The 122,603-nt window shown below is 42.1% G+C and overlaps 6 protein-coding genes, 2 long non-coding RNA genes and 1 other non-coding gene across 14 annotated transcripts in view; 6 read left to right on the top strand and 3 right to left on the bottom strand.

The window, feature by feature from the left end:
• Positions 1-6,553: 6,553 nt before the first annotated feature.
• Positions 6,554-21,132, top strand: nasp (nuclear autoantigenic sperm protein (histone-binding)). Of its 2 annotated transcripts, none has more exons than XM_064989202.1 (14): positions 6,554-6,733; positions 8,116-8,157; positions 8,324-8,437; positions 12,895-12,975; positions 13,290-13,408; positions 14,460-14,503; positions 15,993-16,060; positions 16,163-16,236; positions 16,453-16,641; positions 17,088-17,257; positions 19,736-19,840; positions 19,973-20,050; positions 20,490-20,615; positions 20,947-21,132. In XM_064989202.1, exons 1-14 carry the CDS (start codon positions 6,696-6,698, stop codon positions 20,983-20,985), a joined length of 1,287 nt encoding a protein of 428 aa, XP_064845274.1. In that variant the 5' UTR covers positions 6,554-6,695; the 3' UTR covers positions 20,986-21,132. The 2 variants fall into 2 exon arrangements, with proteins under 2 accessions (XP_064845274.1, XP_064845275.1); XM_064989203.1 differs by lacking the exon at positions 6,554-6,733 and adding an exon at positions 6,936-7,161.
• Positions 16,852-16,985, top strand: LOC135556979 (small nucleolar RNA SNORA16B/SNORA16A family). Its single transcript, XR_010458108.1, has one exon. It is a non-coding gene; the product is annotated as a small nucleolar RNA SNORA16B/SNORA16A family (small nucleolar RNA).
• Positions 21,133-23,793: 2,661 nt separating the features above from the next.
• On the bottom strand, positions 23,794-36,032 carry ccdc17 (coiled-coil domain containing 17). Of its 2 annotated transcripts, none has more exons than XM_064989200.1 (13): positions 35,622-36,032; positions 35,421-35,555; positions 35,099-35,303; positions 34,069-34,213; positions 31,208-31,315; positions 30,811-30,947; positions 30,441-30,563; positions 30,038-30,240; positions 29,876-29,952; positions 29,494-29,709; positions 26,579-26,801; positions 26,230-26,340; positions 23,794-24,310 (listed from the first exon to the last, which is right to left on the bottom strand). In XM_064989200.1, exons 1-13 carry the CDS (start codon positions 35,820-35,822, stop codon positions 24,164-24,166), a joined length of 2,031 nt encoding a protein of 676 aa, XP_064845272.1. In that variant the 5' UTR covers positions 35,823-36,032; the 3' UTR covers positions 23,794-24,163. The 2 variants fall into 2 exon arrangements, with proteins under 2 accessions (XP_064845272.1, XP_064845273.1); XM_064989201.1 differs by having other exon boundaries at positions 30,038-30,234.
• LOC135556201 (uncharacterized) lies at positions 26,719-55,944 on the top strand. 4 transcript variants are annotated; one of them, XR_010457961.1, is made up of 8 exons: positions 26,726-26,807; positions 35,748-35,840; positions 51,051-51,245; positions 51,392-52,126; positions 52,385-52,452; positions 52,946-53,242; positions 54,382-54,731; positions 54,974-55,944. It is a non-coding gene; the product is annotated as an uncharacterized LOC135556201 (long non-coding RNA). The 4 variants fall into 4 exon arrangements; XR_010457959.1 differs by having other exon boundaries at positions 54,385-55,944; XR_010457958.1 differs by having other exon boundaries at positions 54,382-55,944.
• Positions 41,418-55,249, bottom strand: LOC135556199 (fibronectin type III domain-containing protein 7-like). The gene is made up of 12 exons (XM_064989199.1): positions 55,000-55,249; positions 54,421-54,681; positions 53,465-53,722; positions 52,944-53,198; positions 52,383-52,637; positions 51,838-52,095; positions 51,409-51,666; positions 50,965-51,219; positions 50,399-50,659; positions 50,024-50,053; positions 49,822-49,859; positions 41,418-42,007 (listed from the first exon to the last, which is right to left on the bottom strand). Exons 1-11 carry the CDS (start codon positions 55,217-55,219, stop codon positions 49,828-49,830), a joined length of 2,343 nt encoding a protein of 780 aa, XP_064845271.1. The 5' UTR covers positions 55,220-55,249; the 3' UTR covers positions 41,418-42,007; positions 49,822-49,827.
• A 3,094-nt stretch (positions 55,945-59,038) lies between the features above and the next one.
• Positions 59,039-60,088, bottom strand: LOC135555089 (uncharacterized). Its single transcript, XR_010457818.1, has 3 exons — positions 60,059-60,088; positions 59,200-59,260; positions 59,039-59,107 (listed from the first exon to the last, which is right to left on the bottom strand). It is a non-coding gene; the product is annotated as an uncharacterized LOC135555089 (long non-coding RNA).
• A 16,761-nt stretch (positions 60,089-76,849) lies between these two features.
• On the top strand, positions 76,850-81,434 carry LOC135556849 (syntaxin-binding protein 3-like; the record flags this gene model as incomplete). The annotated part of the gene is made up of 6 exons (XM_064990279.1): positions 76,850-76,915; positions 77,203-77,283; positions 77,398-77,530; positions 77,817-77,926; positions 78,162-78,289; positions 81,359-81,434. Coding segments are annotated over 6 exons (594 nt in total), but the record flags the coding sequence as incomplete, so codon positions are not given.
• Positions 81,435-84,605: 3,171 nt separating this feature from the next.
• Positions 84,606-107,957, top strand: LOC135556198 (G-protein-signaling modulator 2-like). Its single transcript, XM_064989198.1, has 14 exons — positions 84,606-84,783; positions 98,140-98,361; positions 99,224-99,359; positions 102,296-102,435; positions 102,634-102,757; positions 102,941-103,056; positions 103,303-103,458; positions 103,642-103,750; positions 104,071-104,242; positions 104,629-104,705; positions 105,652-105,849; positions 106,105-106,267; positions 106,560-106,798; positions 107,024-107,957. The coding sequence occupies exons 1-14, from the start codon at positions 84,755-84,757 to the stop codon at positions 107,210-107,212; spliced, it is 2,070 nt and encodes a 689-aa protein (XP_064845270.1). The 5' UTR covers positions 84,606-84,754; the 3' UTR covers positions 107,213-107,957.
• A 9,329-nt stretch (positions 107,958-117,286) lies between these two features.
• The window catches only part of LOC135555087 (dynein axonemal intermediate chain 3-like), a 19,490-nt gene continuing 14,173 nt past the window's right edge, over positions 117,287-122,603 (top strand). The window contains exon 1 of the mRNA XM_064987454.1: positions 117,287-117,374. The gene's annotated coding sequence lies outside the window, so the exon portion shown is untranslated. The remainder of the gene's footprint in view (positions 117,375-122,603) is intronic.

The raw sequence follows: 122,603 nt of genomic DNA, 5'->3' as shown, positions 1-122,603 counted from the left end.
ATGGAAAGAAGAATTCTGATTATGAGTTGTTTTGATTAATTTTACTAATCGTGCTAGGTGGGGAGCTTTTTATATAAATGTTGCACGTTCAAAAGTACATTTTGATTATTCCTATCTACCTAAAGACCAGTTGGGAAGTGAAAAATGTATTAGATAGCCAGGAGTCGAACCTACAATCTAATGATCCATAGTCAGCCGTGTAAAATTACGTGGTGTCAGGGGGCGCCAATATGGGATCAATTTCATGCCAAATGTAAATCACTATCCACAAACACCTTTTGATTTGTAAAATGAATACCATAAAGATTTGCACATAGGAGAGATATGTGCAAATATGGCAAACCTGCAACTCCATATTTCGAAGCGCTTAGGTCACCTAACCTTTGGCAGGAATTTGACAAGAAAAAAGACAACGCCTAGACGAAGTTCTCACACAATTGTTTCTATCCCGGTAGAAAGTGTTAGGGTTGCGTCAATTCAAATCTGGTATCAGGATAAATATGACATTGCGTCACCGATTGTATACAATGTCTTTTTATTAGCTAAGCAATAAGTGGTAAATGCAATTTTTGTATATACGGGCTCTCTGTCCCACCTCGCAGGGCAAACAGAGAACTGAACCGTTCCTGACAAAGATATTATAATATACTCTGAACAGAGGTCGTTCCCGCTTCCGAGCCGGCCTGTCACAGAGTAGAGACTGGGTGTGGTTTAGACTCACCCAGCCTATCATTGATTGTTAGCGTATGAGCTGGTACCAGCCCCCAGGCGCTCCAGTTGATAGATGTAACTGTTGCTGTGTAGAATATCTATGCGCTCATTCCCTAGATACCGTCATCACATATCTGGTTTCTGTTATTAAGTTTGAGTTTAACAAAAAAGTGTTTAACTGCCTACGTACTGTACGTGTTTCTCACAATTCACGATAGTTGCCTATACCTCAAGGCCAGCCACAGCCTTTCCGCTAGTCACATCATATGTTGGAAAATGTTGCTTTTAACATACACAGACACCCTCATGATAGGCCAAGCATATTTTCAATCCTCACAAAAGCGATTTGTAGTTAAAAATAAATGGTTCTCACGCATAGTCGTATAAAAAAAGTTGATCCCATTGATGCTGTTGACCCATATCACTGGTTGATGCGGAAAGAAGGGGGTGAGTGTAACCGGTGTGAAATGGCTAGCTAGTTAGCAGTGCGGAAATGCCCTTGACCACAGAGTAAATTGCACACTGCAGTCAGGGGTACTTGGCTGTGCGCGCCAATAGCGTTTCAATCGGTGACGTCACTCGCTCTGAGATCTTGGAAATAGGTGTTTCCTAACTATTAAATGATACAGTTAAGTTTGAGGTTAAAGATCTGCTTTCACACTTTTGGTAAAGGGCTTGTGGAGAAAAATCTTATTAAGAACTGGGAGCTCCTTAAATTTGAGGTGTCCAAATATCTTAGAAAATATGGTAGTAATCTTGTTAAGACCAGAAGAGCTGAGGAGGAAAAGGTGATCATTAAGATAACTTCCCTTTCTCAGAGGTCCCCAGTCGGCCTCTCGGGGAGGAGAATATGGAACTAATTGAGTTACAAAATAAACTGGATAATATAGCAGGAGCCTTTATTAGATCTAGAAAAAAAATGAATTGAGGAGGGAGAACAGAATTCATCCTACTTCTTTAGACTTCAGAAATGTTCTTCTAAGAATAACACTATCCATAAGTTAAACATTGATGGTGTTATTACAGATGACCAAAAATGAATTGCTAAATATTTTAGCAGTTTTTACAGAAAGTTGTATAGCTCTACGTACTGTCAGGAATCCACAGATATGTTTTTTGACTCACTGAATAATGTTCACTCTATCAGTGATATAGAATATAAACAGTGTGATGATCCCATCAAAGTCGAAGAGATTATAGAGTCTATCAAACATCTAAAGAACAATAAATCACCAGGTGTTGATGGAATTATATCAGAATTTTACAAATTACTTCCTGAACAAGTAGCTCCCCATTTGAAGTATTTTTTAGAGAGTATTAAAAACAATGTTCTTCCTCACAATGAGTCAGGGGTTAATAACACTGACACCTAAGCCTAAAAAATAAGTGCTGCTCATCGATAACTGGCGTCCAATTTGTCTTCTTAATTAATAATGACTATAAGATATTAGCCTAACTACTTGCAAAAATAATTAAAGAAGTCCTGAATGCAATCATTGATGAAACACAGTCTGGCTTTATGAGGAACAGACATATTTCTAACAATGTCAGACTAGTATTAGACATACTTGACTACTCAGACCTAATAACCGAGGCTAGCTTCATATTATTTTTTAGATTTTTATAAAGCATTTGACACAGTAGAGCATCAATTCCTCTTCTACTCCCTTGAGAGGCTTGGCTTTGGGGATTTTTTCTGTAAGGCTCTATACAATGGGAACAGCTCTATCAAATTGAAATATGGCACCTCACCTAGATTTGAGTTAAAGAGAGGAATTAGGCAAGGTTGTCTTATCTCTCCATACCTGTTTTTATTAATCACCCAACTTCTTACAAATTCTTTAAATAATAGTCCTGTACAAGGTATTTCCATAGCTGGTAAAGAAATCATTATAAGCCAGCTGGCTGACGATACTACACTTTTTCTGAAAGACGCTAACCAAATTCCCATATCAATACAATCCTTTTCCAAAGCATCTGGTCTATATCTTAATAACATTAATAAATGTGAACTCATGGCTGTCAAAGATTGTGTGACACCTTCATATTATGATATTCAAGTAAAAAAATAACTTACATATTTAGGCATAACCACTACAAAGGATCAGAAGTCTAGAGGCTTACTAAATTTGAATCCTCTTATTAAAAAACCCCAGAAGAAGCCAAATCAATGGCTACAGAGGGACTTACAGTGCCTTGCGAAAGTATTCGGCCCCCTTGAACTTTGCGACCTTTTGCCACATTTCAGGCTTCAAACATAAAGATATAAAACTGTATTTTTTGTGAAGAATCAACAACAAGTGGGACACAATCATGAAGTGGAACGACATTTATTGGATATTTCAAACTTTTTTAACAAATCAAAAACTGAAAAATTGGGCGTGCAAAATTATTCAGCCCCTTTACTTTCAGTGCAGCAAACTCTCTCCAGAAGTACAGTGAGGATCTCTGAATGATCCAATGTTGACCTAAATGACTAATGATGATAAATACAATCCACCTGTGTGTAATCAAGTCTCCGTATAAATGCACATGCACTGTGATAGTCTCAGAGGTCCGTTAAAAGCGTAGAGAGCATCATGAAGAACAAGGAACACACCAGGCAGGTCCGAGATACTGTTGTGAAGAAGTTTAAAGCCGGATTTGAATACAAAAAGATTTCCCAAGCTTTAAACATCCCAAGGAGCACTGTGCAAGCAATAATATTGAAATGGAAGGAGTATCAGACCACTGCAAATCTACCAAGACCTGGCCGTCCCTCTAAACTTTCAGCTCATACAAGGAGAAGACTGATCAGAGATGCAGCCAAGAGGCCCATGATCACTCTGGATGAACTGCAGAGATCTACAGCTGAGGTGGGAGACTCTGTCCATAGGACAACAATCAGTCGTGTATTGCACAAATCTGGCCTTTATGGAAGAGTGGCAAGAAGAAAGCCATTTCTTAAAGATATCCATAAAAAGTGTTGTTTAAAGTTTGCCACACGCCACCTGGGAGACACACCAAACATGTGGAAGAAGGTGCTCTGGTCAGATGAAACCAAAATTGAACTTTTTGGCAACAATGCAAAACGTTATGTTTAGAGTAAAAGCAACACAGCTCATCACCCTGCACCACCATACCCACTGTCAAACATGGTGGTGGCAGTATCATGGTTTGGGCCTGCTTTTCTTCAGCAGGGACAGGGAAGATGGTTAAAATTGATGGGAAGATGGATGGAGCCAAATACAGGACCATTCTGGAAGAGAACCTGATGGAGTCTGCAAAAGACCTGAGACTGGGACGGAGATTTGTCTTCCAACAAGACAATGATCCAAAACATAAAGCAAAAACTACAATGGAATGGTTCAAAAATAAACATATCCAGGTGTTAGAATGGCCAAGTCAAAGTCCAGACCTGAATCCAATCGAATCTGTGGAAAGAACTGAAAACTGCTGTTCACAAATGCTCTCCATCCAACCTCAGAGCTCGAGCTGTTTTGCAAGGAGGAATGGTAAAAAATTTCAGTCTCTCGATGTGCAAAACTGATAGAGACATATCCCAAGCGACTTACAGCTGTAATCGCAACAAAAGGTGGCGCTACAAAGTATTAACTTAAGGGGGCTGAATAATTTTGCACGCCCAATTTTTCAGTTTTTGATTTGTTAAAAAAGTTTGAAATATCCAATAAATGTCGTTCCACTTCATGATTGTGTCCCACTTGTTGATTCTTCACAAAGAAAATACAGTTTTATATCTTTATGTTTGAAGCCTGAAATGTGGCAAAAGGTCGCAAAGTTCAAGGTGGCCGAATACTTTCGCAAGGCACTGTATCTTTAAAAGGAAGAGTCCTAATAACCAAGGCTGAAGGTATCTCTAGACTAACATGTGGCACTCTATCTTTATATCTTGACAGTAAAATAAACAAGGAAATAGGCCAGATACTTTAACTTTCTGTGGAGAAACTGTAAACATTACATTAGGAAAACTGTTGTAATGAACACTTACGAGATTGGTGGGACGAATTTTCTGGACTTTACTACCTTAAATAATACTTTTCAAGATCAATTGGATAAAACAATTCCTAAGAAGACCCACTTCTATGTGGAATTGTATTCCTCATCATGTCTTCTCTACTTTTGGTGGCCTTAACTTCATGTTGGTTTGCAATTATATTGGCAAAGTTCCAGTGAAACTTTCTGCTTTTCATCAGCAGGTTTTCTTGTCGTGGTCCTTAATTTATAAGCATAATTTTTCTCCACACAGATATTATATATGGAATAATTGAGATATATTGTATAAAAAAATACTTTGTTTTTAGAATGTTGGTTCCGAATAACTATCCTATTGGTGAGACAACTGGTAAATGCAGAGGGTCTTTTACTCAGTTATAAGGAATTTGTATCACTTTACAAGGTCCCTGTAACACCTAAAGATTTTGCAATTGTTTTAGATGCCATTCCCTCAGGTTTTGCTTTATTATTCAGGAACGTGTCAAGACCTGACCCTCAGAGCCTACCTTCTATTGACCCTGTTGACTCATCAGTAGAAAAGATTTGTTTCTCTTTTGGTCCATTCAACAACAGAGCGATATGAACCTTGTTTCAGCAGGATGTTGTATCTATCTATACCTTATGTCATGTCTTATTGGAATGGATTTATAATATCTGTTGGAAAGGAAGTTTGGATGTTGGTTCACACATACCTACTTGTTAACAAAATGAAGGAAGTTTCCTTTAAAATTATTCATAAATATTATCCTGCCAACCACTATATGAAGAATGTTAACTATATGAAGAAACATTAACTCAAATGGCTCCTTTTGTAATGACCACCCAGAAACAGTGTTGCATCTTTTTTGGCATTGTATTCATGTAAGAAAACTGTGGCAAGACATCAGTAGATTTATAGTTGAACACATTTATGAAGATCTTAAACTATTGTGGAGAGATGCACTCCTTGGATTCTTGACCTATGATAGAAATAAGATGAAACATTTTTATGTAATTAATTTCATTATTTTTGCCAAATTTCATATTCACAAATGTAAATTTACAAAAAAACAAAAACAAATGTTCTTAACTTACAAAAAGAAATTGAACTATAAGACAATTAAATACTCTACTAACAAAAAAGCTGTTAGAATTATAAGTGTATGTATGTCCTTGTGTAATGTGATATTGTACCCCCTAGCCCAATTGTCCATAGTATATTATTCATATATACTTGTTTCCACATGTACGTCCTGTATTGATCTGTTGTTAATAAAAAATAAAAGGTGTTTCCCTACTCTGCAAGGGCCGCGTCTTTTTTGGAGCGATGGGTAACGATGCTTCGAGGGTGACTTTTCGATGTGTTTAGAGGGTCCCTGGTTCAAGCGAGGAGAGGGACGGAAGCAATACTTTTACAAAGTCTAACCCCATAACCTACACCACCCCTCTACCCTTTGCATGCCTCTCCAGGGGAAAGTCCCATACAGGGGAAGAAATTCACCCGTTTTAAACAAAGTCCTCCACATGCAATGGATTTGATTTTATCAATTACCAGTTGAACGGCATTCTTTCAGATCATTTTAGAACGTTAATGTACACCCATTACAGTTACATTCGCAGGTAGCCTAGTGGTTAGTGTTGGGCCAGTAAACCGAAAGGTTGCTAGATCGAATGCCCGAGCTTACAAGGTAAAAATCTGTCGTTATGCCCCTGAACAAGGCAGTTAACCCACTGTTCATTGGAAGTCATTGTAAATAAGAATTTGTTCTTAATTTACTGACTTGCCTGGTTAAATTAAGAAAATAAAAATTGTATCATGTTACTTTCCCTTTAATATTTTCTCCCGCGTTTAATCAAGTTGAAAGTTCAACGGAAGTGTGCACGGTGTCAGCAAACGCGCCAACAAAGAATAGTGTCAGTGAAATAAAGAACCTGACATTTTCCTACAAAATCTGTTCATTTAGCTAGCTACACAGTTTACACTACGTTGTATTCTGAGTCAGTCACGAAACATGACAGAGGAAACAGCAGTTGCTTCAAGCTCAGGAAGGTGAGACATTTTGTAGGACATTTGTTTGTGTGCCTTCACCTATCCTCTGGTGTGTTAGCTAGAAGCTAGCTCACTTGTTTTGATAACTACCTACAGTATCTAGCTAATCACCTTTAAGCCGTAGTGTACTAGCTAGTTAGCCGAAACTTATTCACGCTCCCATTCAATAAACAATGCAATATATAGCAAGCTAACAAGTTCCGCTCCAACACCCAACCAGTTAAGGTGCGTTCGTAAATTCGCTCTAGCTATACTCCAATTTCGGAACAGTTTCGTCAGTGCCAGACAGCGCAGAATAACTGAATTTACGAACGCACAACACCCGTTGAATATAGCCGGTGTCAGTAAACGTCGTCAAAGCTTAATTAAATTGCTGCCAGCAACACAGTCGCCAACACTCGGGATAACATGGAACCAGTTCTGCTAGGGTGAGTAAGAAGGTCAGTGAGCCAACGTTAGCTTGACTGCCTTTGAGGTCAGAACGCTCGGATCAACTCCTACTCCTCGGCTAGAGCGTCTAGTGTGCGCTCCAATAGCGAAATACTGTGAATTTTACGGACGACATGACAATGCTCCGAATTTACGAACGCCCACAGCGCACTCCAGATTAACTTTACGAACACACCCTTAGTTAGCCCAATTGATGCTATTCGTGGGTGGTTAACCGTAGCCAGCTAATTGTCGTTAACTGCGTTACACTATCCTCTAGCTAACGGTACCGGTTATTAGCTAGCTACCTCGAATTGAACGTGACGATCTGTTGCACTTGCTAGCTAATGTTAATTTTCTTCGCCAAGTTAGCTAGTTAGAGCTAACTAGTTAGCCCAAAACTGTTAGCTAATTGGCTAGTGAAACTAGCTAGCAAAGCATGAAGCAATTCGCCTACTTCCTGGTACTCAAGAAATGCACGTGCTTGCTGGCGTGACATAGCTATGATGCTAACTATAAACATTTTTCAAAAGCTTTCTATAGCTGAACGAACGCCACTTTTTTTTTTTTGCTATCCAGCTCACCAGTTCAATTCAACGTTATTGTCAAGACACGCCAGTGTCAACTTGCAAAACATTTTTTTATTTTTTTTAACACTAACGTTACCTGGATGGCTCCTATCTCCTAGAAGCAACACTTCCGTTCGAAACAGGATAGAATAATAGTCACTGGCATACTGAGATTACCGGGGGGCGGGGTGTCTGACTAAATTAAAGTCACGTTGCTCGAAGGACATTTTAACCCCTCCTGCACTTGGAGGTTTAACCCTAGCCTCATGACCTCTGCAAAAACTATTTAGCGTTCACAATAATGTAAATGTACCTAAACGTACTTGACTAGACAATATTTTGTAGCATTTATTCTATAATTGACTGCATGTGTCACTTTTTCAGCATGGATGAAAAGCCTGGGTCATCAAGTGCTATGGCAGACAGGTGAGGAACTGTGCTTTTGATTTTGCTTGTTTGAATTTATACAGCTTTTATGATAAGGTTCCTCTTGTACCTTTTTTAGTCTCAACTCCACACTGATTTATCATGCAATAGGTTTGTTTGAGTGCAGTAAAAAATATCTATTGTGGCTGTCTTGTCTGTACCACAGCTCTGTCGACGTGATGGCGGAGGCAAAGAAGCTGATCGGCGCAGGGAACAGGCACCTGGTGATGGGAGATGTCGTTTCTGCAGTCCATGTGTTCCAGGAGGCTTGTGGCATGCTGTGAGTACTGAGAACAAATGGCTTGGATCCAGGGCAGTCACCCGAGTTTCATAACATTCGTAACTCAGTCCTGAAGACCAGGGGTTTGTGGGTCTGAGGAAAGAATGCCTTTTCTAAAATAATTTTCTGCAATCTGTCATTTTACATGACTGCAGACATTACAATATATATGTTTTGTTTTTATACCAAGCAAATTATCAAAATGACAAGCTCCTCCTGACATTTGTATACTGAGATAAATAAATTACCCATGCCTTAAGTGTAGCCAATAGCATGGGCCAATTAAGAGTGGATACACTGATGTTGGCCTATAATATGAGGAGGAAATTATAGTCCACCAACTTTCCAGTGGCACTCACCTGTTCAAACAGATTTTTCCCTCAAATGTATTTTGTCAATCAGCTGTTTTATATTTCCCACACAGGCTGCCTAATTGCTGTAGACTAGGCCTATGTGCTCATGATGTGACAGCACAATCTACAGCAATTTTTTAAAATAAGCTATTGATCCTCAGTGTCTCTTATGCTGGTGTAGTATTTTCAATTATTTAATTTATTAATAGACAGGTGTAGCCTAATTTTATAATTTTGCAAATGTATTTCAATTGATCTCCAGCACCCCTTTCTGCAACATTGTTTTCTTCCATGTTTTCACTTAAGGCCAAATAAGTTAATGGAGATTAATTCAATCATTTGTGGTCAGTAACCCCATATGAGTTTATTGTGTAGGTAGGCCTACTGTTAATATAATCAGCAAGTAGCCAAGCCTACAATTATGAGAATTAATTCAGTAAGTCAAGGAAGCGTGGTTACAGTTATATTGTTATTGAAACGATGTAGGTCTTTTTGAACAATGCAAACATATCAAATTACTTGAGCTTATGTACAAATGTTTATTTGCATCAGTAGGCTAACTGACTGAAAAGTATCAATGTTCAGGGAAGCTCATCAGGTAGGCTATAGACTAGAGGTCGACCGATTTAGTCGGAATGGCTGCTTAATTAGGGCCGATTTCAAGTTTTCATAACAATCGGAAATCTGTATTTTTGTACGCCTATTTATATATTTTTTTACACCTTTTATTTAACTATGCAAGTCCAGTTAAGAACACATTCTTATTTTCAATGACTGCCTAGGAGCAGTGGGTTAACTGCCTCGTTCAGGGGCAGAACGACAGATTTTCACCTTTGTCAGCTCGTGGGATCCAATCTTGAAACCTTACAGTTAACTAGTCCAACGCAATAACGACCTGCCCCTCTCTCGTTGCACTCCACAAGGAGACGGCCTGTTACGCAAATTCAGTAAGCCAAGGTAAGTTGCTAGCTACCATTAAACTTATCTTATAAAAACAAATCATAATCACTAGTTAACTACACATTGTTGATATTATCTAGCGTGTCCTGCGTTGCATATAAGTATCTGACTGAGCGGTGGTACGCAGAAGCAATAATTAATGTAAACATTCATTCAAACAGCACTTTCGTGCGTTTTGCCATCAGCTTTGTTGTGCGTCAAGCATTGCGCTGTTTATGACTACAAGCCTATCAACTCCCGAGATGAGGCTGGTGTAACTGAAGTGAAATGGCTAGCTAGTTAGCGTGCGCTAATAGCGTTTCAAACGTCACTCGCTCTGAGCCTTCTAGTAGTTGTTCCCCTTGCTCTGCATGGGTAACGCTGCTTTGATGGTGTCTGTTGTCGTTGTGTTGCTGGTTCGAGCCCAGGAAAGAGCGAGGAGAGGGACGGAAGCTATACTGTTACACTGGCAATATTAAAGTGCCTATAAGAACATCTAATAGTCAAAGGTTAATGAAATACAAATGGTATAGAGGGAAATAGTCCTATAATTCCTATAATAACTACAACCTAAAACTTCTTACCTGGGAATATTGAAGACTCATGTTAAAAGGAACCACCAGCTTTCATATGTTCTGAGCAAGGAACTGAAACGTTAGCTTTCTTACATGGCACATATTGCACTTTTACTTTCTTCTCCAAACACTTTGTTTTTGCATTATTTAAACCAAATTGAACATGTTTCATTATTTACTTGAGGCTAAATTTATTTTATTGATGTATTCTATTAAGTTAAAATAAGTGTTCATTCAGTATTGTTGTAATTGTCATTATTACAAATAAATACATTTTAAAAGTCTGCCTGTATCGGCTTTTTTGGTCCTCCAATAATCGGTATCGGCATTGAAAAATCATAATCGATCGACCTCTACTATAGACATAGTGTGTGTGGAGAAGATATGTATTTATATAGCCCTTCTGATATCTCAAAGTGCTGTACAGAAACCCAGCCTAAAACTCCAAACAGCAAGCATGACAGGTGTAGAAGCATGGTGGCCAGGGAAAAACTCCCTAGAAGGGCCGAAGCCTGGATCCTCTCTAGGTTATGAGAGGTGGCCAGTCCTCTTCTGGCTGTGCCGGGTGGTGATTATAACAGAACATGGCCAAGATGTTCATAAATGACCAACATGGTCAAATAATAATAATCACAGTAGTTGTCGAGGGTGCAACAGGTCAGCCCCTCAGGAGTAACTGTTAGTTGGCTTTTCATAGCCGATCATTGAGAGTATCGCTACCGCTCCTGCTGTCTCTAAAGAGTTGAAAACAGCAGGTCTGGGACAGGTAGCACGTCCGGCGAACAGGTCAGTGTTCCATAGCCGCTGGCAGAACAGTTGAAACTGGAGCAGCTTCATGGCCAGGTGGACTGGGGATAGCAAGGAGTCATCATGCCAGGTAGTCCTGGGGCTCAGGTCCTCCGAGAGATAAAGAGAAAGAAAGAATTAGAGAGCATACTTAAATTCACACAGGACACCGGATAAGACAGGAGAAATACTCCAGATATAACAGACTGACCCTAGCCCCCCGACACAAACTACTGCAGCATAAATACTGGAGGCCGAGACAGGGGGGGTATAATCATAAGAATCATCAGAATAATGATCATGAGCGCTCACCTTCAATTTATCTAATGTTTTCCAGCCTAATTATAACCAAATATTGAAAGCGATTCAGTGGGGAAAAACATCTGACATTGATGCTGGTCTCAAAGCAGCGAAATGACGCTGTCCCAATCAAACCGGTGCTGGAATTATTAGTTGACCACACATGGCAGTTGCGTTACATTTATTATAACCAGTGGTATTCTTTTAACCTGCCAAAGCATTATTATTAAGCCATCATTCTGAAAAACTTCTATAAAATAATTTTAGAATATAGGCTACATACAATGAATCATCCAATGCATCATGCATGATTGCCTACACATACTGTGACTAATCCTAAAACACAATTAGGCCTACCTTATTATAAATCGGGCCTTCACTGTCAGTTGATAACTATTCATGTTGTACAGATGAAATGCCCATGCTGCATATGCATGCCAACTATTTAATCACAATCAGTTTCATGGTGTTAGGTTCTACATTTTCAGAGTAAATAACTCACGGACCCTAGACCCAGCTGTAGTTCAGACAAAGACATGTTCTCACCATCATATACACCCCCACTTTGGAAACTCCTCCTCTCTAATCCTTATAGCTTATGAATCGGTAGCAAGTAACAGGATAATAAACCATTATTTCTCCTTTCAGGGGATCTGACTTGACCTCAACCCCTCCTTTGCCTTATCCACAGATGTCCATCCATTTCCCCCATAGCAATCCTGTGACCACCTCCTGTCCACCCAACACATTCCAAAGCCATCTGTCTTTCTACAGAGACCCATTACCTTCTGACATAAAACCCAGTCTTTTTCACTTCATATACACTGTCTGATCTGTCATGTCTTTGATCTCAATGGTCAAAGTTTACCCCGACTCCCAACAATGGGAATATGCGTTTCGACCTTCTTGAATGATGTAAGGGTGGCTAACCAGCTGAACTCATCCACTTTTTACAGCAGATGGAGTTAATCACAGCCACATCATGATGGAGAAAAAATGCAATATTTCAGCACAATCATCCTAAATTGTCATATAAATTACATGGTGTTTCTGGTATAACAGTAGCCTGACACGATCACGCTATTATATTCGGTTTGTTATGTAGGATACTAATTCATCATCAAGTGATCTTGTGAGACACGGCTCCATTCTGAGACGTGGCAGAGCATCGCTCCGCTGTCCACCGGCAGCACTACACCCCTGATTTATAACGGTTGAATAACTTTGAGTTTAACGTAACCACATCTCTATGAACTAAGTGGCACATTCAGTTGACTACAATTTATTTGCAGCAGTGCCAAAGATTTGGGCCTGACCCAAAATTATTCTGTGCTAAAGCCCTCGAAAGCCAGGTCCTGGTGAAGTCCATGCTTGGATTGATTGGATTTGTAATGCTATGAGGGTCATGTATTGATTGTGGATTTCTGATATTACAAGGAGCATTTAATTTATTCTTTACCTGACCTCAACCAGTACTGCTAATCTGACATCTCTTGTTCTTCAGGGCTGCGAGGTATGGGGACACCGCAGATGAGTGTGGAGAGGCCTTCTTTCTGTGTGGGAAGTCTCTACTGGAGCTTGCCAGGTAAGTGGAAGAATGATACTGTTACTGTATGGGTCTTTGACACATTTTCTAGTTACATTTTAGCAGACTTTATCCAAAGTGACTGGAAGAACTGTTGCGAATGAGTGACTTGTGTATTCACTGTACATGGGGTATGTCTGGGTTTGGCTGGTGTAGGCCGTCATTGTAAATAATAATTTGTTCTTAACCTTTTTATTTAACTAGGCAAGTCAGTTATTAAAACAATTGTGGAATTCAAACCCACAAGCCTGCTGTTGCCAGCACCACGCTCTGAGTTATGAATATTTGAATTAAATGGCTGTGTGGTGTTTCAGGGTGGAGAACACTGTCCTAGGTAATGCTCTTGAGGGAGTCCCTGAGGAGTCCTCTGAGGAGGAAGGAGAGGGAGAGAAGCCGGACAACTCAAAGATTGAGAGTGCTGACAACTTGGAAGGTGAGGAGTAGCCCATCTTAACCTGACTATCACTCTTTATGGCTGCTTGTCACTTAACTCCTAGCTAGCTAGGACAATTGACTTGTGCTGGAGCAAAAACTAACAATTGTTAATTTTTTTCATTGGCATTAGTAGGTGTCTTCAACATGATATCAAGTATTTACATGCCCCCTGTCAATGGGCTTATCTGACATGGGAAGAGTGAATGACCCAGTCAGCTCTGTTCAGTGAGGGGGGAAAAGGCTGGTTCCTGCTATGGTCACAGATTGAGAATTTATTTTGACATGCACTCTTTTTGGGGAGAATGATTTAACATAAGTTTTCATGCCCCATATCTCTGGTGTAGACAAAACAAGGGACGAGCTAAGAATGCAGGTTTATGATGCGATGGCAGAGAAAAAAACTGATGGGGAGGATGGCAAAGCTGAGCCAAAGGAGGAAGGGAAGAGTGAATCTGTGGCAGAGGGGGAGAAGGAAACCATGGAAACAGAAGCAAAGGAAGAGGATGCTGCCAAGCCTCCTGCCAAGAACGGGCGTGATGAGAAGTCTAAGCCTCCTGTGGATGGGGTGGAGGAGACTCTTTTTGCTCCTGAAGAGGAAGCTAGAAAAGATAAGGAGGCTGGGCAAGAGGAAGCTCTGAAGGAGATTGGCGTGAAGGCTTCTGAAGAGCGGAATGGAGAGGAGGCTGCGGAGGAGAAGATGGAGGACGAGGGTGAAGTTAAACTTATGTCCTGTGTAGGAATCTGTTCGGGTGCACCAAGTGGATTGGGACTAAAAGACCATAAGAATGGCTGTTAAACAAATAGTTGTTGAACCTGCAGTAGGGCTGTAAAGGGATTGTAAACTCAAGTCTCACTTCTCTTGCTAATGGAAGTTTAAGCTGCACTGTTGGGAACGGCCGCTGTCACATTATTACTGGAATCACAAGCTCTTCCACTTCTTTCCTAGTGAACTATCAAACTCTGGTTTTGTTCAGTTGGTCTTTGGTTTTCCTGAAGTGTAGGACTGCTGCAGTTTAGGCTTACTGTATTCTCTTGGCCTCCACTCTTAGATGATGATGACGACGATGAAGGGGAAGGCACTGGTGAAGACAAAGTAAGTTATCCTTTAACCTCACTAGGGGGGTGAGGCCAGGGGGTTGGCAAGCATCCCACCTGGCCAACATCCAGTGAAATTGCAGAACACCAAAAACAAATGCTCTTAAAAATTCATGAAACTTACAAGTGTTATACATGAGTTTAAACAAACTTCTTGTTATTCCAACCACTGTCAGATTTCAAAAAGGCTTTATGGCGAAAGCATACCATGCGATTATCTGAGAACAAAGCCCAGCAGCCAAATCATTAAACCGTAACAAGCCAAGTGGAGGAGTTACACAAGTCAGAAATAGTGATACAATGAATCACTTACCTATGATCTTCATATGTTTGCACTCACAAGTCTCCGATTTACTCAATAAATGTTCATTTTGTTCGACAATGTCCCTGTTTATATCCAAAAACCTCTGTTTTGTTCAATAATCCAATGTCTCAAACAACATCTGGTGAAATTGCAGAGCGTGAAACTCAACAAAACAGAAATTATCATAATAAACATAAGGTACAAATGTTATACACCGGCTTAAAGATAAACTTGTTGTTAATCCAACCTCTGTGTCAGATTTCAAAAAGGCTTTACGGCGAAAGCAAACCATACGATTATCTGACAACAGTGCCCAGCAGGCAAATCATTACAAACAGTTAGCAGCCAAGAAGAGGAGTAACAAAAGTCAGAAATAGCTATTTAAAATGTATCACTTATCTTTACTCTTCATATGGTTGCACTCCGAAGACTCCGTGTAACGCAATAAATGCTTGTTTTGTTCGATAATGTTTATGTCCAAAAACCTCAGTTTTGTTCAGCAATCCTTTGGAACAAAGCGCAGTCACAGACAGATGAAAAATCAAAAAAGTACCTTAAGTTCATAGAAACGTGTCAAATTATGTTTTGTCATAAATAATCAATAATATTTCAACTGGACGAGAACTTCATCAATAGAAAAGGAGAAACAAGAAAGGCGCGCTCCCGATCGTGCGCTGGACTCATGTCTGGAAATTTCCACTGTCCACTCATTGAAAGAGCTGTATCGCCCTCATTTTTCAGAGTAAAAGCCCGAAACGATGCCTAAAGACTGGCCACGTGTAGAGGAAGCCATGGAGATCGTAAACTGGGTCTTAAGTCTTTGTATGGTGGATAGGCTTTCAATGGAAAAACAGCCTTTCAAAATAATACTACTTCCTGGATGGATTTTCCTCAGGTTTTCACCTGCCATATCAGTTATGTTATACACAGACATTACTTTAACAGTTTTGAGAACTTAAGTGTTTTTTTTTTTCTATCCAAATCTACCAATTATATGCATATCCTAGCTTCTGGGCCTGAGAAGCAGGCAGTTTACTTTAGGCGCACTTTTCATCCAAAATTCCGAATGCTGCCCCCTACCCTAGTGAAGTTAAACAATGTCCCTTTGTCACAATGTACTTATTTTGTATGAAAATATTTCAAACATCTAACCTTTTTGTTTGCTTCTTCCCATCTCTTGTAGGAGGAGGAAGTGGGTAACCTGCAGCTGGCTTGGGAAATGCTGGAGGTCGCTAAGGTCATCTACAAAAGGTAAACGCTCCCTGTAGAAAGCTACCATGAAACTTTGTTTTGGGTATACATTATTCCAATGGACTACCTTTCACCTGTTTCCCTCTCTCCTTATACAAACAGAAAGGAGAACAAGGAGGACCAGTTGATGGCTGCTCAAGCCTATCTGAAGCTGGGAGAAGTTGGAGCAGAATCTGGTATGATCTCCATTTGCTATTTCTTGCACGTTTTATTTTTTTGCTCAATGCAAAATGTTTTGCTACGGCTTGCCCTACTGAAAACGCACATAGTTAATGTTGACTTTATACATCCCATTTTTGATCACCTTGCCCTTAACCCTCCCTCAAGTGTTAGACCCTTGCGCCACACACTACAGATGTTTGTTTCATATTCACGTGCCTTCCCTCTTCTAGGTAACTACCCTGCAGCTGTGGAGGACTTCCAGGACTGCCTGTCCTTGCAGCTGAAGCACTTGCCCCCCCACAGCCGCCTGGTGGCCGAGACCCACTACCAACTGGGCATGACCTACTGCATCACAGGCCAATACAGCCAGGCCATCCAGCACTACAGCAGCTCAGTTAAAGTCATTGAGAGCCGCCTGGGTAAGGTGGTTAAATAAAATGATACATGCCACGTATCTATGCATTTTAGTATTTGAACCTCCAACCTAGCCATCGCTAGCGCCATGTTACCAATTTGGCCTTACAGGATGGATGGTGGGAGTGGGGTCTAGGGGACTTTTTAGGAGAGAGAGAGAGAGAGAGAACGTGACAAGTATGCAATTGTGTTTTTCCCTAAGTTTTAAGGAACTGACTGGCCCTCATCGACGCTGATTTGGCATACTCTCTGTGGCTTCGGTCAACAAAGGAGCTAAAAGCGTCTTTTACCGACGATCGCTGTTTTGATCTTTTGTAGCTTATCAGCAACAGTTTGGGAAAGAACAAACTTTTTGCTCTTGATTCAAAGCTACCTGCACAGTCACTACTGCACGAGGTATGACTTGTCAACCTCTGACCTGTCACTTACAAACCTTGTTTCTGGTTTCTAGCCATGCTCCAGGAGGTGATAGACAAGGCGGAAGGTGAAGACGGAGCCAAAGAGAAGACCGAGCTGGAGGAGCTGAAGCAACTGCTGCCTGACGTCGCTGAGAAGGTAGAGGATGCCAAGGAGAGCCAGAGTATGGCAGGATCAGCCTCTGTGGCCATACAGCAGACCTTGGTGAGTCCCTGTGGGATACTGGCTTGTCTCAGGGTTGTGTTTATTAGTCACCTAACAGACTAAAACTGGCAGGAACTTGTTCAGTAAATGCTCCTTTTAACCCTCCTGTTGTGTTCGTTTCATGTTAACTTCTTACGTCTCAAATCCCCCTAACGGGGTCGATATGACAACAGCCAGTGAAAGTGCAGGGCGCCAAATTCAAACAATTCTCATAATTAATATTCCTCAAACATACAAGTATTTTACACCATTTTAAAGAAACTTGGTGTCCGATTTTACAAAAGGCTTTATGACGAAAGCACACCAAACGATTTAGGTCAGCACCTAGTCACAGAAACACCGCCATTTTTTCCAGCTAAAAAGAGAAAATGAATCACTAACCTTTGGTCTTCATCAGATGACACTCATAGGACTTCATGTTACACAATACATGTATGTTTTGTTCGATAAAGTTCATATTTATTTCCAAAAATCTCAGTTTACATTGGCGCGTTATGTTCAGTAATGTTTTTCTTCCAAAACATCTGGTGATTTTTGCAGAGAGCCACCTCAATTTACCGAAATACTCATAATAAACATTGATAAAAGATACAAGTGTTATGCATGGCATTATAGATCCACTTCTCCTTAATGCAACCGCTGTGTCAGATTTCTAAAAAACTTTGAAAAAAGCACACCGCAATAATCTGAGTACAGCGCTCGGACACATAAACAAGCCATGTTGTGGCGTCAACAGAAGTCAGAAATAGCATTATAAATATTCACTTACCTTTGCTCTTCATCTGCATGCACTCCCAGGAATCCCAGTTCTGCAATAAATGTTTGTTTTGTCCAAATACCTCCTTTTTGTTCGTGTTTAGTTCACAAATCCAAATTCATGAGGCGGGAGCACTAGGTCCAGACAAAGTCAAAAAGTTCCATTGACATGTTTCTACGAACTGTAAACGATGTATAGAATCAATTTTTAGGATGTTTTCAACATATCTTCAACAATGTTTCAACCAGAGCTGCATTCCTAAAGACAAAGGAATTCTATCTCTCACGGGCGAGCGTGAGACTGAGCTCATGGCACTCTGCCAGACACCTGGTTGAAACAGCTCTCATTCTCTCCCCCTTCACAGTAGAAGCCTCAAACAAGGTTCTAAAGGCTGTTGACATCCAGTGGAAGCCTTAGGAAGTGCAATTTGACCCCATAGACACTGCATTTGATAGCGAATGACTTGAAAAACTACAAACCCCTGGTTGGATTCTTTTTCCTCAGGTGTTTGCCTGCCATGTGAGTTCTGTTATACTCAGACATCATTCAAACAGTTTTAGAAACTTCACTGTTTTCTATTCAAATCTACTAATGATATGCACAACTTAGCTTCTGGGCCTGAGTAGCAGGCAGTTTACTCTGGGCACCTTATTCATCCAAGCTACTCAATACTGCCCCCCCAACCATAAATTAATTAATTCTGTGTTCTCGGTCCAAAATGACCACCCCATTATAGCTGATTCTAAATCCATAATAATACATGTTATCGCCTGATGTTGTGTTAGATCTTTTTTATCAACTTAAGTTGTTGTGAACATTGAGTTTTGAACTTCTATTTGCTATTTATGGCCTGTAGGCCTCATTGACTTGTTTTTGAGATAATAATAAAAAAGCAGTGTATGGATTATTTTCACTGTAACAAATATTCAGATGAACCTTTTGCTATTTATCACAGGCTACTTTGTGTCAAAGTTTGACAAGGACTCTCGCCACACCCGTGTCATGATCAAGAGCCTCACATACAGTACATTGTTTGTTTGGTCATTGTGCTGCCACAGAATGAATTGTGAGCAAGGCCTCAAAAGCTTTATATACCAGAGCTGTGAGAAGTTCTATATAATGTTGTTCCTGTGTGGGAAAGATCCCAAATAGAATAGGTTGCCATGGAAGCCAAGAAGGGGAGTGCGGTGTGTGTGTGCTCAAACACACATTGCATGTAGGGGTCTGGAAGAGGAAGTGTGTCCATCTGAATGGGAATGTGCCTGAACTCAATGTTATACTATAATTGTAGTCTCACCCATTCATTCCTAATGACCAGGAACACCACAGGTGTACAAAAGTTAAATAATACACCCAAAATGTAATATAAATCATCCAAATGTATTTTGTGTGTTCATATGCCCCTGTATGGACAAAGTCATTGTCATAAGTGTCAATCAGATTAAATGAACTACATTTTTCAGAGAACTTGTAAATCGGTCCAATTTGACCGGAACACAGCAGGAGGGTTAATTTACTGTTGTAAAGTGTTTTGATACGTGTTCTAATGAATGACTTAGTATAGCAGGTCTACTAAATGTTTATCACCAAGCAAGGAACAAGTTCAGTCCACTTCTCAATTGCTAATGAGAAGTTGACATGACGATTTAGCCAGCTTGTTTATGCCATTGCTTTGTGGATGTACTGTCTGTCTTCTACTGATCATGTCTCATCTCTTCCAGGCTGGAGCTTCTACTTTGTCAGCATTCCCATCCTCTTCCTCATCAGCGTTTGCAGAAAATGGTGGACCTTCATCTTCCTGTTCATCAGCATTTGGAACCAGTCAGGTAACTAGTCTGTACATAATTTTTTCTTGCACCTGGAATGAAACCTTGTCCTAATTTAAACAAATGACTTGGATGTCATTAACTTCAGTAAGCAGCGGCTCTCATGACCAATTCCCGTGTCCTGTGTTTTAGATTTCTGTCAGATCGGCAGCCGATGGCGCATCCTCCTCCAAATCTGCATCAGACATTTCCCACCTGGTCAGGAAAAAGGTGAGATCCCTCCCCACCACCGCTGCGTGCTACTACATCCAATCCCAGCATGGGGTAACAGGTGGCGAGGCTGCTCATACCGTGGTCTATACATCATGCTGTACATTACTGTGCTCTGCTTGTAGTAGACCCCTGCTTTGTCAAATCGGTTCATCCCCCATTCCTAGTATGCTCATGTTGCATGAATTTCTTGCTTGCTCTTAGTTGCGAGGGTGTCTTCTCTTTTTAATGGTGTTTGACTAATTTCCATTCCAATCTCTCCCTTTGTGGTTGAGCGTTATGCATGTTTAGTACATATTTTGATCGGGCTTGAATTCTGATGGCTGTGTGTATAGTTGGGATTGGTGACTTTTGGCTTTTGTGATTGTGTGGGTAATGTTAGAGTAGATTGTGAGGGAGGTCATGTTGAGAAGTGACTTTGGTTTGTATTCCTGAACAGAGGAAAACTGAGGAGAGCCCCGTAAAGGACACTGATGCTAAAAAGACCAAGCAGGAAACTACAATTAATGGCAGCGGCGATTCCGGCTCTGGCAGTAATGGAGTCCAGGAGAAGGGGGCACAGGAGGCGAGTTGATAGGTTTATAACTCATTCTCAGAAGGGTTAGGTGCAGCAGAGGAAGTTTGTATTGGTGGCATCATGTGAAAGGGGGACCCCCACCTTGAACTGTCCTTTTTAAACATTTGAACAGACTGGAGTGCTATGACATATTTGACTAAGACTCATACAGGGGTTTTAAGTTCTCAAACTGATTAATCTCTACAGTGTTAATGGATCCCTGATAAGAATGGCAGGTTTGTATATGTGGATTAAAGCAGAGTCCAGGCATTTAACATTCTAATCTACTTCTGCTGTCAGATTGGATGACACTTTCCCCCCCCGTTATTTATTTGTATAGCCCGGCAAGCTGTCCGCCTCTGTGGAATCCTCGGTGTGAAGTAACTTCCTCTCCCTGATCTTCCAGCCAGCAGAGCAGGCCTGCCCCTTACGCCCATTTACACTTTTGTTTCTGTAAATATGACAATTTTTCACATTTGTTTGTCTAGTTTTTGTATACTTGTTGTAATAAAAGTTCATTAGAGTATTTGCAAATGTGAATCACTTGTCTTTGGAATTAATTCCACTTTTGCCACAGCTAATGGAGATGAGGCATCTTTTGTCTCATCTCCACTAGCTGTGCTGTTTGGCCACGGCATCACTGTAGGGCTCAAAGGGATTCCTCAGGCTAACAGGCTGATGCAGACACCCAAATATGAGAATGTTATCCATGGAATGGTTGCCCACCTTAAAAGACAATATTTAACTGGGGCAATATGTGTGAGGTTTACCAGAGTAGTGAGAGCCATGGCATGGGGACACTGGACCCCCCCCCATACTGTTAGGAGCTCCCCCCTCTTGGCCAGATTCCTTGGGTTAAATGCGAGAGGCATTCAGTTGTACAACTGACTAGATGTGCCCCAACCTGACCTTGACCTAGTACCTCCTCCCATGGAGGAGCCTCTTTTTTTTTTTTTTGACCATCCCACTCCAGGAAACACTGCTCCCTGCTGGCTAGTGGTAGATGCACAGAATCAGAACTATGTCCGTGCCAGGTGAGAGCCCACCAAAATAAATCTGAGGGGCGGGGAGAAAGGAGCTGAATGAAGCAATCAACCAAGTGCAATTCTAAATAGGTACTGGCACATTGCTAAAAATGAAGTCACCATAAGTGATGGAGTAGCTAGCTGTGGAAGTGCAGCAGTGGAATACTGAGTCCCCACACCTGTGAGGTAACAGGGAGGGAAGAGTCACTCCCTGCCTGATAGAAAGATCTCCTGTCTTACTAGTAGACAGGTTTTTAGAAATGTTTGCAAATAAATAAGGTCCTGTGTGGCTCAGTCGGTAGAGCATGGCGCTTGCAACGCCAAGCGTCGTGGGTTCGATTCCCGCTGGGGCCACCCATATGTAAAAGTAGTGGCCCCAGCCGACTTGTAAGTCGCTTTGGACAAAAGCGTCTGCTAAATGGGATATATTATTAATAAACCTTATTTACATAAGTATTTAGACCCTCTTGCTATGAGACTCAAAATTGAGATCAGGTGCATCCTGTTTCCATTGATAATCCTTGATGTTTCTAAAGCTTGACTGGAGTCCACCTGTGGTAAATTCAATTGATTGGACATGATTTGGAAAGGCACACACCTGTCTATATAAGGTCACACAGTTGACCATGCATGTCAGAGCAAAAACCAAGCCATGAGGTGAAGTAATTGTCCGTAGACCTCTGAGACAGGATTGTGTCGAGGCACCAATCTGGGGAAGGGTACCAACAAATGTCTGCATCATCGAAGGTCCCCAAGAACACTTAAATGGAAGAAGTTTGGCACAACTAAAACTCTTCCAAGACCTATCCACCTGGCCAAACTTAGCAATCGGGGGAGAAGGGCCTTGGTCAGGGAGGTGACCAAGAACCCAATGGTCACTCTGACAGAGCTCTAGAGTTCCTGTGTGGAGATGGGAGAACCTTCCAGAAGGACAACCAAGAGACAAACACCTTTGCTCGTCTTTTGGCTGTAGCCAATCAAAGGCTTCCTTCTCCCTGAGGGGACACCCAACCCTTCTACCTCCTTGTCCTCTAAAAAGAAGGGATTGATCTCACTGAAACCCAAATTCAGTAACCGAGCAAGGTTAGTTGGTGTGTATTGTGGAAATGTATTAGATTCCAGCTAAATTATATTGAACAAAAATATGGATGCAATATGTAAAGTGTTGGTTTCATGAACTGAAATAAAATATCCCAGAAATGTTCCATATGCACAAAATGCTTATTCCAAATTTGGACCAGAAATTTGTTTCGATCACTGTTAGCATTTCTCTTTTGCCAAGATAATCCATCCACCTGACAGGTGTAGCATATCAAGAAGCTGATTAAACAGCATGATCATAACACAGGTGCACAGGACAAAAGGCCACTCTAAAATGTAGTCTTGCCACAACACAATACCACAGATGTATCAGGTTTTGAGGGAGTGTGCGATTGGCAGTCGGATTGCAGGAATGTCATTGTATGCCGCAGCATTAAACATTTCCATTCACTTGAACTAAGGGGCCTTGCCTGAACCATGAATAACAGCCCCAGACCACTATTCCTCCTCCACCAAACTTTCGTCCGTCAGACTGCCAGATGGTGATTCATCACTCCAGAGACCAATGGCGGAGAGCTTTACACCATTCCAGCCAAAGCTTGGCTTTGTGCATGTTGATCTTAGGCTTGTGTGTGGCTGCTCGGCCATGGAAACCCATTTAATGAAGCTCCCAACGAACAGTTCTTGTGCGGACATTGCTCCCAGAGGCAGTTTGGAACTCAGTGAGTTAAAACCGAGGACAGACGATTTTTACGCGCTTCAGCACTTGGCGGTCTTGTTCTGTGCACTTGTGTGATCTACCACTTCACAGCCTAGACATTACCACTTCACAATAACAGCATTTACAGTTGACCGGGGCAGAAATTTAACAAACTGACTTGGAAAGGTGACATGCCGGTGCCACGTTGAAAGTCACTGCGCTCTTCAGTAAGGCCATCCTAAAGCAAATGTTTGGCTATGGAGATTGCATGTCTGTGTGCGCGATTTTACACACCTGTCAGCAATGGGTGTGGCTGAAACAGCCAAACTCGCATACCTTTGTGTAGTGTGTGTTAACGGTCTTCATCATAATACCATCATTGAAAACTGAAAAATAGAGTCATGGGTTTTTGTGTCTTTATTTGCACATTGTAAATGAACCACATCCAGACAACTTACAACAATCAATGGAAAAGGTCAAATGAATTAACATTACATTACATTTACATTTAAGTCATTTAGCAGACGCTCTTATCCAGAGCGACTTACAAATTGGTGAATTCACCTTCTGACATCCAGTGGAACAGCCACTTTACAATAGTGCATCTAAGTCATTAAGGGGGGGGGGGGGGTGAGAAGGATTACTTATCCTATCCTAGGTATTCCTTGAAGAGGTGGGGTTTCAGGTGTCTCCGGAAGGTGGTGATTGATTAACATGTACACCGCTCCCTCTCCTAAATAATCACAGTGATTATTGTACTTATTTCCATGCACTAAAATCAGCGTCATCAATCACCTCTGATTGGGATCCCCTTTGGGGGGAGGGTCTTCGTGATCAGCGTAGGGAAGGAGAGACAAAAGGTTATTGGCTGCGGAGGGCTGTAAGGTTGACAAGGAAAGGGGTCTATTTCCTTGAAGAGTTGCAGGGATATGGGACACCTGTAATGACAGAGTACACATAACTACTATCAACAGAATAAACTCTGAAGCTTTATGTAGGACTGAACACACCAGGTCAGGATCTACAGCATTTTTTAAATGTGTACAGTGCCTTCGGGAAGTATTTAGATCCCTTGACCCGTTCCACATTTTGTTACGTTACAGCCTTATTCTAAAATGTATTAAACTAAAATATATCCTCAGCAATCTACACCCAAAATGACAAAGGGAAAACAGGTTTTTAGAAATGTTTGCAAATTAAAAACCTTATTAACATAAGTATTTTGATTTTTTGTTATGAGACTCGAAATTGAGATCAGGTGCATCTTGTTTCCATTGATCATCCTTCAGATGTTTCGACAACTTGATTGGAGTTTACCTGTGGTAGATTCAATTGATTGGACATGATTTGGAAAGGCACACACCTGCCTATATAAGGTCACAGTTGACAGTGCATGTATAATGGATTTGAAACGGCTAGCTTAGTTAGCGGTGCGCGCTAAATAGCGTTTCAATCAGTGACGTCACTTGCTCTGAGACCTTGAAGTAGTAGTTCCCCTTGCTCTGCAAGGGCCACGGCGTTTGTGGAGCGATGGGCAACGATGCTTCGTGGGTGACTTGTTGATGTGTGCAGAGGGTCCCTGGTTTGCGCCCGGGTATGGGCGAGGGGACGGTCTAAAGTTATACTGTTACACATGTCAGAGCAAAAACCAAGCCATGAGGTCGAAGGAATTGTCCGTAGAACTCCTAGACAGGATTGTGTCGATCTGGGGAAGGATACCAACAAATGTCTGCAGCATTGAAGGTCCCCAAGAACACTGGCCTCCAACATTCTTAAATGGAAGAAGTTTGGAACCACCAAGACTCTTCCAAGGGCTGTCCACCCAGCCAAACTGAGCAATCGGGGGAAAAGGGCCTTGGTCAGGGAGGTGACCAAGAACCCGATGGTCACTCTGACAGAGCTCTAGAGTTCCTCTGTGGAGATGGGAGAACCTTGCAGAAGGACAACCATCTCTGCAGCACTTCACCAATCAGGCCTGTATGGTATAGTGGTCAGACGGAAGCCACTCCTCAGTAAAATGCACATGACAGCCTGCTTGGAATCTAAAGGACTCTCAGACCATGAGAAACAACTTTCTGCTGAGCATCACTTCTAAATGCTGAGTGTCACTTCTGGAGGAAACCTGGCACCACCCCTACGGTGAAGTGTGGTGGCAGCAGGGACTGGGAGACTAGTCAGGGTTGAGGAAAAGATGAACAGAGCAAAGTACAGAGAGATCCTTGATGAAAACCTGCTCCGGGCCTCAAAGTGGGGCGACGGTTCACCTTCCAACAGGACAACGACCCTAAGCACACAGCCAAGACAATGCAGTAGTGGCTTTGGGACAAGTCTCTGAATGTCCTTGAGTGGCCCAGCCAAAGCCTGGACTTGAATCCGATCTAACATCTCTGGAGAGACCTGAAAATAGCTGTGCAGCAATGCTCCCCATCCAATCTGAGAGTGCTTGAGAGGATCTGCAGAGAAGAATGGGAGAAACTCCACAAATACAGGTGTGCCAAGCTTGTAGTGTGGTACCCAAGAATACTCAAGGTTGTAATCACTACCAAAGGTGCTTCAACAAAGTACGAAGTAAAGGGTCTGAATACTTGTGTAAATGTGATATCTGTTTATTTTTACAACCCTGTTTTTGCTTTGTCATTATGGCGTATTGTGTGTAGATTGAGAGGGGGGGGGGGAATAATTTGAATACATTTTAGAATATGGCTGCAACCTAACAAAATGTGAAAAAAGTCAAGGGGTCTGAATACTTTCCGAAGGCACTGTAAGTCACCACACAACTGGCAAACAGAGTCATGTTGAAACAGTACAATGATGTGGTCAGAGAAGTGTGTTTTTTGGAGAATATAATGAAATGTACCATGGAGGGGTACTTATAGTGGCTGGTGTTGCTTGGGTCAATCTTGGCGAGGGACTGCACATCCCAGTCCCGAGCATTGACCACCCGTAAACACAGCTCCATGTTGCCCACCTAGAAAACACAGACACACAATTTAGACGTCTGATCCCTTTGTGTGTGTTTCATCATGTCATTTGCATCTTGCATGGCTTTCACACCTCATGACTTTTGACTCATGAATTGTATGATGACTCATGAATTGTATGTCATCCTCAACTGATAGTCATTTTTAAGACATTATGTATAATGGATTTTCAATCCAACTTTATTCTAACCACTAGCAGTCAGCGAGACGCATGTCTGCCCTCACCTGGGGGACTGAGTTGAGCTGGATTGGACTGAGGGATGGTCGGATGGGGAGGGCACGTACTGGCACTCTCCAGTATCCGCTATGAACCTGATTGTGCTGGTCGAAGAGCTCCAGCCGTGCCCAGCCCCGGGACACCAGCCTTTGGACCTCTTGACCGTAGGCATCCAGACCTCCGGCAGCTTGAAGCTCAACCACCAGAGACAGGGAGGGAGACGGCTGCATCCTGAAGGTAGAGAGTTTTGTCTTTTATTATTATTATTAATATATATAAATACACACACACACTACCGTTCAAAAGTTTGGGGTCACTTAGAAATGTCCTTGTTTTTTTTTGTCCATTTAAAATAGTATCAAATTGATCAGAAATACAGTGTAGACACTGTTAATGTTGTAAATCACTAGCTGGAAATGGCAGATTTTGTTTATGGAATATCTACATTGGTGTACAGAGGCCTATTATCAGCAACAATGTGTTCCAATGGCACGTTGTGTTAGCTAATTCAAGTTTATAATTTTAAAAGGCTAATTGATCATTAGAAAACCCTTTTGCAATTATGTTAGAACAGCTGAAAACTGTTTTTCTGCTTATAGAAGAATTAAAACTGGCCGCCTTTAGACTAGTGAGTATCTAGAGCATCAGCATTTGTGGGTTCGATTACAGGCTCAAAATGGCCAGAAACATAGACCTGTCTTCTGAAACTCATCAGTCTATTCTTGTTCGGAGAAATGAAGGCTATTCCAAGCGAGAAATTGCAAAGAAACTGAAGATCTCGTACAATGCTGTGTACTACTCCCTTCACAGAACAGCGCAAACTGTCTCTATCCAGAATAGAAAGAGGAGTGGGAGGCCCCGGTGCACAACTGAGCAAGAGGACAACCACATTAGTGTCTAGTTTGAGAAAAAGACACCTCCCAAGTCCTCAACTGGCAGCTTCACTAAATAGTACCCGCAAAACACCAGTCTCAACGTCAACAGTGAGGAGGCGACTCCGGGATGCTGGCCTTCTAGGCAGAGTTCCTCTGTCCAGTGTCTGTTCTTTTGCCCATCTTAATCTTGTATTTTTAGTGGCCAGTCTGAGATGTGGCTTTTTCTTTGCAACTCTGCCTAGAAGGCCGGCATCCCGGAGTCACTTCTTCACTGTTGACTTTGAGACTGGTGTTTTGCGGGTACTATTTAATGAAGCTGCCAGTTGAGGACTTGAGGCATCTGTTTCTCAAACTAGACATATGAATATGTAGATATTCCTTAAAAAATCTGCCGTTTCCAGCTACAATAGTCATTTACAACATTAACAATGTCTATACTGTTTCTGATCAATTTGATGTTATTTTAATGGACAAAAAAATTGCTTTTCTTTCAAAAACAAGGACATTTCTAAATGACCCAAAAATATTGAACAGTAGTGTATGTACAGTGGCAAGTAAAACTGTGAACCCTTTGGAATTACCTGGATTTCTGCGTAAATTGGTCATCAAATTTGATCTGATCTTCATCTGAGTCACAACAATAGACAAACAGTCTGCTTAAACTAATAAAACACAAACAATTATACGTTTTCATGTCTTTATTGAACACACAGTGGAAACATTCATTCAGTAACTGGTTTACCCTCCGTTGGCAGCAATAACCTCAACCAAATGTTTTCTGTAGATCAGGAGGAGGAATTTTGGACCATTCCTCTTTACAAAACTGTTTCAGTTCAGCAATATTCTTGGGATGTCTGGTGGGAACCGCTCTCTTGAGGTCACTGATGAACATCAAGGCTTTTAGAGATACTTTTGTAACCCTTTCCAGCTTTATGCAAGTCCACAATTCTTACTCTTGGGTCTTAGATCTCTAAAGTTCGAGGCGGGCAATGCTTCTTGTGAGTAGCAAACTCAAATTTTGTGAGTTTTTTTTATAGGGCAGGGCAGCTCTAACCAACATCTCTAATCTCGTCTCAATAATTGTACTCCAGGTTAGCTGACTCCTGACTCCAATTAGCTTTTGGAGAAGTCATTAGCCTAAGGGTTCACATGGTTTTGCCAACTTACACTGTGAGTGTTTATATTGTTGTCAATATAGACAAGAAAAATCCAATAATTTGTGTGTTATTAGTTTAAGCAGACTGTGTTTGTCTGTTGTTGTGACTTAGGTGAAGATCGGATCTAATTTTAGGACCAATTTATGCAGAAATCCAGAGGGTTCACATACTTTTTTGCGCCGTGTGTGTGTGTATACATGCATACATTTATTTTACCCCTTTTTCTTACCAATTTCGTGTTATCTAATTGGTAGTTAGTCTTCTCCCATCGATTCAACTCCCGTACGGACTCGGAAAGGTGAAGGTCGAGAGCCATGCGTACTCTGAAACATGACCCTGCCAAGCCACTTCTTGACACACTGCTCGCTTAACCCAGAAGCCAGCCGCACCAATGTGTCGGAGGAAACACCGTCCAGCTGGTGTCCAAAGTCGGCATGCATGTGCCCGGCCCGCCACAAGGAGTCACTAGAGCGCAATGGGACATGGACATCCCGGCAGACCAAACCCTCCCCTAACCCGGACGACGCTGGGCCAATTATGGGACGCCTCATGGATCTCCCGGTCGCGGCTGGCTACAGACCTGGGATCAAACCCGGGTCTGTAGTGATGCCTCTAGCACTGCGATGCACTGCCTTAGACCTCTGCGCCACTCGGGAGGCAGAGAGTTTTGTCCCCAAGTTGTAGTGAACATGCAACCTTCTGAACAACACCACACACAACTCAAAGGAAACCTTAGCTAACAGAGCACGAGACAAGTCTGTCACTCAGTGAGCAACAATTGCCTTTTGATCTCAGGGAAGGTGGGCTCAGGGAAGGTCACCGATAGACTCCAGCCAACATGCTATGGATGAGTTTCACATGTACTTTTTCTTCTCCGGTTGCGTTGCTTACCTGGGCATAGGCTGTTTGACTGCCAGGAGGGCATAGTTCCCAGGGGGCACAGTTTGACTGTAGGGCTGACCCCCTCCAGACTGGCACTGTGTAGGGGGCAATGGGGTAGGCCGCCCCACCTCCTGGCCTCCAGAGTAGAGACCAGCCACCGGACGCAGAACCCTCAGCGTGGTATCTACCCCAAGCATCAAGTCATAAAAGACAGCAAAACCAGCCCTGCAATTCAACAGGGTTTAGAGTAGTTTAGAGGTACTTCATACCTGCACATCTGAGTTAGTTATATAAATGTGTGTCTAATAATGTATGTGAAAGTAATGTTTTATTTGAATCATATAGAAAACTGAAATAGCCAACATAGATGTGCTAGTCATAATGGACTCACGCAGGGTCATAGGGCGCAGGCCCAAGGGAGTTGAGTACATGCCTTTCCTTGAGTGTGGAATGGGGCCTGGACTGGTTCTGCAACAAGAACATATGGGGGATATACTATATGGGCCTAATGTCGTCAAAGAAAACCAGATAGATATTAACATAATAGCTTTACCAGGGCTGGAGGGGCATATATCTGGGCAAGGGGATGCATGGCTGGTGGGGCAGGGAATGGAGGGGGTGGGGGCAGCCTCCTGTCCCTAGGGCCCTCTCTGGCTCGCTCTACTTCCCTGCGAAGGCTCTCAAGCTCAGCCTGAATGCTGGCCATGTAGTGGGTGTGTTCTCTTTGGATCTGATGGAGCTCAGACCCCACTGTAACTGGATCAGAGGAATATAGAATCCCATCCAATTAGAATGACTCTACAAGCATTGGAATGGATAGTAATTCTACACATCCCATGGTAGTCACTGTGAATGTGGTTACTCCTAACTGCCATTGTTTATCAGCAATGTTGCTTGTCTATGTATATAATTATGTGCATGTTAATCACAGAGATGGGATGGAGAGGACAACCCACCGTCTTCCCGACGGTGTTTGTCTCTGGCCAACTGGATTCTGAAGATCTCTTCCTCCAGTCTCTGGTTCTCTTGCTCCACAGCCAGCACCTCTGAGTTCCCAGCCTGCTGAGGAGGCTTCGTCCCTGGGCAGAGAGAGCGGGAAAGAAGGGGTGGTTAGAGAGGCACCAAAGTTAAGAGGAGACAGTACTTTTTTCTTTAAAAAACAAACGGTTTACAGTTATTTGTCTCTTAAAGATAACAGAAAGACAAATAGGTGCAGGCACAGACATAAACATGCACAATAGAAACAAATCACTCAAGGTGGCACTAAAGCACCCAATGTGACATCCTCCATACCCCAATGAAGGACCATGCAGGACTGACACTCACTCTTCCTCCTGCCATTGTTGTCGGCCCCAGATTGGGCCTGTTGCTCCAGAGTTTGGGCCTCTGCCTGCATGTCATGCATCTGGGCCAGAACAACCGGATCAGAACCACCTGACTGCATGTAGTCCAGCCTCAGAGCTCTGTCACACCAACAGACACAGTCAAACACAGACATATAGATACAGATATGTTGCAGGATAGTAATACCGTACATTGCTACTACTAACACTACAGCAACTATTTAACCAGGTTCGTCATTGAGAACACATTTTCTTTTTGAATAATGACCTGACGGCTACTTACTTGCTCTATGATTACAGCTTCTAATATCACCAACATTGGTGCTAATAATAATGTGTACTGAGGTGTAGCTACACTAAGACATACAAATATTACTTACCTTATTTGGGTGGAGAGGGCTCCATCCTCAGAGGATATTAGGTCAAAGTTGGCATTATGTCCCTTCCTGTGGTCAGGGTTGGGTGAGTCAAACGTGACCTCTTTGACCCTATGAAAAGCACAGAAGAACATCTTTGTTTGTATGTTCCTTTTTTTTCTTCTAGTTTATAACCATGTCTATTTATAACTTACAGTTGAAGTTGGAAGATTACATACCCGTTTTTCAGCCACTCTACAAATGTCTTGTTAACAAACTCATTTTGGCAAGTCGGTTAGGACATCTACTTTGTGCAAAACACAAGTATTTTTTTATTTACAGACAGATTAATACACTGGATCACAATTCCAGTTGGTCAGAAGTTTACTTACACTAAGTTGACTGTGCCTTTAAACAGCTTGGAATATTCCAGAAAATGATGTCATGGCTTTAAAAGCTTCTGATAGGCTAATTGACATAATTTGAGTCAATTGGAGGTGTACCTGTGGATGTATTTCAAGGCCTACCTTCAAACTCAGTACCTTCAAACTCAGTGCCTTTTTGCTTGACATCATGGGAAAATGAAAGGAAATCAGCCAAGACCCCAGGAAAAAAATTGTAGACCTCCACAAGTCTGATTCATATTTGGGAGCAATTTCCAAACGCCTGAAGGTACCACGTTCATCTGTACAAACAATAGTACGCAAGTATAAACACCATGGGACCACCTAGCCGTCATACCGCACAGGAAGGAGATGCGTTCTGTCTCCTAGAGATGAACATACTTTGGTGCGAAAGTACAAATCAATCCCATAACAACAGCAAAGGACCTTGTGAAGAATACAAAAGTATCTATATCCACAGTAAAACAAGTTCTATATCGACATAACCTGAAAGGCCGCTCAGCAAGGAAGAAGCCACTCCTCCAAAGCCACCATAAAAAAGACAGACTACGGTTTGCAACTGCACATGGGGACAAAGATGGTACTTTTTGGAGAAATGTCCACTGTTCTGATGAAACAAAAATAGAACTGTTTGGCCATAATGACCATTGTTATGTTTGGAGGGAAAAGGGGGAGACTTGCAAGCTGAAGAACACAATCCCAACCGTGAAGCACAGGGGTGGCAGCATCATGTTGTGGGGGTGCTTTGCTGCAGGAAGGACTGGTGCACTTCACAAAATAGATGGCATCATGAGGGTGGAAAATTATGTGCATATATTGAAGCAACATCTCAAGACATCAGTCAGGAAGTTAAATCTTGGTCGCAAATGGGTCTTCCAAATGGACAATGACCTCAAGGATACTTCCAAAGTTATGGCAAAACGACTTAAGGACAATGAAGTCAAGGTATTGGAGTGGCCATCACAAAGCCCTGACCTCAATCCTATAGAACATTTGTGGGCAGAAAAGCGTGTGCGAGCAGGGAGGCCTACAAACCTGACTCAGTTACACCAGCTCTGTCAGGAGGAATGGGCCAAAATTCAACCAACTTAATGTGGGAAGCTTGTGAAAGGCTACCCAAAATGTTTGACCCAAATTAAACAATTTAAAGGCAATGCTACCAAATACTAATTGAGTGTATGTAAACTTCTGACCCACTGGGAATGTGATGAAATAAATAAAAGCTGAAATAAATAATTCTCTCTACTATTATTCTGACATTTTAAATTCTTAAAATAAAGTGGTGATCCTAACTGACCTAAGACAGGAATTTTTTATTAGGATTAAATGTCAGGAATTGTGAAAAACTGAGTTTAAATGTATTTGGCTAAGGTGTATGTTAACTTCCGACTTCAACTGTACACACAAATATTAATTTTCACAAGGTCTGCTGCCTCAGTTTGTATGATGGGAATTTGCATATACTCCAGAATGTTATGAAGAGTGATCAGATGAATTGCAATTAATTGCAAAGTCCCTCTTTGCCATGCAAATGAATTGAATTCCAAAAAACAAACATTTCCACTGCATTTCAGCCCTGCCACAAAAGGACCAGCTGACATATCAGTGATTCTCTCATTAACACAGGTGTGAGTGTTGACGAGGACAAGGCTGGAGATCACTCTGTCAAGCTGATTGAGTTTGAATAACAGACTGGAAGCTTCAAACGGAGGGTGGTGCTTCGAATCATTGTTCTTCCTCTGTCAATCATGGTTACCTGCAAGGAAACCCGTGCTGTCATCATTGCTTTGCACAAAAAGGGCTTCACAGGCAAGGATATTGCTGCCAGTAAGATTGCACCTAAATCAACCATTTATCGGATCATCAAGAACTTCAAGGAGAGCGGTTAAATTGATGTGAAGAAGGCTTCAGGGTGCCCAAGAAAGTCCAGCAAGCGCCAGGACCTTCTCCTAAAGTTGATTCAGCTGCGGAATCGGGGCACCACCAGTACAGAGCTTGCTCAGGAATGGCAGCAGGCAGGTGTTAGTGCATCTGCACGCACAGTGAGGCAAGGATTTTTGGAGGATAGCCTGGTGTCAAGAAGGGCAACAAAGAAGCCACTTCTCCAGGAAAAACAGCAGGGACAGACTGATATTCTGCACAAGGTACAGGGACTGGACTGCTGAGGACTGGGGTAAAGGGTTATGTGGCCCAGAAGTTAATTGACAGCATGCCAGGGCAGATTGCAGAGGTCTTGAAAAAGAAGGGTCAACACTGCAAATATTGAAACTTTGCATCAACTTCATGTAATTGTCAATAAAAGCATTTGACACTTATGAAATGCTTTTAATTATACTTCAGTATTCCATAGTAACATCTGACAAAAATATCTAAAGACACTGAAGCAGCAAACTTTGGAAATTAATATTTGTGTCATTCTCAAAACCTTTGGCCACGACTGTGTGTTTGAGATGGTCATTTGCTGCCGTCTAGTGGACTCACCCAGGCTGCAGGGTAGTGATGTGGTCTTTGAGCTGCTGTAGAGCCTCTTCGTTTCTCTCCTCCCGATCCCTCAGCTCCAGCAGCAAGGTCTCCAGGTGGGCCGTGCTGCCCTGGCCTGCCAGGGCCCCAAGCTGCCATGCAATGTCTGACACACACATACTAAATGTAATCCATTACAGTTACTAGTTACCTGTCCAAAATTGTAATCAGTAATTTAATTTTGGGATTACCCAAATTCAGTTACTTAATCTGAATACTTTACCTTTGGATTACTTTCCCCTTAAGAAAAAATAAAATAAAAATTAACCATCAAGCACATTTGGTGTGTCATGGTAGTGGTCTCTGACTTGTGGTCAGACTCTCTCAGGTAGAATAAACTTAACTTGAATAGCATTGAGAAAACAGAAAAGTATCAATGTATTTTTTTGTTGAAAATATCCTTTCTGTATAAAAAAATGATACAAGAACTAATCTTTTTTTTTTTTTACCCCCTTTTTCTCCCCAATTCCGATCTTGTCTTATCGCTGCAACTCCCCAATGGGCTCGAGAGCCAAAGGTCGTGTCATGCGTCCTCCGAAACATGACCGGCCTAACCGTGCTTCTTAACACCCACCCGCTTAACCCGGAAGCCAGCTGCACCAATGTGTGGAACACCGTTCACCTGATGACCAAGGTCAGCCTGCAGGCGCCCGGCCCAGCACAATGAGTCGCTAGAGCACGATGAGTATAGCCCCCCCGGCCAAACCCTCCCTTAACCCGGACAATTGTGTGCCGCCCTATGGGACTCCCAATCACAGCCAGTTGGATCATACCTAGGTCTGTATTGACGCCTCTAGCACTGCGATGCAGTGCCTTAGACCGGCTACGCCACTCTGGAGGCAGTAATCTATTTTTTTTGTATTGTATCTGTATCTGTAAAGTTACATGTAACTGATCACACTAGCCAATTTAACCTTTCTACATGAAAATCTGTATAAGAGATTCCTTCCTCCATATCTCTTTGTGTTGGAGGATCTCTATGGCCCCTTACCCTCTCTCTGTTGCTCCAGGAGGTGGTTGTGGGTCTGTATCTCTGCCAGCTCCTGGTTGTGCTGCTCTGCCATCTCTCTCAGCCTGTCCCTGTGGGCACACTTTCTCCCCAACACCTGGAACTGGTCCTCCAGACCTTCGGTCTCAGTAGGCCATTTCGGCAGGTTGGGCATACTCCCCTCAATTGACATCCTCAGCTTGTGAAACTATAATTTCAAGCATGACATTTGTCTGAGTCTGTTAATTAATATTAAAGGGACTACAAAGGTGGCTATAGGTTATATTGCATGTCTAGATGGTTCAGATTAAGCGTTGGTAGGCACCTCATTAGTAAGGTTCCTCAATGCTAGGCTCTCTGACACACTGCCCTGTAGGTTATCTTCTTTCCCAGCTCTCCGTTCTGTGTCATTGGTCCTCCCCTGCATGTTCTGTAGGTGCGTACCCCGCTGCTCTCTCAGCTACCAGGAACAATCAATGTTAGATAGACACACTACAAGAGCCACTATAACAGCTAACACACTTACCCTTATAAGATCAGGGGTGCGTGCCGGCTTTGGATAGAGTCTCTTTCGCTCAGGCTGCTCTTGTCTCAGCACCATAGGGTCTCCAATGCTGCTCCCGATACAGAATAATGCTTTATGTTTCTCCAGAAGTCCAAGGGAGCAGAATGCCATACTACACTCCCGACAATGGAACTCTCCCAATGACTCCATCACTGCATCCATTTTAGTCAAGTTCGCAGGGTAAGAACAAAAGGCAAACACCACATGTCCCGAGAGTGAAATATTAAATGTACTCCTAAATGAGCTGAACAATAATCATTAGACTATTTACCCCTTCCCCCCAAGACAACATAGGTATGCAGTTCCTTTTCTCATGTGCGTAACAGGACTGGATATGCTTCTGGCGATTTCCTTGTTTGTTGGTTACTGTCACCATGTCGACGACTGTGTTGTGGAGGACGGAGGGCCACAACACGGAATTCTCAAATCAGCTCTATAGTCTTTGACTACGCAAATTGCTTTTACAGGTGTCACTGGATAAGTCTAGTACTAAACATATCACTTCTGTATGATTAGATTATTTTATACAGAGAAGCAGACAACTGTTTGGCAATCTGATGCAAAATATTTATTAAAATGTTCTTTTTCTAAGATGCGGTAGTTTCTTTCTCGTACAGTACATGGCGCCAAATCAGTAAATAATGTTCTCAAAATAATCTGAAATCGTTCAAAAGTCACACTTTATATTTTTTACAATCCACCTTGAATAAAGGCTGCAAGAACAATATGCAGACAAAATAAATGAATGTTTCAAAATGTACCAAATTAGAAAATAAAACAAAAAAACAAAGAGCCTTACATTTGTGGTAAAGCTGTCTGAACATTCTACCAGCCAGGATTTTTTTTTTCAAAATCTAGTACTGTAAATGCATACATTTTACAACAGCAATTTCTCATGTAAGAAAGCAAACAAGTTGTATCTTAATACAAGCAGTAAGGGGATTTGGGAGACTAAGTTTACAGTCTATCAACCAAAGAACTTTAATTTTGCATGTCTGAAAATTAAAAAGACAACAGCTACGATGAGAAGTCACACTTAATGTTGGTTAAACAAGAAACTGACATTACTTCGGAACTTTTGTTTTATTGTTTATGCCCCAACTGGCTACATTCAAATCAGTATGGAATTAAAATAAAATGTTGGTCCATTACTGTAAATTACAGTTTTTCTACCACGGACGAGAAATATAATGATAAGCAAATGCATGCCTTACACTGTTCAAATAAAACGGAGACATTAACATTTGTCAACTTTAAAAATTGACCAAAACAAACCTAAATCCTCATAGAAGGGTTATTTAGGGGACAGGAAGCAATGTCAATATCAACCGCTCACAATGATAGTTTCCTCAACACAAATGCTACAAATTGTTTCAGCAAGAGCAGGTGTCAAAGCCACTTTTCAAAATAAACTATTGATTGAAGTAATTTGCCAGTTAAATCATTGTTGTTGATTTGCCAAAACAAAATAACAATTCTGATGTGTTTTGTGTTCATGTAACGGTCGCCGTATGAGGAGAAGGGGAGGACCAAGGTGCAGCGTGGTATGTGTCCATATTTATTAAAATTAACACGGAAATAACAAAGAGAAACAACCGAAAACAGTTCTGGCTGGTGCAGACACACAACAGAAAACAAACACCCACCAAACACAATAGAAAACAGGCTACCTAAATATGGTTCTCAATCAGGGACAACGATTGACAGCTGCCTCTGATTGAGAACCGTACTAGGCCAAACACAGAAATAGCATATCATAGAAAAACTAACATAGACAACCCACCCAACTCACGCCCTGACCATACTAAAACAAAGACATATCAAAAGAACTAAGGTCAGAACATGACAGTTCAATTGACATTTTAGCTCCTGGGAAAAGACTAAAAAACATAGAAAGAAAGAAAAGCCCTAAGGAAGGCGTCACCTCCACCCTCTGTCTCACCAGTGTTTGTATGACCAGTCTCTTGTGAATAAGCAGGAAGAGTGCAATTGAGCAAGGCACCGTGACGTGAGGAGGGGTGGCTTTAGGTGAACACTGTTCTGGCCAAACCTGTTCCTCTTCAACTAGAAAACACAGACAGTTTTGCACCAGGTGAAAGTTGATTGTATTAGTTTTGGAACAGGGCTGCCTCTTGTGCGCATAAAGTACTTAAGTAAAAATACTTTAAAGTACTACTTAAGTAGTTTTTTTGGAGTATCTGTAATTTGTATTTGACAACTTTTACTCCGCTACATTCATAAAGAAAATAAATGTACTTTTTACTCCATACATTTTCCATGACACCAAAAATTCTTGTTACATTTCAAATGCTTAGCAGGACAGGAAAATTCAAATTCACACACTTATCAAGAGAGAATCCCTGGTCATCCATTCTGCCTCTGATCTGGCCTGGCTATCTGTAAATTGAAAACAAGAACATTGTGGCGTCTTGTTTGCTTAATGTAAGGAATGTCAAATCAAAATCAAATTTTATTAGTCACATGCACCGAATACAACAGGTGTAGACTTTACAGTGAAATGCTTACTTACAAGCCCCTAACCAACAATGCAGTTTAAAAAAAACATGAGAGAATTAGAAATAAATGTAACAAGTAATTCAAGAGCAGCAGTAAAATAACAATAGCGAGACTATGCACAGGGGGTACCGGTACAGAGTCAATGATGCGGGTGCACTGGTTAGTTGAGGTAATATGTACATGTAGGTAGAGTTATTAAAGTGACTGTGACTATGAATAGAAAACAGAGAGTTGCAGCGGTGCAAAATAATGGGGGAGGGGGGGGGGCAATGCAAATAGTCTGGGTAGCCATTTGATTAGATGTTCAAAAGTCTTATGGCTTGGTGGTAGGAGCTGTTAAGAAGCCTCTTGGACCTAGACTTGGCCTTCCGGTACCACTTGCCGTGTGGTAGCAGAGAGAACAGTCTATGGCTAGGGTGGCTAGGGTCTTTGACAATTTTTAGGGCTTTCCTCTGACACCGCCTGGTGTAGAGATCCTGGATGGCAGGAAGCTTGGCCCCAGTGCAGTACGCACTACCCTCTGTAGTGCCTTGCGGTCGGAGGCCGGGCAGTTGCCATACCAGGCAGTGATGCAACCAGTCAGGATGCTCTCGATGGTGCAGCTGTACAACCTTTTGAGGATCTGAGGACCCATGACAAATGTTTTCAGTCTCCTGGGGGGGAATAGGTTTTGTCGTGCCCTCTTCACAACTGTCCTGGTGTGCTTGGACCATGTTAGTTTGTTGTGAAGAGGGCACGACAAAACCCAGTCCTGGAGGGCCGACACACTTGTGGTTTTCATCCTGTCCTTCTAATAAGGGACTAATTCAGACCTGGGACACCAGGTGAGTGTAATTCACTACGAGGTAGAAACAAAAAAAGTGTTTTCGGCCCTCAAGGGACGTAATTTAACAGCCCTGGAGGCAGAAAAAAATCAGCGGCAGAGCAGCAGTTTAAGGGTTAAGAGTCTTACTCAAGGGCTTAACGGCAGCAGATGGCACCTGAGATTCTGATGTCAGAAACCCACTGGTTGCCAGCTCACTCCCACCAAATTTCCCCGTCAGCCCTGGGATTTGAACTGACAACCCTCCGGTTACTGGCACTGGAGATGATGAATGCATTACATTAATGTTCAGCATGAACATTTGGAATTGGTTGCAGCCAGGTTGTGGTTTTGAGAGCTTCAAAGTTGAGAACCCATAGGACCTTCAGAAGTGTGTCAATTTATTGGAGGAAGTATTAGAGGAAGTCCAGCCATGGTGGATTGGGAGTTGAAGGGAGAGTGAGTGGTGATTGGATTGTCTGCAAGTCCATCAAGGAGGGTGGTGCTGGAAGTGAAGCATGATGGGGTTGGGCTTGGAAAGTACTTTTCTATAACAGCCTGAACTCTTTTTTTTATCAATCTCTGAAATGATATTACAAATATCCAAACAACAAATAATGAATGTAAGAAATGTGTTTTATTGAAAGGAATACGTAACAGTTTTATACGACTCAAAAGATACATACTCCAGACAGTTTTATTCTTATGGTTCATCCTGGGAATAAATGACAGAACTCAGAGAGGACTTACAATTAGACAGGTGGAAGATGCAATAGTGTACAACCACCCACATAACATTGAGGCAATGTTATGGCAACATTGTGTGGTGGTTGTGTGTTTGTTGCGTTGCTCCTCTTGTCTAATTTGCACAATTCAACACCCATAACATACACCCAGGAGGCAGAATACTTTTACTGCAGTGGGCTAAATCAGGGTCACACAGGGCGTTCCTTGGTAGTCTTAAACAAATCTACTTTGAAACAAAAGTATACACCTCACATGGTTATGGGATTTTTTTTTTAACAAAACCTGTACCATGTCAGATATGAGTTGGAATGCATTCAATTTTGAGTTTGCATCCCAATATTACATTTTATATACAGTACATTTGGAAAGTATTCAGAACGCTTCACTTTTTCTACATTTTGTTACGTTACAGCCTTATTATAAAATTGATTAAATCTTTTTTCCCCTCATCAATCTATACACAATACCCTATAATAACAAAGCAAAAACAGGTTTTAAAAAATGTATGAAAATGTATACAACAATTTAAACTGAAATATCACATTTATATAAGTATTCAGAGCCTTTACTCAGTACTTTGTTGAAGCACCTTTGGCAGTGACTATAGCCTAGTCTTCATGGGTATGGTGCTACAAGCTTGGCACACCTGTATTTGGGGAGTTTCTCCCATTCTTTTCTGCAGATCCTCTCAAGCTCTGGCAGGTTGGATGGGGAGCAACCATTTTACCGGTCTCTCCAGAGATGTTAGATCGGGTTCAAGTCTGAGCTATGGCTGGGCCACTCAAGGATATTCAGAGACTTGTCCCGAAGCCACTCCTGCGTTGTCTTGGCTGTGTGCTTAGGGTCGTTGTCCTGTTGGAAGGTGAACCGTAGCCCCAGTCTGAGGTCCTGAGCGCTCTGGAGCAGGTTTTCATCAAGGATCTCTCTGTACTTTGCTTCGTTCATCTTTTTTTCAATCCTGACTAGTCTCCAAATCCCTGCTGCTGAAAAACATCTCCACAGAATGCTGGGGTTGTGCCAGGTTTCCTCCAGACGTGATGCTTGGCATTCAGGCCAAAGAGTTCAATCTCATGGTCTGAGAGTCTTTTAGGTGCCTTTTGGCAAACTCCAAGCAGGATGTCATGTGCCTTTTACTGAGGAGTGGCTTCCGTCTGGCCACTCTACCATAAAGGCCTGATTGGTGGAGTGCTGCAGAGATGGTTGTCCTTCTGGAAGGTTCTCCCATCTCCACAGAGGAACTCTGGAGCTAAATCAGTGACCATCGGGTTCTTGGTCACCTCCCTGACCAAGGCCATTCTCCCACCATTACTCAGTTTGGCTGGGCGGCCAGCTCTAGGAAGAGTGGTTCCAAACTTCTTCCATTTAAGAATGATGGGAACACTGTATTCTTGTTGACATTCAATTCTGCAGAAATGTTTTGGTACCCTTCCCCAGATCTGTTCCTCAACACAATTCTGTCTCGAAGCTCTACAGATAATTTCTTCGAACTCATGGCTTGGTTTTTGCTCTGACATGCACGGTCAACTGTTTGACCTTATATAGACAGGTGTGTTCCTTTCCAAGTCATGTCCAATCAATTGAATTTACCACAGGTGGACTCCAATCAAGTTGTAGAAACATCTCAAGGGTGATCAATGGAAAGAGGATGTACCTGAGCCAATTTCGAGTCTCATAGCAAAGGGTCTGAATACGTATTTATTTGTAATACATTTGCAAACATTTTTAAAAACCTGTTTTAGCTTTGTCATTGTGGAGTATTGTGCGTAGATTGATGAGGAACATTTTATTTAATCCACTTTAGAATAAGGCTGTAACGTAACAAAATGTGGAAAAAGTCAAGGGGTCTGAATACTTTCCGAATGCACTGTAAATCACAGAAGACTAAAATATAACGAAACTGTTTGACATAGAAACACCGGATTTTCGGCTTCAAATTTCTATTAAACATATTAATAACATTTATTGCATTTTGCTGACATATATCCAAATAAAAACATTTAATTTATCATTCTTATTAAAAACGATGCAATCACTTAATAAAAAAAGTGTTAGATAAAAATAAAGCTACTTATTCAGGATGAAGTAGTTGTTTAATTCAGTATATTTGTTCAGATCAGTAACTGTAGATGTTTTGCACATCCAAAAAACAGGTCTTAAACTAAACTATAATTTAGGCTGGGATATTTTGTAGAGCGGTTCACTTCCTCTTGGGGATTAGGTAGACTTGTTGGGGGAATGAGAAGCTTGTTTCTGCTCCTTCTGATATCTACGGGACTGGGAACTGTGAAAGCAGAGAAGAATAACATGAAGAAAAAAAACATTTATTATGCATGTTAAAAGGACAATTGCACTTCCTGATTTGGCCCGGTTTTGAAGATTGCTCATTAAGTAATGATGGCGGCCATGACTGAAGCCAAACGAGAGTTGTCTTGGTGGTGTGGTTTGATGTGGGTATGTTATGTTTGGATATTGTAACCTGGCAGGTTCTGTTTGTCCCTCCTGAGTCACCATAGCAACAGCATAGCCATTTATTTAAAATAGCCCGAATTAATTTAAGATCAATCAAAAAAGTTGTAACTAATTTAGACGTTTTAGAGGTCTTAGTAGTAATTTGACATCGAGCTAAGGTCTTTGGTGCAGTATTTCTGAAGTTAAAACATGTGCATGAAAAACTGGTCAGTGCACTGCTTAGCATTCTTTCGAGTCGGGAAAGTCTGGCTGTGTGCTCAGGACTGATTTCTGAGAACAATAACATGTCTACAACTTCATAATCAGCAAGCAGTAAAACTATCATAGATAAAGCACAAGCAACACACTGTTTATCAGTACCTGAATCACTTAATAGCTAGCTAAGTTCCAACTGTTTGTCAATGAAGCTAGCAAGTAGTAGCGAGCAGGCACATTGAGCAGCCAGGCCACAATCAACTTATTAAGTCAATGGCAAATGATGACAATATATACTTCAGTGCTGTTAAAAAAAAATGTTTACACTATCTATTATAGGCCTGCCGACTTTTGAAGATAGCTTGGAGTGAAATTTCTTGAATGTCAATGCTCCTCCCCTAGCCGGGTCAGCCCCCCACCTCCCGCGGTTATGAATGCAACAGGTGGATTGATGTGAATATAATGTAGCCTATGGATCTGGGCTAATGCAAGTGGTGGGTTAAATCACTAGTAAGCCTAGTAGGCTGTATAGCCTGTTATCACATACTGTCATAAGCAGGGATGTAGTGCTGCCATAGCGGGAGGAAGAGGTGTCACTTTTTTCAGTTTGAGAATACACGGAGCCGCATGGTAAAATAATTTATGGAAAATTCATTCTGATAAATTCTAAATAATGCCATACAACTCTCCTTCCGTGGCCTCAAACTGCTCTTAAATGCAAGTAAAACTAAATGCATGTTCTTCAACCGATCGCTGCCCACACCAGGCCGCCCATCCAGCATCACTACTCTGGACAGTTCTGACTTAGAATATGTGGACAACTACAAATACCTAGGTGTCTGGTTAGACTGTAAACTCTCCTTTCAGACTCAGATTAAGCATCTCCAATCCAGAATTAAATCTAGAATTGGCTTCCTATTTTGCAACAAAGCGTCCTTCACTCATGTTGCCAAACATACCTTCGTAAAACTGACCATCCTACCGATCCTCGACTTCGGCGATGTTATTTACAAAATAGCCTCCAACACTCTGCTCAGCAAACTGGATGCAGTATATCACAGTGCCATCCATTTTGTCACCAAAGCCCCATATACTACCCACCACTGCGACCTGTACGCTCTCGTTGGCTGGCCCTCGCTTCACATTCCTCGCCAAACCCATTGGCTCCAGGTCATCTACAAGTCTCTGTAAGGTAAAGCCCCGCCTTATCTCAGCTCACTGGTCACCATAGCAGCACCCACCCGTAGCACGTGCTCCAGCAGGTATATCTCACTGGTCACCCCCAAAGCCAATTCTATCTTTGGCCGCCTTTTATTCCAGTTCTCTGCTGCCAATGACTGGAACGAACTGCAAATATCACTGAAGCTGGAGACTCATATCTCACTCACTAGCTTTAAGCACCAGCTGCCAGAGCAGCTCACAGATTACTGCACCTGTACATAGTCCATCTGTAAATAGCCCATCCAACTACCTCACCCACTCTTATCCTACCTTATTTGCACATGCTGTATATAGACTTTTCTACTGTATTATTGACTGTATGTTTGTGTATTCCATGTGTAACTCTGTGTTGTTGTATGTGTCAAACTGCTTTGCTTTATCTACGGCCAGGTTGCAGTTGCAAATGAGAACTTGTTCTCAACTAGCCTACCTGGTTAAATAAAGGTGGGGGGGGGGGGAGGGAATCCTAACCCCTAGCCTAGCTAACGTTAGCCAGCTAGCTCACTTTAGCCACCTAGCTAGAATTCATAACATATCGTACGTTTTTGAAAATTAATGAGCATCTCAAATTTATGCACAGAATAATATGAAATGCTCTGAGACCAGGTTGTAAATGGTGGTTTCTTCCATGTATTCTTTCTCTATGGCGGTGGCACAAATGATGAACTGTAGGCGTGTGTGCAAAACCAATCGATCGGAGGCTTGACCACTGTGTGGACCAAATCCAACGTAACAAGAACAACCACAGGCAGAAAACTCCACCAGGGGCTTGCTAAAACGGCTGTCCTCAAAAGAGTCTTCTACAATGCACTTGAACTCGCCCTACTGTCTGAGTACTGTCCTTACACCAACGAGATCTAGGATCCAATTCACCGCGTGTCTGCCATGAGGTTCCTAAAACTCCATAGACCCCCTTGCGCAGTGGAACCCAGAACGATACGTGACCACTGCTGCCTTTCAGCACCACAATTCGAAGGCCGTAGTAACGTTCCCGTAGTAAACAGGATATGTTGTCAGGACAAGATGCTAGAATATGCATATAATTGACAGCTTAGGATAGAAAACACTCTAAAGTTTCCAAAACTGTAAAAACATTGTCTGTGAGTATAACAGAACTGATATTGCAGGCGAAAGCCTGAGAAAAATCCAATCCGGAAGTGCCTCATGTTTTGAAAGCGCTGCGTTCCAATGCGTCCCTAATTGAGCAGTGAATGGGCTATCAACCAGATTATTCTTTCCCTGTATTCCCTAAGGTGTCTACAGCGTTGTGATGTAGTTTTACGCATTTATGTTGAAGAATACCCGTAAGCGGCTACATTGAGCAAGTGGTCACCTGATGCTCTCAGAGTGATTCTCGTGTAAAATACAGAGGTAGCCATTATTCCAATCAGTCCTACTGAAAAACCAATTGTCCCGGTGGATATATTATCGAATATATATTTGAAAAACACCTTGAGGATTGATTATAAACAACGTTTGCCATGTTTCTGTCGATATTATGGAGCTAATTTGGAATATTTTTCTGTGTTTTCGTGACTGCAATTCCCGGGTGATTTCTCAGCCAAATATGAAGAACAAACGGAGCTATTTCGCCTACAGAAATAATATTTTTGGAAAAAAGGAACATTGGCTATCTACCTGGGAGTCTCGTGAGTGAAAACATCCGAAGCTCATCAAAGGTAAACGATTTAATTTGATTGCTTTTCTGATTTCCATGACCAAGTTACCTGCTGCTAGCTGGACAAAATGCTATGCTATATTTTGAAAATCTGAGATGACAGGGTGATTAACAAAAGGGTAAGCTGTGTCTAAATATATTTCACTTGTGATTTTCATGAATAGGAATATCTTCTAGGAATATTTATGTCCATTGCGTTATGCTAATTAGTGTTAGTCGATGATTACGATGAATACACTCCCTCATGCAGGATGGGGAGTCACTAGAGTAAGACTAGTAGGCGTAGGCCTCATCACTTATTATTATTATTATTACTAGCAATACATATATGATCACTTCTCATAATGGTTCTCGCTGCTCATTTAATAAAGTTAAATCTAAGCTGAATCAGATTCTGGTAAGATCACATAATGATAAATTAGTATTTTACATAACAGATCCAAATATAATAGCATATAAGCAGGGGCACAAATTTCACTGGGGATGGGGACATGTGCCCCCCCACACACACACATTCTGAAATTGCATTTTTATCCCCCCCCAGTTTTATCATTTGAATGTGATATAAAACGAGGCAATGGTGTGGTTTACGAAAACACCTGTCATTTTTTATCTGAAGCTGCACATTCTTTAATTTTTTCTCATGCAGCCAAAACTCAACGCGCCGCAGACTTTGATTGAAACAAAATAGGCCTACAAGAAATTATAATAGTTTGTTAACTTGTTGTTGAAATGACGTCTGTGCCCAGTGGATACCTCGTCTGGGACCTGCTGTTTCAACCTTTTCTCTCTCTCTTGCTCTCTCTTGCTCTCACGTGTATAGAAGAGGATGTTGGAGCATTTGTCAAATTATTTGATATCAGTTATTTTGCCATGAAGTCCCTCCAGTCCCCCTCCATATCAATCACTGATTGCATATCTTCATAGTCTGTCACCAGATCTGATTAGCGGGGTGTCTGAGGACTCCAAATCACCCCCCCTTATTGGAGACAAATTAACACTACAGTGGCAAATAGCTGTATATTGCTATAATGAAAATGTTTTGGGAACAGTTGACAAAACGTTTTCCTCCAAAAAACGGTTGAATTACATACATCTTCATAGTATGACACCAGAACCTGTTAACAGAGTGTCTGGGGATTCTAAATCACCCCCTTTATTGGCAACAATTATATATAATTAACAGTACAGTAGCAAATAGCTGTATAGTGCTATTTATGTATAACTTATTTAGTTTAAATGGTACAGAAGCAAACGTGTAGATCAATCAATCAATCAAATGTATTTTATAAAGCTCTTTACAGTGCTTTACAGATACTCAGCCAAAACCCCCAAAAGAGCAAGCAATGCAGAAGCACAGTGACTAAGAAAAACTCCCCAGAAGGCAGGAACCCAAGAACAAACCTAGAGAGAAATCAGGCTTGGAGGGGTGGCAAAGTCCTCTTCTGGCTTTGCCGGGTGAAGATTTTGAGTACAATTGGCCATTAAGGCAAGATCGTCAGTCAAGATGTTCGGAGATGACCAGTAAGGTCAAGTAATAACCAAGGCCAAGTAATAACCATAAAAACGTTGTAGTGCTGATTATTGTCTCTGAATATACTGAAATTGTCTTTAAGGCCTTCGACTGGGGCCTCCCACTCCTCTTCCTATGGTTAGAGGCAGTTTTTCGCTGTTCTATGAAGGGAGTAGTACACAGCGTTGTATGAGATCTTCAGTTTCATGGCAATTTCTCGCATGGAATAGCCTTCATTTCTCAGAACAAGAATAGACTGACAAGTTTCAGAAGAAAGGGCTTTGTTTCTGGCCATTTTGAGCCTGTAATCGAACTCACAAATGCTGATGCTCCAGATACTCAACTAAAGAAGGCCAGTTTTATTGCTTCTATAATCAGCACTACAGCTTTCAGCTGTGCTAACATAATTGCAAAAGGGTTTTCTAATGATCAATTAGCCTTTTAAAATGATAAACTTGGATTAGCTAACATAACGTGCCATTGGAACACAGCAGTGATGGTTGCTGATAATGGGCCTTTGTATGCCTATGTAGATATTCCATTAAAAATCATCCGTTTCCAGCTACAATTGTCATTTACAACATTAACAATGTTTACACGGTATCTCTGATCCATTTGATGTTATGTTAATGGACAAAAAATGTGTGTTTCTTTCAAAAACAAGGACATTTCTAAGTGACCCCGAACTTTTGAACGGTAGTGTAAGTGCTGTCTTTCCAGTTGATGTAAACTTTTCAAACAAATATTCATTTGAAAGAATCTAAAGACTTTCACAGTGTAGGTCTGTTGTTTTAACAATGTAATAACAATTTCTAATGTTATAAGTGTCTTTAACATTCAGTAACAGTAATAATACGTTTATAGCAGTGTAACAGAACTGATCTACCAAGGCACAGATGCGTTTCAAGAGCATAAACTATTTTGTTTCTGAATCCTCAGACCTCTGACTGGGAGCAGCATGGGGGGCGGTGTCATCTAGCGGAATAGAAATTAAACTATTACTCAGATATTATTTAATGAAGATTACTGAACTTCCAATCATTAATTCCTTTTCAACTAATTCATATTTAGCATTGTTTTTTTAATACACATTTTGATGTCCCCTGATTTACATAATGTTAATTACATTTTTGAACATGTACTGAGGGCATATTTAATTTAATTTACCCACCTTGGCAGAGTGCCTATTTACAAATAACCACCAGAACTCAACAATAAGCCTCAATAGCTCTAAAATAGCATGCAAAGTAGAGGCTAGGATTAGAGAAACAGAACGCATCTTAAAGCAGCAATCAGCAGTAGAAACAACAGCAAAGCGGCTTCCCCGCCCCGGTTCAGTAAAAAGCTGAGGTATGGGACTGGAGAAATTGTATCACTCAAATTCATAGACAGAGCTATGGATGCAAGGATTGACCATCAATGATATCAATGTTATAGTTTTAACCATGTTTTGAGGCTATATTTTCTTTGTTTACATGATCTTTGTTTACTAACATTGGAGTAAAAAAAAGCTTATGTTTTGGGTTCTGATAGGGTAAGACGATTTGTGAACTTCTGTTCAAGTAGAGGGAGGAATTTTATTTTGAAGCTTTTTGCATGATGTCGCTGATTTCACGGAGCTGTTCTAAGGGGCAGTTGACTTTTAAAGAGTCAAGTGAAAATTTCACTGTGAACTCAAATGTAATGTGAAAATGTTGCCTTCCTTGCAATGTCTGTGTATGACCAGCAGAGGGAAACTGCTACTCTTAATCCCGAGAGAACCATTACAGCAATGCACTCCATAGGACTCACATTTACACCCTAAAGATATTAGTATATTTGTTGGGCCCCCATCCTACACACATTGGTCATTGTAAGGCAGGAGCGGACTGGGACCAGAAATTGGCTATGGCATTTCTAACATACCAGGCCATTTTTCCCTTGAGGCACCCACACTGGACCATTTTCTCCCCTCAAGGCCTCCACACCGGACCATTTTTCCCCTTGAGGCCTGTGTTATTAGCCAGATAATTATAATTCCACCCCCCCAAAAAACTAGTTAGACAGGCCCATTGGGCAAAACATTTGCACAAAATGCCAGATGGTAGGTCTGCTCCTGTTGTAAGGTGGAGACTTGTAGGGAGGTGGCTATCTGAGTCAGTTTTTGTAATTCTCATAATAGTGTGGTATATCAACTATCTATTTAATAGAAAGTTTCATTTTCCCTATATCGATTGTTACTTCAACTATACTACAGCTGTCCCTGTAAAATAACACACCCTGATCTGTTGCACCTGTCTTTGTGATTGTCTCCACCCCCCTCCAGGTGTCGCCCATCTTCCCCATTATCCCCTGTATATTTATACCTGTGTTCTCTGTTTCTCTGTTGCCAGTTCATCTTGTTTGTCAAGTCAACCAGCGTTTTTGTTCTCTGTGCCTGCTTTTCCCAGTCTGTCTTTTTCTCGCCCTCCTGGTTTTGACCCTTGCCAGTCCTGACTCTGAGCCCGCCTTCCTGACCACTCTGCCTACCCCTGAGCCTGCCTGCCGACCTGTACCTTTGCCCCACCTCTGGATTATTGACCTTTGCCTGCCTGCCGTCCGGTACCGTTGCCCCACCTCTGGTTTACTGACCCCTGCCAGCCTTGACCTGTCTATTGCCTGCAACTGTTGGATTATTAACCTGTTGTTAATCCAACGCTGTCTGCATCTGGGTTTTACCTTCATAACTGGTACACTGGATAGGTGCAGTGAAATGTGTATGTGACAATAAAACATAAATACTGTATATAAAGGTCTATGGCTGAAAACCCTATTCACTCTGACAGGGTATTGACCCATAAATTCAGTTTAATACTTCCTGTTGTGATTCGATCTGCCACTCAAAGGCTATTTATTCCTAGAGTGTGTTCAGCTGGGATGACACGGGAGCTACTTTGGGAGATAATGGTAAATGCAGTAGTTATAGTATTATGAGTGTATGTTTGGATTGTGTACTAGGGGTGCTCTGATTCAAACTGATGAGAAATTGCATGATACATACCATCTGCTAGTCCAGACTTCTCTTTCCTCGATAGATTACTGTGGGAAAGAATATATTTGAGAAATGTTAGAGAAGTGAATACATTTTGCACTGATGCATAATTTCCCCTCCATTTTATCCCACAAAATACCATAGGCTTGAGTCTGTGAAAACCAATACTAGGCTACAGATCATTTATGAAAAATAAAAATCAAAAACATACCCATTCCAACATTGCTTCCTGAGCAGGAAACTGAAATCAGACAAGAATATGTTAATCAATCAATCAATCAATCAATCAAATTTATTTGTAAAGCCCTTTTTACATCAGCCCTTTTTACATTTGCTGTACAGAAACCCAGCCTAAAACCCCAAACAGCAAGCAATGCAGGTGTAGAAGCACGGTGGCTAGGAAAAACTCCCTAGAAAGGCCAGAACCTAGGAAGAAACCTAGAGAGGATAATAATCTGGTATATGCCAATGACTTTGTAAAACCATGCTATACAAACAAAGCAAAATGAACTTGACTGAAATGTAATTTCCTTTTAGATTATGCATGTAGATCTTTCAAGTGGTATTGTGGTATTGAGTAGCCTACCTGAGTACATCCTCTGGGGACAGAACTGGACCATGGCTCCGTCCTGGGTGAGAGGGGCCACCACTACGTTGTAGACGTCCCCACACATGATCTCCGGCACTTCACAGGTGTTGCCCCCGGGGGGAGGGGTGCAGGTGTAGTTGGACTGGCTACCAACCATCTTGGCCGTGTAGTTATGGAGACCGCCAGTGGAACGCCAGTATACACGCAGTGTGTTGTTGGCCATCCTGTACAGCTTCACGCCCGATGGACAACAAGCACCTGGGAGGGAAAGATAGTTCAGTAAGGCACTAGAGTGGCAACCATGCAGGGCGCAATGGTATGTGGATGTTAAAATGTACTTGGCTATGATCAAACTCTGACACTCTTTTGTAACTTAATGCTATAGAAATGAATTGTGTGTAATTCACCTAGAGTGTAATTCACCTAGAGTCAATAATTCACCTAGAACGTTTTCTGTTTTACCATTTCACTGACTCAGTGGTCCCATTGTTGCTATGATAGGTGCTTCTGTCTTTCACTCATTGGATGAGAGGCTGGGATATATTAGTCTATCTGTCACTCACTGGATGAGAAGCCATGATAGGTGCACTCAGACATGTGTCCAGTGCGGCTGATGGCCTCCATGCTGACTGTGTAGTTTGTTCCGCAGGTGATGCAACCCATCAGGCAGTGGGTGTCCAGGGTGTGGCAGCGGGCGGTGCCTTTCGGTGAGGTCAGAGAGATCATGTAGGTGTGTGTGCCTCTCGCCATCGACCAGGTGACATTGGTCATGGCCTGAGTCACCTGTTCAACGTTAAAGGTTGCCGGGCAACAGGGTGCTAGAGGACAAATGGAAAGCACAATTGTGAGAAATGTATACTTATTTTTTTAAATCTATCTGCAGATAGCTGAATGAACAACTTCATAAAATTTTCACCACAACATCACCAGTAACAAGTGATACCAGTAGTCCAAACGAATTAACCAAAACCTTTCCCTTTCTCCATGTAGTTTCCATGGTTCCCTACCTGTTTCCAGTGGAAAACTGTAGCTGGGAAAACTGTCGCCCACGGTGGTGGTTGCTATGGCGCTGACCTCATAGACCTCGCCACAGGGCAGGTCAAGTATCTCACAGGACGTTCCTCTGGAAGTGCAGGTGTTTCTGTTGTCCTGGGCCACTACGCTCACTTTGTAGGTGGTACCTGCTCTGTTGGGAGTACTAAAGCTGACATTGACACTGGTGGTGTTGATCTGGGTCACACTCAGGATCTCTGGCATACAGGGAGCTGAGAAGGAGAGAGGAAGTGGCATGGGGAGGGTTAGCGTCACAGTGATCTTTTACCTGTGGGTGTAATGACACTCATCATGTTTTCCCATTCATTCAAATAAACTGGTGATATGATTAGTTAGCAGACACTTTTCTATGTGGCAATTTTTCTTAAAGATGTTTGTGTTACCTGTCTCCTTAGTGTGTGATCTGCAGGTGTGGTTGCACCCTCTAATCTCATTACAGGGGATCACCACCACACTGTAGGGGCTGTTACAGGTGAGGTCAGAGAGAGCGCACACTGGTGCCGTGTCGTTACACAGGATGACCTCTGACCCTTCCACCGCCCGCGTCTCGTACACCTCAGCCCCGCGCACTGTTGACCACATGATCTCCAGGGTGCCGGGGGAGGCCAGGGAGATGAACACATCCCCGGGACAACAGGGTACTGGGGACGGACAGAGAGAGAGAGGGAGAGAGTAAGAAAGAGAGAGAGAGAGACATGGAATATATTTATTTCAGTATTTATATCAGTGTCAATATGAACTGACGTGGGCTATCTGAAGAACATCTATCAGCATTCATATTTATTTAGATCCCCCATTAAATGAGCTGAATGAGACTTGTGTGAACGTTTTTTTAGTATTTTTTTTAAATAGTGTGATTTCAGAGGCACATTATGTGTGCTGGGTCTCTGGCACACCGCTAGACTGTAGAGCTAAAGCTTCTACTTACAGGTGGTGTAGTTGAGCACGGGGCCCGGTGGGCTGGATCCAGCCAGGCTGAAGGCGAACACAGTCATCAGGTAGGTGTATCCACACTGGCAGTGATAGTTACAGCTGGTGGAGCTGGTGTTGCACCTCTCCTCCTGACCATCATCCCTCTTGATGAAGGCCACGTAGGTGTCGGTGTAGGGTATGGCGTCCCACAACACAGAGCAATTACCTGCCTTGGTCTCCTCCACACGCAGAGGCTCTGGTGGGCAGGGGACTGAAGGGAAACACACGGCAGGGTGTGCAGTTATTAGATGTTCATCATATGGTTATTACATGTCTGTAATAGGGGCTAAAGGTCGAGTTATTCATGTTACTTTCAATGAATTCCTGTGTTGTTAGTACCTTACATATGCATCTCATGCATTGATGAAATAGTAGAATGATCTCAAGTGTATCAATATGCTGTGCTTTACATAGCAAGTTTGTGTCTTCTATTACTAGATGTCACAAACCTGCCATATAACAAACAATCAATTTGTTTGCTTGATTGATTGACTGATTGATTGATATGTCTACGCACAGGTGATGAACTCCTCAGGAGCAGAAGGGATGCTGGGTCCTCCCTCGTTGATGGCTGTCACGGTGACGGTGTGTCTCTGGCCACACCCCACGGGGGCCAGGGTGCAGGCGCCGGTGGTAGAGGTACATTTCAGCCCCTCTGAGCTGAAGGCCAGGTACTCCCCTGCCCCCTGAGATGGAGCCCAGGACACGGACAGACCGGCCTCAGAGCCCACCATCCTCACCTCCAACTCAGTGAGCACAGGGATGCATGGACCTGGGGGGAGGAGAGAGAAACAACATGAGCACACACACAATTAGGTACAGACCTAGACGAATCCTAAACGTGCTTACAAAAATACTGCACAAATTGGCGCTCTTGCTTGCCATTTGCTCCACCCTATCCCTATCAGGTCTCGAAAAGGCCTCATTAACTGAAAGTTAAATAAAGCTAGATCAGGTACATTTTCTGAAGAAAATGAAACAGGGCAGTGTAACACTGAAGAGTGTACTTGCTAACCAAAAATCCCCTCTCTTCCTTACGTGTGATTTGGCAAACGGTGAAGTCGTCTCCCTGTCTTTTCTCGGGGTCCCAGGCGTTGCCCTTGATGCAATAGGTTGTCCCAGCCTCCAGGCCAGAGAAGGTCACGCTGGTGTCAGTGGTGTTGAGCTTCACCCTGCTGTCTGAGCCCTCCATGATGATGCTAATGGTGTACAGGAAAACGTGGTCCACAGGCTCCCACCCCACCACAATGGTGTCATTGCTGGGAGAGGTGGAGTTGAGCTTGGGCGCAGCAACCACTTTAGGAGAGAGACAGCAATGAGACATGTTATGTAGAGTGTGTATTTGTTTGTCTGTGTTGGGGGTGTTCATGGTTTGCCTTTTAATTGTGTGATATCATTCAGAAAGCTCAAGTGTATTTTCAGTTCTGTGGGATCCCTTTACAATGTACTACTACATGACTGAGATTTGAGACGATCAAAATTCTCTCCCTCTCCTCTGCCTTCTAAAGAAGGTCAAACCACAACACAATAGGATGAAACTGCCGGTGGCTTGTTTTGGTACATGAAGATATCCGATAGGCTGACTAACTCAGGTCCTATTCCCAGGGTAACCAACTCAGTGTTCTCAGTTGTCAACCCAGTTAGGTTTATTCTTTGTGTATGGAGAGGGGTCAGATATAATTACAGCGGATACCTCCCTCCTCAGGGCAGCAAGAGCATCTCACTAATAGAGGAAAGTACCGGATTTGCAATACCTCATCTGAAATCAAGTTTTTAAGGTCAGGTATGTAGCTACAATCCTCTTCCTGGCTTTGGCTCATTTACGTCAGCGAAGAGATCGAGTGACTTATGGTGGGGGCACTGGAGATAAAGGTTGTTACTGTTTTCCCTATCAATGACTAAATTCTTTATACCAGGCTTTCATACTCTTGTGTTTTTTTTCTTCTTTCCCCCAGCAGACGGTGAATGTGAATGTGAGATACAAGGGACAATACCTGTCTTTGCTACCACAGGGAGGGAAGGCTGGCTCCTGCCTCCGCTGTTGATGGACATGACACTGAGAGTGTAGTCGGTGTAGGCCTGAAGGTTGAGCACGGTCCCAGGGGAAGAGGACACCTCGGTTTCGTAGAAGAAGGACATGTCGGCGGTCTCGGCGCGCAGGATGTAGGAAGTGGCACCGGACACCTGAGTGAACTCCACGGTCATGCTCTCACTCTGTTTTGATGTTGCCATGTTGATGGTGGGCACCTCAGAAGCTACAGAAGGAATTGTTGAAACTCACGTAAGGAGATACCCACATGGAAATGTAAGGATTGTAATACCACAATAATCATACCTGGTTTTATTTTTCACTATAAGCCCACTGTTATAATATACTTTATATTTCTTATGAGAGGTTGTCCCTTAACATTGCTCTAAAGACAGATTTTATATATTCCCTTATAGCTCTGATGAGAGAGAAAAACAGAACTGGCCCTGGAGCGGTGATTAATGACAGAATGTTACGAGATCACAACATAATGTATTGTTTCACCATCATCTCCTTAGGGTCACATAGGAGACACTGATTTTACCGGTGGTCTCTTCTACTTCAGCCTGGCTCAAAACATTCAGGCTGTTATCCATGGCCTCAGCCCTGATGATGTACATGTTGTTGGGGGTTAGAGAGTTGATGGAGCCCATCACAGAGTTGGCACCGAACTGGGCGAAGGCTGAGGCATCCAGGGAGTTCTTGGAGGTTGCTGTGATCTTGTAGGAACTGGCTCCTGAGCATCTGCTCCACTGCACTGTCATACTCTTAGATGTTACGGTGAATATCGACACTGTGATTTCTATATGAGGTGAGAGATAGAATCACTGTCAAATGCTGGGTTCATGTCTGGATCAAATTAGAAAATATTATAGCACTACTATTGCATACATGTACTACAATTACATGATCATTGTAGTGTAATAATCAGGATTATTTTAATCCACTTTCATCCGACCATCATTTTCTGCAGTTGAAAAATATAGACTGTTTAGGAATGTACATGTATTGTGACAAAAATATAAATGTTTTACCTGATGAAGCTGTACTCTGGAAGTAAAAACAGAAAAGGAAGTAAAAACCGTTAAAAGAAAATATATAATACTTTAAGGGAATGTAAAACAAATTATATTACACAATGTTCATACCATGAGAAGTTTTATGAAATTCAAGCAATCACTTTCCTGGAATGAATGTTCCCTACTCAAGGTTAATCTTACAGTACACCTGATGACAGGTATGCCAGTCAATAAGGCAGTGTTCCCTCTAGATAGCTCATTCCTTTTCCTCCAACAGACTATTCATGTTCTTTGACGTTATTGCAATAGTAATGTATTTGAAATATATGCTATGTCCTACACAAATAGCACAGGTATAAAGCTTCACAGTAAAAAATAAAAAGTAATCCTTCTTACCTGAGAGCCTATACCTATACCTATCAAGGAGAAAATCACCATCCAATTAATAAATCCCATTCTGTTTTTTTCTTCTTGATGTTATCCTTCTCTGTTGTTTCTTGCACTCTAGGGCTTCTCTTGATTAGTTGAAAGGAGCTATTTGAGAATTGCTTCACGTTCTACGTTTATCCTTTCTTTAACACATTTCTGGTCTGTGTTGACTGAAATACCTATATGTGACCCCGCCCACTGCAGCCAATCATTGGCAGGGCTAGAACAGCTACCTGCAGGCAGGGTTGTGTTCAGTTCGCTCCAACGTTTGCTACGTTTGTATTGAATGACACATTTCCCCCAAAACGGTGCACGGGTACGTTTCTGTTTGCTCCCGTTTGGTGGGTGTGGTGAGGTGTGGCCTGATCAATATGGGTGTGACCATGTGGGTATTACATGATCTCACATTTCTTTTAGACGAACATTTAGTTTTCAGCAGCCAATCATTGGCATAATTTTTATGGATATATACAAAGAAATGTAAATTTAAAAAATTTAAAAACGAAACGAAGTGTAGCTAGTTTGCAGTCTTTCCAGACTGTGTTAGCTATGTTGTTGGCTAGCTCCTCTGAACAAGTGTCCTGACGAGAAAGTACATTTTCTTGCCAGGCGAAATCGCACCTCATTGGCTCATTGTTATTGATGTATCCAAATAAATGTTACAAGAAAACAGCATAAACAATTAAAAATGCAGCTACTGTTGTTATTCTGGCTGCACTTTTTGACGTGACTATAAGTTAGCCATAGTTGGCTAGCTAGCAAGCAAGGGATAAGAACATTGCCAGCCAGTTTGGCAATATAAAAATGTAACATTTTGAACAAAACAACAAGACTGAACTACTGGTTCGTGTCTCTGGCAAACAGCTAGAAAATGAACGACCACCCGACTTGGGTAGCAACCCTAAATTTGTGTCGGGACTTTTTCTTGTGAAAGGATGAAATAGTATGAATAAATTCATCCACAATTTTTTTTAAATTAAAATATGTAAATCATTATTTTAATATGTTGGTAACCCATTGTATAAAAGTAATAATTCCCTTGAAGTCAGTGTTTGGAAAATACAGTAAATTGGCACGGGTGTTGTTAGGCCCGAGACGAAGTCGAGGGCTGGCAAAACGTGCCACTATATCCTCCAAAGACCGGCTTCTCTGGCATTATCACTTAATTATGAGTGCGATATCTCACATGTGGGGATTCACTAGGATCACCTACTCTCGGAATAACCTTTCAAAAACATTTGTTGGAGACAGACAGGTAGAATGGTGAATTAGGTTGTTCCACACATCCTTTAAAAGGAGGTATTTTCCCGCCTTCTGGTTATTGTGAACAGGGGAATACGGTGAGATATCTCACCCCTAATATCAGTGAAACTGGGGTTATGCAAGTAACCTTAAGTTCTCCTTCAATTATTTGTTTTGATATCTCACATGTGGGGATTTGGCCAACTCCCATGTCGCAAAGACATGCTCTACAAAGCAGTGTTAATTTCGTCAACAACAATAGTGGGAAAAATATTAGTTTAACACCTATTTTTCTGTGGCAATTGGGAAGACTATAACTGACTATGTAGACCCAAAGAAAACTAAAAACAAAAATAATTTTTCATTTCAGTTGACTAAAACGAGACGAGAGGAAATTACCTCTGTGACAAAAATCTGACTAGAGAGTTTTTGGACAAGAGTTGAGAGCTTTTCAGTGATAAGCACAATGAAATATTAGCAGTACAGATGCGCAGCTTTGTTCAGCTGTGGGAAGGACATGCCACACCCGGCACACACAGCCTACATCAGCTGTTGAGCTGCGGGGAAGCATGAGTGTAGGCAGACAGGTGCCATCTCCGCCTCCAATTATACACATTGTGCAGGTGACTCTCTTGCTTCCCCGTAGCTACACTGTTAGCCATTTTTGCAATTTTATCAGTAGCTTACTGTATTAATCAACTGTATAAGCTGAACACAGTAGATTGCACAGTAAAATATATATTTATTTTTTTCAGCAACACTGCAAGACCTTTCTGTAATTTCAACAGTAAAACACTGTAAACTACTGTAAATGTGTTTTACAGTATTAATTATGGTGCATTGTGGGAAAATGTTGTGGGTGGGGAAAGAGTCTCTGCCCCATTAAAATATTTTAAGGCGTGCCTTGTAAGAGGCTATATTTGTCAAGTACCCCTGACTGCAGTGGCCAGGCTCAATGTGGATGGAATCAAACATTTGACTCCATCCAAAACGTTTGACTTCTTTTTGTCTATCTGAGGTAGTTTGCGCAAGGCACACGTTGAATACAAAACGCATTTCATTTTTGAAGATCGTGAGAAATATTATATGAAGTGGTAACAGCAGATTTGTTGTGTCACTTTTTGCTTCATGCTATATTTGAGACAAGCTGCTGATATTGTTGCAGTGAACAACAGACTTGTTATGTATGTCATGTACTGTTAAAATTGTATTTATAAATGTTATAACGTTCTAGTTATTATTTCATTGAGCATATATAAACATACAGTTACTACCTATCCTGATTTCTAATGCTATTTACTTTCCTCGTGAGAATGGAAACAGACTATACCATATAGAGATGCTGACAAGCTGAATGTGCTTTGTACATGAAGTTATACTGGCTCCAGTAAAGAGATCAGAGACTCAGGTGACTTGTACAAGTGATTTTAACAAGTGATTTTAAGGATGCAAATTAAACATTTTTATCACGTTCAAGACTTACGGCAAGGGAAAGTTCTGCAGGAGAACTAGGCACCACCATCGCCTAATTTGCTGCATGTTTTCCTTTGAAAAGGAAAATCACACAATCGGATGGGTATCCCAAAAACCATTATATCCACTAGTGATGAGAATTTCATAATTTATTACATACCTCAGTGAATACATCAGGAATATATTTCAGGATGTAGAACACCCCCCCCCCTAGAAGTCAGCGCATGTCACATCAGCATCATCCAGCTCTGCTGGAGTTTGATGTATGAATTGTGTATGTAATGTAAAAACTGTAGGCAATAGGTCCCAAAAAGTGTCAACAATAATTAACAAGAAAAAGGATGAGCAGTAACAGTAGTGTGCTGTGCAAGCACAGAAATAATAATAACTTTTCATATGTTACAACAGAAAATAGGACTAATATAATATACTGAATAGCCAGCATCTTACCACCCCACAGTTGTTTGTGAAACCTTGTGTTGGTAGGCCCTGTGGTGTGAACAAGGTACCATATTCAATAAAGGAATGACAATCAAGATTTTTGGTACAGTTCAGTGGAATCATTTAAAGGAATATCTAACCTGATCATCATCCACACCAAAAGTCTTCAAAGGTCCAGGGGACAAGATCCGAGCATTGTTTCTGTGAACAGTGTATGTGAAGTAAAGACAAAGTATAATTCAACAGCTTTTTATACTCCAGAATGCATAAGTTTTGAATACAGTTGGAACTGAATTAGCCCAAGTATGTTTCACAACATGTATGGGTGTTGCTGGACCAGAAAATGCATTTTCGACTGCAAACACACCATTTCTCACATCAATGCACTCACATGTCAAAGATCTTTCCTTGGACACTGTTTCAAAGCAATGTGTATGCTTTCTTCGTAAATGTGTTTTGAAGTTTTTCTTATTTAACTTCAGTTTGCGGTGTGGACAAATTACAAATGACTTTTCTTGACTTGCCATGTATGTTGGGACCAGGTGATTTCATTATTGTATATACTATGTTTAGGCTGTGTAGACTCGCTATGTGTAACTAAGGAAATGGCATCAACGATACACATTTAGAGCCAGCCAAACACAACAAGGCAGATATTGAAGAAACACAGAAAATCAACGCTCAAATCAATGACATAACTGTACATGTAAACCTAGGCTTATTTCTCAAGTAGGCAAATTTGTCGAATTAAGATTCCCTCATTGTGAGCAATTAGCTAGCTCACGTGCAAATCGGTGCTAATTAACGCTATGCTAACATCGGTACGGTATTTGGTCATATAAAAATATACCACTGCACTGGTATAACATGAATATTACAAAGTTCAATACGCATAATGACAGTCTCAGTTACTTCCATGGTTTATATTTTTATCCATGTAGGTTAGGTTAGGTTTGATTAAGATTCGCTTTCGTTGACGTTGATACCTTCAACATTTACCTCAACTTGGGTGACCTTGAAGGAGCCGGGAAGGGTTCGGGATATATGCGTTTGACTCCGACCACATTGAGCCCAGCCCCGACGTTTGACTCCGCCCACATTGAGCCCAGCCCTGACATTTGACTTCGCCCACATTGAGCCCAGCCCCGAACTGCACACTGCAGTCAGGGGCTTCTCATATTTTTTGCACCCTTGAGTGAGAATGCTGTGCCCCCACAAAATATGGTATTATAGTGTATTTCAGAAATTCTACAAACCTCTACAGTGACTTACTGGCCAATTGCTGCCAGTCATTTACTGTAATTCAGAATACATTTTGGAGCGCCAAAAACCTTTTGAACATTAGTGGGTGTGTGGTATTGGTTCTCACTCATTAACATATTTTGAGGCATGTCTTGTAAGTGGCTATGTATGTTGCTGCGGTAAGGGAGATTGCTGTACAGATGTAAGTGATACTTGAGAGTTTCCCCAACAAATACATTTATATTTATAGGGGACACATCAAAGTGGCAGGAAATCTCAAACCTTTAATGTTTGAGTGGCTAGCCATATCCTTTTGATCTGTTTTGCACTGTAGTCACTGTCATTTTAGAAGCCTTTGTTATAAGGCCTAAAATGCAAGCGATATAAAACCACCAAATATAAGTCGGTATGCTGTAATATATCATTAATAAAGTGGAACTAACAGCGTTTAAATTACTTTGCAGATATGAAATAAACAGATAATTATATCAATAAAAAAAATCTAATTCACAGTTTATGCTGCAAAACCAAGGTTTTAAAAATAGGTTATATTTGACTCAACATTCCATGACATACACTAAGGCATTGTTGGCTGAATAGATGGATGCAGTTCAATGCATGATTAATATAATTCACCAATACTTTTCTTAGTAGTCCAAAAATATTGCTATCAGGTTGTAAATCACAGTTGGCCTGTTACATTGTTTGCTGTCTCTATTCAGGATGCTCTGTTTTAGTTTCAATGACTCAATATGTTCGACAAAAACGGACGATTGTAACTAAGGCTGGGAATATCAATAAAATCAAACTAGCAAGGGCAATGGTCACAAGTCAGTCATAACTTTGCTAATATGCTAGTGTACATATTTATGGATCAAGCGAGCTGCTAGGAGGACATCATGTCATTGGATGAGTGGGTGAGTGACTGACTTTTTCCCCTTGTATTGTTTTTCAGTGGCTACACAGCTAGAGATGCACATGTCATTTGGTTTGGTGGCAAGAAATGTGAATCACTTTGCTAGCTATGCTAAATGACTGTTATCCAGTTAGCATATCTCTTGTGTTTTAAAATTCACTCTGGCTAGCTATCTACTCTGATTTCAGAGCACTCTTGTTTGGGTGTGCCAGAGTGCAGTATAACTGATGAATTTACAAAGGCACAAGACTCTCTGAATATGACTGGTGTCAGTAAATGTAGGCAAAACAGTAATAATTATTGTTAGAGTTGCGTCAATTCGAATCTGGTATCAGGATAAATATGACAATGAGTCACCGATTGTATACTATGTATTTTTTATTAGCTAAGCAATAAATGGCAAATGCAACTTTCGTATGTACGGGCTCACTGTAATACCACGCAGGGCAGAACAGGGAGCTGACAGGATGTACGTAAACAGTGTTCTTATACTGTGATAGACGTAGTTCCAACCCGTCTGTTGGCCTATCACAGTAGAGGCTGAGCGTGGTTTAGACTTGCTCAGCCTATCGCAGGCGCTCAGGCTGGTTCCCGCTTCTTGGAGTCCTCCCTCCATCGATGTATAGATTCTTACTGTTCTGGTATCGCAGCCTCGTTATAACAGTTGCTCAGTTCCTGCTATTGTGTTGTTCAGTATTTTTCCATCTCAGTTAAACCTCGTGATGACCACCCCTCTCTATACCTGATTAACCACAACTTTGTAAGATACAGCAAGTCACACCATGTGCTCAATATTGTCACATACAAACACAAGGACAAAGCATCTGCTGGGCTGTTATCTACAGTTTTGCAACATGCAGGTCACACCATGTTACTCAGTTCTTGTCACACACACAAACAGGCAAGTAGATGTACCAATCAGTTGTTTAGTGCACAAATGCAGATACTTCACACAGCCAACATCAGATAATATTTAATCATATATATATATATATATATATATATATATATATATATATGTTAATGGCTATAATGTAAAACACAGAATCCCACATTAGTCACAAATGCTCTATAAAACATGTGTATAGGCTAACCAACTCTGCTAGGGCGAGTAAAAGGATAATTGAGGTGTTCTCTCATTTGTGTCTGGAAGTAGCTAGCAAGCTAGTCAACTTCAGCCAGTTAGCTTGGTTGCTTGATTGGGACAACACATGCATTATTAGCAGGCAAAACTGCATTGTTGCTTAAGGGCTTGTAAGTAAGTATTCCACTGTAAGGTTGTATTCGGTGCCTGTGATAAATAACATTTTATTTTATTTGAAGCTGCAAATCAAATTGTATTTGTCACATACGCCGAATACAACAGGTGTTGACCTAACAGTGAAATGCTTACTTACAAGCCCTTAATTAACCGACAATGCTTTAAGAAGTTAAGATTTTTTTTAAATAAGTGTCAAAAAGTAGAACATAGAAAATAAAAGGAACAGATCATTAAACAGCAGCGGTAAAATAAGAAGCAAGGCTGTATACAGGGGGTACCGGTACATAGTCTTAACTTTTAATTAACTCAATGTGTGAGGGCACCGGTTAGTCGAGGTAATTGAGATAATATGTACAAGTAGGTAGAGTTAAAGTGACTATGCATAGATTATAAAAAAGAGAGAGTGGCAGCAGCGTAAACGAGGGGTCTGGGTAGCCATTTGATTAGCTGTTCAGTCTTATGGCTTGGGGGTAGAAGCTGTTAAGACACTTTTTGGACCTAGATTTGGTGCTCCGGTACCGCTTGCCGTGCGGTAGCAGAGAGGACAGTCTATGACTATGGTGGCTGGAGTCTTTGACAATTTCTAGGGCCTTCCTCTGACACCGCCTGGTGTAGAGGTCCTGGATGGCAGGAAGCTTGGCCCCAGTGATGCACTGGGCCGTACGCACTACCCTCTGTAGTACCTTGTTGGTATTGATGGATTTTGATGCGCCATGAGTTTGTGCTCATGGCGCATCAGAACATAACAGAACATAAAAACATTGTGGTTATTTATACATATAGAACATAATTAATGAGAGACTGGGTTAGCGAATCGTACTTGCAACCACGAATCTCAATGTATGACCATGAAATTCTAAGTACAATCTCAGGTAGTTCTGTCATCATTATAATCCCAATTAAAGTTGTGCTGTTGCAACTGCTTGTACACACACAGTCCAGTTCAAAGTGAATAATAGCAGGCCCTTGTAGCAAATACAGTACAGAGTGTGTTCTTAGTGCCAGCATAATTTTGTGTTGGTAAATGGAAAGCTACAAAAAATATAGATAAACTCTCTTGGTAAATAGTATTGTCTACAGCCCTCAAACTCAACTCTAGACCTCGAAGCCAGTTCCACTGAATTGAATTGTTCCCCTATAATCAGGGACTGATTTAGACCTGGGACACCAGGTGTGTGCAATTATTTATCAGGTAGAACAGAAAACCAGCAGGCTCCGGACCTCGTAGGGTAAGATTTGAGTACAGCTGGTCTACAGCTGATCATAGGGTATTCTAACTCGGGCGAGCAGAACCTCAAATCTTCCATAATATTCGATCAACGCTTCCTTTCTGTCCGATTGTATAGAAGAACCAGCTCGGTTTATGTCATCCACGTCCTTGTTCATCCATGTCTCGGAGAAACATAAGATATTATAGTTCTTCAAATCACGTTGATAGGATAGTCTTGAACGGAGGTCGTCCAGTTTATTCTCCACTGATTGCACATTCGCCAGTAGAATGGAGGGTGGAGGAGGTTTATTCACTCGCCGACGTAGTCTCGTCAGGTAACCCGCACGCCGGTCTCTATAATGCCACCTCTTCCTTTTTGAGTGTCAGGGTTTTGGGCCTGGTCTAAGCAGAATGTCCTTCGCCGCCGACTCACTGAAGTAGAAAGTCTCGTAGAAAGGATGGCGGAAATGTGTGGACAAAAGTTAAGATCTCTCATGCAATTGTTTGGACTAATGATTGCACCCCTTGACAGACAGCTAGGTCAGTGTATAGCCTTGGTCAGCATTGGTCAGTGAACTGTCAAGAAATATACAAATATAATGCACTTGAGTGTAGGGTACCTTTTCCAATATATATAATTTTTTATGGCCTGAGAAATAGTATCTTTCATTGATTGTTTTGCCAGTTGGATTGTTTGTCGGAGGGGGCAGCTCTGACAGTCAATAACGTAGCCTAGGGATTGACAAGTAGAACGTAATAAATACTAAAGTTAAGCTATCTGCCATTCATCTTTCAACGAGGAATAAAGGAAACAATCATAGAAGATTGCAAGAAGTCAGAAATATGGAATGTAATGGGATAGGACCTGTTTATTTTGACACAACACTCACTATTGCATTCTTGAATGCATTGACTGCATTCCTTCACCGTTCCATCACTTAGCCCATGTTAATTGGGTTACGTGCTGTATTCCCGACTGCACACTACCCAGTCATTGTTTTGATACATTGCTGCGTGGGAATGCATTGTATGCTGTGTTTATGATGGACATCTCTCTTGTCTAATGGGAAACATTCAACACAGTGTCTTAATCATAAGGTATCATATCAAGGTCATAACATATTTTCTTTCTCAGATATTGATCCTGGGCCACTTCAGCACCAAGCTTCTGTCGACATGCTGCAAAACGTCTGACCTGATGAATCACCAGTATGTCACACTAATGGGAATTATAATTTTCATAGATGTCTACCGTTTGGCCTTACTTCTGACCGTTGCGGATTGTAACCATGATTTCAGGACAACAATATGACAGCAATTGTGGTGGTGCACAATCTGTGGTTGACTTTGTTTGTAATTGGAGAATAACATTGCAAGTGGACGTTTTCACACCTCAAAGTGACGCTTCTGTTTCATGTAGAAGGGATGTGAAAATATTAGATCCCTGTAAGGCTGTCTGTTTTGTGACATGCAAGATGTATATAAGAATGTGTCCCCACAACAGCATTAGCAAGACTGACATATCAGTAGCATAGAACTTCTTATGTACTCAATTAGGACAAATAACCAAAGGCTACTTAGAATATGTTTAAAACAGTTGAAAGTGGTGTTATTGATATCCGCACCATGAACTGAAATTAAACTGTATTTTCTCTTAGTTGTGTAGGACCTCTACAAAAGCAGAGAGCCTGTACTGGAAATGAAGGCCATCTACTTCATGAGCCCGACAGCAAAGGTTCGACATCATTAAATGTCTCTACACCATACTCCACCTCAATATGAAAACGTCTACATTGATCATCATTACAAACAAAATACTTGCTCTTCACGTGTTCTAGGTTTGACAGGGCTGTGAATGTGTATTTGTAGTGAAATATTTCCATTCAGTGTTGACAGTGTGTGGATGCCTTCATTGGTGACTTCAAAGCAGTACAAAGCAGCATATGTTTATTTCACTGACTGTAAGTATATACTGAGGGAAGAAATATTCTGTCTTTTTTATTATAAACCCCTTTATTGATGGTCAATTCTGGAACTCTCCCCACATCAGATTGTTCTGATGAGTTGTTCAGCAAGATGAAACAGTACTGTGCAAAATACATACGTGTCTGCAAGGAAATCAACATTTCCTTCTTTCCCCAGGAGTCGCAAGTACGTTTTTTTTCTTTTTCATTCACATAAGAAACTGTTACTCTCCCTTACAAAATAACTTGCACCATGTCAGTTACGTAGGTTATTCATTTTTGTTGGTCTGTGAGTGTCTGGTGCTGGATTTCCGTAGGGCAAAAAGGTACACAAAATCCTGGAAGGGCGTTGCTCTAAAATCTTAATATGATGTTATAAAATGTGGCAATCTGTCAACGCTAGGATTCTGTAACGGAATATCTGGATACAGTAACACTTGTAGATTTATTCTAAAGACCTGTTCTGTTGTCAGGAGAAAATGCTTGAGGGGTGTGACTTGGATTATATGATCTGTGTTTTATCCCTCTAAAAAAACTGCTTTTAAGAATGCAGAAGCATGGGAAGAATTATTAGTTACCGTGTGTTGATGGCACCTAGTATTTGAGAGTAAAGCTGAACACGATGAATTCAGTCAAAGTTATTGGCTTTTGTAAATGGCATAAACACTTTTCTGGATGTTCCTCTCATCCATGTACAGTGGGGAGAACAAGTATTTGATACACTGCCGATTTTGCAGGTTTTCCTACTTACAAAGCATGTAGAGGTCTGTAATTTTTGATCATAGGTACACTTCAACTGTGAGAGACGGAATCTAAAACAAAAATCCAGAAAATCACATTGTATGATTTTTTTTGTGTAATTTTTTTACGTTTCACCCCGTTTTCTCCCCAATTTCATGGTATCCAATTGTTTAGTAGCTACTATCTTGTCTCATCGCTACAACTCCCGTACGGGCTCAGAAGAGACGAAGGTTGAAAGTCATGCGTCCGCCGATACACAACCCAACCAAGCCGCACTGCTTCTTAACACAGCACGCATCCAACCCGGAAGCCAGCCACACCAATGTGTCGGAGGAAACACCGTGCCCCTGGCAACCTTGGTTAGCTCGCACTGCGCCCAGCCTGCCACAGGAGTCGCTGGTGCGCGATGAGACAAGTATATCCCTACCGGCCAAACCCACCCTAACCCAGACGACGCTAGGCCAATTGTGCGTCGTCCCACGGACCTCCCGGTCACGGCCGGTTACGACAGAGCCTGGGTGCGAACCCAGAGACTCTGGTGGCACAGCTGGCACTGCAGTACAGTGCCCTTAACCACTGCGCCACCCGGGAGGCAAATTGTATGATTTTTAATGAATTAATTTGCATTTTATTGCATGACATAAGTATTTGATCACCTACCAACCAGTAAGAATTCCGGCTCTCACAGACCTGTTAGTTTTTCTTTAAGAATCCATCCTGTTCTCCACTCATTACATGTATTAACTGCACCTGTTTGATCTCGTTACCTGTATAAAAGACACATGTCCACACACTCAATCAAACAGACTCCATCCTCTCAACAATGGCCAAGACCAGAGAGCTGTGTAAGGACATCAGGGATAAAATTGTAGACCTGCACAAGGCTGGTATGGGCTACAGGACAATAGGCAAGCAGCTTGGTGAGAAAGCAACAACTGTTGGCTCAATTATTAGAAAATGGAAGAAGTTCAAGATGACGGTCAATCACTCTCGTTCTGGGGCTCCATGCAAGATCTCACCTCGTGGGGCATCAATGATCATGTGGAAGGTGAGGGATCAGCTCAGAACTACACGGCAGGACCTGGTCAATGACCTGAAGAGAGCTGGGACCAGAGTCTCAAAGAAAACCATTAGTAACACACTACGCCGTCATGGATTAAAATCCTGCAGCGCACGCAAGGTCCCCCTGCTCAAGCCAGCGCATGTCCAGGCCCGTCTGAAGTTTGCCAATGACCATCTGGATGATCTAGATGAGGAATGGGAGAAGGTCATGTGGTCTGATGAGACAAAAATAGAGCTTTTTGGTCTTACGTCCACTCGCCGTGTTTGGAGGAAGAAGAAGGATGAGTACAACCCCAAGAACACCACCCCAACCGTGAAGCATGGTGGTGGAAACATCATTCTTTGGGGATGCTTTTCTGCAAAGGGCACAGGACACACAGCCAGGGCTACTAAGGAGTGGCACCGTAAGAAGCATCTCAAGGTCCTGGAGTGGCCTAGCCAGTCTCCAGACCTGAACCCAATAGAACATTTTTGGAGGGAGCTGAAAGTCCGTATTGCCCAGCGACAGCCCTGAAACCTGAAGGATCTGGAGAAGGTCTGTATGGATGAGTGGGCCAAAATCCCGGCTGCAGTGTGTGCGAACCTGGTCAAGAACTCCAGGAAACGTATGATATCTGAAATTGCAAACAAAGGTTTCTGTACCAAATATTAGGTTCTGCTTTTCTGAGGGGCTTTGACCCTGTGACCCCCATCCCTTTAGCTTGCCATGTGCCTTAAACAGAAATGTTTAAGCATGTTCAGCATGTTCAGCATGTTCTTGAACAGAAATACAGCGCCTTCAGAAAATATTCATCCATTGTGTCACTGGGCTACGCGCAATCCCCCGTAATGTCAAAGTGTAATTATGTTTTTAGACATTTTTACAAATTCATAAAATATGAAAGGCTTATTTCACTTATAATTCACTGTTTCACAATTCCAGTGGGTCAGAAGTTTATATACACTAAGTTGACTGTGCCTTTAAACAGCTTGGAAAATTCCAGAAAATGATGTCATGGCTTTAGAAGCTTCTTCTAATTGACTTATTTTGAGTCAATTGTGTAGTATCTGGGATCTACATCTGTTTATATTAGTTACTGTGCTGTTACTAAGCAGTAATGCATTACGGCAGTGTTACGTTACTACACCTAATAGGAAATGCACATGCGCACTGGGGTGCCGGGAACTGTAGAGCACGAGGGGTTTGACTAAACGAAAACTAACTGTACTCCCGTCTCCTGCCTGGTAATTTCTCCACAACACAAATATTACAAATTGGAGGTGTACCTGTGGATGTATTTCAAGGCCTACCTTCAAACTCAGTGCCTCTTTGCTTGACATCATGGGAAAATCAAAGCAATCAGAGCAATTTCCAAACGCCTGTAGGTACCACGTTTATCTGTACAAACAATAGTATGCATGTATAAACACCATGGGACCACGCAGCCGTCATGCCGCTCAGGAAGGAGACACGCTCTGTCTCCTAGAGATGAACATACTTTGGTGCGAAAAGCCAATCCCAGAACAACAGCAAAGGACCTTGTGAAGATGCTGAAGGAAACAGGTACAAAAGTATATATATCCACAGTAAAACAAGTCCTATATTGAAATAACCTGAAAGGCTGCTCCAAAACCGCGATAAAAAAAGACAGATTACAGTTTGCAACTGCACATGGGGACAAAGATCGTACTTTTTGGAGAAATGTCCTCTGGTTGGATGAAACAAAAGCAGAACTGTTTGGCCATAATGACCATCGTTATGTTTGGGGTAAAAAGGGGGAGTCTTGCAAGCCGAAGAACACCATCCCAACCATGAAGCACGGGGGTGGCAGCATCATGTTGTGGGGGTGCTTTGCTGCAGTGGGGACTGGTGCACTTCACAAAATGGATGGAAATTATGTGGATATATTGAAGCAACATCTCAAGACATCAGTCAGGAAGATAAAGCTTGGTTGTAAATGGGTCTTCCAAATGGACAATGACCCCAAGCATACTTCCAAAGTTGTGGCAAAATGGCTTAAGGACAACAAAGTCAAGGTATTGGAGTGGCCATCACAAAGCCCTGACCTCAATCCTATAGAACATTTGTGGGCAGAACTGAAAAAGTGTGTGCGAGTAAGGAGGCCTACAAACCTGACTCAGTTTCACCAGCCTTGTCTGAAGGAATGGGGCAAAATTCACCCAAATTATTGTGTGAAGCTTGTGGAAGGCTACCCAACGTGTTTGACCCAAGTTAAACAATTTAAAAGCATTGCTACAAAATACTAATTGAGTGTATGTAAACTTCTGACCCACTGGGAAGGTATGTTTTTTGTTACATTTGTGTTAGGGGCTGCGATGGTAATTGCGTAACTGTGTTTCTGACAGTTATTGATGAAGACTGTCAATAAAATAACTGTTAATTAAAAAAAAAACTGGCCTACATTAATTTTGGGATTTTTTTAATGTACCGAATCTACTTGCATTAACATCTGCTAACCATGTGTATGTGACCAATAAAATGTGATTTAAATTTGATTTGAATGTTTACTAATGATTATAAGCAATAACAACAAAATGTATTCAACAGCAGTCGACAAGGTTGTTCTGGCTTTGAGGCCTATATGCACTAATGTTGTCAAATGGACAATGTGCTAATCCTGACATGGTATAATTTGATATGGAATCCTTTCTTAATTTATAGACTAATCAACATTGATCAGGCCCTGTCCTGGCCGATATACTGCCCTAGGTGAAACAAAGAAAAGTAAAATAGTAGCCTTGGCTATACAGTATCGGCCCACAATGCACTTTTATGAATGCCCATGTGGTAGCCTAAAATTGTGAAACGGACAGTTTTCCGTTAATGTAACCAAAATGACAGGGATTAATTTATTTTTATGCATGTATTAACTACAGCAATTTACCATTCTCGTGTTTGCAGAGTAAAAAACCTGCTACACTTCTTTGTAAGGCACGTACGTGCTCCATGTGAACAATGAGCATGTCTGGTTTCTCTGTCCTGTAAATGTTGAAGGAGCGTGCTCGCGCCTGAGCAGGCATTAGGACCGTCCTAGACTAAAAATAATAATAATTATAATTATGGTCGACTGAGAGTCGTCCTGTTCTTTTCGACCAATCACTTGGTCGAAATGTTCAAAAATATTTTTCGATATGTAGACAGACACCCTATGTGTTTCAACTTCATATGCACTGGGCTTGTCTGATGTTTTAATCATACTGATTGATTAAATAATTAAGACACAAATGACTGGTCACCCTGTGTTTAAAAAAATAACAGCGAGTGATGGGTGACTTGCGCACGTTGTCTCGCTCTCCCCCCTACTGCAGTCAAAAGGCACCACAGCAAGTGTTTGTTGCGCTGTCCATGCTGAAGCTGCAACATCATTTCAGCCATTTTAGTTTTACTTGTTTCGGACTGAAAAGTTCTGTTACCGAAATCCCTAATTTGTTTAGGAAAACATTCCCTTTTCCCTCAACCGAGGCTCCCGAGTGGTGCAGTGGTCTAAGGCACTGCATCTCAGTGCTTGAGGCGTCACTACAGTCCCATAGGCTGGCGAACAATTGGCCCAGCATTGTCTGGGTTTGGCCGGTGTAGGACGGCATTGTAAATAAGAAGTTGTTCTTAACTGACTTGCCTAGTTAAATAAAAAAAAATACTTGCTCTCTTTACGTGAAACCTGCAAGCATTTCATGCATGGGACCACTAGGATCTGACCTATAGCATATCATAATCACATCAATAAATTGGATATAACAAACTCCAAACACAGTAACGTGACAGTAAAATGGATGCGGAGGGCGTGACAAATAAGCTCGAAACGGGCAAATATTTTGCTGGTTGCTCAGGAGGGAAAGGGGAAGTTAGATCTGTGGAAGACATTTGACTTAAAGTTGTTGAGGAAACTACTGGAGATCAAGAAAAAGGAGGGTATAGGAGCACGCACTGCGTGTGAATTATTTGTGCCAAACAGTTGCTGTTAGATTACGATCATTTTTTTTCTCTGACCATTTGGAACAGTGTAAACAACACTAAATAAGTGTTTATGTGAGACTTTATGTAAAGATTTAAAATATATATATATAAAGCCTTTATTACAGCAGACTGAAAACAAACAGTTGCATGCATTTGTGAATTGAGGTTTATTTATTGTTTAGGCTAATTATTCAAAGCTCCCTTTTTATTTAATTTTAAAACTAAAAAGCTTGATTGCATTTCAAAATATGAATGTCTCATCTGTTGGCATGAACGAATGAATTTGTTTTAAACAACACTAAATAAATTATAATACCAGTCTGTTAAAAAACAAAAATTAAATGTAAAGCCTTTTTACAGCATAGCAAAGATTAAAAACAGCCGAATCTGTGAAATTGTTTTATCCGATATTTTGCCATTGTATGAGGGCTGGTGCTCACAGAATCAGTAGGCTATTAATCAAACAGGTAACAGAATCAGTAGGCTATTAATCAAACAGGTAACAGAATCAGTAGGCTATTAATCAAACAGGTAACAGAATCAGGATCTGATTTATTTATGTAGATGTACATGGATGATTAAAAAAGCCAGGCACATTTAACAGTTAGGCTATTGATTATAGACCTAATTAAGTTGGTTCCCGCTCTCCTCAATCTTCTTAGAGAATTAGGCTAAAGCAAAGGCTGTCTCCTCATCGCTGCTGCTGCCTGCGCCGCATTGTTCTCAATCCCAATATGCTGGTTAACTTTGCTATTATGCACATAGCAACATAGCGAAAGGCTGCAATTCTACGCCGCACTGAAGATTGTTTTAGAACCGCGGACAGCGACCGTATCCAACGTGGGAGAAAGCACATTTGTTATAAAATATTTGATTTATTAGTGTTGCACCATTATTTTTACATAATATAACCATATACAATTTCAGTGTCACATGCCTTAGAGTGATGGACTCTGCAATCCCTGTGGCCTCCACAATGGATTAGTCCATTGAGACAGGTGTCTTGTGCACCATGAACAAAAAAAACAAAACAAATTGTGACTGCTCGACTGAAGAAATCTCGGTCAACCAACAGCCTATTGAGCAAACAATCGACCAGTTGACTAAATGGGGTCAGCCCAAGCATGCATTGAAGTACCTGGCCTGCTTCTCACAAATGCAGGAAAGTGCCCAGCTGGGCTTCTGTCATTGTTTTCTTTACCTTACACAGTAAGTCAATGAAGATGTTTTTTTTACATAATTAATTACAATTATAATAGTTCCTCACAGTATGTTTCCAGGAAAAATATTTCAAACACTCTCCCTCTTGATAATCAGTGCTGCTGATAAATAGGCTATAGACATGTTGCATGTATTTATTTATATTTTAATGATTGTGAATTTCATCTCAGCATAGTATAGCATAGCATAGCTGTCCCATTTATACTTTCATTATCAATTCATTGTCGTATAGCCTGCTTTCAGGAAAGCCTAAGGTATACCTAGATTTTTAAAATATGTTTTAAGGGAGAATTGTTTCCTCCTGTGTCTGACATACGCTGGCTTTGATTTATGGGTGTGTGAGTTTGCTGGAGGTGTGTTTTGTACAGCCTGGAAGTGTGTTTTGGGTCATTGTTTTGTTGAAAAACAAATAATAGTCCCACTAAGCTCAAACCAGATGGGATGGCATATCGCTACAGAATGCTGTGGTAGCCATGCTGGTTAAGTGTGCCTTGCATTCTAAATATATCACTGACAATGTCACCAGCAAAGCACCCCCACACCATCACACCACCTCCTCCATGCTTTACAGTGGGAACCGCACATGCGGAGAACATCCTTTCACCTACTCTGCAATTTACAAAGACATGACGGAACCAAACCTCTCAAATTTGACTCATCAGACCAAAGGACAGATTTCAACCAGTCTCTAATGTCCATTGCTTGTGTTTCTTGGCCCAAGCAAGTCTCCTCTTCTTAATGGTCCTTTTATTAGTGGTTTCTTTGCAGCAATTCGACCATGAAGGTCTGGTTCACGCAGTCTCCTCTGAACAGTTGATGTTGAGATGTGGCAGATACTTGAACTCTGAAGGCTGCAATTTGAGGTGCAGTTCACTCCAATGAACATCCTCTGCAGCAGAGGTAACTCTGGGTCTTCCTTTCCTGTGGCAGTTCCCATGAGAGCCAGTTCCATCATAATTCTTGATGGTTTTTGCGACTGCACTTGAAGAAACGTTCAAAGTTATTGATGTTTTCCGCATTGACTGACCTTCATGTCTCTTGGAACTCCCCATCCCGGATCCGGGATCGTGACTAAAGCCTCAGGCTCATTAGCATAACGCAACATTAACGATTTCTGAAAATCGCAAATAAAATGAAAATAATGCGTCTGCTCTCAAGCTTAGCCTTTTCTTAACAACACTGTCATCTCAGATTTTCAAAATATGCTTTTGAACCATAGAAATTGACTAATTTGTGTAAGAGTATGCAAAGCTAACATAGCATTTTGAGTAGCATTTAGCACGCAACATTTTCACAAAAACCAGATAACCAAATAAATAAAATAATTTACCTTTGAAGAGCTTCTGATGTTTTCAATGAGGAGACTCTCAGTTACATACCAAATGCGCAGTTTTTCCTGAAAGCGTCTGTGTAGGAGAAATCGTTCCGTTTTCTACATCGCATCTGGCTACCGAAACGAACCGAAAATTCAGTCACCTACAACGTCAAACTTTTTCCGAATTAACTACATAATATCGACCGAAACATGGCAAACGTTGTTTGGAATCAATCCTCAAGGTGTTTTTTCACATATCTCTTCATTGATATATCGTTCGTGGAAGCTTGCTTTCCTCTCTGAATCCCATGGAAAAATACTGGCAGCTGACTTTTGCGCACCAATTTCGGCGCAGGACACCGGGCGGACACCTGGTAAATGTGGTCTCTTATGGTCAATCTTCCAATGATCTGCCTACAAATACGTCACAATGCTGCAGACACCTTGGGGAAACGACAGAAAGGGTTGGCTCACTCCTCTCGCATTCACAGCCATATAAGGAGACAATGGAAAACAGAGCCTCAAAAATCCTGCTCATTTCCTGGATGCCGTCTCATCTTGGTTTTGCCTGAAGCTCACGTTCTAGGGCACGCACAGAAAATATCTTGGTAGTTCTGGACACGTCAGAGTGTTTTCTTTCGAAAGCTATCAATTATATTCATAGTCGAGCATCTTTTTGTGACAAAATATCTTGTTTAAAACGGGAACGTTTTTCATCCAAAAATGAAATAGCGCCCCCATAGCATCAAGAGGTTAAAGAAACTGTCGTTTCTCTTTACTTTTTTGAGCTGCTCTTGACATAATATGGACTTGGTCTTTTACCAAATAGGGCTATCTTCTGTATACTACCCCTACCTTATCACAACACAACTGATTGGCTCAAACACATTAAACAGGAAAGATATTCCACAAATTAACTTTTAACAAGGTACACCTGTTAATTGAAATGCATTCCAGGTGACTTCATCAAGAAGTTGGTTGAGAGAATGCCAAGAGTATGCAAAGCTGTAATCAAGGCAAAGGGTGGCAACTTTGAAAAATCTCAATTATAAAATGTGAACTCGGCAAAAAAAGAAACAACCCTTTTTCAGAACCCTGTCTTTCAAAGATAATTCGTAAAAATCCAAATAACTTCAAGGATAGTGTTTAAACACTGTTTCCCAAGCTTGTTCAATGATCCACAAACAATTAATGAACATGCACCTGTGGAATTGTCTTTAAGACGAACAGCTTACAGACGGTAGACAATTAAGGTCAGTTATGAAAACTTAGGACACTAAAGAGGCCTTTCTACTGACTCTGAAGAACACCAAAAGAAAGATGCCCAGGGTCCCTGCTCATCTGCGTGAATGTGCTTTAGGCATGCTGTAATGAGGCATGAGGACTGCAGATGTGGCTAGGGCAAAAAACTGGTTTTGTCTCACCAGGAGTGATGGTCGGATTCACGTTTATCGTCGAAGGAATGAGCGTTACACCAAAGCCTGTACTCTGGAGCGGGATCAATTAGGAGGTGGAGGGTTCGTCATGGTCTGGGGCGGTGTGTCACAGCATCATCGGACTGAGCTTGTTGTCATTGCAGGCAATCTCAACGCTGTGCGTTACAGGGAAAGACATCCTCCTCCCTCATGTGGTACCCTTCCTGCAGGCTCATCCTGACATGACCCTCTAGCATGACAATGCCACCAGCCATACTGCTCGTCCTGTGCGTGATTTCCTACAAGACAGGAATATCAGTGTTCGTTCTGCCATGGCCAGCGAAGATCCGGATCTCAATCCCATTGAGCACGTCTGGGACCTATTGGATCGGAGGGTGGAGGGCTAGGGCCATTCCCCCCCAGAAATGTCTGGTAACTTGCAGGTGCCTTGGTGGAAGAGTGGGGTAATGTCTAACAGCAAGAACTGGCAAATCTGGTGCAGTCCATGAGGAGGAGATGCACTGCAGTACTTAGTATCTGGTGTGGACACCAGCTGCATTGACTGTTACTTTTGATTTTGACCCCCCTTTGTTCAGGGACAGATTATTCCATTTCTGTTAGTCACATAGTCACACGTCTGTGGAACTTGTTCAGTTTATGTCTCAGTTGTTGAATATTGTTATGTTCATACAACTATTTACACATGTTAAGTTTGCTGAAAATAAACGCAGTTGACAGTGAGAGGATGTTTATTTTTTGAGTTCATTTTTTTTGGTTACTACATGTATTATTTCATAGTTTTGATGTTTTGTTGTCTTCACTGTTATTCTACAATAAAGACAAACCCTTGAATGAGTATGTGTCCAAACATTTGACCGGTACTGTACGTTTTGGGGTATGTTTTTTTTTAACGTACGCACGGTTAATACATTTTTTACAATTGTAATTTTACCTTTATTTAAATAGGCAAGTCAGTTAATTAAGAACAAATTCTTATTTTCAATGACGGCCTTGGAACAGTGGGTTAACTGCCTGTTCAGGGGCAGAACGACAGATTTGTACCTTGTCAGCTCGGGGATTTGAACTTGCAACCTTGCGGTTACTAGTCCAACACCTGGAGGTGTTGAAAGGACAAATGGATGAACAGGTTGTTGGGACATCTAGTTGTCACCTGATGTCCCTATTTTACGTGGCCTTTTGTAAGGAAGCATGTTTTACTTTACACACACCACACATATGCCTACACACACATCCACTCACTGTTTGTTTGCTGTTGTGTTTGTGCTGTTGGCAGTGTCTTCAGTCTTTGTCTGTTTTATCTTAAATTGATTTTTTTGTTCGTTTTTATCCCAGCCCCCGTCACCACAGGAGGCCTTTTGTCTCTAACCAGGCCATCATTGTAAATAAGAATTTGTTCTTAATTGACTTGCCTGGTTAAATAAAATAAATTCAAATCATTGTTTTTATCATTATTTTCTGTTTTCTTCGATCACAATAAGTGGCTTATCCCAGCTTATGAAAAAGATGCCCCACTCCCCCAAGCAGGTGGCTCAGGTATGTAGCACCATGTAACCTGGTCCGTTTTGGTTGTCATCCTGAGATGGTCTGCTCTGTTTGGGTGTGATGCCTCTGAGGCCCAGTATATTGTGGTGTTTCTTTTCCACCTGCTCTCTATGGTAATGATACTGTGGAAAAACAGGTCAGTCCTCTATTATGTGACTATTATTTGTATGGAAATTAAAGCTGTTCACTTATACTGCCATGTGGGAAAATGTATTGATATTAGAATAAAATAAAATAATAGACTGTTTTTCTCAGCCATGTTTCTATGTCAACCACAGAAAACTGTCCATCTGAATTTGACTGAAGACTGTATGAACCACTTCCAGAAGAATGTGCAGAAACTCTGCAAAGCTGAGCAGGTATGCTTTACAGTGTCTCATATTTTGTGACAAAATGTCACTGTTGTAATGTACATGTCCCTTATGTATGACCTTGTGGTTTCTGACTGAAGCTGTGTGTTCACCGTTGTGTAGGACCTGGCAGTAGGGTCTGATGTGGAGGGTCAGAAGGTGAAGGACCCGATGAGGACACTGCTTCCTGTGCTGTTTCACCCCCACAACATCTACGGCAAGATCAGAGCTGTTCTCCTCTACATCTTCAGCAAGTCTGCTGCTCTGACTCACCCTGTGCCTTCACAGTTTTAAAGAGGATCTTTAAATGTACATGAAAACATTTAGACGCTTTTACGGTATATGGCATCTATTCAATTGAAAATTCAAAAAAGTTTACAGTTTGAAAATGGAAGATCATGAATTCCTTATGTGCCCCTTGACAAATGTACCATTGGAGTTTCAGCTATAGGAATATTCCTTCAATAGAATCTCTTTTCGTTTGGCCTGAGGTAACTTTAGTCAATTACCATTTTTAAAACCTTTTTCTTTCTGGTTCTGAACAGGAACAACAGAGGAGAACCTGAACAAACTCATCCAACACGTTAAGATCGAGGAGGACAGAGAGTTTATTCTCAACTGGAGAGAACTGGGAGTCCCCATCACATCTTCGGTTAGTGGGATTTTATAGGGCATAGCCTACTGTATGTAGTTTGCTAGATCTTAGCATGGTCATAGCCCAGGTGGATTATACAGTACCATCAGTTTATTGTATTAGAGTGGAACTTCACTAGTTTTATGTTTTTTATTTTTCTTGCTATTCTTATTTTGTATCTTCTTACCTTAAACTTTACTTTTATTTATGGTTTTGTTTCTATGTCTCTCTTTCACACTCTCCCTCTCTCCAGCCAAGCTTGTTCCCACTGCTTAGGTCGTCTCGAAGGGAGCGATTTCAGGAAGAGACATACAACCTGTCCAGATGGACACCTGTCATCAAAGACCTGATGGAGGTCAGCGTAATGCAGACGATGATAACGTTGATAAACCGTTTCTTTGTCTCACAGAACAGAACTGTGTCACTTAGCTTTTTTTCAGGCACAGGGAAGGAGGGAGTTACAAGGGCAGGGTGGAGCAGGAAGTGATGGGCCCAAACAGAGCCTGTATTCACAAAGTAGGAGTGCTATTCTAGGATCAGTTTACCCTTTTTAGATCTAGGTTCCATGGACAGTTTGGACCTGGTCGTAGATCAGCACTTCTTCTCTGAGACACTTTGTAGAGTTTGAGGTGTCAAAAATGCTCTGAATGTGAAGTTTTATTACAGTTTTCATGAGTGCACCCCATGAAAGACACACCGGTAGCCTCCACACCCGTTTCACACATGTCGTTTGTTGTTATTATCGGTCAAAGCGGCACTACAATCAGAGGCTCCATGTGTAGCAACTGAAGTGTGAGATGAATAATCAATGCCGAATGGAAGGAGTAGGCTTCAATGATCAACCAACAGGTAGGCTGAGGTTTAATGTGAATAGAGTGTTGATGCAGTCAAGACCGGCACTACCAGATGGTATGATAGATGGCAGCAACAACTTTGTCAAACTAATGCCAGTCAGTTTGGCCACTTTGTTCTCTCTATTTCTCTCCTTGCCACACACACCTGCCCCTGAGTCTCCATTGAAGTTTCCCACCCCAAAAATGTTTCTCTTTAAAAACGCATGCATTTCGATATCCGAAAACACATCATGATATTATTCAAGTAGTGAAATCATTTCAAATGCCCATCCCTAAATTGAACAAAGACTCTGGTTACTCTGCTAGGGATGGGCATTTGAAGTGATTGCACTATTCAAATGTTCAGATAGTCAAAATACATGTTAAAAATTCAATGGAGACCTGCTCACGCTACAAACTTGTTGCTGCCAACATATCATACCATCTGGAGGTAGTGCCTGTCTTGACTGCATCAAATCGTTGTAAAGAAGCTAGCTAGCTACAGTAGTCTGCTAAGTTAGCCAGTTAGCTCAAGTAGCAAGTGTAATTTAGGCTATTTTGCTACACTCCCCGTACTGGTCTACAACAACTCCTTTCATATGAAACAGCAGCCTATCTTTTGGTTGATCATTGTAGCCTCCTCCTCAATTAGCCAACTTCATTGTCATTTTTTAAATTACCCATGGAGCCTCTGTAGCGCCTCTGATTGACCCACAATAAGCTACACACTACACGTGTGTAGGCTACCAGTGCGTACTCAAAAAAACTGTTAGGAATGTTATGAATAAATGACTAAACCATATCCCGATTTTAAATAGAACTGTAACTAAGTAAACTATACCCTGTTTTACAATATCTGATTAATAATGTTAGTTCATAAAGAAGGGATTATGTGGCATGAACAAGGAGTAATTAAACATAATGAACTCCATTCCAACTAGTCTGGGTAGGAATGGGTTGTGGGTTAAGCAGATAGGTTAACGACCCTATGGTTGAACCGACGAAACTTAGCTCTGGGGTGTTTTAGATAAGGCAGTGAGTGCATTCATAGGTTTTATGTTAACTAGAACTGTCAGCTAAGTGGTGATCGATAATGGTGAGGGATCAAGAGTTAATTCATGTGTCCGCATTAGTGAGTCGGAATGAACCTTTAAACTTGCTTTGTCTCGGTCGAGAGGAGGAGATTCAGTCACCAATGACGTCATATTTTGTATATAAACTGTTGTTCGTGGTAACATATTGTAACAGTTTTCTTCTGTGGACGAAGGATCAGACCAAAGCGCAGCGTGGTTAGAGTTCAACATGTTTAATAAAGACCATAACCGCTACAAAATACCAAAACAACAACTGTGGCTAAACCAAAACAGTCCTATCTGGTGCAAAGACAAAAGACAACCACCCACAAAACCCAACACAAAACAGGCTACCTAAATATGGTTCCCAATCAGAGACAATGACTAACACCTGCCTCTGATTGAGAACTATATCAGGCCAAACATAGAAATGGGAATACTAGACACACAACATAGAATGCCCACTCATCTCACGTCCTGACCAACACTAAAACAAAGAAAACACAAAAGAACTATGGTCAGAACGTGACATATGGTAGCCGCTCCGAGAATAAATACTATTATCTAGTATTGATAAGACTGGTCTCCGTCGATTTTATGCAAACAAGAATCTTACAAATTCTTATAAAATAGATTAAGTGAATTCAATTAATGAAAACATATCGAAATAATGAAATTATGTTCACAATGTCATAGAACAATTTTATTAACATTTTGAATGTAGTGGCCTTTCCTTGTAGGCTATGTTTATTTAATTTAACTAGGCAGGTCAGTTAAGAACACATTCTTGTTTACAATGACAATGTTTACAATGACAATGTAATGCAGTGCCTTAGACCGCTGCTCCACTCGGTCCCCTTATGAAGCAAGGTCACATTGATAATTTAGTTTAATTTTAGACAAAGTCTCTTCATTGTTAAAATAGGCCTACAGAGAGGATGGGGTCCATCCAAATCATCTTGGTGTCTGGACCCTGTCCTCACATTTCAAGGCTGTGCTGAGACATTTACTTATTAACACTCCAAGTCCCCCTCAGGTAATCCCAACTATAAATTGTCAGCATTGTCTTTATACTGCCAGCCTGCACCAGGTAACCTTCATTGACTCTTGTTTTAACCCACGTCCTCGCTCGAGGCATAGGCCCAATGGTTCAGTTCTATACAATCCTGTACCTATTCCAATTGAAACCAATCCCATGGCATTTTCAATAATAATAATAATTATTAATAATTTGTAGACTGTAAATTGACCACAATAATCCCAGATATGGTATTTAACTAAAACACCATTTCAAATCTTGCTCACATTTGTGTATGATCTCTCTGTAATACTAAAAAAAAACACGTGCCAAATTCGGGTCTGCGGGCCGACAGGTCTGGAACCCTGCTTTATAGTCTAGGTCTCGGATATGGAAGAGATGCAGATGCTTATTTTTTTTAATTAATAAAATCATATATGATAATGTATATGATAATGTAACTCATTAATATGTTCCAATCTCACACGCACCCTCTCCATATCTTAATCCCTCTCTCCTCTCCTAGTGCCCGTCAGAAACACAAGGCCAGTTCTCAGTATGAGCGGAGGAGTGGCTCCAGGCTCATCATCTTCGTCATCTGAGGGATCCGCTACTCAGAGATTCGCTGTGCCTACCAGGTCACACAGTCCATCAAGTCCTGTGAGGTCCTCACAGGTGGGTACCAACAGCAGTGGGAGAATCTCAAAAGTATTCACGGTTAGTTGCGTCCTCTCTCGCCGCTTCCAAGGTGAATTGAGACTTTTGAGATTCACCCATCCATTGTTATTGTCCAAAACTACAGCCCAGTCAGTACCTGTTCTAGTGCTTGACACCCCCTGCTGTAAATAAATGGTAGTACAAAAAACAAGAGGTAATGAATGGAAATGATTCACAGGACAACAGTATGGTTCTGTCATGGTCTTGAATGTCAGGCAAAGCAACACTACAGAATGTTCTTCATCTGTGATTTTTATGACATTATTTTGTTAGTAAACAGACATGTAATTTTCATTATATCTCCAGGATCATCCCACATTGTGACCCCGATCAAGCTCCTAGACGATATTCAGGCCCTGAGCAAACCAACCTCCACCAAGGAGTCCTTTACAATAGTGAAGGAGTGACCCACCCTGTACCCCTTCCCCCTATGTAACACCAACCACACTCCCCTTTTCCCTGTACCCCTTCCCCCTATGTAACACCAACCACACTCCCCTTTTCCCTGTACCCCTTCCCCCTATGTAACACCAACCACACTCCCCTTTTCCCTGTACCCCTTCCCCCTATGTAACACCAACCACACTCCCCTTTTCCCTGTACCCCTTCCCCCTATGTAACACCAACCACGCTCCCCTTTTCCCTGTACCCCTTCCCCCTATGTAACACCAACCACGCTCCCCTTTTCCCTGTAACCCTTCCCCCTATTTAACACCAACCACACTCCCCTTTTCCCTGTACCCCTTCCCCCTATGTAACACCAACCATGCTCCCCTTTTCCCTGTACCCCTTCCCCCTATGTAACACCAACCACACTCCCCTTTTCCCTGTAACCCTTCCCCCTATTTAACACCAACCACACTCCCCTTTTCCCTGTACCCCTTCCCCCTATGTAACACCAACCACACTCCCCTTTTCCCTGTAACCCTTCCCCCTATTTAACACCAACCACACTCCCCTTTTTCCTGTACCCCTTCCCCCTATGTAAAACCAACCACGCTCCCCTTTTCCCTGTACCCTTTCCCCCTATGTAACACCAACCACGCTCCCCTTTTCCCTGTACCCCTTCCCCTATGTAACACCAACCACACTCCCCTTTTCCCTGTACCCCTTCCCCTATGTAACACCAACCACACTCCCCTTTTCCCTGTACCCCTTCCCCCTATGTAACACCAACCACACTCCCCTTTTCCCTGTACCCCTTCCCCCTATGTAACACCAACCACACTCCCCTTTTCCCTGTACCCCTTCCCCCTATGTAACACCAACCACACTCCCCTTTTCCCTGTAACCCTTCCCCCTAAGTAACACCAACCACACTCCCCTTTTCCCTGTACCCCTACCTCAAATGTAACACCACCCCCACTTCACTTTTAAACCTTTTGCATATTTGTAACATAATTGTTGTGCCCTACCCTAGAGTACAGATATTACCTTTAAAAAAAAATCTAATCTACCTGTGTGGGTGTGTCTCAAATGGGACCCTTATAATAGGGCTCTGGTCAAATGTTGTACTGCTGGGGAATAGGGTGTCGTTTGAGACACACCCTGTGTTTATTTTCGGTCTCCCCTTAAAACACTCATAATGTTCCACATTGGAAAGCCTGTGAGAAATACTTAGAGATGTAATTTGGATGAAATAAGACGTCGAAGAGCTGAGCTAATGTTGTACATATGATGTAAGCCATGTCTGCTGCTTGCTAAACTCTCCCCCTGCTCTTACTGTTTATATTTTCTCACCTATATTATGATTATCAACAGTGTTTTTAACAGATTATTCATCTTGTTGCGTTGAACAACTGATAAACAAATGGATGTGGTTCAATGGTGCCTTATTCTTTGGAATGATTCCTCGCTTTGTTAAAATTCTGCTATGAAAAACAACTATACTTTAGTGCTAAAACCATTTACTGAAACACTCATATTGATCAAGGTTTTTTATAGAACATGTATGGTTCATCACCACACAATATAATGTTTATTTAATTTTTTTAATTTGAGGGGAGGTGTCAAACATCTCTTATCTGAAAAATGATGGAAATACATTTATCAGAAAGCCTCATCAGAACAACAGTAATGTGATCTTTGCAACACTTATACCAAAAGCCAGTCCTCTCCAGTGGGCTACTACAGACAGGAAGCAGAGGCAAAGATTTCAATGGAGAAGACAATAAGAGCAGCAGGGTTTTTGACTGGTATCCGGCAGAGCTGGGACATGGGTATCGGGTGGACGAAGTGTCCTCATAACTGAGGGAGACAATGGGTCTCCCCCTCTCTGAGAATATGAGGCTTCTGTAATGTAATATATCGAATCTGCCACATGTTTTGCCAGGCTCCCTGAAGAATACAGGATCACAGCCATGTTTTACATTGTGTCAATTGATTGTTGGTGGTGAATCATCGCATTGGAGTGTGTAGGCTACATATATGACTAGTGCCCCATATTGACCCCGTATTAGCAACCTGAATTGAATTGACTGAATTTTTCAGACACATTTTTGGGGATAAGTGCACCGTAGAACATATATAACATTAAATATATTAACAAAATATTTCCACGTCTTTGGTTTTCAGATCAGTGTGTAAGTGGAAGCTGATGTAGAGTATTGAGACTGATCCATCCCCAGTCTGACAGAGCAGATTAGGCTCACAAATCAGTTTTTGAACACAGTATATAAATAGACAACAGGAGATGGAACAACTTTGATACTACAGAGGACAAGACTTCCTCAAATTGTTGTTGCTAAATTAATTGAGCAATAAAGCATTATTAGTGATAATTAGGTGGGCATGCATGTAATGTCTTCCATTTGCCTCATAACAGAGTCTTGTGAATCAGATTGCATTTCTCGACTCGTTTATAGACCAAGTCCATTGACAGTAGTAGTCTAATGCTGCCTTTGTTTCCAAATTGACCTTGAAAACAGTAACAGAAAAGTAAAAATTACAATGTATCTCGACTGTAGGTATGTCGAAATGTAATTGGTCAAGGATACCAGTGTTACTATAAGGCGTGGTTTGCTTCAAGTTGTGTTAAGCGCCATTGGCCAATTTGGTATTTTGTGGGGGGTGGGCACTGGCGAAAGTCGTGAGGCATTTTTAACTTCAATGAAACGGTATTTTGCTAAAAATCGACATTACCGCGAAATTGAAAATATGTATAGGATATGCTGTTAGGTTTCTGAAGTCTAAGCCACATTGAATAATGGGCGAATCCGAATACACAATTATAAGGTAAGTTTGTTCAGGCTACTAATGCGAACGTGCCAGACGACTCCACGCATGAAAACAGTTTCTTATTAACTTTTGGGCTCATATGGAAATGTGCATGGAATTGAAGTCTAAATGCATGAATATGTACGCTACACTAACTATGTTTTATTGTACTGTGCTTGAGAAGCCTCTTGCGTACGTTGTACTGATCTGGTATACACTAACAGCGAAAAATGGCATACTACCAAGTGGACCAACCAACAAAATGCAAACAAGGGAGTAAAATGCTTGACTGGTCCTAATATTATAAGGGTAAAACCGCTTTAATCTGCAAGGTTGGTCATATACTTCGAAATCAACTGGTATATTTCATTAGGTTTAATTACTGTCTGAATAGGACAGGATATTGGGCAATGAGTGTTGTGTCAGATCTAACTTTGTACCAGTTCCTGACTCCAGCATGGTAGGCATGTTCATGATGTTTTCATGTTTTATTTTTTTACCTTTATTTAACTAGGCAAGTCAGTTAAGAACAAATTCTTATTTCCAATGATGGCCTACACCAACCAAACCTGGGCAAATGGTGTGCCGCCCAATCATGGCCGGTTGTGATACAGCCTAGATTCGAACCAGGTTGTCTGTAGTGATTCTTCTAGCACTGAGATGCAGTCCCTTAGACCGCTGCACTGCTCGGGAGCCCATTCATAGCCACACAGTGCAACCCAAATCCACAGTACAGCAAATTTCCCATCAGGTCCTGATGACTCGTTTGCTTATCTGCGGTGTTTTGCGCTTCTTTCCATCCATGTAGAAAACCAAATAACTTCCCTGGCCCACCAGCCTGTCTTTCATCAGTCTGGAAAGTAGGTAAAAGAAGCTAAAACCAGGGTTGAGAATGAGAAGCCTTCCAAACAACCAAACATCCAAGCTGAAATGCAGGCAACCCTAATACAAAGTATTCTATGAATGGTTGCCTTTTACACGCTACTGGGCCTGCAGTCTCACTCCCTTGTCCCTTTGTTGTGATTACGTTGAACCCTCTACTGCAGGGATTGGCAATTTTGATGGGGCTGGATGCCACAACAAATCTGAACTCCTCATGAGGGGCCGTAGTGACTCGCCGGTCTGCATCCTCTCATTCAGAGTGACTGACAAATCAATGTGGGCCTCCCTGTCCATAGTTCGAACTTGATTATTACAAATTCAGATAGCTGGCTCGGCCAATAGAACATGTTTTAGCTGACATGGGCTAAATGAGTGACTGACATAACACGAGAGGACCTTCTGATGCACAACCAAATTTGTGTATTATACTACTCTAACCCAGTAAATTGAGACCAACTTTTTTTTTGTTTTTTTTTGAGGAAGTGATCCACGGGTATACAAAAAGGGGGTGGTTGCCCATCCCTGCTCTACAGGATTCTGGCCCTAATCCTTCCAGTGCGAGGCCTGGTCTTACTGTATGTTGTTACTGAGAGAGCACATTGAAACTGGAATGCTTTTCTCTATTAAGCCACCATAACATTGGAGTTAGTGTGCTTTACAAACGAGCCGTTTTGCCTATAGGTGAAGCTGGCTTGATATTTGAAACTCTCTGACCTTGACTTTTGGCGTACACAGTTCTGTTCAAGCCCCCAACCCTTTACACGTTGAATGTGTGTATTCCTTCGTTGAATGTCTTGCCCGACCACTCTATAGTCTGGTCCGAAAAAACTCCAGGTGTTGTGGAGTTTAACTGACAGACTGCTCAGCTGATTCTGCTTTCTCCAGCTGCTTCTGCTTGCTGCTACTGTACCTGTGTCACTGAGTCTGTGTTGCTATTGTGCTGCACATGGAGAATAAGGCCTTTTTTCTCACCCAGAATCTCCAGGTTCCCTCTAATGAAACAGAGTGGGGGGGGTTACTTGTGAGGTCTTTGCTGTTGTTTTTCCCCTTGTGCAACGTTTGTGGTGTATTTTTATTTTTTTCCCACTGTCTCGCTTACCCTTTGGCACTCACACAGCAGTGTCTGCCTGACTTCCTTTTGAAATGGTTTACATCTGGTTTAGTTTTTATTTGAGCTACTACATTTTATTTCTTCCAAAGTGTGTGGTTGGCCTGTGATTCCTCCACCATGCTCTCCAGCTCTCTTTTTCTCCGCCTGGTTTTAAATTTGGATCATAATGACTTCTGTACTTGTTGTGCACCCAAAATGGACAGCAGTGTTTCTCTGCTTTGCGCGCAGGACGAGGAGCAAGCTCTTCATTCCCGCCACATATATAAAGTATGTGTGTTCTCTCCTCTTATTTTGGGGCATTTAACTATGCCACCCTTTTGGAATGTCATTTGATGTATTGGTTAGTTCAATCTGTGTTCCCTGTGGTGACAGTGACCGGAGGTAGGTGATTCACTCCTTCATTCTCAGTACACCAACATCCCAGTGGTAGGCCAGTGATACGGAGTTGAAGTAGCCTTAACAGGCCTGAGGTTGTAAGCATTTTTTTTTTTTGTCAATTTCATAGCAGAATGAAACAATACTGAGAACCCTCAAGTGAATGCCTTGCTTTGTAATGTCTTTGTAGTTTGGCCTCGGTCCTCCACAGTGCAGACTGTGAATGTTCTGCTCTCCATTTTGGAGCGCGTCTCTGAACTGAAGCACATTTCAAAACATGTCCGACTGTCATTCCGCAGACCGGTTTGCCTGGAAATGGAGCAAACCGGTATAGTGTAGATTACATAGCAACGTCTCTCTTGCTTGTAAAAAAACAACCCGCCCCATTTTACTGGGAGTAAAGATCCTGGTCAATAGACAAATAATCTGTCATTGCCATGTGCATGACTGAAACCTTAATTCAATATAACTTAGACCGGAGGTGTGACCTAACCAGTGTTTTGATGCCACCTGTCCTTGTGAAAGCTAATAGGTAAACATAGTGGTTCACCGTAGCATACACCCAAGCCGAGGGCACCTTGGGCCAGGACAGTCATTACGGTCGTTCTATGTCATTTCACCAAGCCATGACAGCCACCACCCTCAGATTGTTCTGAAATTATTTCTGTATTTAGAAACGGATAAGATTCACATTCCTGTAACATTATTTTGTCAATATGATCTCTTAAAAATTCAGCTAATTGATTGCACCCAAATTGGCCATTTTAATTTATAGGATTCATATAATTTTTAAAATAAATACAGTACCAAAATCTGTTTTGGACCAACATTTGTTTTTAGACATTCCTTTCAGACATAGAGCTGATACTATATACTTGTTGTTGAGGTGGGATTGGCGTTGGAAATGGAGGGTCCCTGGGTGGCTTTTAACCATTTCATTGGATTCCTCATGGTCTAACACCATTTCTAACATGTTTGGTACAAATCAGATGTTAGGGACTATATATTTATTGAATATTATATTAATCCTATAAATTAAAATGTTTTTTTTTTTTTGTGTAATTAATATACATTGTAACAATGTTGCAGGACTTCTAATCTTATCTGTTTCTAACAATCAGCGACGGTGGGTGTCAATCCAATTGTATTTATTTTTGTGCTTTTTGAGGTGGAACAACCCATTTTTAATGAGTTAATGCACTAAATACAGACAAGTGGATTTCTTCAGATTGGCCTTATTTACCCAACTGGAGGATAAGTAGTGGGCCACCACAGTGCCTTGTAGGAAATTGAGTTCCTACCCTGTTCCTGTTGTGCTGCTGCAGTTGTGCAAATCTCCATCATGGACATTTGACTTCGTTATATCCGTCAGTTGAGCCTTTCTCCAAAGTTCATATCAGGGGTGACAAACTCGTGTAGGGGTTCCCTGAATCTCATCTTCACTATATGTATTAATCTGTTTTCAAGTCAGTAATACACTACATGACCAAAAGTATGTGGACACCTGCACTTTGACCATCTCATTCCAAAATCATGGGCATTAATATGGAATTGGTCCCCCTTTGCTGCTATAACAGCCTCCACTTATCTGGGAAGGCTTTTTCACTAGATGTTGAAACATTGCTTCGGGGACTTGCTTCCATTCAGCCACAAGGGCATTAGTGAGGCCCAACACTGATGTTGGGCGATTAGGCCTGGCTGGCAGTCTGCATTCCAATTCATCCCAAAGGTGTTCGATAGGGTTGAGGTCAGGGCTCTGTGCAGGCCAGTCAAGTTCTTCCACACCGATCTCGCAAACACCATTTCTGTATGGACCTCGCTTTGTGCACGGGGGCCATTGTCATGCTGGAACAGGAAAGGCCATTCCCCAAACTGTTCCCACAAAGTTGGAAGAACAGAATCGTCTAGAATGTCATTGTATGCTGTAGCGCTACGATTTCCCTTCACTGGAACTGAGGCCTCGCCCGAACCGTGAAAAAATGTCCGCATACCATTATTCCTCCACCACCAAGCATTACAGTTGGCATCATACATTCCAGCAGGTAGCATTCTCCTGGCATCAGCCAATCCTAAATTAGTCCATTGGACTGCCAGATGGTAAAGCTTGATTCATCACTCCACCACTTCAGCCGACGCATGGCGATCTTACCCTTGTGTGCAGCTTCTCGGCCATGGAAACCCATTTCATGAAGCTCCAGATGAACAGTTATTGTGCTGACGTTGCTACCACAGGCAGTTTGGAACTTGGTAGTGAGTGTTGCAACCGAGGACAGGCTTTTTTTTTTAAATGTTTTTTTATAAATATGCGCTACACGCTCCAATCCTGTTCTGTGAGCTTGTGTGGCCTACCACCTACCGCTGAGCCAGTGTTGCACCCCAACTTGCAGTTGACCTGGGCAGCTCCAGCAAGGCAAATATTTGACAAACTGACTTGTTGGAAAGATGGAATCCTTATTTCGGTGCCACGTTGAAAGTCACTGAGGTCTTCAAGTGAGGCCAATGTTTGTTTATGGAGAATGCATGGTTGTATGCTCCATTTTTATACACCTTTCAGCAACAGGTGTGGCTGAAATGGCCAAATCCACTACTTTGGCCATGTAGTGCATCTGTCAAGAAGTGTCCAGTATTAGGCCTATGACTAACTACTTTTATTGTGACACCAGTCTTGCCACCTCAAAAAGCACAAGAAAGAGGAAAAAGATGGGTGGGGTTTAGGCTGAAGAGTGTGTGACCGATGCTGAATAGGTTTAGACAGAGGAGCTCTCCAGTAGGTGTACCAAAACATCCAAGAGCCATTTCTTCCAAAGTGGGGTTACAACAAGTTGATCAACTTTCAAAGCAGAATTACTTTCCCATTGTTCCCCAACTGCAGTGTAGGATATACCATTTTCTATAGCTCTGAGCTATATACAATTTTGTGTATATATACCATTTTGTAGCTCTGAGTAAAAACACACAAAAAACAACACTTTCAAATTTTACTACATAAGATTTGAGGCAGTCGGTCACTACTCACTACTACAAACTGTTTCTCAAAGGCTACTGGTGACAATCGGCTATAAACATTTCAGAAAAATATCAGTTTCTTCTGTTATATTCTTACTGTTAAATGTGTATTGACAAGTTGATTTCATTGGCATGGCACAGCCATAGCCTTGGCTACTAAGCACAGATAAATAAAACTCAACATGCTATTCTGTTCTTTTGTATCATGATTTTCATGACCTTCCTCAACTAAATATTGATTGATTTCTTTGTGATTGTGTATATTAAGTGAGATTAGTACCGAGCAGCCTCTAATAGAGATGAGGTCAAGCGTATTGTCTTGTGAGTTGGAGGGGATTTGGGGAAGGGTGAGGTCAAACGAGGCAAGATGGAGGAAGAGGGAGATGGAAAGAAATGAATTGAAGGTAGACGTCTGGAAGTCTCCCAGTATGAAGAGCGGTGAGCCATCGTCAGGAAACGAGCTTATCAAGGTGTCAAGCACATTGAGGAACTCTCCAATGGCACCTGGACTGTTTCAATGATGATCAAATGGCACCACAAATGCCAGACAGAAGGGCGGTTATAGACAGTAGCAACCCACTGAATGATTTTGACGAAATCAATTTCAGGGACCGTTTCCGTATGTACAAAAGAAAATGTAGCTAACATTTGTTTGCTTGAGTCATAACTTTCATCAGACTCTCTTCTGGGAAGGCCCATGCCTCCTTCACTTCACTGGGATTTTTGGCAGGGTGTCACGTCTGCTGCAGGCGCAGTTGATGAATTTTTCTCAAGTCAGTTCGACTGGAGCTCGCTAGTGTGTTCATGTTTCAAAAATGTTATCAAATGCCATTGAAATGGCAGCAGCGGTATGACGGCTAGCATATTCATGAGCCCGATATGACTTCAGTACAAAATCCTTGACGACCCACTGCGCTGTCAGACTCAGCAATGCTCATGGGGCTGATATCGCTGGTCCAAATGTCAGTCGTGAAGCTAATGGCAGTAACGCTATTACTGTGTAACTCCGGTAGGGCAACATTTGAAAAATAGCGTGTGAACCGGTGATCGACCAGTTGGCGAACAGCCAACATCACCCACGACAGAGAACAGTTGATTGTCAAGGGCAATGATTTCCATTATCTTGGTGTTAATGGATTTTGCCTTTTGATTTGTCTTGCTGAAATTGTTTTACTCTTTCAAATGACTGCTCGATTTGTTGACTGCTCGATCCACACAGCAGACATTATGGGCTAGGTTAGGAATGCTGTGTAGCGCTACATTTTACGTGGCGTCATGTACCTACGTTATAGAGGTATGCATGTCAGCTTTGACATCAGTTTTGCACATCGGCGTTAAACTAGACATCGGGTTGACAGTAGCATTTTTAGCTAATATCATCTGATTCCAATATATCGTGCATCCCTATAACACATTGTCATTGTTAGAATCTTAATATGACAAAAATGTAATGGTTATAACCAATTTGGACATCAAATTTTTTTTTAAATGTTTTTTTCCCATTGCCCCTCCTGACATTAGGGCCTGCTCCACTCCTATTTCCTAGAGTTGAAGGTGCTGTGCCCAGTTGATAATCACCCCCATAATTGCTTCAAAACTGAATCAAAACTAATTTCACAGAACAAACACCAGCAGTTTTTTTAAGTTGTCAGCATGCTTCAGTTCGCCTAGTAGGTGACCTGAATGATTGTGCTTGCATACTCCCTTAAAATACCTTTTGAGGGCCTACCGAGTGACGCAGCAGTCTAAGGCATCTCTACAGACCCATGTTTGATCCCGGGCTGAGTTGCAGCCGGCCGAAACCGGGAGACCGATGGGGCGGCGCATCGTTGTCCCAGCATCCTCCAGGTTAGGGGAGGGTTTGGCTGGCCGTGATGTCCTTGTTCCATCGAGCTCTAGCGACTCTGTGTCGGGCCGGGTGCATGCATGCGGACGCAGTCGCCAGCTGGACGGTGTTTCCTCCGACACATTGGTGCGGCTGGCTTCCGGGTTAAGCGAGCAGTTTAAAGACCTTTGCTTGAACAATGTTGTACCGTTTTGTCAATTTTGAGATGCCGTAACCAGTATACACTCTAGTCGTGGAATTTTACATCCAAGATGTTTGGTGCAGTGTTTCTCATTGAAAAATATTTAGCATCTGATGCTGTTTTGCATAATATGATACAAAATGCGTCATACGGGGATTATTTCCTTATTTTGAAACTAAAATATCTTAACTTGATTGCTGACAAGCAAAACATTTGGGAATTATCTCAGCAATGGAGTAATGAAACAAATACCAAAAGTTTTTGGGTGGAATTTTCCTCGAGACCTTAATGGAGTATGCTACACAGTGAGAGCATGTGTAATTTACAATGGCAAGACCTAGACAAATGGATGCACATGCTGCGTTAGCTTTGCTACAAGATCTAAATGAAAACGTCTCAGATGATCCAGAAATGGATCATGACATTTCTGATTCATGCTGAACGGCTTTCCATATCTGGGAAAGGATCAATATCAGGCAGCAGGTGAGTGAGTGTTGGATAATGTTTCGGATCAGATGGCATGGCTGTACTTGGTGAAAGGAGGAACATGCTGCTGACCTGTTGCTGTGTTCTACAACATGCTTGACTTGGCTGCTATCAACACACAGGTGTTGTTCATGAGTCTGACACACAGGGCCAAGACATGAGTCTGACACACAGGGCCAAGACATGAGTCTGACACACAGGGCCAAGACATGAGTCTGACACACAGGGCCAAGACATGAGTCTGACACACAGGGCCAAGACATGAGTCTGACACACAGGGCCAAGACATGAGTCTGACACACAGGGCCACGACATGAGTCTGACACACAGGGCCACGACATGAGTCTGACACACAGGGCCACGACATGAGTCTGACACACAGGGCCACGACATGAGTCTGACACACAGGGCCACGACATGAGTCTGACACACAGGGCCACGACATGAGTCTGACACACAGGGCCACGACATGAGTCTGACACACAGGGCCACGACATGAGTCTGACACACAGGGCCACGACATGAGTCTGACACACAGGGCCACGACATGAGTCTGACACACAGGGCCACGACATGAGTCTGACACACAGGGCCACGACATGAGTCTGACACACAGGGCCACGACATGAGTCTGACACACAGGGCCACGACATGAGTCTGACACACAGGGCCACGACATGAGTCTGACACACAGGGCCACGACATGAGGGCCAAAGCAGCAGCAAAGAGTCCATGTGAAGAAACTGCCAGGTGGGCAGATGCACTTGAACAGAACCCATCACCATGGTCAATTTGGGTGCAATCAATTAGATTCATTTCTCAAAGATCTAATTATATCAAAAAATACATTTGCAGGAATGCTAAACTTCTGTTTAGGGACCACAGCGTTTGGTCCCTAAAACAGTGCGCTGAACGATCAGCAGACAAACACTCGATCCACATTCGTTGAGGTGTCATAAGGAGTGGGTATGCCCAGCCTCAGTCAGAGTTCACAGGTATTTTGTAACAAAAAGCATTAGTCAATCCCGGAGCCACTTAGTTATCCCCTGTAATTTACCTCTGAACATGCTGGCTAATGAGATGTGACACGCACCAGCAGGTGGCCAAGAGGAGGGAGGAGACGATATGCTGCCGTCGGCTAAGCCCTGCTTACTGTAGTCACTACCACAACCCCTGAACCCATTCCTGTATGTGAAACCTACTTTTACCTCGACTGCAGCCCTGACTAGACTGTCAACAGAAGATTTGACGCTCTGGACGTCTAACTGGGAGGGGTTAGGAGTCCAGGACAGAAGGCAGTTAAAGCCCGAAGTTGTGCTGTTACTGCAGACTGTTTTAGAAACTGTTGACATTGGAGAGTCTTCCTGGGGATATATATATATTTATTTTGAGTTTTTTGTTGTTGTTGCTGTATCTGGGCTAGCTAACGGTTCACCGCCGTTGGTATGTGTATGCACACCAAAGGACAGAAACTGAGTTGTCTCTCCCTGAAGGAGCCGGTCTCGATCAAAGCCAGTGACCGAGTGATCAAGAAGCTTGCGATGTCTGTCCTATCAAGGGTCCGGGAGTGGGTTAGGATGAAGAGAGGCAGCAGGTACTGTATGTTAGCTATAGATGCAGCACTGAAGTCTCTGGATGACTGGCCCATATGTCAGGCCCCAAAGACAGATTAGCTTTGCATGGGTGTCGGGCATTATATTCTAATCGAACTCTAATCACAGTAATGATTTGTCTTGGACTTTGGTTGTGGTTGTTCATCAATGTACTAGTTTCCTATCAGCTAATGTTCATTGAAGTTTGAATCGGATGCTGGAAAATGCTTGATTGGTAGTGAGGAGAGCAGGGTTTTACTGTATTGTAGGTGTTGGATTGAGTTGACAATGTTTTTGCCACTTCAGGCTGTGTGCCTCCAGCATGTGTTTTATATGCTGTGCTGTATGGAGGTGGGGAGTCGTGCTTGGACAAAGCCATGCTAATTATGGTTAACTATGATGTGACGTAATAATAATCCTATAGTTTACTCTTCCCTCAGCAGTATATTCTCCGGGTAGGTGCTGTAACCTCGTCCTCAGGCTAACCCAGGAAGAGTCTGGTGAACGGCACTACTCTTCTGGTGAGACTATTTTTTTTTTAGAAATGCCTGTTGTTTTGCTGCCTCTATGGTGGCATCAGAGGAAGCCTGAAGCTGTACTTTTTAAAGAAAGCAACAGAACTTCCCTGAGGAGTAACCAACCACAGCTGTTTTTTAAGCTGGTGGAGGCAGGGTGTGGACTGTGTACTTCTACAGTATAGATGCAGATCCTAACCACATGCACGGATGGGTGTGCTGTGGAGCCAAACTGTCTTTGTGGAATGATGTTTGGTTCGGTATACCAACATGACAAATGTATTTCAGCAGTCCATGTCATTTGTCTGGTGTACCCGGAGTGCCCGTCTGTGCTATCATGCAAACTATTGTCATTCTATCTTTGGCTTGAAAATGACAGCAATTATCATGAGCATAAACAGATCTGGGACCAGGCTAGGGTCTGGTATGCTCTGATTGGGACAGCACTTTGACTGTAACTGTTATGTTTGCTATTTGCGATCTTATGTATGTTTGTTCTGGTGGTCGTTGTCGGCCTTTAACACGAGAACCGCCATAGGCCAACAGCCACTGATGTTTGATTTTGTAGCTATGACCTGCTCCTTCCATGACTTTTCCTAAATGTTTTTATTTTGCACTACTCATTTGTCTGAATTTTTAAATCATGAACAGAAAAGTATTGAGGGTCTTTTTCCCCCACACTTATTCCTAAAATAATCCGCCAAGACGATGTGCTGTGGGACGTTGGTACCCCGCCACGCGCTAATGTGTTGCTCTCTCCTCACTGAATGAATCACAAATGGATGAAGGGGTGGTAATTGTGCACCTTACTTGACAGTTGAATTTAAGTTAGGCCTAACTGAATGAGGTTGATTTTTCATTTAGAACAACAATAGTATAATGTTGAGTTTTATGCCTTTATCAACACCAAATAATTTGACCATGCCTTTGGGGTTGATAACATTCTCTTTTACATTTTACTTTGTAAAAATAAGCTGTTTGACTTTTTTATTTACTATTACTCGGCCTGCAACTCATTTTGTACATGATGAGTTAGCCTGTAGACAAGATTCAATTGACAATCTGAGCGTATTCTGCAGTTTCGTCAAATACAGTGCATTTGTTATTTTGTTTTTATTTTTTACTTTAGTTTATTTGGTAAATATTTTCTTAACTCTTCTTCAACCTCACTGTTGGTAAAGGGCTTGTAAAAGTAAACATTTCACATTAAGGTCTACACTTGTTGTATTCGGCGCATGTGACAAATTAAGTTTGATTAGGAAGCATTCAAACCCCTTGACTTTTTCCACATTTTATGTTACAGCCTTATTCTAAAATGTAATCAATAGTTTTTTTCCTCCTCATCAATCTACACACAATACCCCATAATAACAAAGCGAAAACGTTTTTTTTGTGTGCTAATTTTTAAAAATGAAATAATGATACCTTATGGAAATAAGTATTCAGACCCTTTGCTGTGAGACTCGAGATTGAGCTCAGATGCATCCAGTTTCCATTGATCATCCTTCATGTTTCTACAAATTGATTGGAGTCCACCTGTGGTAAATTCAATTGATTGGACATGATTTGGAGAGGTACACACCTGTCTAAATAAGCTCCCACAGTGTCTGAGCAAAAACCAAGCCATGAGATTGAAGGAATTGTCCGTAGAGCTCCGAGACAGGAATTGAGGCACAGATCTGGGGAAGGGTACTTAAATGCTGCAGAAATTGTTAAGGACCCCAAGAACACTGCAATCATTCTTAAATGGAAGAAGCTTTGAACCACCAAGACTCTTCCTAGAGCTGGCCAAACTGAGAAATCGGGTGTGAAGGGCTTTGGCCAAGAACCTGATGGTCACTCTGATAGAGCTCCAGAGTTCCTCTGTGGAGATGGTTGTCCTTCTGGAACGTTATCCCATCTCTACAGAACTCCACCAATCAGGCCCTTTATGGTAGAGTGGCCAGACGGAATCCACTCCTCAGTGAAAGGCACGACAGCCCTCTTGGAGTTTGCCAAAATGCACCTGAAGACTCACTCTGACCATGGTCTGATGATACCAAGATTGAACTCTTTGGCCTAAATGCCAAGTGTCACTTCTGGAGGAATCCTGGCACATTTACATTACATTTACATTTAAGTCATTTAGCAGACGCTCTTATCCAGAGCGACGATCCCGACGGTGAATTATGGTGGTGGCGGCATCATGCTGTGGGGATGTTTTTCAGCGGCAGGGACTGGGAGACTCGTCAGGCTCAAGGCAAAGATGAATGGAGCAAAGTACAGAGATCCTAGATGAAAATCTGCTCAGGACCTCAGACTGGGGTGAATGTTCACCTTCCAACAGGACAACCACCCTAAGGACACAGCCAAGACAACGCAGGAGTGACTTTGGGACAAGTCTCTAAATGTCCTTGAGTGGCCCAGCCACGGCCCGGACTTGAACCCGATCGAACTTCTCTGAAAATAGCTGTGCAGCAACACTCTCCTTCCAACCTGACAGAGCTTCAGAGGATCTGCATAGAAGAATGGGAGAAACTCCTCAAATACAGGTGTGCCAAGCTTGTAGCATCAGACTCGAGGCTGTAATCTCTGCCAAAGGTGCTTTAGCCAAGCACTGATTAAAGGGTCTGCATACTTATGTAAATGTAATGTTTTTTTTTTTTTTGCTTTGTCATTATGGGGAATTTTGTATAGATTGAGGGGGGGAGGGGTCTATTTTAGAATAAGGCTGTGGAGAAAGTCAAGCGGTGGGAATACTTTCCGACTGCATTGTATGCTAAAGGGGACGCCCAGGCAATGTTTTCTAGCGGGTACTTATATGCTGAAATGGCATGTGGTTCTAGTGTTATTGTTTTACCCTGGCTACCACAATGTCCAGGTGCAATAAAAATTCCTTTCATAAAGATGTTGGGTACGGTTAAATTTCACGTGCCTATAGGCAGAACTTGGCGTCTTCTGAGGTTGCGTTTCTAGCTGTTAAATCCGCTATAGTAGTCTTAGAATGATCTATTATGTGTAATATATGGTCTACTTTGAACCAGATGGATTATAGGCTAGATTTATGTTATGTTCTGGGCCTGGAACTGGGAGAATGAACGGATAAGGATGTTCATATGAGTTTTTCGGGGAGAACGTGACTGACTCTGTTGCATACATTTTTGTTTTCCCCCCTTTGTTCTGCACCCTGTTTTATTCAACCTTTTTAAAATCCAGAAGTGTTTTGCCTTATCCTTCTGAATATATAATTTCCACACCTGAAGAATCTAAAATTCAGAACTGATGGAAGTATACCTCAACTTTCCTCCTAAATGAGTTTCTGTTTCTAGACTGTCTGATCACACACACACACACACACACACACACACAAATTGGGCTATAAAGTGTTTTTCTCCTTCTAGGATGGAGATGTCCTGTCTGGAGCTGGCCCTGAAGGGAGAGAGGCAGTGTAAGGTGGGGGATTACCATGCTGGGGTCTCCTTCTTTGAGTCGGCCATCCAGGTGGGCACAGAGGACCTCCAGATCCTCAGCGCAATCTACAGCCAGCTGGGCAATGCCTACTTTCACCTGCAGGAGTACAGCAAGGCTCTGGAATACCACTGCCATGACCTCACCCTCACCAGGTACACACACTTAGCATGACCTCTCACTGACCAGGTACACAGCACCGCCATGACATCGGAACACCGCTACAATCTCACTCTGACCTAACCTAATGTAGCAGGTGTAAAATAAACACGTGAAACTAAATGCCATACATTCTGGTCTTGACGAGAAGGGGGGGGGGGCACTTTTGGGAGGTTCTCTTCTACACTGCTCAACCAATCCAGTAAATGTGGAGGAGGAGTTCAGATGGAGTTGTTGGACTCTACAGAGGCTACTTGGGTGCACACTACCGCCATGGCCTCTCTGACCAGGAGCACACTGCCACCATGACCTTAGGTTCCGAAGGTCCACCTTGAGCCGCTGGCTTTGGCCAAGTGAAGACGTCATTAGAGTAATGTGAGACTCTTCTGCCCTTATAAACCTGGTTCAATGAGAGGTTTTGTTTCAGTCTTAAATTTAAATTCAAGTCATTTAGCAGATGTTCTTATCCAGAGTGACTTACAGTAGTGAGTGTTAACATGTTCATACTGGTCCCCCTTGGGGATCAAACCCACAACCCTATCGTTGCAAGTGCCATTCTCTACGAACTGAGCCACACGGGACCATGTGAACTGTGATGGTCTAGAGAAATGAGAGCTGGGGGACTGGCGAAGTGACCAAGTGATCAGTTTGTTGGTTTGGGCAGAAAGTAAGCAAAGCACCCATGTCACAGTATCCCATGGGGAAGAAACATTTATCACCTCAAATGGAAGCCTTACTCGAGTAGGGAGACAAATGCTGATTTGTGAAGCAAATTCTAATTTCTCGGTCAAGAATGTCTCATGGTACAGTATACCATTGACGTTTCTTATTCTGTGTTTGGATGTGATTTCTTTCCAGAACCATTGGGGATGAACTTGGAGAAGCAAAAGCCAGTGGCAACCTTGGAAACACCCTGAAGGTTCTGGGACGATTTGATGAAGCTGTGGTCTGTTGCCAAAGACACTATGACATTACCAGAGGGATGTACGATAAGGTGAGACATTCAAATGTAATAATTAAATCACAAGTGTTAGGTTCTAAACAGAGTAAAAACTCACATGGAATACTAGGAAAAGCTCAAAGTTTATTCACCCACTAGGTCAAACAGCTGCTAAGACAAATACCTGTTTACACAAGCACATATACAGTATTTATACACTCTTACTAGGTGGGGTGTCAACTCCTTCCATCTAGGCAGCCAATACATCTGTTGCTAGTCAGGAACTTAATTGGTTCCTCTCGCTGGTGTAGTCATGGCCCCTCCTCCTGCTAGAACCTTCGTGTGCATGTAAGTATGTGTGTGTAACAGGACTGTTCCTTGTCACTTCACCTGACCTGACGCCGAAATCCTCACGCCTCTCTAATCCACGGCTGTCCTACCTTATCAGTTACTGAAACCAAACTGTAGCCCTTTGCCTCCCTCCTTAGGAGCCATGAGATTTCTCTCTTACCCCCTTTATCTCTCCAATTTTGATCTCATCGCTGCAACTCCCCACCGCCAAACCGCTCTATTTAACAACCGCCAGCTGCACCAATGTGTCAGAGGAAACACCTTTCAGCTGAACGGTCAGCCTGCAGGTGCCCGGCCTGCCACAAGGAGTCGCTAGAACGTGATAAGCCAAGTAAAGCTTCCCCAGCCAAACCCTCCCGTAACCGATGACGCTGGGCCAATTGTGCGCCGCCCTATGGGACTCCTGATTACGGCCGGTTGTGGTACAGCCTGGGATCGAACCCGGGTCTGTGGTGACTGCTCCCGGGTCTGTGGTGACGGCTAGAATAAGTGATTAATAATTGCAATTGAAGTCGAAGTTTACATACACCTTAGCCAAATACATTTAAACTCAGTTTTCACAATTCCTGACATTTAATCGCAGTAAGAATTCCCTGTGCCTTAGACCGCTGCACCACTCAGGAGGCCCAACAACACCATGTTTTGACAGAATGTCAACTTTATTCACTCCCCCTTCCTTACTCAGTAACTTTCCATACACCTAGTTCTCATCCACCCTCCATTGACCTCAATATAAACCATCCTTACATGTAACGTAATCAATAAGTTCTAGTATGGTAATATGAATAAGTATATTTCAAGCTTGAATCCAACACAAGTAAATAATATTCTTGTATTGTAATTAGTAATACTCAGAAACCTTGGTCCTGGAGAGAAACAGCTGTTCTAATCTTGGTTCCAGCCCAAAACATATCTTATTCAAACGTTCAATCATAACATCAAGACCTTGTTTAATGAATATTTAGTGCTAGACTGGAACGAAAGACCACTGATTGTGGCCATAATGTATTTAGCCAAATACATTTAAACCCAGATTTTCACAATTCCTGACATTTTAATCATAGTAAAAATTCCAGTTAGGCTCACCACTTTATTTTAAGGATGTGAAATGTCAGAATAATAGTAGAGTGATTTATTTCAGCTTTTATTTCTTTCATCACATTCCCAGTGGGTCAGATGTTTACATACACTCAATTAGTATTTGTTAGCTTTGTCTTTAAATGGTTTAACTTGGGTCAAACATTTTGGGTAGCCTTTCACAAGCTTCCCACAATAAGTTGGGTGAAATTTGGCCCATTCCTCCTGACAGAGCTGGTGTAACTGAGTCAGGTTTGTAGGCCTCCTTGCTTGCACATGCTTTTTCAGTTCTGCTCACAATATTTTTATAGGATTGAGGTCTCTGCTTTATGATGGCCACTCCAATACTTTGACTTTGTTGTTATTAAGCCATTGTGCCACAACTTTGGAAGTATGCTTGGGGTCATTGTCCATTTGGAAGACCCATTTGCGGCCAAGCTATAACTTCCTGACTGATGTCTTGAGATATTGCTTCAGTATATCCACATAATTTTCCTCCTCGTGTTGCCATCTATTTTGTGAACGCCACCAGTCCATCCTGCAGCAAAGCACCTCCACAACATGATGCTGCCCCCCCCTGTGCTTCACGTTTGGGATGGTGTTCTTTGGCTTGCAAGCCTTCCCCTTTTTCCTCCAAACACAATTATGGTCAAACAGTCCTATTTTTGTTTCATGAGACCAGAGGACATTTCTCCAAAAAGTACGATCTTTGTCCCCATATGGAGTTGCAAACTGTAGTCTGGCTATTTTATGGCGGTTTTGGAGCAGTGGCTTCTTCCATGCTGAGCGGCCTTTCAGGTTATGTCTATCGGACTTGTTTTTACTGTGGCTATAGATACTTTTGTACCTGTTTCCTCCAGCATCTTCACAAGGTCCTTTGCTGTTGTACTGGGATTGATTTGCACTTTTCACAAAGTACGTTCATCTCTAGGAGACAGAGCGCTTCTCCTTCCTGTGCGGTATGACGTCTAGGTGGTCCCATGGTGTTTATACTTGCATACTATTGTTTGTACAGATGAACGTGGTACCTTCAGGCGTCTGGAAATTGCTCCCAAGGATGAATCAGACTTGTGGAGGTGTACACATTTTTTTTTCAGAGGTCTTGGCTGACATCCTATGATATCAAGCAAAGAGGCACAGAGTTTGAAGGCAGGCCTTGAAATACAACAACAGGCACACCTCCAATTGACTCAAATGATCTCAGAAGCTTCTAAAGCCATGACATCATTTTCTGGAATTTTCCAAGTTGTTTAAAGGCACAGTCAACTTAGTGTATGTAAACTTCTGACCCACCGGAATTGTGATAGTGAAATGTAAACAATTGTTGGAAAAATTACTTGTCATGCACAAAGTAGATGTCCTAACCGTCTTGCCAAAACTATAGTTAACAAGAAATTTGTGGAGTAGTTGAAAAACAGGTTTTAATGACTCCGAACTTATGTATGTAAACTTCTGACTTCAACTGTATGTGTTGATGTCTAGACAAGTTTGACGCCCAACCCTCTTTGTGCTGGGCAAGTATTTACAATGTTGGTTGTGTTGGCCTGTTCCTCTCTGTGCAGGTTGGGCAGGCCCGAGCGCTGTATAATTTTGGCAACGTTTACTACTCCAAGGGGAAGAGTATCTGCTGGACTGGAGCAGAGCCAGGAGAAATCCCAGAGGAGGCCAAGTTTGCGCTAGTCAAAGCCACAGAGTATTACGAGTGAGTTAATCAGTGGGTTTCTATAATAGTCTGCCTATGATAAAGAAGAGTGTAATGGTGAATAAGTATGACTTTTGAATGTCTGCGACCTTTTTAATACTTTATTTATATGATGGCGTCGGCTGATAAATGACAATGTACGAATAAATTACTTTTGGTGAGTGTTACCCTTAATACTTTTGTCTGTTTATTGTATAGATTAAACCTGTCCATTGTGAAGGACTTGGAGGATCGGGCAGCACAGGGACGAACCTATGGTAACCTAGGTAACGCATACTATCTGCTCGGAAACTTCCAGAAAACTGTGGGGGCCCATGAACAGGTACATACCCTAAATTAGTGGCATCACAAGTCTTAGTACATGACTATCAGGGTTATTATTTATATATATGTGATGCATGTGTGAATATTGTTGTATGATATTATATGTTCTCGTTACTTTATTTAGTAGAAAAGAGAACATATCACTCGGACCACTCAAATTCTTCCATTATTTGTTTTGAAGCGTCTCCTCATCGCTAAGGAGTTTGGCGACAGGGCGGCTGAGAGGAGGGCCTACTGTAACCTAGGGAACGCCTACATCTTCCTGGGCCAGTTTGGAGTGGCAGCTGAACATTACAAGTGAGTGGACTTACTTCCTTAGACCAATTGACCATCAAAGGCCCAGGGATTTCTCAGACACTACTGCCAAGTTAGTACATGTATGTTTGGACGTGGGAAAGAATAAAACAAAAAAGAAGGAAAAGTGTTATAAGTGAAAATGTTTCTGGAAATCTCTTACCAACGCCCCACAGTTAGGGGCAAACAAGATTAGTTTCTGGTGACCTCTTCCTTATCATCCCTTGACCTCTGCCCCCCCCCCCCCAGGAGGACTCTGCAGCTGGCCAGGCTGCTGAAGGACAAGGCTGTGGAGGCTCAGGCCTGTTACAGCCTGGGGAACACCTACACACTGCTGCGCGACTACGAGAGAGCCATCGACTACCACCTCAAACACCTCATCATCGCACGGGAGCTCAAGGACAGGTACACACACTTACAATACTTGGTTGCTTATGGTTGTCGATCGTGTATGACCATGACCATCTTCTTTGCCTAAGACATGCATTGTTCAAAAGGCTTGTGCAAAGTGTTCACAGTAGGGAAGTGTACTTTCTGAGTTGGCAATTACTCAATCTCCCTTCTGTCTGTCCTTCTGTGTTTGTTCAGAGTCGGAGAGGCAAGAGCGTGCTGGAGTTTAGGAAATGCCCACACGGCCCTGGGGAATCATCAGGATGCCGTTCACTTTGCTGAGAAACATCTGGAGATATCCAAAGAGGTGTACTGCCTGGTCAATGTTTACTCCACCTCCCTATCTAATGCATGTTATCAGTACCTGTCATCTAGTCACAGATCTTTCTACATGGAATTAACCTGCTCGTTATTATCCGATAAGTCACAACTCTAGGAATTCCGTATGAATAAAATGAACGAGGCAATCTCTTCCGGTACCGAGGGGAGGGGTGAGGACAACAACACCTCGACTCTCTATATGGCCAGATTATTCCCCAAGCTGTTTTCGAGTTGTGTTCTTCTTAATGCAGTTATGTTTTTTTTTTTTTTTTCTCTAATACACTTCTCATCCTGTATTTGGTCCAGACTGGAGACCAAAATAGCGAGGCAACAGCCAGGATGAACTTGTCAGACCTGAAGTTATTGCTGGTTCTGGGTCAGAACCCAAGCTCAAGCCTCAACACCAACAGCAGCTCCAACTCTAACAGCAACAGCTCTGTTCGGACTGAGAACCTCAGGAAGCAGAATACCTTACCAGGTACAAGTCCGTAACAATGCTACAGTATTATCATTATGATGTACTTATGATATATATATATTGATTTTAGTGTAAATAGATATGGTCCTGTGTGGCTCAGTTGGCAGAGCATGGCGCTTGCAACATTGATCATGGGTTTGATTCCCACTGGGGTCACCCATGCAAAAATGTACGCACAGGGGTTACTGTAAGTCGCTTTGAATAAAAGCGTCTGCTAAATGGCATATAATATTGTTATAAATAACCATTATTCCGTTTGAACTCATTATGCTGAACCTTACACAAATCTGTAGTTCAAAGTCAGTCCAGGTGCAAGCCTGGCAAAGTGACACATGCAAATAGATACATATGGCGCACACACCGACTTCTGATTTTGTTCGTTTCAGACGTTAAGTCAGAAGGAAGGAGTAACAGTATGGAGAACTTGGAGGTGGTAGGACTGAGTCCAGAGAGAACTGTGGAGGTGGGTACAAAAATATGTACAGTACACATGCATATTAAGACATTTACATATTCTTATGAGCAGGAATAACCCCTCTCCGTCATGTTACTATTGTATTGATTTACACTACCGTTCAGAAGTTTGGGGTCACTTGGAAATGTCCTTTTTGCAAAGAAAAAGCCATATCTCAGACTGGCCAATAAAAAGAAAAGCTTAAGATGTGCACCGGGGCCTCCCACTCCACTTTCTATTCTGGTTAGAGCCAGTTTGCTCTGTTCTGTGAAGGGAGTATTACACAGCGTTGTACCAGATCTTCATTTTCATGGCAATTTCTCGCGTAGAATAGCCTTCATTTCTCCGAACAAGAATACACTGACGAGTTTCAGAAGACAGGTCTATGTTTCTGGTCATTATGAGCCTGTAATTGAACCCACAAATGCTGGTGCTCCAGATACTTAACTAGTCTAAAGAAGGCCAGTTTTATTTCTTCTTTAATGAGCACAACAGTTTTCAGCTGTGCTAACATAATTGGAAAATTATTTTATAATGATCAATTAGCCTTTTAAATGATCAACTTGGATTAGCTAACACAACGTGCCATTGGAACACAGGAGTGATGGTTGCTGATAATGGGCCGCCGTACGCCTATGTAGATATTCCATAAAAATTCAGCCGTTTCCAGCTACAATAGTCATTTACAACGTTAACAATGGCTACACTATTTCCGATCAATGTGATGTCATTTTAATGGATAAAAAAATTGCTTTTCTTTCAAAAACAAGGAAACGTTTAAGTGACCCTAAACTTTGAACGGTAGTGTATGTAAATTTTGTTTTTATTGATTGGTTATATAGCGATGGTGACGTCTCGACTAAACTGCCTACACACACCACCTATCATGCCCCTATCCTCCATGTTTCTTTTCATGTACCGGTACGCTTGTCTTCATGTACTGCCCTTGCAACAGAACTGGGACGAAGGCGTGTTCAGGCCTCCTAATCCTAAATCCAGCATGGCCAAGGCCTCCTCCAAGCTGTTCTTTATCAACCGGCTCAGAGGGAAGAAACACAAGAAGCACAGCTCTCCTACCAGAGACGGAGTTCTCCAGGACACCAGGAACAAACCCACAGCCCCAGAGATGGACACACAGAAGTCAGAAGCCACGGTAGCTTCAACCGTAGAGATAGGCCTACATAGTAGCGTAATCATATAATTGGTCTATTGCTATTATTTTAAATGCATTCCTACGGGTTCAACAGCCTACTTTGGTTTAGCTACAGTAGATGACATGGAGGCTGGGCATGTTGTGCAGTCTATTGTAGCATTCTTGTCTTAGTAATGAGATCCTTTTTATGGTTGTCATTATATCTGAGACTTCTGGTTGTTTTAGTGGGTGTTTTGTGCCTCTTTTCTCCTGTAGATTGGAAGTTCTGATACTCTGGGTGATGAAGGCTTCTTTGACCTCCTAAGTCGTTTCCAGGGCAGCAGAATGGAAGACCAAAGATGCTCCTTATTGGACGACCAGAGCAGTCTCATCGACCCACTCTCTCTCTGTACCACCCCACCCGTAGCCATGAGGAAATGTAAGTTAGTCTCGCCCCCCTCTGCATGCCATGTCTACCAATGTGCCTGGTTGGCACTTTGTGACCTATGCATCGTCCAATGCCTTTCCTGTACGTGCCTTCCTTATCCTATTCACTGGTGGTAGGAGCTCATCTACTTGTGATTTTCCTCCTTGAATTTTGTGTTCATAATAAAAATAATATTGCTTTGGTCCAAGGAGATGTAGCTTTCAGGCTAAACTGAAACTACTTCTTCCTTTCCCTCTTTCTATCATCACCCCTTCCTCACCTCTCTGTCCTCTGCTACCTCAAGTACATACTTCTGCGTGCGAGGCCAACCTGGAGCCTGGGCATTTCCTGGACCTGCTGGCCACCTCCCAGGGCCGTCGGCTGGACGAGCAGAGAGCCAGCGTAGGCAGCAGCTTCCCCGGTCTACGTCTCTGCAGCTCCAATCATTCCCTCAGCCCCCCCACCACGCGCAGTCCCCTGATGACCAGTACTGACCAGCCTCAGGCTGATGACGTTTTCTTCGACATGCTAGTCAAGTGCCAGGTAATCAAGACAGCCTACAGTAGGCAATTTTAGGTGGTTCGCTGAAAATGACTTTACTATTCAGAAGTTAGTAAAAGCCTCATTTGCTTACACCTTAGTACTGATTGTAAAGATGATGAATTGTAACTCATGGACCAAATTTATTGAAAAATACTATATTTCAGAAATTGACTGACACTGTTGATTTGAGATCAAAATCTGGTCTGTTCCAATGTGCCTGTGTAGGGTTCTAGACTGAATGACCAGCGGTGTACAGTGCCCCCTCTCCCCACTAAGGGTTCTACTGTCCCAGACGAGGACTTCTTAAGCCTCATCCTGCGATCCCAGTCCAGCAGGATGGACGAGCAGCGGGTCCCACTACCTCCCAGCTCTGACGCTATCGCTAGCCAGCCCAGCCCAGATTGCCCAGACTGATGCCCTATATGTCTGCCTACCTATCCTCTAACTTCAGCTCATTCCTGAACTCCTCACAGCCTGTTCCAGACTGACTATCTCACTTTTACCTGCCCAGGCACGAGCTCCTCAAGATTGATGCAATCATCACAGGGTTTCCTCTACCACAGCTGAAAAATGTATCTACCCTGTGAACCCAAATAACCTCTGCCAGACATTCACGACAGTATTCCCCTTTTCACTCTGGATTCACACAGCCGGGCTCACACAGTCAATTACATGGGTCTCCAACTCCACACAACTTTCAATGGATTAGTGGACCATCTTCTCTGCAGGGAAACATGATCTGAGCCCCCACACTACTGTAGAATCACCAGGTTTGAGTTGGAAGAAGCGACATGAACTTGACTCCTGCTGAAATGTTTGAATTTTGTTTTTATTTCTATACAGTGTTTGAGTTGACACTTTCTATTATTGTACAGAAATGTTATTCTGGCAGATTTTAATTTTTTCAATTTTTTTATGGTGACGGATCCTTTCAGCTGTTCTCAGTATGTGAAGAACTAGACATTGCAAGTAACTTTGACACCAATTTACCAGACATGTCATAAACACCTTTTAATGAAATGTAGACACACACACAAGCTTATGTTGATAGAGTAAAAAAATATGATGCGGGAAAAAATTAATTGTACAGGCCAGCAATGTTTTTTTTTTACTTCCAGTTTATGCTGACCATGGGGAAATAAAATGATTTCACACTTTTTGTACTTTTACCACATTTTCTCCCAAATTTCGTGATATCCAATTGGTAGCTAGTCTTGTCCCATCTCTGCAACTCCTCTACGGACTCGGTGGATGTGGAGAGCCATGCGCCCTCCGAAACACGACCCTGCCAAGCTGCACTGCTTCTTGACACACTGCTCGCTTAACCCAGAAGCCAGCTGCACCAATGTGTCGGAGGAAACACCGTCCAGCTGGCGACCGACATTAGCTTGCAGGCGCCCGCTACAAGGAGTCACTAGAGTGCGATGGGACAAGGAAATCCCGGATGACGCTGGGCCAATTGTGTGCCGCCTCCCGGTCGTGTTCGGCTGTGACACAGCCTGGGATCGAACCCGGGTCTGTAGTGACGCATCAAGCTGTTTCCAGTATCCTAATCCACTCTGATTTAATGCTCGCTCATAACTAGAAGCAAAATGTTCTTTGGAACTCCAGCTAAAAAGCTACAATCTACTGGGCTAAGGAAAAATATGTTTAGGGAAAGGCAACATTAATCAAATGAATGGTGGAAAAACTTTAAATAGTGAATTGTTTAATGTTTACAGTACATTCAAATAATCATCTATCATATAAAGCTGGTGCATATCAGTTCCTATCTTCATGTGGCCATAAAATGTAAAGAATTTGATCAGGCATTTTACACCGTGACTATTCATAACAGGTCGTACCTCATCCCCAGGCTCGATGCTACTGCTTAGAGTTGGCTGGTAGATGCGATTTAAAATGGCTCTAGAAGTCCAGGACAATAACATAGTTTTGCAGGGCTTAAACCATATAGTAATGTGCTGGTCATGGTTATGTACACGGTAAGGTTTCTTAATAATCTCTAACTTCAGGAGACAGGTCTACTATGGCTGTCTATTGATTCAGATCTGTTTTTCTCGTGAGTCGGGGGGAACTTTTTAGAGGTTAGTTAAGTTACATTGGTTGATTTTTTTTGAATTAACATCAAACCCCTGTGATGTCACTCAGGTTGATCTCACTTGGGGAAGCAGCAGGTTATGGAGGAGCAGGTACTGGAGCCCGACTCCCCTCGACCTGGTAGCATGCTGAGGTGGGCAGGTCTTTGCACTCTAACATGAACAGGCAGAGCAGACACTGCGATCCACCCCGGTTGCTGCAAGACAAACAACAGGAGGATTGTTCTGATGACTATTTTGAATAGAAAGAATTGTAAAAAAGGGGGGGAAACTCAGGGGAAATGTAATAACAAGTGCATATTCGAACAGCAGATCAAAATATTAGGCTTAGAAATCAGTCGACGTTAGGGAAAGGGTTCATGTCTGCTGGCTGTATACACTGCCTATAATGTGTCGTAGGTATCGGTGATTAAGAAGGAGATGAATGTGTAGAGGTAGACTGCTGAACAGCCACACCAAATAACTCATCTGCTGTAGGTCCTTGGAAAATAGGATATGTGTCATCTCTGTTGGTCAAGGAGAACAGGCACTCTGATACTGTGTTCCAAAACTCACAGCTAAACAAAATGGTTAATGGAATAAAATAAGTTTTCCCAGTTAGGTCTTCTTTTTCTGTTTATCACTCAACCACACAGGTGCAGGTGTTAACACTCTAAACACAAAGATCAATTCCAGTTTGATCTTGTGGCAGGGCCCGAACACGATCCAGCCACAGAAACGGTACCCCAGGTAGAAGATTCTGGTACTGAAACGCTGCTCTCATGGTCAGAATGGCAATCTAGGAATAACCCAGCACAATATACACATCAATGGAATTCTGGTGGAATTGATCAAATATTCCACTTAACTAAATAATAGGGCTTGTGCAAAGCATCAAGTGTTGAATTCAAATTGAGTGTCTTACATTGTACCTCTTGAAGTAGCCCATGTAGTGTATGACTGCCATCAAAATGAGAACTGTGCCTGTCCTAAGTAAGATGCTGCAGACATTGTCATGGGTCAGAATCTAATAGGGGAAAGAACAAACGCTGTCACCACAAATTAAACATATGTATGTGAAGGCACAGACACACAGTACAATACCTTTGTCTGGATTTTGAAATTGGAGCCGATGAGGATATACCAGCCTTTCAGAAACTCCAGTCTATCTGACCATGGAACCTCAACACTGGCGGACTATACAGAAGTCTATGTACTCCTGTCAAATCACACAGACAGGTTTACACAGACAGACATTTCTTTGTAAACTCAGCAAAAAAAGAAACCTCACTGTCAACTGTGTTCATTTTCCGCAAACAATGTAAATATTTATATGAATATAAGATTCAACAACTGAGACATAAACTGAAAAAGTTCCACAGACGTGACTAACAGAAATGGAATGTGTCCCTGAACAAAGGGGGAGGGGGTCAAAATCAAAATGAACAGTCAGTATCTGGTGTGGCCAGATACTGCATTAAGTACAGCAGTGCATCTCCCCCTCATGGACTGCACCAGATTTGCCAGTTCTTGCTGTGAGATGGTACCCCACTCGTCCACCAAGGCACCTGCAAGTTCCCGGACATTTCTGGCGGGAATGGCCCTAGCCCTCACCCTCCGATCCAACAGGTTCCAGATCTGCTCAATGGGATTGAGATCCGGGTTCTTCGCTGGCCATGGCAGAACACTGACATTCCTGTCTTGCAGGAAATCACGCACAGAACGAGCAGTATGGCTGGTGGCATTGTCATGCTAGAGGGTCATGTCAGGATGAGCCTGCAGGAAGGGTACCACATGAGGGAGAGGGATGTCTTCCCTGTAATGCACAGCATTGAGATTGCCTGCAATGACAACAAGCTTAGTCCGATAATGCTGTGACACACCTCCCCAGACCATGACGGACCCTCCACCTCCAAATCGATCCCGCTCCAGAGTACAGGCCTCTGTGTAACGCTCATTCCTTTGACGATAAACGCAAATCCGACCATCACCCCTGGTGAGACAAAACCGCGACTTGTCAGTGAAGAGCAATTTTTGCCTGTCCTGTCTGGTCCAGCGACGGTGGGTTTGTGCCCATAGGCAATGTTGTTGTCGGTGATGTCTGCCTTACAACAGGCCTACAAGCCCTCAGTCTATTGTGGACAGTCTGAGCACTGATGGAGGGATTGTGCGTTCCTGGTGTAACTCAGGCAGTTGTTGTTGCCATCCCCCACCTGTCCTGCTGGTGTGATGTTCGGATGTACCGATCCTGAGCAGGTGTTGTTACACGTGGCCTGCCATTGCGAGGACGATCAGCTGTCCGTCCTGTCACCTTGTAGCGCTGTCTTAGGCTTCTCACAGTACGGACATTGCAATTTATTGCCCTGGCCACATCTGCAGTCCTCATGCCTCCTTGCGGCATGCCGAAGACACATTCACGCAGATGAGCAGGGACCCTGGGCATCTTTCTTTTGGTGTTTTTCAGAGTCAGTAGAAAGCCCTCTTTAGTGTCCTAAGTTTTCATAACTGACCCTAATTGCCTACCGTCTGTAAGCTGTTAGTGTCGTAACGACCGTTCCACAGGTGCATGTTCATTAATTGTTTATGGTTCATTGAACAAGCATGGGAAACAGATCTTTGAAGTTATTTGGATTTTTACGAATTATATTTGAAAAGATAGGGTCCTGAAAAAGGGACATTTCTTTTTTTGCTGAGTTTATATATCAATAAAAAATGCGGATTCATGACTGAATGGCTGAGAAAAGACGTCCGTCTTGTCCTGATGTTAATTCTCAATTGGAGATCGAATTTCAATATTGAAACAATGTTGTAAATGTCGAGAGACAGACAGCAATGATTGTACAAACCGCCTGTTGTTGCAAACCAAATGTTAGGCTTGAAGCAAGGGGAAATAATATCTAGATGCTTTTTACAGTGGAGATCAAGTTAATTAATTGGCTGGTAGGACATTGGATGTGCAGGAATTTCTCAGATGGAACAGAAAACAAGATGTACATTTTTGCATCGTAGGCTAACCTGTGCTAAACAGGTTTTTCGCTTAGAACGCGCCTCAACCAACGAGTCAGGTTTGTAGGCCTCCTTGCTGGCACATGCTTTTTCAGTTCTGCCCACAAATGTTCTATAGGATCGAGGTCAGGGCTTTGTGATGGCCACTAATACCTTGACTTTGTTGTCCTTAAGCCATTTTGCCACAACTTTGAAAGTATGCTTGGGGTCATTGTCCATTTGGAAGACCCATTTGTGACCAAGCTTTAACTTCCTGACTGATGTCTTGAGATATTGCTTCAATATATCCACATAATTTTCCCTCCTCATGTTGCCATCTATTCTGTGAAGTGCACCAGTCCTTCCTGCAGCAAAGCACCCCCACAACATGATGATGCGACCCCCTGTGCTTCACGGTTGGGATGGTGTTCTTCAGCTTGCAAGCCTTGCCCTTTTTCTTCCAAACATAATGATGGTCAGTTCTATTTTTGTTCCATCAGACCAGAGGCCATTTCTCCAAAAAGTGCGATTTTTGTCCCCATGTGCAGTTGCAAACCGTAGTCTGGCTTTTTCATGGCAGTTTTGGAGCGGTGGCTTCTTCCTTGCTGAGCGGCCTTTCAGGTTATGTCGATATAGGACTCGTTTTACTGTGGATATAGATATTTTTGTACCTGTTTCCTCCAGCATCTTCACAAGGTCATTTGCTGCCGTTCTGGGATTAATTTGCACTTTTCGCACCAAAGTACGTTCATCTCTAGGAGACAATGCGTCTCCTTCCTGAGCGGTATGACGGCTGCGTGGTCCCATGGTGTTTATACTCGCGTACTATTGTTTGTACAGATGAACGTGGTACCTTCAGTCGTTTGGAAATTGCTCCTAAGGATGAACCAGACTTGTGGAGGTCTACAATTGTTTTCTGAGGTCTTGCCTGATTTCTTTTGATTTTCCCATGATGTCAAGCTGAGTTTGAAGGTAGGCCTTGACAAGCAACCACAGGTATACCACCAATTGACTCAAATAATGTCAATTAGCCTACTAGAAGCTTCTAAAGCATGACATGATTTTCTGGGATTTTCCAAGCTGTTTAAACTTAGTGTATGTAAACTTCTGACTCACTGGAATTGTGATACAGTGAAATAATCTGTCTGTAAACCATTTTTGGAAAAATTACTAGTCAATCACAAAGTAGATGTCTCAACCGGCTTGCCAAAAATATAGTTTGTTAACAAGAAATGTGTGGAGTGGTTGAAAACTAGTTTTAATGACTCCAACAGAAGTGTATGTAAACTTCTGGCTTCAACTGTATGTACAAGGTGGGCATTTCTTAATAAAACAACTTTGAAGCACTGACCTTCGGCAAATCGATGTAGTTGGAGCTAGATTCCACAACGCCTGATCTCTACTCCATGCCATTGGCGAGGTTCATCAGAAACGTCCTTCACCGGAGTGGAGTTTATTCTGCTATTGTTACTCTAATGTTTAATACTAGTAGGAGTTAACCTTAGCTAGCCAAAGAAGAACAACCACGCCACCCTTATTCCCCACCGCCGTTAGCTAGTTCGTTTACAAACTTTGTCATTTCTATCTTATCCATCAAAGTGTTTTTCTCTGCCCTGTTTAGTTTCACGTGCAGCCCAATGTCTCGACAACTAGTTTTAACAGTTAAGACAGTAGCAAGTATTTGCCATCAGATGTCGCCACAGCACATGTTTTGTTCTGACTAGCTGGCTCTGTAAACTGGGCTGAAAATTACACTGAGTACTTGTGAACAAGCCTCAATCGATTTCCATGGATTTTTTCACACACCAGACAGAAAGTAGACAAAACAGACTAAATAAAGTAGGTGTAGTAGGGTGTTTGATACAGCATATTAACTCTAAATACCTTGTACTCCACTTCAAATATATCTGTGATGAGTCCTAACTGCAGGCATGACCACAAAGAGACCCAAGAGCACAGCCAGTGTGGGCAGTAGGGTGAAAGCCAAAGGTGTGTATGACCCCCATATATAATAAGTATATGGTATAACCTCTTGAGTATATCTAACTTTGGATCACCATATTTATTCACCTTTTTATATAACGCTAATGTAATTTAAATGAAAAGTAAAGTAAATAAAGTATGACAATTCAACATTTCTTCTGTTTTGAATCCATCTAGACAAACAAGGCTGATGAGTCTCCTGTAGGAAGTGTTGCAGGGTCTGGTCAGATTTATTTGATGCATTATACAGGCTAATAGACATTTTCCTGAGTGTTCCTAGCTCATTTCCTGTAGATCAAACTCATGATACTGCAATGGCTAACACTTAAATATAGAACAATAAGCGGGGACCGCCCAGGCATGAGTTCACTGACATTCACTGGACTCTCTTCTACTGCTCCAGAAATGTAGACCACTGACACAATTTCTCTGATGTTTCCATTGAAATTCAATAAATCATTAGCAACCTGAATTCTGCTTTCTGAATAGGCCAGCGATGGGTCTCTAACACAAAGGGTTGTGTGAAAATGCTTTGCCTAAATTACTGCAGCCTTCGCTATAGTATAATCTCACTATAGCCTGACTGATTCAATGCGAGCTGTGGCAAGAAGGTTTGCTGTGTCTGTCAGCGTAGTGTCCAGAGCATGGAGGCGCTACCAGGAGACAGGTCAGTACATCAGGAGACGTGGAGGAGGGCAACAACACAGCAGCAGGACCGCTACCTCTGCCTTTGTGCAAGGAGGAGCAGGAGGAGCACTGCCAGAGCCCTGCAAAATGACCTCCAGCAGGCCACAAATGTGCATGTTTCTGCTCAAACAGTCAGAAACAGACTCCATGAGGGTGGTATGAGGACCCGACGTCCACAGGTGGGGGTTGTGCTTACAGACCAACACCGTGCAGGACATTTGGCATTTGCCAGAGAACACCAAGATTGGCAAATTCGCCACTGGCGCCCTGTGCTCTTCACAGATGAAAGCAGGTTCACACTAAGCACATGTGACAGACATGACAGTCTGGAGACACTGTGGAGAACGTTCTGCTGCCTGCAACATCCTCCAGCATGACCGGTTTGGCGGTGGGTCAGTCATGGTGTGGGATGGCATTTCTTTGGGGGGCCGCACAGCCCTCCATGTGCTCGCCAGAGGTAGTCTGACTGCCATTAGGTACCGAGATGAGATCCTCAGACCCCTTGTGAGACCATATGCTGGTGCGGTTGGCCCTGGGTTCCTCCTAATGCAAGACAATGCTAGACCTCTTGTGTCTGGAGTGTGTCAGCAGTTCCTGCAAGAGGAAGGCATTGATGATATGGATTGGCCCGCCCGTTCCCCAGACCTGAATCCAATTGAGCACATCTGGGACATCATGTCTCGCTTCATCCACCAACGCCACGTTGCACCACAGACTGTCCAGGAGTTGGCGGATGCTTTAGTCCAGGTCTGGGAGGAGATCCCTCAGGAGACCATCCGCCACCTCATCAGGCGCATGCCCAGGCGTTGTAGGGAGGTCATACAGGCACGTCGAGGCCACACACATGACTGAGCCTAATTTTGACTTGTTTTAAGGACATTACATCAAAGTTGGATCAGCCTGTAGTGTGGTTTTCCACTTTAATTTTGAGTGTGACTCCAAATCCAGACCTCCATGGGTTGATAAATTTGATTTCCATTGATACTGTTAGTGTGATTTCGTTGTCAGCACATTCAACTATGTAAAGAAAAAAGTATTTAATAAGAATATTTCATTAATTCAGACCGATATAGCCGTCTGTGGCGCATGCATCAACAAAACTCATCTGCCACTAGCCGTAGACGTTCAAGGGTCATATTCAGTAGGGCACACCATAGCAAAACATTTTGCCACGGAAAATATAAATAAGTGTTCTTATTGGACAAATTCCATAAACAGTCTGACCCTTGTCCCTCTCACATCAAATTTCATCTTCCCCATGACTTTGACCTCTGCCACCCAGGAGCTGTTTGGGTGTCGCTGGGATGAGGACGTGGCTGGGGACAACCCCTACAAGAACTTGAGGAAAGAGGACATCGTTCAGGATATGAGGATTAGGGTGGCCGTGTCTGATTTCAACCCACCAGATGGTGCTCGTAGGCTGTTCTAAGTCCTTATTTTCATGCAATATCCTTCCAACCAATATGACGGTTGAATCAGAGATCTCATGATTAGGTTGAGGGGTCTAGGTAAGAAAAATACCTGCTGCCACAGTTCCTAGCCTGGTCCCCAGCCTGGTCTCATTGACTAGACATAGTACATTTAAATCCAGGACACTCATATTACTTTGATTTGTCAAGTCTGGTATGGTTACATAAGACAGAAGGTTACTTAAAAAGGCAAAAGCGAAAATAGGGTTGATGGTTGGGGTGGATGGGTGGGTGTATAACGCAAACATCTAGCAACACAAAGGTTGCAATTTCGAATCTCATCGCACACAGCTTTAGCATTTTAGGTAGCAACTTTTCAACTACTTTTAAGCTACTTCGCATATTAGCTAATCCTAACTCTAACCCTAACCTTAACCCTTTTAGCTAACCCTTCCCCTAACACTAACCGTTAAACCTAACTCCTAAACTTAACCCTAACCTTAACTCTAACCCCTAAGCCTAACTCCTAGCCTAGCTAATGTTAGCCACCTCGCTAGAATTTGTAACATATCATACGTTTTGCAAATTTATAACATATTGTATTTTTTGCAAATTCGTAACCTATTGTTCGAAATGGGTGATGGACATCCCCAAATTAATACATACTATATGAAACGTAACATATTATACTAAATCGAGGGTCTTGGATTTACGCAGTCATAATACGAAATGCTCTGAGACCAGGTTGTGGTCCCAGATCGGTTTCTGTTTTTAACCATAAGAGATGGCAAGACGGCACAAACACGTCTGGGAAAGGGCAACTTAGTACCCACCTTTCACTCTATTTCCTTTCACTCTAAATATATAAAGACCCATCTTACTCTTCTTACTCCACCTAGCATCCACTTTTCCTGTGTTTTGTAGCATGCCCCAACACTAGACTAGATCATCAAATATCACTCCGCTGTGTGGTGTAGTGCCGTTTCCACGGTGACGTGTGGGTGGCTGTTTGTCCTCTAACACCCTGCGACAACAACTCAGGCTCTTACTGACCCAGACCCCCCAGCCCTTGTTAATGATCTTGTGCTAATACTATTAATTTCTCACTCAAAATGACACATATTTTGATAATTTAGAGTAAAAAATCATGACTAAATGTTAAAATGATGTTGAGTCTAAAGTGTTAAATAGATATCACTGTTTTAGTCAGTGTACTTCTGCTCTGGTTTAAAAGTATCATATTTCATAACACCCGCATGTTATGCAAACCTGCAATTCCCCGTGTGCAGTGCGCTGTGTACTCAATGACCTTTCTTGTGTGTGATAAAACAGGACTACCCTTAGGATGAGCTCCTCCTGGTCTACGTCAGGGTCTTCATCGACGTATCCAGCTTCTACCTGCTTCTAACAGTGGAAGCAAAGGACAGGCACCTAAAGGTGAGTCCATTTATTACCTGTAATCTGCTCGTCAGAATCATCTTTTTTTTAAACAGTGTGTATTCTGCGTGTACTCTGTGACATACAGTGGGCAATCACATTTTACTACTGTATATACATGAATTAGAAAGAATAATGAAATGAAAGTAAGTGATTAAACTCAAAACAGCTCATGAAGAATGTCATCATTCCTATTCTCATCATTTATAATGTGTGCCTGACTCATGCAGCCCATAGTGGCCGTGTGGGATGAGGAGGCTTTGGAGCGAGAGTCATATGAAGTGTTTGCAGCACAAATCCAACAATGAGTTGTTTGGAAGGAATCGGTGACAGTGGCTAACCGCAAGCCTTGCAACTGGTAATTCAGACTGGGAAAATACGTTTTGAATGGTCATCCAATTCAGAATTGTAAATCTTTTTATTTGATGACAAAATTTGCCAACTGAGGACCGCCGCTCACAACAAGGTCAGTCCGAAAATGTCTTATATGTTGCTGCATAAATGATGTAATACGCCAGAGAGATATGGTCAGTCATGTCAGCTATGTTTTTTTAAAAGGCAGTAAACGAGGCTGAATGAATTGTTTCGCTGCCAGACAATGCTCCGCTGATAGTCAGGTGTAGCAGTGGTAAGATGTTGGGACTGCTGTTGGGACAGCTTTATGTAGGCCCTAAAAGTTTGTGGGCACCGTTTGTCACCGTTATAGTGCAATCAATGTATAGTTTAGTGTTGTGTAGTGGCTTTGCTGACATACATCCCACTTTCAATTTTTTTTGCCCCACCAAGATTTACATGCTAAAATCACAACTGAGTACCTTCATTCTGAATTAAATTACTTGTAGCTATTGGCCAGTAAGTTACTGCAGAGTTTCAGGATAAGGTTTAGTAAAATTCCTAAAATACAGTATGCTACCATTTTGTGTGGTGGTACAGAATTCTTAATCATGGGTTCAACAAGTATAGCCACTTACAAGGCACACCTTAAAATATGTTAATGAGCCAGAGACTCTTTCCACCGCCTACATTTTCATTCTACATTGTTTTACTTTTGAAATTACAGAAAGGTCTGACAGTGTGCTGTAAAATGAATGTATGGTGTTTTACGGTGCATTATACGGGAATCTGCTGTATTCAGTTTATACAGTATCATAATGTTGATTAATACAGTAAATGACAGATCAAATGACAAAAGTGGCTAACAGTGTAAGGTTGACATTAAAAGCGACCCAGCTGCTCGGTCAACCCAGCATGAAAGTAAAAAATACCCAACGGATGGTTAAATTAACCCATGTTTGGTATAATCGCAACAAGCCAACATGTTGGGTTATTCACGCAACCCAACTGTCTGGGTCAAAAATAACCCAGCGTGTGTTCTGTCCAACATTTCTGAAAAAATATACAAATATGCACATCCAACTTATCAGGTGCAGGACAGAAGAACGTGTCATGACGAAGATCTAACATGGATCAACATTTTTTTTTGTGTGTATGATTAAATCACCATCGGAGCATAGCAGAGTTGCAGACATTTCTTTTTTCTCTGTCCAATATTTACCCAGCACTGGGTTACCAAAGAACACAAATTGGGTTGTTTTTAAACCAGCATGTTGTAGGTGTTGAGATACAGGTATTGACACACTCTGACTAATAAACTTCTTTGTGCTGTTGTCATCTCAGGTTGTGTTATGGGATATATCCGCCCACGTAGAACAATTACAGAGTACACGCACCAGCAGTGGAAATAACATCGCAATGAACACTAACGTACAACCCAATGTCCTATAAACACTGACTTGATCCCAGTGGTATACCTCATGTGAAGTCATTGTTAAAACGTCTTTGGGACTGGGGGGCAGTATTGAGTAGCTTGGATAATAAGGTGCCCAGAGCAAACTGCTTGCTACTCAGGCTCAAAAGCTAGAATATGCATACAATTAGTAGATTTGAATAGAAAACACTCTGAAGTTTCTAAAACTGTTTGAATGATGTATGTGAGTATAACAGAAATCCAGCCAGGAAGTGACAAATCTGAGGTTTGTAGTTTTCCAAGTAATTGCCTATCGTATATACAGTGTCTATGGGGTCATATTGCACTTCCTAAGGCTTCCACTAGATGTCAACAGTCTTTAGAACCTTGTTTGAGACTTCTACTGTGAAGGGGGAGAGAATGAGAGCTGTTTCAACCAGGTGTCTGGCAGAGTGCCATGAACTTAGTCTCGCGCCCGCCCGTGAGAGTTAGCTGCGTTCCATTGCATTTCTAAAGACAAAGGAATTGTCCGGTTGAACATTATTGAAGATTTACAATAAAAACATCCTAAAGATTGATTCTATACATCGTTTGACATGTTTCTATGAACTGTAATATAACTTTTTGGACTTTTCGTCTGAACTTTTGCCTCGACATGCCCGCGCCTCGAGAGTTTGGATTTGTGAACTAAACGCGCAAACAAAACAAGGTATTTGGACATAAATTATGGACTTTATCAAACAAAACAAACATTTATTGTGGAACTGGGATTCCCGGGAGTGCATTCTGATGAAGATCATCAAAGGTAAGTGACTATTTATAATGCTATTTCTGATTTCTGTTGACTCCAACATGGCGGATATCTTTTTGGGTTGTGTTGGTCTCTAATGGCCATATTCAGATTATTGTATGGTTTGCTTTTTCTGAGAATTTCTTTTTGAAATCTGACACAGGGGTTGTCCAAATAACTCCTTTTGGTTTGCGCATTCAGTACACAATGTAAACTCACGACGCGCGGGCAGGTCCAGGCAAAAGTTCAGACGAAAAGTCATATTACAGTTCGTAGAAACATGTCAAACGATATATGGAATCAATCTTTAGTATGTTTTTATCATAAATCTTCAATAATCTTCCAACCGGAGAATTCCTTTGTCTGTAGAAAAGCAATGGAACGCGAGGGAACTTTCACATGAATACGTTACGAGCTCGTGGCTCTCTGCCAGACCTGTAACTCATTCCCACCTCCTTTACAGTAGAAGCATCAAACAAGGTTCAAAAGACTGCTGCCATCTAGTGGAAGCCTTAGGAAGTGCAACATGACCAATATCACACTGTATCTTCAATAGTGAATGAGTTAAAAAAACGACCAACCTCAGATTTCCCACTTCCTGGTTGGATTTTGTTCTCAGGTTTTCGCCTGCCATATGAGTTCTGTTATACTCACAGACATCATTCAAACATTTTTAGAAATGTCAGAATGTTTTCTATCCAAATCTCATACTATGCATATATTAGCAACTGGGACTGAGTAGCAGGCAGTTTACTCTGGGCATGCTTTTCATCCAAACGTGAAAATGATTCCCCCTAGCCCAAACAGGTTATTAAGCAAGGGGAACATTACTACAACATTGTAGACTATCTCTGCCCTAACTTAACCATATACCTCTGGTAAACCAGACCTAACCTAACCATATACCCTGGCAAAACCAGACCTAATTAGAACACAGCAAATTCTCCGGTGTTTAAAACAAAATCAACACTGTGAGTGTTGTCTGTGGACCCATATAGAGACCGGAACAGTGTTAAATTAACACACTGCTTAGTGTAAAGTCTTACTCAGATATTTCTTAGAGTGCCTTGCCTTTCGAGTAAATTGTATACCGGACACTTCTGATCTCCAGCACCATGGGTACCCATACAGTTATCTACACATTCATTTTCTATGCACTCCTGCACATTTATCACATCACTGCTGCAACATGACCATAAGCTTTTCGCGGAATAACTGACACAGTCTAACTTGACTTTGTCAGGAAAAGACTCTGCACCAAAACTCAGCAGGACAGACAGTGTCTTTCTTCTCTGTTTCACCATGCGTTCCACCGGGTCTGCATCACAGCATGGAGAAGACTAAGCTTTGCGACTACCTAAAGCATCTAAACTGAAACAACCATTTCAGTAATGGGCGCAATAAATCCAAGTAACATATTGGATGAGTTAGAAACATTTTTGTAATTTATATTTGAGTAGCATAAGATGAATTAATGAATCAATCAAACACAAACATAGATTTTGAAACAAGTATCAAGTATGAAGACAAAGAAAGAAAGATACTCATCAGAGAACGGGGTAAAACAAACAATTATACAAAATATTCCTGCAATAGAGCATGCTGGTAATGATAATGTTATAATGACGGATGTGGTTCAAAGTGATGGGTGTGATTTTCACACCCCTGTATTAGTTAAATACATATGGCATTGTGTTAAATAAGTATTTTATTTATTGACCGCATATTCACTTAGGATCTAATTTCGTGGATTCCATGGAACTGAAAAAGGGTGAATGCAACAACCGTGTCTGTGTCACTAACAAATACTGTACGGTCAAACTCTAGAATTTACTCAAAATGCAAGGCACTCGAATTATGCTTGAATACGGCTTTACACTAAGCAGTGTGTTGATGTAACACTTTCCCAGTGTCTATATGGGTCCACAGACTACACACTTTGTGTTGATTTAACACTCTCAGTGTATTTTCTTTCCAACACTGGAGAATTTGCTTTGTAACAGTACAACCTGGTGAGTCCAAAGCCATTGCCACCGCCATCCCATATGGAGGTGGTCTCCCAAGTGGCGCACTAGTCCAAGGCACTACATTGCGGTGCTAGAGGCACCACTACAGACCCTGGTTCGTTCCCAGGCTGAGCCACAACCGGCCGTGATCGGGAGTCCCATAAGGCGGCGCACAATTGGCCCAGTGTCTTGAGGGTCTGGTCAGTGGAGTAGGCCATCACTGTAAATAAGAATTTGCTCTTAACTGACTTGCCTAGTTAAATAAAATAATTATCATAAGTCTCTGTCTATTACATTCTTAGAAGTAAAAGACCCTCAAAGAACATTTTGGGATTCAAAAGAGTGCCACACAGTTGTTTTTTATTGTCACATACACCAGATAGGTGCAGTGAAATGTGCTGTTTTGCAGGGTCAGCCATAGTAGTAGTACAACACTACTGGAGCAAATTAGGGTTAAGTGCCTTGCTCAAGGGTACATCAACAGATTTGTCACCTTGTTGGCTCAGGTATTCAAAACAGTGACCATTTGCTTACTGTCCCAAAGCGCTAACCACTAGGCTACCTGGCGCCATTTGAGGAACCCCTGTGTAAAGGTTCAAATAGAATCCTTTTGGTGATGGGAGGGGTAACATGTTTGACCTTTTTAATAATATATTGTAGTGGTGACAGCCTATCATAAGATTGGA

The sequence above is a fragment of the Oncorhynchus masou genome, chromosome 15, assembly GCF_036934945.1.
Source record: "Oncorhynchus masou masou isolate Uvic2021 chromosome 15, UVic_Omas_1.1, whole genome shotgun sequence".
In the NCBI taxonomy this organism is placed as follows: Eukaryota; Metazoa; Chordata; class Actinopteri; order Salmoniformes; family Salmonidae; genus Oncorhynchus; species Oncorhynchus masou.
This window is presented reverse-complemented; position numbering and strand designations above follow the sequence as displayed.

What these genes read in the sequence shown, in the direction of transcription:
- LOC135556198 (XM_064989198.1), top strand. Translation starts at nt 84,755, where the DNA reads ATGGGCGAATCCGAATACACAATTATAAG. An exon ending in CCAGAGGGATGTACGATAAG is followed by an intron (nt 99,360 to 102,295) that starts GTGAGACATTCA and finishes CTCTCTGTGCAG; the next exon opens with GTTGGGCAGGCCCGAGCGCT. An exon ending in ACATGCTAGTCAAGTGCCAG is followed by an intron (nt 106,799 to 107,023) that starts GTAATCAAGACA and finishes GTGCCTGTGTAG; the next exon opens with GGTTCTAGACTGAATGACCA.
- ccdc17 (XM_064989200.1), bottom strand. Translation starts at nt 35,822, where the DNA reads ATGGATGCAGTGATGGAGTCATTGGGAGAGTTCCATTGTCGGGAGTGT. An exon ending in GCACCCCTGATCTTATAAGG is followed by an intron (nt 35,556 to 35,621) that starts GTAAGTGTGTTA and finishes TGTTCCTGGTAG; the next exon opens with CTGAGAGAGCAGCGGGGTAC. An exon ending in ACTATAAGTACCCCTCCATG is followed by an intron (nt 24,311 to 26,229) that starts GTACATTTCATT and finishes CTGTCATTACAG; the next exon opens with GTGTCCCATATCCCTGCAAC.
- LOC135556199 (XM_064989199.1), bottom strand. Translation starts at nt 55,219, where the DNA reads ATGACAGTGCAGTGGAGCAGATGCTCAGGAGCCAGTTCCTACAAGATC. An exon ending in CACCGTTTGCCAAATCACAC is followed by an intron (nt 53,199 to 53,464) that starts GTAAGGAAGAGA and finishes TCCTCCCCCCAG; the next exon opens with GTCCATGCATCCCTGTGCTC. An exon ending in CTATCATGGCTTCTCATCCA is followed by an intron (nt 50,660 to 50,964) that starts GTGAGTGACAGA and finishes TTTCCCTCCCAG; the next exon opens with GTGCTTGTTGTCCATCGGGC.
- nasp (XM_064989202.1), top strand. Translation starts at nt 6,696, where the DNA reads ATGACAGAGGAAACAGCAGTTGCTTCAAGCTCAGGAAG. An exon ending in GCTAAGGTCATCTACAAAAG is followed by an intron (nt 16,061 to 16,162) that starts GTAAACGCTCCC and finishes TTATACAAACAG; the next exon opens with AAAGGAGAACAAGGAGGACC. An exon ending in TGGCCATACAGCAGACCTTG is followed by an intron (nt 17,258 to 19,735) that starts GTGAGTCCCTGT and finishes CATCTCTTCCAG; the next exon opens with GCTGGAGCTTCTACTTTGTC.